We start from the raw sequence: 144,179 nt of genomic DNA on the forward strand, positions 1-144,179 counted from the left end.
CGAGAACCTGAGGACACCGATTTAAGGTGAATGGCAAAAGAACCAAAGGTGACTTGAGGAAAAATATGTTTACACAGCGAGTGGTTAGGATCTGGAATGCACTGCCTGAGAGTGTGGTGGAGGCAGGTTCAGCGAGTGGTTAGGATCTGGAATGCACTGCCTGAGAGTGTGGTGGAGGCAGGTTCAGCGAGTGGTTAGGATCTGGAATGCACTGCCTGAGAGTGTGGTGGAGGCAGATTCAATCATGGCTTTCAAAAGGGAATTGGATAATTACCAGAAGAGAAAAGATTTGCAGGGCTACGGGGAAAAGGGCAGGGGAGTGGGACTAGCTGAACTGCTGTTGCAGAGAGCTGGCACGGACACGATGGATCAAATCATCTCCTTCTGTGCTGTAACCATTCTATGATTCTATATGAGTAGAGACATGTTAAACCACTGTCTTTGTAATGCCCAGTTTACCTTTAATGTGTGATGATCTCTGCGAATGATGAAAGGCAGCTGGACAAAGTGAGTGTGAGAGCACTGAGGTGAACAATGGAATTCCTGCTAATCAAAGGCCGGATGAGGAGAAGGGAAGATGGGAGAGTATGTGGGAGAAAAGGAGTGTGCGCGTGCGGGAGGGTGAGTGAGATATACGACTAGCTGGTTTGCTCTCTGAAGGTAAAAACAAAATACAGCGGATGCTGGAAATCTGAAATAAAAGCAGGAAGTGCTGGAAATACTCAGCAGGTCAGGCAGCATCTGTGGAGAGAGAAGCAGAGTTAACGTTTTAAGTCGGATGTGACTCTTCTTTATACACTTGACAAGCCAAATGGCCTCTTTCTGTACTGTACTATTCCATGATATGTGTGTGAGAGAGGAAATAGATTGTGGGCATGAGGGAGAAATACGGAAAGAGAGGGTGTGAAAGAAAATGTGTGCGAGAGAAAGAGTGTGAGAGAGAGTGAGAAAGTGTGTGCAAACAGAAAAAACTCATTCATGGGGTGTGGACATCACAGGCATGACCAGTTCATCCCTACTTGCCCTAGAGTAGGCGGTGTGTGGGAGAGAAAGAGGGGGAGAAAAAGATAAAAGAGAAAGTGAGAGTGTAAGAGGGAGTGTATGTGCATGTACACGTGTGTGTGTGTTTGTGCCCAACATGCCAATAAAATGTGGCCGGATTGGTCTGTCAGAGTCACTGAAGCAGTATTTAAAAGGGCCACGCAGGGTTACTGCTCATGAGATTGGCGAACTATTAACTTGTCGGGAGAGTTTGCAGAATCCAGGTCACTTCTTCCTGATAGTGTTTTACCTGCAGCAAGCTCAATCATTGGAGCCACTAATGCCAGTATCAATGGGATGGAAGAACAGCTGAGGGATGAGGAGCAACAGCCTCAGGAGTGAGGGGAGGCAGCGGATGGGTTTTCCAAACTCAGGTGCAACTCCTCGTGAGAAGTATGTGGTTTCCATTTCCACAGCTGGGCCCTTGAAGTCCTCCTTTTTTGTCACAGAATCACAAAATTACACAGCACAGAAGGAGTCCATTCAGCCCATCATACCTGTGCTGGCTCTTCGGTAGAGCTATCCAATTAGTTCCCCTCCCCTGCTCTTTCCCCCTTAGCCCTGCAAACATTTTTCCTTTCAACTATTTATCCAATTCCCTTTTGAAAGTTACTATTGAATCTGCTTCCACCGTCCTTTCAGGCAGCGCATTCCAGCTCACAACTCACTGCGTTAACACATTTCTTCTCATCTCCCCTCTGGCTCTTTTGCCAATCACCTTAAATCTGTGGCTACCAATCCTCCTGCCTCTGGAGACAGTTTCTCCTTAGCTATCTTCGCAGAGCTGGGAGTGCTGGGCCTTGCCTTCGTGAGCTGCCCCTGCCACCAGTACCTACTGTTTGCTCACTCTCACTGGGTGTTCCAGTTTCAGACTGCCTCCAACTCGCTTCCCAGCTCCACGCATAGTGCCGGTGTCCATGTCAGTTCTTGGGAGGGATGGTGGTGTACCCTTGGCTGATGAACCTTTCTCTGAGGTGCCTTCTTCAGCAGAGGGCCAGGGGCTGGGTAAAACCCAGAGGAAATGGAGAAGAGTTAGTTTGCCTCAGATGATTAAATGAGTTGATAGGGTAGATAGAGAGAAACTATTTCGTCTGTGGAATTCTCTACTTCAGAGAGCTGTGGATGCTCAGTCATTGAGTACAATCAAGACTGAGGTCGATAGGTTTTTGGACACTAAGGGAATCAAGACATATGGAATCGGCCGGAAAAGTGGAGTTGATGTAGAAGATTAGCCATGATTTTAGTGAGGGTAGAGCAGCCTTGATGGGCCGAATGGCCTCATCCTGCTCCTGTTTCTTATGTTCTTATTGTGGGTGGTTGGAGCGGGGGGGGGGGGAGTCCAGAACAAGGGGGCATAATCTTAATGCCAGGAAGCACTTCTTCACACAAGAGGGAGTGAAAATTTGGAACCCTCTCCTCCAAAAACCTGTTGAGGTTGGGGGCTTCAATTCAAAATTTCAAATCAGATGTTGATAGATTTTTGATGGTAAGGGTATTAAGGGTTATGGAACCAAGGTGGGTTGATGGAATTGGGGTACAGATCAGCCATGATCTAACTGAATGGCGGGAGAGGCTTGAGGGGCCGAATGGCCTCCTTCTGGTTCCTGTGTTTCCTGACACTCATAGCTTCGCCCGAGCCTCTAACATCCACAGCTTCCTGCTGTGTTAAGGTATAGACCAACACTCCCATCCTCACCCCGCTTCCCCCCTCCAACCCCCATCCCCCCCGACCCTGGTCCTGCCACTCTCCTTGGTATTACACACTGTCTTGTCCAGCAGAAAGAGAAGACGAGCGTTAGTGAGTTGGCTGTTCAAAGGTTGAGTGTAAATGTGTGGGGCGTGTGCAGATTACGTGAGGAGCTGGAGATGAAGCAAGGTGGACGGAGGATGGGGAGGCAATGAATGTGAAGTGAGGAAGGAGTTGGTCATTCTGCAAATGCCTCAGCTGTGCAAAGGGAATGGTGTGGGGAGAGCACAGGAAGAGGTGAGTGTGTTTGGAATGAGAAAGAAAGGTGTTGCAGCTTGACCTCGGGATGTGACGGAGGGGAGGTAACAGCTGAGAGAGGTGGGGGAGGTTGGGGGAGAGGAGTGTTGTGAGGCGGTGTTGAGACGGCTGTACTCACTCTTGTTGGTTCTTCTGACATTGAACACAGGCCCTGGGGGGTGACCCTGGCACTGACTCATCCGCCGAATGTGCTCCCATGGGGAACAGTGCCTCCCTCCTTGTCCTGATCCCTTCCACTGCCAGCGAGGCCCTCTGACTCATTCCTGCCTTCAGACCTCACCAGTGCCACGAAATGTAAAAGCAAGGAATGCAACCGGGCTTTAAGACATGCGTTCCCACTTTGAATGGGTCTCGGACAATCTGCCGAATATTCTGCTGCTCAAATGGGCGGGCAATGATGGTTTCCTAATCTGATTACACCAGCAACCTGTCAATCATGCCAAAAACGAAGGCCGGAAGTCAAAATAGCCTGGCACTCGCATCCTGGTCATCATTATGGAGGTTTCCAGCACGCCACTCCCCCCTCCCCCCTCCCCTCTCCCCTCTCCCTCCCCGAATAGTTTGCGCCCTATGCTAAAAAACAAGCCTTGCATTTATATACCGCCTTTCACGACCTCTAGACATCCTAAAGTGCTTTACAGCCAATGAAGCACTTCTGAAGTGTAATCACTGTTGTAATGTAGGAAATGTGGCAGCCAATTTGCGCACAGCAAGATCCCACAAACAGCAATGGGATAATGACCAGGTAATCTATTTTTGTGATATTGTTTGAGGGATAAATGTTGGCCCAGGACACCAGGGACAACTCCCCAGCTCTCTTTCAAATTGTGCTATGGAATCTTTAACCTCCACCTGAGAGGTCAGACAACGTCAGTTTCATCTGAAAGACAGCACCTCTGACAGTGCAGCACGGGGAGTGACAGCCTAGAGCTTTGTGCTTAAGTCTCTGGAGTGGGACTTGAACCCACAACCTTCTGATTCAGAGGCGAGAGTGCTGCCCACTGAGCCACAGCTAAAATGGACCTGTCTGAACGTGCAAGAGACTGAGTGTTGGAAAGTGGGAGAAAATGTGTGAGCCAGAGCATTGGCTTGAGAGACAGAGAGAGTCTCTGAGATAGAAAATATTTGGAGCTGTGGAAAGGGGCAGGAGGCAGAAAGAAAGAGATTGATGAGGTGAGGGATGAGTGAGAGAGTATGAAAAACATGGTGAGATTAAGCAAGATGGGGAAATGTGGAGATTGGGAGATTGCAAGAGGAACTTGGGGGGGATGGTGCAACAAGCGGTCTTAACCCTTTGAGCACTGAATTAGACCAACAACTTTCAAATTGCATGGATGTTCTATACGAGATAATAATTGGACTACAGGTTTTCTTGGTGCAGATTTACCAGCAAGTAAAGAACGACTTAACTTTCTTCTGTGCCTTTTAGGAATTCAGGACATCACAAAGCACTTTACCACCAGTGAAGTATTTTTAAAGTGTAGTCCCTATTGTAAGGTAGGAAGCATGGCAGCCATTTGTGCACAGCAAGCTCCCACAAACAGCAATGTAATAATGTTGGTGAAGGGATAGTATTGATCAGGACATTAGGAAGAACTCCCCTGCTCTTCTGCAAAATAGGACTATGGGGTCTTTTACATACACCTGAGAGGGCAGACAGGGCCTCAGTTTGACTTCGCATCTGAAAGGTGGCACCTTCGACAATGCAGCACTCCCTCAGTCCTGAGACTGGGCGCATCAGCCCAGACTTCGTCTCATGTTCTTTGAGGGGGAGCTCAAACTGGATAACTCATTGGTTAGGCCACAACGTGAGTACTGTGTGCAGTTCTGGTCACCTCATTACAGAAAGGATGTAATTGCACTAGAGAGGGTACAGAGGAGATTTACGAGGATGTTGCCAGGACTGGAAAAATGCAGCAACGAGGGAAGATTGGATAGGCTGGGGTTGTTCTCCTTGGAACAGAGAACGCTGAGGGGAGATCTGATTGAAATGTACGACATTTTGAGGGACTTGGATAGAGTGGAGGCAAAGGGTCTATTCACCTTAGCAGAGAGGTCACTTTAGATTTAAAGTGATTGGTAAAAAAAATTAGAGGGGAGATGAGGAAAAACTTTTTCACCCAGAGGGTGGTGTGGGTCTGGAACTCACTGCCTGAAAGGGTAGTTGAGGCAGAAACCCTCAACTCATGCAAAAGGAGTCTGGATATGCACCTCAAGTGCCGTCATCTGCAGGGCTACGGACCAAATGCTGGAAGGTGGGATCAGAATAAATGGATCGTTTTTCGGCCGGCACAGACACGATGGGCCAAGTGGCCTCCTTCTGTGCCTTAAATTTTCTATGATTCTAAACCCACCAAGTTCTGACTCTGAGATGAGAGTGCTACTGACTGAGGTCCAGATGATACAGTCAGGAGGCAATTTAAAGGTCATTGACCTGTTTCCAAACCCGGCAGCTTAAAGCCTGGTTAACTGACCCGAACCCGACCTAACCCGACTACATCTTTCGAGTTCGGGTCGGGTCGGGTCGGGTCGGGTCGGGTCGGGTCGAGTTCGGGTTGGCCGTGGTCGGGTTTTGTTTTGTTTTGTTCTCTTATTAACCTATGTTTTGACGTGACTTTTTTTCTGTACTAATAACATGTTTGATATTTTCGGGTTGGGTCGGGCATGAAAAAGAAATTGAAAGACTCAGGCCCTGGTCGGGTTCGGGTTGGCTGTGGTCGGGTTGAGCCCGGGTTGGGTTTTGATTTTACACCAGAGCCAGGCTTTACGACAGTTTAAGGGGGATCCATAAAGCAAATCTTGCGAGATCGCAAAGCAAATTTTTTAAATGAGCAGCTTTTGCATCACTTTGGTCTGTGAACCTATCACTTTTATGCCACTTAATTAAAATGAGATGCTATGAGAGTACAGCCCTCCTTGGAATCCCCTACCTCCTACTCTGCAATGGCTCAGTAAGTGCCCTGTGATTTGTATTATTGGACCATTCAGGCAAGGAAGGCCACTGATTGAATCCCTGCTCTGTGTTGAGTTGGCTGCGGACCCCGTGTTGGGCTCTGGGAGGTTGTCAGGAGTTTCTAGGTGCCGCTGGATACCAGCAAGCAGAGTGGCCCAGGACCCAGGTATCTGGGAGGAGGGATTGGAAAGGTTTGAAGTATCAAAGAACATAAGAATTAAGAGCAGGGGTAGGCCATACAGCCCCTTGAGCTTGCTCCACCATTCAATAAGATCAGCCGCTCCTCATTTCCCTTCATTTCCATAGAGCCCAAAAATCTATCATTCTCAATCTTGAATGTACTCAATGACTGAGCGTGCACAGCTCTCTGGGGTAGAGTATTCCAAAGATTCACAACCCTCTGAGTGAAGAAATTTCTCTTCATCTAAATGGGGTTGACCCCTTATTTTAAGTCTTTGAATCCTAGTTACACTCTCCCCGGGGGAAACAGCCTCTCGGCTAAAGAGGTTCTATCTTGAGGTCTTCCTACTTCCTCCCAGGGTCTCTGTGGGCCCTCCATTTGACAAGGGTTTGCAGGCAGGACATGGCGTTGTGGCCTGTCCAGCAAGCATTGGTCCTGGATATAGACCCACCCACTCCCCACCCCTCACCTCATTCATGGGGTAGCAATAGGCCTGGGCCTACTTCAGGAGTAGGCCCAACTACAACCTCCGCCCCACACTGAGGAAAATCCAATGGAAATCCCAGGGTTGTGTATAAGGGGAGACTGGTCTCCTCCACTTCTCGCTAACCTTTGCAACTGGAAATGTGTGTTTCCCTGGGGTCAAGGGTCAGGAAATATCTACCCTTGCTTCCTTAAACTGCACGTTCTTTCAAGTCTTACACCAACAACAACTTACATTTATATAGCGCCTTTACCATAGTAAAACGTCCCAATGTGCTTCACAGGAGTGTCATTGAACAAAAATCGAGTTATAGAGTTATACAGCACAGAAACAGGCCCTACAGCCCATCGTGTCTGTGCTGAATGTGACACTGTGAAAAATGTGACACTGGAGCCACAAAAGGAGATATTAGGACAGATGATCAAAAGATTAGTCAAAGAGGTAGATTTGAAGGAGTGTCTTAAAGAAGGAAAGCGAGGCGGAGAGTTGCAGAGAGGGTATTCCAGAGATTAGGGCCTAGGCAACTGAAGGTGCAGCTACCAATGGTGGAGCGATTAAAATCGGGGAGGCTGAAGAGGCCATAATTAGAGGAGTGTAGATATCTTGGTGGGATGTGGGGCTGGAGGAGATTACAGAGATAGGGAGGGGCAAAGCCATGGAGGGATTTGAAAACAAAGTGAGAATTTTAAAATCAAGATGTTGCTTGACCGGGAGCCAATGTAGCTGAGGCTGAATCCCAGACAGGTGCTGTGTAAAGTGGCAGCTCCAACTTCAGTCTTCTTTCTAGTTTATTTCCCTTCATCTCCTGAAGGCACTGACTGTGCTGGATTCAGGGGTGGGGTTGTGTTTGATACCCCCTTGGGCATCTCATTCAACTGGCTGCCATTCATATTTGAGCCAAGACAGTGAGTGTTGTTGGGCCATTTGACTGTGGAAGGCATCACGGTTGAATATTAGATTAGAGATACAACACTGAAACAGGCCCTTCGGCCCACCGAGTCTGTGCCGAACATCAACCACCAATTTATACTAATCCTACACTAATCCCATATTCCTACCAAACATCCCCACCTGTTCCTATATTTCCCTACCACCTACCTATACTAGTGACAATTTATAATGGCCAATTTACCTATCAACCTGCAAGTCTTTTGGCTTGTGGGAGGAAACCGGAGTACCCGGAGAAAACCCACGCAGACACAGGGAGAACTTGCAAACTCCACACAGGCAGTACCCGGAATCGAACCCGGGTCCCTGGAGCTGTGAGGCTGCGGTGCTAACCACTGCGCCACTCCGCTCCTACCTGAAGTCCATTTTCCAACAGTTTTCCCATCAGGATTTCTGGCTGATTCAAAAGCCCCACCATCCCTCACCCACCCCTGCTACTCCCAAGTCCAAGGGATCTGAGGCTAATTACAGTGTCCTAACTGGAGCTTTCCTGGTTTGCAACACACCAAGCACTGCATTCACTCACTGAGCTTATTGGAGGTCTGCATTTGAAATCCAAATATTAAAAAAAATTAAAGCAAAGTTTTGAAAGTATAATGAAACAAAGCCCTCATGACAAAACTACTCCAGGATCTAGTGAAGACTTTTCAGCCTCCAGGAGCAGTGTGTTGCTCAGGCCTGTCAGCGGCACCACACACCAGCACCATGTGTGACCACACCCCGATTCCTGACCCTATGGGATACTGAATCAAACTTTGCCACCTCCTGGAAGCCATTAATTCCCCTTAAAAGTAAAGGAGGGTAAACTTGACTGGGAGAGTTGCTTCAGAGTGGCTCTCATGCCCCTCCTAGTGGACAATGGGAGAGTTGCTCTGGCAGATCAGATCAAAGAATGATATATTATAGAAGGAGGCCGTTTGGTCCATCGTGCCTGTGCTGGCTCTCTTAAAGAGCTATCAATGAATCCCACTATCCTGCTTTTTCCCCATAGCTCTGTAAACATTTCCTTTTCAAGTATTTGTCCAATTCCCTTTTGAAAGTTACTATTGTATCTGCTTCCACCGCCCTTTCAGGCAGTGCATTCCAGATCACAACAACTCACTGTGTAAAATAATATTTCCTCCTGTCAGCTCCATTTCTTGTGCCAATCACCTTAAATCTGTGTCGTCTGATTACTGACCCTCCTGCCAGTGGAAACAGTTACTGTTTATTTACTCTATCAAAATCTTCGATGATTTTAAACACCTCTATTAAATCTCCCTCTTAACCTCCTCTGCGCTAAGGAGAACAATCTCAGGTTCTCTAGTCTCTCTACATAACTGAAACCCCTCATCCCTGGTGACATTCAAATAGCCGCCTTCCAAGCGCAAGAGATTTCAGGCCTGCGGGACCCCACAGAAAAAGAGACAAAGCAATAAAATAAGCAACAAACAAAATAATGAATTAAAAGTATAGATACACCCTACCAGGATGTTTCTACATGAAGATTAGAATGTTTGAATTTTCAGAAAGGGTGCAATTGGAAAGATCACAACCTGACACACATGAGAAGTTGATTAGCTTTTGTTAGGAGCGCTTTTTCTTCTGTCTTGCAAGTCACTCGTTCCTAAGCTATCCCTGAGGAATAAGTGTTAGCTTTAGCTTTGTGGGTCATACTCTTGGTTACTGAGTGTTCAAGTCCCACTTCAGGATTTAAGCCGATCGTTTGCAGATGACACGAAAATTGGTGTTGTTGTAAATAGTGAGTGCCTTAGATTACAGGATGATATAGATGTTCTGGTAAGATGGGCAGAGCAGTGGATAATGGAATTTAATCCTGAGAAGTGTGAGGTGATGCATTTTGGGAGGACTAACAAGGCAAGGGAATATACAATGGATGGTAGGACCCTAGGAAGTACAGAGGGTCAGAGGGACCTTGGTGTACTTGTCCATCAATCACTGACGGTAGCAGCACAGATAGATAAGGTGGTTAGGAAGGCATATGGGATACTTACCTTTATTACCCGAGGCATAGAATATAAGAGCAGGGAGGTTATGATGGAGTTGTATAAAATGCTAGTTAGGCCGCAGTTGAAGTACTGTGTACAGTTCTGGTCGCCACACTATGGGAAGGATGTGATTGCACTGGAGAGGGTGCAGAGGAGATTCACCAGGATGTTGCCTGGGCTGGAACATTTCAGCTATGAAGAGAGACTGGATAGGCTTGGGTTGTTTTCCTTAGAGCAGAGAAGGCTGAGTGCGGACCTGATTGAGGTACATAAAGTTATGAGAGGCATAGATAGGGTAGATCGGAAGAAACTTTTTCCCTTAGTGGAGATGTCAATAACCAGGGGACACAGATTTAAGGTAAGAGGCAGGAGGTTCAGAGGGGATTTGAGGAAAAATCTTTTCAACCAGAGGATAGTTGGAATCTGGAACACACTGCCTGAAGGGTTGGTAGAGGCAGGAACCCTCACAACATTTAAGAAGTATTTAGATGAGCACTTGAAACGCCATAGCATACAAGGCTACGGGCCACGTGCTGGAAAATGGGATTGTAATAGATAGGTGCTTAATGACCAGCACGGACATGATGGGCCGAAGGGCCTGTTTCTGTGCTGTATAACTCTATGACTCTATGAGTATGGAGGGAGTGCTGTGCTGTCTCTCAGATGAGTTGCGTGATGGTGGCTGAGGTTTTGGTAAGTGCAGATCACCTTTAGGAATGATGTTGATCTTCTATAGAACTTAGAAACAATTTGCATTTATATAGCTCCTTTCATGACATCCCAAAGAACTTTACAGCAAATTAAGTTGAGTCACTGTTGTAAGGTAGGAAATGCGGCAGCCAATTTGTGCACAGTAAGCTCCCACCTACAGCATTGAAGCAGATCACCCAATAATCTGTTTCTAGGTTATCTGTTTTAGAGATCCCTCCCCTTCACTTGCTTAAAATTCAATTCTTTTCTAACTTTTGCCAGTTCTGATGAAAGGTCACTGATCTGAAATGTTAACTCTGCTTCTCTCTCCACAGATGCTGCCTGACCTGCTGAGTATTTCCAGCACTTTCTGTTTTTATTTCAGATTTCCAGCATCTGCAGTATTTTGCTTTTATATCTGTTTTTAGAGTTGGTTGAGGGAAAAATATTGGTCAGGACACCGGGGAGTGCTCCCCGATCTGCTTCGAAATAGGACCATGAGATTTACATCCACTTGCGAGGGGAGACGGTGCCTCAGTTTAACATCTCATCCGAACTCCCTCAGTACTGCACTGGCAGTGTCAGCTTAGATTATGTACACAGGTCTCTGGAGTGGGGCTTAACCCCATGTCATCGGCTGCCCTTCGATTCGAGGATGACGTCTACTCAAGGTTGTGGGTTTCTGTCATGGGTCTTCAGATGACTGAACAGGCCATTTCTCGACCCGCAGGTCTTTGGGCACATGGGGCAGGACATCCCACGAGGTAGTGGGATCCGGAGTGAAGGATTTGCCTCCTTTTCTTTCCTTCTCTGCCGCCACTTTGCCTCATCATTAAGGCTCTTGGACTCAAAGCACGATGCAGCTTGATGGACAGGTTGTCGCCAGTTTGAACGATTGGTCGCAAGCTCCTCCCAGTCATCAATATCAATGCTGGCGTGTTTCAAAGAGAGCTTCCGAGTCTCTTTGAATCGTTTTCTTTGTCCTTCTCTGGAACGTTGGCCATTTGAGAGTTGAGAAAACAGGACCTGGCGGGGAGACAGTTTTCAACCATCTGGGCAGAGTTTCTGGACCATCAAAGTTGGTTTTTCAGGAGTTTTGCCTGAATGCTTGTGGAACTGGCTTCAAGAAGGACACTAGCGTTTGTTTGACGGTCCTCCCATTGAATCCGGAGGATGCGGCAGAGGCATTGCTGATGGAATTTCTCTAGTGCTCTTATGTGTCACTGATACACAGTCCAGGTCTCACTGCAGTGCAGGAGTGTGGTGACAACAACTGCTCTGTACACTAGGACTTTTGTTGACTTGCGGAGGTCTTTGTTGTCAAAACACTCGCTGCCGTAATTCGTAGAAGGCTGAGCTGGTGCAGCTGACCCCTCTGACTAAAAGACAAGATTGCTATCCACTAACATTTAAGATGGTAGGAAGAGTTACTACAGAGCACAGCACCTATTGTTGGATGAGACAACTTAATAGACTGATTGAAGAGGCACTAGCATGGATCGGAATGCAATGCTTTGGAGTTCTTGGTATGAAATGGAAAGTTACTGAGACGGAATGGAAAGTTACGAGACAACTGAACAGAGAGAGAGAGAGAGAGCAATGAACTGTTTCCGCCTGAGACAGAGCCTCTCGTTAGGAGGATAACTCCTTAGTTTCTAGGGTATTTAGTTAAGTTGGTGCATAATCACTGCAACATCCTAAAAGGTCTTGCCTGGTACAGCAAAACAGCACAGTGAAAGAGACTGTGAAAAAAAACTGGGAGAATTTAGGGCTGTTCAGCCTGGAAAAGAGGCAACTGAAAGGAAACATTGTAGAGGTTTGTAAGTTTATAAAAGGGTTAAAGAAGGTAAATTGAGAAAATTACTTCATGAGGGAAGGGCAAGGGGCAATAGTTCAAATAGAATTTACCCAAGGTGATATTAGGGGTTCACAATTTGTGTCAGTGCCCCTGGGCTGGAAAGGTAAAATAAAAATCAGTTAGTCTTGCTGAGCTCCATTCCTGCCCTTAGATTCCTGCTGGTGTATGTGTGTGTATGTGTGTTACTGATTTGTCTGTATATGTGTGTGCGTGTGTGTTTATGAGTGTTTGTGTCTGTGTGCATGTATCTATTTATGTGTGTGTGTTTGTTTGCGGGTATGTCTTTATGTGTGTGTGTGTGTGTGTGTTAATGTGTGTGTATGCGTTTGTGCGTGTGCCTCTATGTGTATGTGTCTGTTTATGTGTGTTTGTGCTAACTTGTGTGTGTTTGTGTGTGTCTGTTTGTATCTGTGTATGTGTATATTTGTGTATGTTTGTGTGTTTGTTTCTGTGTACCTGTTTGTGTGTATGTGTTTATGTGTGTGTACGTGTCTGTTTATGTGTATGTGTTTGTGTGTGCATGTGTGTTTATATTTGTTTGTGTTTGTCAGTGTGTGTGTTTGTGTATGCCTATTTGTGTGTGTGTGTGTCTGTGTGTGTGTTTCTTAAAACCCACCTCTTTGAACTGTCACCTGTCCTAATCTCTCCATCTTTGGCTCAGTGTCAATAATTTGGGCTGTATTTTATCGGCCCCCGACGTCTGGGGTCGTGGTGGGGGGGGGAGGGGGGCCTGGAAAATGCCTCTGGGAGAGGCCTGCCACGGGCCTCGATGCCGGGAAGGCCCCATCCTATATTACTGCCGGCGGCGAGGCCTTGTGGCAGCACCCCAGTCCCCTGCCGCTTGGCGACAGGAGCAGGATCTACGTCATTGGGGGCAGGGGTGGGGGGGGGTGTCTTCCCCGGCCATGTAAATGACTACGGCGGCTCCATGGAGCAAATCCTGCATGTGTGCCCCACCATCATCAAAACTTGCCGCCAAGATCGGCAGTGAGCAGGTAAAATTCAGCCCTTTTTCTGATCACACACCTGTGAAGTGCCGAGTGCCTTTTATTACGTTTAAGGCACTATATAAATGCAAGTTCTTTCTTCATTTCTAAACTTAATTCTCCTGAGTTCATTTTGTTGAAGGGAACTTGCCTAGTCCTTTTTGGAATTCCCTTGTTAGCTTCTTCTCTATTTTCTTCCATGTCTTTTAAGCCCTTCCATTGAGTTTCCCATTTTACTTCGCTGACTTCAAATTTGAAACCATGATTCCTTCCACACGCAATCTACCTGAATCTGTATTCTCATAATCGAAGCAGTCCGTTTGATTGGCATCCTGTTAAATAGTCCCTCCCTCCACCACCGACGCACAGTGACAGCAGTGTGTACCATCTACAAGATGCACTGCAGCAACGCACCAAGACTCCTTCAAGAGCACCTTCCAAACCCACGACCTCTACCAACTAGAAGGACAAGGGCAGTAGGTACATGGGAACACCATCACTGCCAGGGCCCCCCTCCAAATCTGACACATTCCAGACTTGTTGACATATATTGGCCATTCCTTCACTGTGGAACCTCCCAACTAACAGCTCTGTGGGAGCACCTTCATTGCATGGACTGCAGTGATTTAAAATGAAGGCACCCCACCACCTTTTCAAGAGGAAGTAGAGATGGGCATTGAATGCTGGCCTTGGCAGTGACGTCAACATCCTGAGAATCCGTAAAAAAATATCGGGAGGGGTCACGTAACCAGAAGAAGTGCCTACTGATCTTCACATTGTGCTATAGGATCTTTTACAGCCAGCAGACCAGTTCGCACTGGCTTGTTAACTGAACGCCTGAAGCTATAAAGGGAAATTAAATAACAGCTCATTTTCTTTTTTTTTAAAGAATATAGATTTTATCTGTTTACCTCCTCAGATAAAGAAATCATGTTGTGCTTAGCAGTATCATATGGAGCACAGTTTGGAACAGGGAATGGTAGTGTCGTGGTTATATTACTGGACTAATAAGCCAGAGGGTTGTTAGTTCAGGTCTCTCTAAAGTGGCTTAAAGGAAAGAAAGATTTGTGTTTATAGAGCACCTTTCACGACCCCAGAATGTCCCAAAGTGCTTTCAAGCCCATAAGTACTTTTGAAGTGCAGTCGCTGCTGTAGGAAACACAGTAGTCAATTTGAGCACAGCAAGATCCCACAAACAGCAATGTGATAATGACCAGATAATCTGTATTTTTTGTGGTGCTGTTCGAGAGATAAATATTAGACACAGCACCAAAGAACAAAGAACAAAGAAAATTACAGCACAGGAACAGGCCCTTCGGCCCTCCAAGCCTACGCCGATCCAAATCCTCTATCTAAACCTGTCGCCTATTTTCTAAGGGTCTGTATCTCTTTACTTCCTGCCCATTCATGTATCTGTCTAGATACATCTTAAAAGACGCTATCGTGCCCGCGTCTACCACCTCCGCTGGCAACGCGTTCCAGGCACCCACCACCCTCTGCGTAAAGGGAGAACTCCACCGCTCTTCTTCGAAATACTGCCATGGGATCTATTGCGCCCGCCTGAGAGAGTAGAAGGCACCTCTGACAGTGCAACCACCCCCTCAGTGAGCCTCCAGCCCTTGTGACTCCGAGGTAAGAGAGCTACACATTGAGCCACATAATGTTTAAGAAATAAATCTGGAAATTCATAAAAACTGTCTCAGTAAGAAGTGTCAAATTGTCTTAAAAACCGTACTAGTTCACCAATACCCTTCAGGGAAGGGAACTTGTTGTTCTGTTCTGGGCCAATATGGTTTGGCTCTTAGTCCCACACCAACATGCATGACTTTGAAGTGGCCGAGCAAGCCATTCAGTTGTATCACTGTCTTCTCAGGGCAACTAGGGATGGGCAATTATTGTCAACTTTGTCAGTGGACACCATATGCTGAGAATGAGTTGTTAAAAATGGGCTGCATGCTCGGGCTCCGATACAAATGCAGCAGCTCCTGTATGTCTGGAGTGGGACGTTATCCCAATCCACTAGAGGGAGACTTGGATCTAACCTATTGTCTTCTGTGATTTCATCGACCCAATTCTGTTGCGAGAGATCAGGATAGGACATGTAAATTAAAGATTATGACGTGTAAAATGATCTAATGCAAAAATTAATAATTGTTTTATTGAAAAGGGATAAAAAAATCAGACATGCTCAAACTAAATAGAATTGAAAATAAAGAAAATGATTCAGTTTTTCTTGGACCAGGAATGATATATTTCCATTACTCCACTACTAAGTATTTTATTCAGAATTCGAATACTTTTTCTTTTTTTTTTCTCGGTAAAACTGAGCGTTTAATCTGAGCTAAAACCCACAATGATCCCAGATACAGAGAACACTTGGACAATCCCCGCGCTCTGGCAACAGATGATAGCCTGAGGCAAGCTGTTTTAATGCTGTTTCCAAAACATTAAAGATTAAAGGTTTGTGTTAACACAGCAGCCAAGGAACATTTCTCAGCTTCCTTTTATGACTCTTTGTTTTGTGTGGTCTTATAAGTAAAACAACAAAGGCAAAATGCATTAATCTATCTTTCACATCTAACTATCTCTCTATCTATCAACCATTTCAGCTATCTCTGTCTATCTAACGCTATCTGTCTGTCCATGGGGATAATTCTTGCCTAACTTACTGAGGGGGTAATTTAGCCCATTATAGAACCCACCCAATTTACCATCCTGTTGAAATCAGTGGGATGATAATCGGCCGGGTTTGACAACGGACGGGCGAGTCATGTACCAGTTTAATGCTCAGCTGGTGTGTCTGTCTACATTTAGCTTTTAGACTGTATCCATCATTTTTTTAAATGTCTAGCCACCTATTTATTTAACCTCCATCATCTGTCTCTTTATCTCTCTATCCATTTGCTGCATTACATTATAAACCAATTAATGGTCACAATACAACACCTCTGAGTCAGAAGGTAATAGGTTCAAATCCCACTCCAGAGACTTGAGCTCATAATCTAGGTTGACATTTCAGCACTGTACTGAGGGAGTGCTGCACTGTCGGAGGTGCCCTCCTTCAAATGAAGCATTAAATCTAGGTTCCGCCTGCCCGGTCAGGTGGATGTCAAAGATCCAATGGCGGCAGTCAGAGGTGAAGGGACTTCTCAGTGTCCTGGTCAATATCCCACCCTCAGCCACTATTCATCTGCTTGTGGGAGCTTATTGACGGCAAATTGTTTGGTGTGTTTACTTGCTTTGCAGCAGTCAGTACATCCAAGCGAGATGGGAAATAATAGTGAAGATTTCTTTTGAAACTTTTAAGGCTTTTCTTTCTTGCCATTTTTGTTTTGCATCTGCAGACTGATTTATGTGTATTGAAAAGTAAATAATTTTTACATTTATTTCGAGAGATTACAGGCCAGAGAATGATTTTACCATTAGGTGGAATGTGTTTGTGAGTAATTTTCAACATCCTTGCTCTGTAATCACTTGGTAGACTAAACAAGTTACAAGACCTTTATTGTGTCTTGAGTCTTAAAATATCATTCAACTGTTCTCTTTCTGTTAAAAATAGATCCCGTACCAGTAAAAGTTTCTGGAACTTAATTGAAAATGATTTCTGATTTTTTTACCTCTTGACTGGCTGAAAAAAGGTAGCACATTAGGAGGGAGATTTTAGCGGTAATTTTACAAATTCGTGCTCCCAGCTTGACCGTCTCTGCCTTTCCTGGGAGCACGTATCAAGAATTTGGGGTCATGTACCCCGATGTTTTTCCATCCTGAGCATAACGATTGTCCCCTCTCAGAAACTGCTGACCCCTGTGAAATTACATCAGAACATTAGGAATAGGAACAGGAATAGGTCCTACAGTCCCTTCGAGCCAGTGCTGCCATTCAATAAGATGATTTCTACACCTACTCCACTTACGGTTCTGGTTAACACTCCTCTGGTATTGTCACCAAGTTCCCATTTTTCCAAAGGGTCAGCTTGGCTCGGTGGGTAGCACTCTCCCCTCTGAATCAAGAAGATCATGGGTTCATGATGAACTCCAGGACCACAGCACATAATCTAGGCTGGCAGTCCACTGCTGGGGTGAGGGAGGGCTGTATTGTCAGAGGTGCTATCTTTCAGATAAGATGTTAAACTGCTCCCCGGTTAGGTTGAAGTGAAGTCTCCTGTTTAAGGAAGAGCAGGAGTGGTATCACAGAAGCAGGTTGGTGCGTAAACTGGCTGATGGGTTTCCTCACGTGACAGCACTTCACATGTACTTCATTGACTGGGACATCCCGAGGGCATGAAATATCCTGCATGAATTCCTTTCCTACTTTAAGATGCTCCTTAAAACCTACTTATTTTTGCTGGACTAGGGTATAAAAGGATATGGAGCCAAGGCAGGTGGATGGAGATAGGATAAAGATCAGTCATGATCTCATTTTCAACATCCTTCTGTAATCACTTGGTAGACTAAACAAGTTACAAGACCTTTATTGTGTCTTGAGTCTTAAAATATCATTCAACTGCTCTCTTTCTGTTAAAAATAGGTCGAATAGGCTCGACGGGCTGAATGGCCTCCTCTTGTTCCTGTGCAATAGGCTCAATGGGTTGAATAGCCTCCTCTTGTTCTTATGCTCTTTGTCCAACTATTCGGTCTCCTACCCTATATTTCCTTCTTTGTTTCATTGTCAAATTTTGTTTGATGCCCCTGTGAAGCACCTTGTGGTGTTTTACGATGTTAAATGTGCTATCTAAATGCAAGTTGTTGTTGTTGAAGTTCTTTCTTTCGAAGTACTTCCATGGTTTCTCTGGGCACTGCCCCACACCCCCCCCCCCCACCCCCCCACCCTCCCCCACACCACCTGATCCCCCTCCCTTCTGCTGCCAAAGGTAGAGACCGGAGGAACCACTGCAAAATTTCAGCACCATGTTGTGCGGCAGTGGATGGCTCGACAGCCGAGCTCATTTCTGTCTTTGTCCAGTGGCCAGGCATCTGCACTCTCCAACAGGACCCACTGGACAGAAGCAGGACCCACTGGCTGATTTTCTCCCACCTCCCCTGGAGGACCTGACTCACATTGAGATGCAGTTACTGGACACTGGAGTCCCTCTGGTGTCATGACCATGCATCTATTGGTCAGACAGGCACAGTGAGGGTTCATGGGTTTGTGCTTTTAGCTGTCTGGATACTAAGCTCTGGAGTTCCCTCCCTAAACCTCTCCACCTCCCTCCCTCCTTCTTTGAGAATTTAAAACCTACCTTTTCAATCAAATTTTTGGTTAACTGTCTGATTATCTCTTTACATGGCTCGGTGTCAAATTTTGTCTGATTGTGTTCCTGTGAGGTAGCAGCAACTTGTATTCAATCTATACTGGGGAGGCGGTGGTGTTGTGGTAATATCACTGGACTAGTAATCCAGAGCCCAGGCTAATGCTCTGCAGACATGGGTTTGAATCTCACCACGGCAGGTGATAAAATTTGAATTCAATTAATGAATCTGGAATTAAAAACTAATCGAATTGTGACTTTGAAGCCATTGTCGATTGTTGTAAAAACCCATCTGGTTCCCTAATGTCCTTGAGGGAAGGAAATCTGCCCTCCTTTTCTGGTCTGGCCTACATGTGACTTTAAAAAGAAATGCCTGCTGAAACAGCCCAGCAAGCCACTCAGTTCAAGAGCAAATAAGGATGGAAAATAAATGCTGGCCAGGCCAGAGACACCCACATCCCACAAGCGAATAAAAAAAAAATATAGCACCTTTAATGCAATAAAACATCCCAAGGCTTCACAGGAGCATTATAAAACAAAGTGTAACACCAAGCCACAAAAGGAAATATTTTTTAGACGATCAAAAGCTTGATCAAAGGGATACGTTTTAAGAAGTGTCTTAAAGGAGGAAAGCGAGGCAGAGAAGTGGAGGAAGAGTATTGAGGCCCAATCAGCTGAAAGCATGACCACCAATGGTGGAACGATTAAAATCAGGGATACACAAGAGGCCAGAATTAGAGGAGCTGGAGGAGATTACAGAGATAGGGAGGGGGGTAGAACATGGAGGGACTTGAAAACGAGGGTGAGAATTTTAAAATCAAGACGTTGCTTAACCGGGAGCCAATGTAGGTCAGTGAGCAGAGGGGTGATAGTGGAACAGGACTTGGTGTGAGTTAAGACATGGACAGCAGAGTTTTGGCTGACCTCAATTTTACAGAGTGAAATGTGGGAGACCAGCCAGGAGTGCTCGCAATAGTCAAGTCCAGAGGTAATGAGTGCATGAATGAGGGTTTCCGCAGCAGATGAGCTGAGATGGGCAAAGTCAGGTGATGTTACGGAGGTGGAAATAGGCACTCTTAGTGATGGCACAAACATGAGGTTGGAAGCTCATCTCGGGGTCACATGTGGCACCAAGGTTGCAAACAGACTAGCTTAATCTCAGACTGGAATCACCTAGGGATGTTTTACTACAACTTTAAAGGCGCGACATAAATGCATCATCGCTACGCTCGATGTAGTCCTCACCTCACATCCACACATTCATATTGCCTGTCAGGGGTTATTGGATAGGAATCAAAAGGGCTGGGGGAATTCGGTCTGACTTTTCCCCAGATGGGCAGAGGTGAAGACACTGCTCCCTACTGCTGTCCCATCTGATTTCAGCCCAGATCAGGAACTGAACCCAGACCCTTCTTGCCTTCAGTGGTAAACTTTTTAATTGCCTTTGTGCACGAGGATTAGCATCCAGGGCTGGGAAGGCTCCTCAATGGAATGAGGGACACCCAGTGATCAATCTACCACATGAATCAGTAAAATAGGTCTTCGGCCAAAGATCTAACATGATAATCAGCAGAGTGCCTTCTCATAGAATATTATCATAGAATGACAGCTCAGGAGGAGGTCATTTGGCCCATCGTGGCTGTGCTAGCTCTTTGAAGGAGCTATTCAATTGGTTCCACTGCTCCTGTTCGTTCCCCATAGTCCTGTAACATTTTAGCTTTCCAAGTATTATCCAATTCCCTTCCACCACCCTTTCAGACAGTGAATTCCAGATCACAACAACTCACTATTTAAAATTCTCATCTCCCCTCTGGTACTTCTGACAATTATTTTAAATCTGTGTCCTCTGGTTACCGACCCTCCAGCCATTGGAGACGGTTTCTCCTTATTTACTCTTATTAAAACTCCTTCATGGTTTTGAACACCTCAATCAAATCTCCCCTTAACCTTCTCTGCTCTAAGGAGAATAACCCCAACAAAACTTTAGGATTTCACCTCGCACCTAGAATTGTTCTAAAAAGAATATTTATCTTTGAAAGTGATTTCCCCCTCCCGAGGTATCATCTCTTCTTGGTTTGAAGTCAGATCCACTCATCGGCTCTGAAAGAGAACACAGGGTGAAGATGGCGGAAGAACATTTTCAGACTGACATCAGGGATGTCCTTCTTCACATAAAGAGTGATGAACTCTTCGAATGGGCCTTTGGGTAGGGCAATGGAGGCTAACAGACTTGAAGTAATTTAGGAAACAATTGGCTGCTGCAGTGGGTGCACAGAAAGGGTTTCCGTGTGCATGAACCAAGATGGGCCAATGGCCTGTTATCAAGACAATTATAGACTGAGGCTAATACTGGACTTTGCCTAACTAAGTACTTCTATAATTTAATAAACATGTCCCTACATGGAATGATAAGATCAACCCCTCTCATCCAATCTTCCACAGCCTATATATCTGCCTTGATCCTGCTCCGCCCATTTAATCTCATTGCACAGTCCATGTACAAACTACCCTATCGTGAAATCTACCCCAACCCATTTAATCACCTCTCACATACCATGCAAATTTCACCCTCCCACGGACTGCACCCACCCATTTAATCTCTTTTGACAGACTACATATATTAGTGAGGAAATGGAGGCTGATTGTATGTTTGTATATGTGAGACTGTGTGTATCAGATAGCAAATTGCAGTATTAAATGCTTATAGTCTTTGTTTTGTGTTCTATAAACTTTAGGAAGTGATAGAGAGATACCAGTGTAAAGAAAGAGGAGTTGAGAAGGAGAGTGAGGGACTAGAAAGTGTTCGAGTGGGTGAAAGGGGAGAAAGAGTATTATTTTATTTTTCAATAGAGTTGAATCTTGAAGCCAACTAATTACCTGTTTTGTTGGCAGAAATGATCAATGCCAATCACACAGACCTGTGAGACAGCGTTTATAAATTCTACACTTATGAGACAGAGGGAGAGAACCAAATAAAATCACAATAGAGTGAAAGGAAGAAAGTGAGTTTCTTTCCTCATCCTAATTTGATTTTCTTTAAAGTTGCAATTTGAAAACAAACTAGTTTTTTTTTACGAAGGTAGCATGGTCAGCAAAGTCCAACCTGCTGTTAGAGAAGGAGTGAAGGTGTGTGTTCTTACTGCTAATTTAGTAATACAGATCTTGAGTATTGCTGAAAATAGAGACATGTTGTCGAAGCTTTTCGTCTTGCACTCATCAAGACAATCCGCAAAAATAACCAATCTCTGTGGATTATTTAGCAATGCCAGTATGATGCTAGGTACATAGGCCGTACATCTCAAAGACTGGCAGATCATATCAAACAATATGTTCCTTCTGCTGTTCGCAACAGGAAAGGTACAGGTTGTAACCAGCCCGGGCTTGCAAAACTCAAAGCACAGTGTCCAACATTAGATGTGATTCCGTGATTGGACAACATTTGCTAAATAATCCACAGTACGCTAAGAATTACGCTGACAACCAATTTAATATGGTCAGTAGGGCTCGCAGTGTGGCGCATTTGAGCGTACCGGAAGCTACATATATTAATACACAGGGCCCTGTTCTTTGCAGACAGAAAGAATATGTACAAGCATTGTGCCTGTTTCAGTTGAAAAAAATAAGTGACAGCCATTAGCTGGTTCATTCCTCAGGGCAATACCTTGACCAATCAGAGTCAAGCTGCCTGGTTTAAATTTTAAACAAAGCTTGGCAGTTAACGGTCAGTCACCATAAATTGCTGCATTCGCCATGGCAATGCCTCTACCAATCAGAGTTCACTTACCAACCAATCAGCACTCTCCTCTCATGCAGTATAAGTTGTTGTTTTCCCTTACATTGATTATTCTTGCGATTGTCCTGATGAGTGCAAGACGGAAAGCTTCGATAACATGTCTCTATTATCAGCAATACCTACAATTATTTCTCGAATCAATAAGGTTCACAACATTGAATGCCATATGTGACAGATTTATTAAGTACAGAGAAATTATATATGCACTTAACAACAGTACTTACAACATAAAGCTTGCGAGTTTAGTCAGATGACTCAAACGCGTTACAGTTGCAAGTTCGATGTACGAGCAGCAGACCTTTGAATCCTACTGTTCCAAATTTTTGTACCATTTTTTTACTTCTTCTGCATGGCAATCCATATGGTTCCACATTGCCCTAATGTAACTCCATACAAAGTGAATTTTAACGAGCTCCTTCCTTTGTCTCACATCAATAACTTTAGTTTTAACAAGTTATTTTTCCATAGACCTGTAAACTCCCCTAACTTTCTTATCTTATCAATTGTTTCACTCTTGCTGACTTCCACTGTCTCTCCATCTGACAACACCTCTATGTTAAAATCCTCCACCTTGTTTCCAAATCCCTCACCCCTCCCTATCTCTGTAACCTCTTTCAACCCTACAAGCCTCTGAGGTCTCTGCGCTCCTCCAATTCTGGCCTCTTGCACATCCCTGATTCGAATGGCTTCTCTATTGTCAGCCATGCCTTCAGCTGCCTGGGCCCTGAGCTGTGGAATTCCCTTCCTCTCCGTCTCACTACCTTGCTCCTCCTTGAAGATGCTCCTTAAAACCTTCCTCTTTGATCAAGTTTTTGGTCACCTGTCCTGATATCTCCTTCTGTGTCTCGGTGTCAAAAATATTTTTATTGATAATGCTCTTTTTAGCACTTTGGGACATATTACTACATTTAATTCGCTATATAAATGTAGGTTGTTATTGCTATTCTACCAAATGAAAGTTCTAATTGTAAATCAGTACAATTCCATACCAATCTCCTGCTCCTTAAAGGGATGATATAGTTGCAGATGTTGTATTTTGCAGAGCTAGTTACCAACTAATTAAAGTCTGTGCAATATATTCACTGGAATATCTTCTAAGAAAAAAGAAATTTGCGTTTATATAACACCTTTCATGACCTCAGGTCATTCAAAACACTTCATAGCCAATGTAGTTCTTTTGAAGTCCAGTCATTGTTGTTATGTAGGAAGCACAGCAGACACTTTCTGCACAGCAAGATCCCACAAACAGCATTGTGATAATAACTTGATAATCTGTTTTTCAGTGATGTTGATTGAGGGACAAATATGAGCTGGGACACCAGAAATACTTCCCTGCTCTTCTTTGAAATAGTGGCATGGGATCGTTTAGCAGATAAGGTTTAATGTCTCATCCAAAAGCTGGCACCTCTAACAGTGCAGCACTCCTTCAGTACTACACTGGAGTGTCAGCCGAGAGTTTTGTGCTCAAGGCCTAGAGCAGGATTTTGAACCCATAACCTTCTGAGTCAGAGATGAGAATGCTACCAACTGAGCCGTGGCTAACTCATTTTAATTAGGCTTATTGTTAAAACTGACCATTGTCTTAAGGTCCATTTTAATTCAACAGTTCAGTGGTCACTGCACCTAAATTGACTTATATTTCCTCACTTGAGAGGCAAAAGCTAAAGGTTGCTCTTAATACAATGTCTTCTTTGGCCTCCTAATCTCGAGAGACAATGGGTAAGCGCCTGGAGGTGGTCAGTGGTGTGTGAAGCAGCGCCTGGAGAGGCTATAAAGGCCAATTCTAGAGTGACAGGCTCTTCCACAGGTGCTGCAGAAAAATTTGTTTGTCGGGGTTGTTACACAGTTGGCTCTCCCCTTGCGCTTTTGTCTTTTTTCCTGCCAACTGCTAAGTCTCTTCGACTCGCCACACTTTAGCCCCGCCTTTATGACTGCCCGCCAGCTCTGGCGAATGCTGGCAACTGACTCCCACGACTTGTGATCAATGGCACAGGACTTCATGTCGCGTTTGCAGACATCTTTGAAGCGGAGACATGGACGGCCAGTGGGTCTGATACCAGTGGCGAGCTCGCTGTACAATGTGTCCTTGGGGATCCTGCCATCTTCCATGCGGCTCGCATGGCCAAGCCATCTCAAGCGCCGCTGGCTCAGTAGTGTGTATAAGCTGGGGATGTTGGCCACCTTGAGGACTTCTGTGTTGGAGATACGGTCCTGCCACCTGATGCCAAGTATTCTCCGGAGGCAGCGAAGATGGAATGAATTGAGACGTCGCTCTTGGCTGACATACGTTGTCCAGGCCTCGCTGCCATAGAGCAAGGTACTGAGGACACAGGCTTGATGCACTCGGACTTTTGTGTTCCGTGCCAGTGCGCCATTTTCCCACACTCTCTTGGCCAGTCTGGACATAGCAGTGGAAGCCTTTCCCATGCGCTTGTTGATTTCTGCATCTAGAGACAGGTTACTGGTGATAGTTGAGCCTAGGTAGGTCAATTCTTGAACCACTTCCAGAGCGTGGTCGCCAATATTGATGGATGGAGCATTTCTGACGTCCTGCCCCATGATGTTCGTTTTCTTGAGGCTGATGGTTATGCCAAATTCATTGCAGGCAGCCGCAAACCTGTTGATGAGACTCTGCAGGCACTCTTCAGCGTGAGATGTTAAAGCAGCATCGTCAGCAAAGAGGAGTTCCCTGATGAGGACTTTCCGTACTTTGGACTTCGCTCTTAGACGGGCAAGGTTGAACAACCTGCCCCCTGATCTTGTGTGGAGGAAAATTCCTTCTTCAGAAGACTTGAACGCATGTGAAAGCAGCAGGGAGAAGAAAATCCCAAAGAGTGTGGGTGCGAGAACACGCCACTCAGGATAGGAAAGGGGTCTGATGAGGTGCCGCCATGTTGAATTGTGCCTTTCATATTGTCATGGAATGAGGTGATGATACTTAGTAGCTTTGGTGGACATCCGATCTTTTCTAGTAGTCTGAAGAGACCACGTCTGCTGACGAGGTCAAAGGCTTTGGTGAGATCAATGAAAGCAATGTAGAGGGGCATCTGTTGTTCGCGGCATTTCTCCTGTATCTGATGAAGGGAGAACAGCATGTCAACGGTCGATCTCTCTGCACGCAAGCCACACTGTGCCTCAGGGTAGACGCGTTCGGCCAGCTTCTGGAGCCTGTTCAGAGCGACTCGAGCAAAGACTTTCCCCACTATGCTGAACAGGGAGATTCCACGGTAGTTGTTGCAGTCACCGTGGTCACCTTTGTTTTTATAGAGGGTGATGATATTGGCATCGCGCATGTCCTGGGGTACTGCTCCCTCGTCCCAGCACAGGCATAGCAGTTCATGTAGTGCTGAGAGTATAGCAGGCTTGGCACTCTTGATTATTTCAGGGGTAATGCTATCCTTCCCAGGGGCTTTTCCGCTGGCTAGAGAATCAATGGCATCACTGAGTTCCGATTTTGTTGGCTGTATGTCCAGCTCATCCATGACTGGTAGAGGCTGGGCTGCATTGAGGGCAGTCTCAGTGACAGCATTCTCCCTGGAGTACAGTTCTAGGTGGTGCTCAACCCAGCGGTCCATTTGTTTGCGTTGGTCAGTGATTATGTCCCCCGATTTAGATTTGAGGGGGGCGATCTTCTTGATGGTTGGCCCAAAAGCTGTCTTAATGCCATCATACATTCCTCTGATGTTTCCGGTGTCTGAGGCCAGCTGAATATGACTGCATAGGTGTTACCAGTAGTAATTTGCGCAGTGCCTGGCTGTTCTTTGTGCAGTGCTTCTGGCTAATACAATAACAATAACAATTATGACAATAATAGCAGCAGGATATTTCTGTCCTCATCCTATTACACATTTCCAGTGAAGCTCAACGTAAGCTTGAGGAACAACTTCACAACTTTCAATTAAGCACTTTGTAACCTTGCAGCCTCAACATTGACTTCAACAATTTCAGATCATAACCACCGCTCCCATTATTTAACAGACAGCACATGTGCTGATAACGATTCTGCTATTCCCATTTACAGTTCCTCTAGACCCATCTTTTGTTTCTTTACGTGTCGCAGTACCACCTCCTTTTGCCTTGCGCCATCATCCCATTTGTCATATAATCTCTCCTGCCCTCCACCCTATCACAGACCCTCCCCTTTGTGTTTTCCTCCCGTCTCCCTGCCCTTTCCCTGTCTTTGCACTTGCTTAAAATCTCTATCATCTTCCAGTTCTGTTGAAAAGTCATCAACCTGAAACATTGGCTGGAATTTTACCAGCCCTCTGGAGATGGGCTGGGAGATGGGAGGGCTGGTAAAATGTGGCAGAAGGCGCCGGGAGCAGAGCCTCACACCTTCCCGTCGATGCTTAATATTGTCATTGGCGGGAATGGCAGCAGCTCAGCTGCCGGCCAACTGCAGACAGGCGTCCAATTAAGGTAACTTAATTAATAGCGACTTAACACCCCCGCCAGCATTTTATTGGTGTTGAGATAGCCTCCAACTGCATGGGGAAACCGGCAAGTACATCGAGATGGCCTCCCAGCAGCTTCCCGGGGAGGCTCCTCCTTTCTGGCCGCTCCATTGCCCTCAGAAGGGCCCAACAGCTGCAATGTCCACCCCTGCCGCCCCGATGCCCCTGCTGGAGGGGTTACCCCTCCAATTGCCAGGGCCTGCCTGCAACTAAGTTGTGAGGGCGCCTCAATATGGAAGTGTCCTCTCTCTTCCCTTGCAGCCTCAGAAGCGGCCACCTCTATTGATGGTGCTGCAGAGACTGCAGAGCTGACAGCCCCAAGGCCACAATCTCCCAGGTTAATTGCAGCTATGTGACATCAGATACTCGATCTCTGTTTCCCCTGTATTGACCGCAGAGACGATCCAACATAGATCAAAGGAGCTCAGGAGAGCCACAACTGCTGAGCGATTGGCTACATCATTGGTGGGTGACGTCACTGTGACAGAGGCAATACCACCTCCAACTGACCACTGTCACTAGCAAAGGAAATTCTTCTTGGGGTTGAATGTTACTGCAGTCTCAAGGGCTTTTTTTTCACAAATTTCATCCTTTTTCGTGACAAATCTTGGCTGTTTTTTGGCAACGATTGTCTTGGCAAAAATAAAAAGGATGGGGACTCCCAACTTTGGTGATGTTTTGGCACAGATATCATGGGTTGATCAGCCTGATTCTGAGCTGTAATGTACTATGATATTGACGGATCTCAGAGTGATTCAATGAATCTCATTGTCTCATGGGCCTCTGATCTTTCACCCTTCTGCAGAATTGCTATTTTGGGTTAATTTCTCTGTTCTGATGAATTTCATGGTTTGATAGGAACATAGGAACAGGAGGAGGCCGCTTAGCCTCTCGAGCTTGTCCTGCAATTCAGTTAAATCATAGCGCCATATAATCATATACAGCACGGAGGAGGCCATTTGGCCCACTGAGTCCATGCTGCCTCTCCATGGAGCCATGGAGTCTCACTCCCCCGCTTGAACCCTGTAGCCCTGCAAGTTTATTTCCTTCAAGTATGTATCCAATTTCATTTGAAGTCATTGATTGTCTCCGCTTCTACCACCCTTGATGGGCAACGAGTTCCAGGTCATTACGACCCACTGCATAATAAAGTTCTTCCTCATATTCCCCCTGCACTTCTTGCCCAAAGCCTTCAATCTGTGTCTCCTAATCCTTGTACCATTAGTTAATGGGAACTGATTTTCCTTGTCTAACTTATCTAAGCCTGTCATCATCTTGTGCACTGTTATTAAATCTCTCCTCAATCTGCTTTATTCTAAGGAGAATAACCCCAGCTTTTTCAACCTAACCATTGCTGATCAGCATCTTATTTCCATATATCCACCTTGATCCCACATCCTTTAATAACTTGAGTAACTTAAATTTATTTAGCATCAATTGCTTTTTGCAGAAGAGAGTTCGAAACTTCTACCACCCTTTGTGTGCAGAATTCATAGAACCATAGAATTGTTTCCTAATTTCACTTCTGAAAGATCTGACTCTAATTTTTAGGTGATGTCCCCAGTCCTAGACTCTCCAACCAGTGGAAATAATTCCTCTCTATCTACCCTTATCTGTTGCCCTGAATATCTTCGAAACTTTGATTAAACCACTCTTTGGCGTTCAAAATGCCAGGAAATACAAACCTAGTTTGTGTAATCTCTCCTCATAATTTAACCCTTGCAGTCAGGCATTAGCCCTCACTCCAAGGCTAAAGTATATCCTTCTTAAGATATGGTGCCCATAACTACTGACAGTACTGTAGGTGAGGTCTAACCAGAGCCTTGTATGGCAGAAGCATGAATTCTACCCCCTTGTATTCTATGTTGTGGCAATATTGAACTTATCAGGGTTCAATTGATCTATTTCCTTAAGGATCTTAAATTCTCAAATGATCTCTTTCCTGAGTCTTTTCTCCTCAGTACATAATCCCAGGCCCTTCAATTTCTCCCCGTAACTCACACCATGACTTGTTTTAACCAAATTTCAACTCTTGAGGAATCTTGTTGCTTTTGGTGAATCTCATTATTTCTGGCAAATTTGGTCTTGATGACTCATTTTTGGTGAATCTCATTGTTTTTGATGACTGTTACGACCGGGTGAGGAAGGGGCTCAGGCTCCCCTCTCGCCCCTTTTCTGGTTTGGCTGCAACAGGGTTTATCTTTTTAAACACAGTGATTTTATCTTTCCACCTCAGTGAGCCCTTGCTCACCGCTCTCTAATTACAATTGAAAATGAACCAATCAGACAGATTTTCTTGAGTTTAAACAAGAAAGATATAGGTGTAGTAGCCTTATCGTTCTAACTCGGTTAAAATTACTAAAATACGCGACGCAACCATGCTCGCATGCATATGAGAGACACACACATACAAATATATACAGAGGGGAAGAAAGAGTTGGGGGGCGTGCTGATGTAGAGTTTGTAATAAATGGAATACAGATTTAGTTCTTAGTGCCCTTGCGGTAGTGTCCTTGATTGAAGTGAAGGTCTTGGAGTCCTCATTGGGGCCAGCTGAACAATTTCAGGCTGGCCTCTCTGGTACCAGAAGGCCGATGAGGGACTTTGTCTGTAGTCTTGAAGTTTAAGCTGCGACCATGGGTTCCCTAGGACTTTGAGGGAGAGAGAGACAGAGAGAGAGAGAGACTTTTCTTGTGCCAGTCCAGTTTCAGTCTGTTTCCTTTCTGTGAGGCACAATTCAAAAAGCCCCAGTCTGGCCAGCAGGTAGGTCATGTGACCATCTCTTTGTTTGAAATAGCAGCTTCTTGGAGGGCTGTTGGATTTCAAAGAGTTTCAGACATAGTTGGTGGGGGTTGGAGTTTGGCTCTTACAAAGTCAAAAGCTGTTGATGTCTTTTGATCATCACTATTGACAAAACCCATCTCACTAATTGGATCAGCAAACACTCCCACTGTCTCTCTATTCGACTGTCCCTCAGCTAGTCCTTGTCTCCACAGAATGCAAATGTGCAACCATGTTTTCAGCTGGTCAGTTCTGGTTTTTTTAAAACAAATTATCTGCAATGTCCAGTAAAAAAGGTTTCAGGCAGTGTCCCATATGACAAAATTAATATGTTTCCATTTGGCAGGTGTGATTTCTGTCACATGACTTTCACTGCTTTTGAGGTTTGTCCCTGCTTTTGGTGAATTTCACTGCTTTTGTGAATCTCTATATTTTGGCGAATCTCCTTGTTTTTGATGAATTTCACTGTTATCCTGCACTTATTACTTATGGCTAATCTAAATATTTTTGGTGAACCTTATTGTTGTAAAATCTCCTTAGTTTGTGTTTGTCTCTACTCTTTATGATCTATGTAACAATTTGAATTCAGAAACACAGTGGGCCAGATTTTGCTGCAGTCTGACACCTTGCAACCTGTCCTGTTAGTTAAACTTACAATTCCACTTTTAGGTTTTAATTTTTTTATGCCCACAAAGTTGCTGGAGGTGCGAGCTGATAATGATGCAGTGAAAGCTGTGAGGCATCTGGGACCTTGGTGGACAACAGGAGAAGGAGTGCATCTCCTTAATCAGTGATATCAAAGGATTGGGAAATAAACAGAGAATTTACTGAGAAGGAGGGTGAATTAGAATGGGTGAATTTAATGCCATATCAGGTGCAGAAAGAGAAATAAAGCGAGGGAAAGAGAAATTAGATAAAGCGAGAGTAAAAACAAACTTTTTTAACATCTCCTAAAATAACTCACAACTTGATGGAATGAGACACCATACTTTTACTTTTTGGGCTGGAAAGATTGATTGGCAGTCAGTAAAAATAATCACATTGTTAAAAGGGTACTTATTCTGATAATTACTAGATTTAACTTTCTGTGACGAGTGCAATGAGCAATTAATATGCAAATTAAGCAACTTCAAGAAACTCATGGGGAGGTTAAGCGAGTGGCTGTTGTCACAAAGCTAGTGGAGGAGCAGTGCAAATTGTGAAGCAAACTGAGGTAATTCACAATTCATAGGGTATCTCTTCCTCACTACAATATGCACATTATTAACTAAAATAAAAGCAAAAGCAGTTCTGATGAAGGGTCACTGACCTGAAACGTTAACTCTGCTTCTCTCCCCACAGATGCTGCCAGACCTGCTGAGTATTTCCAGCATTTCTTGTTTGTGTTGCACATTAATAACAGTGTGTATCGTTCAGATGTTATTATTTTTCCAGCAAACTTTGGTCCAATGACTGATATTGAACACAGATAAATGGAAGGTCTTCCACAGTGGCAGAAATAAGCAGAGGAATATTTGATGCATATTATCAACTTAGCTCTGAAAGAAAAGAAAGTGCTTGCATTTATATAGCTCAGAGTGTCCCAAACTGCTTCACAACCAATCTGGTAAATTGGGCCATTGATGGTTATTAGGGATGCTTTGGTTAATCTGATTATTTGAAGAATCAGGCTGTTCTTGATTAATTGGGATATTTTGATGAATCAGACTGTCTTCGGTTAATTGGGATAGTTTGGTGAATTGAGATATTTTGCTGAATCATACTATTTTTAGTTAATTGGAATGTTTCAGTGAATTGTGCTGCTTTTGGTTAATTGGAATGTTTTAGTGAATTGGGCTGTTTTTAGTTAACTGGGATGTTTTGGTGAACCAGGTTGTGTTGGTTAATTGGGATGTTTTGGTGAATCAGGCTGTTTTTGACTACTTGAAATGTTTTGGTGAATCTGACTGCTTTTTGGTTAATTGGGATGTTTTGGTGAATCGGGCTGTTTTTTGGTTACTTGAAATGTTTTGGTGAATCTGACTGCTTTTTGGTTAATTGGGATATTTTGGCAAAATGGGCCTATTTTTGCTTAATTCAAGTATTTTGGTGAATCTGACTGTTTATGGTTAATTGGGATGTTTTGCTGAATTGGACTGTTTTTGGTCAATTGGGATGTTTTGGGGTAACTTGGATGTTTTGGTGAATCGGGCTGATTTTGGTTAATTGGGATAGTTTGGTGAAGCAGATTGTTTTTGCTTAATTCAGATGTTTTGGTGAATTGACTGTTTTTGGTTAATTGGGATGTTTTAGTAATTGGGGATGTTTTTATGAATTGGAATTTTTAAAGTGCATCAGGCTATTTCTGTTTATTGGAATGTTTTGGTAAATTGAGTTATTTTTGGTTCATTAGGATGCTTTGGTCAATCAGACTGGTTTAGTTAATTGGGATGTTTTGGTGAATCAGGCATATTTTTGCTCAATTCAGATATTTTGATGAACCTTACTGTTTTTGGTTAGTTGGGTTGTTTTGATAATTAGAGCTGTTTTGTGAATTGTGATGTTTTAGTGAATTGGGCAGTTTTTATTTAATTGGGATGTTTTAGTGAATCAGGGTGCTTTTGGTTAATCAGGATGTTTTGGTGAATTGAGCTTTTTTTGGTTAATTGGGATGTTTTGGTGAATTGAACTGTTTTGGTTAATTGGGATTTTGTTTTGAATTGGGCTTTTTTTTGGGTGGGGGGTGGGGTTGGTGCGGTTGAGCCGAGTCTCTAACCACTTCCTAGTTTTGGCTTTGCGCAGTCAATTTCTGGAGGATTTCTCACTTTCCCAGTTCTCGCAGTTGACGAGGAGCCTAGCAAGGATTGTTGTGTTTGATACACTTGGCATTTACACAGATGTTATTCGCGACCGAGCATTTTCACCCAGAATGGGATCAAGGATTCCGGGATTGTGGTTCTCTGGCCAGGATAGGGGTTGTCGATGGGGGCGTTGGGGTGGGGGGAATGTTTAAAGGGCTGCGGATAGGGGGGGATAGTTTGCTGAATTCCCGTTTGGGATGTCCCTTGCTGTAAAATAAACACATCCGTTATCCATTAACTTTGCAACGAGTTCTAGCCTCTCCCCCAGCCCGTGCTGCCATCAGCTTGTCTTTTGGGAGTGGGTTGGAAGATGCTTAAAGACATTGAAAGGTTTGTCATTGGGGCCTGTTTTAACCCTGCAATTTTTTTTTCTTTGCACTGGGGCTTTTAGCACAATTTTTAAATTGGGGAACAAAAAACCTGCACAGTGCCGATGTAGTGATGGTGTGCTTGTTTATCCCCGGTTCCTCAGATCATGTGGCTGATGTAAAAAATAGTTATTTGTGCGCAAAAGGGAACCAGCAGCCAAGGCTGAAGTCACCTGCGAGGAAAATCGCTCAACTCCACTTAGTAATGTGAAAGCAGCGAAATATCTGGCGGGCCTAGATAAGCAAGGCTACAGTATACCTTAAATATAGAATTTGTGTTGCTCCTTTTCTCTATCTCGGGTGACCCACAGACATAAACATTTTCTACAACGCAAGTTACAAAAGTAAACACAGCGGCTAGAAATCTGAAATGAAAACAGAAAGTGCTGGAAATACTCAGCAGGTCTGGCAGCATCTGTGGAGAGAGAAACAGTTAACGTTTCAGGTCGGTGACCCTTCATCAGAAATGCAAGTTATTTATGTTGCATGTGCACAATTCATGTGTCAATCCAACCTTTGTGTGTCATTAGCATTTACTATACTCGTATTCATACATGTATGACTTGCACACATGACTGTACATGATATTGGGTTTACTAGGAAATATATTAATGTACCGCCGTTACTGGATAAGTGCAGTGTCTTTGAAGGGACCTTGGGGACGTTTGTGTTTCTATCTTTCACTTAGTGTTTCACCATCCCGCTCCTGATTGATCTGTAAATTTACAGAGGTTTTTATTATGTTCGGGTACTATCTCTCATTCTCCTTGCTTTTCTGAGGAGGCATAGTTTAAAGTGATTGGTAGAAAAATTAGAGGGAACTGACTGCCTGAAAGGGTAGTTGAGGCAGAAACTCTCAACTCATTCAAAAGGAGTCTGGATATACACCTCAAGTGCCATAATCTGCAGGACTATGGACCAAATGCTGGAAACTGGGATTAGAATAGGTGGATCGTTTTTCGGGCCGGCACAGACACAATGGGCCAAGTGGCCTCTTTCTGTGCCTTTAAACTTTCTACGATTCTATGCTTGATGTACTCACCTTTTCTGTTGCTGTTACAATCCTGAGAGTTTGGGATTCCACTCCCCAACCTTTTTCTGAACTCTCTGTCCCTTTTCATTTTTCATTCTTCATTCATTTGGTTTTTTTTTTACCTCTGCACATTTCTCTCCCTCTCTTACTGTTTCAGTGCTCTCGTCATTCTTGCTACATTTCTGATTCTAACCCAGTCAATCCCCCCCCCCCATTCATTATAATATTCATTATAGTAACTTTGGCCCCTTCCTGGGTTCCTGCAGTTTTTTTAATGTACTACTTCGTGTCTCTCTGCTAACAGGGTGTATGTGTGTACGTCTTTCTGTGTGCCTTTGTCGCGTGTCTTTGTTTCTGCATATGCCTCTCACTCTATTGCGGGCGTGTGGAGGTCTGTGTGTGTGAGAGGGACTGCACGTCCGTCTCTATGTATGTCCCTCACTCACATACTGTGTGACTCTCAATCGCTGTCTCTCAGATTCTCCCCATGCCTTTCTCTCACACCATGTGCCTATCGTCTCTGTGTGTGAAGGTCTCTGCGTGTGAATCTCTCTCAGTTCGTGTGCCTCTCAGTCTTAGTCTCTCTCTGAGTCTCCATGTCTCTCTGTACCACTCTTTCTGCTTGTGTCTGTCTCTGTGACTCTCTCTCTCTCTCCCCCTCTCTCTATCTTTGCCTCTCTCACCTCACTGTCTCTCATCCCGTCTGTGTGTGTGTGTCTGTCTAGCTCTCTCGCTCCCTATGACTGTCTCTCTCCATGACTGTGACCCTCACATCCTCTCTGTTTGTGACTCCTCTCTCTGTGTGAGACTCCGTGTGTGTGGCTGTTTCTATCTCTTTCCCCTATATGTATGACTTTCTATGTGACTCTCTCTCCCTGTGTGTGTCTCTTTCTCTTTCTCCCTGTGATTCCCTCCCTCACCTCTGCTGTGTATGTGTGACTCTTTAGCGTTCTCTATGACTGTCTCTTCCCTCCTGTCTGTGTGTGTGTCTGCTCGGGCTTTTTGGGGGCGGTTTCTATCTTGCAACTTAATCCAGTGACGTCTGAAAGTGGGCCGGTGTTTAAGTGCTCACATTATTATACATTGTGTTCTCGTTAAAGGAGGACAGAATCTACTCACAACAGGCATTGAGACTGATTGTAAAGAGACTGACAGGAGACCTGGTGGAAATCCTGCAGTCTTTGAGAGAGAGAGAGAATGCGACAGCAGTGAGAGAGAAAGAGAGAAAACGGGACAAAAAAATTGATTTCATTGAAACTCACTGATAAGAGACCCAGATCTGTCAGCAGGGACGGTTATAAACAAATTTCGAACGGGACAAAAAAAAAACTTTTGAGAAGATTTTCTGCATCAGAATACTGGAGTGTGTAGAGATTTTTTTTGGACAGTGGAGACTGAGATTAACTGGGAGCCGGATAGGAAATGACCACTTCTGCTTGGCTCGATTTGGAGATGTGAAGAGTGAAGGCTTCTCCTGGAAGTGTGAGGCGTGTTCACAGCTCGGGTGCTGAAAATGGGACTGTTAGCCTCTCCCTGTACAATTGCCCTCCTCTCCTTCACCTTTTGCGTGCACAGGTAAGCGGAATATTTCACCTTCCCGTGCACTCCGGGTTCGTTCATCAGAATCCCAATTAACAGAGATTACACCGAGATCCGTAACTTGAATCTTGCATTTATTAAATCTCTTTATTACATAATAATTTATTAGTATTTAATATTCAGCATTTCATACAATTTAATGTCTAATTTTATAACCAATACAATTTTACATCTAATATTTCCAAGTTATTTGAATTTCATATAATTTGGTGCCTCATAATTTATTTTTTAAATTAACTTTTCACATTCTATATCAAAGATTTGTCCCCCCATCCCATATTTTCGGCAATTTGATGCAATCCCAGCGCTCATAAAGTCGGTTAAATTCGGGCATTGTTATGTAAGTGGTGACAAGGAAAAGTTTTTTTTTGAAGGGAACTTGTCACTTTACATAGTCTGATTATCAGAACGTTTCGCTTCAAACGGTAAAGTTAACATTCAAAATTGGTGTACAATGATTTGGTTAACTGGGACGTCCCGCCCCGAGCTGGGATATTATTCCTGTTGGTGTAGATTTATGGAATTTTAAGTAACCGAGTTCTGCCAAGCCTCTCAGTCACAATAAACCGGACAACCGGTTCTCTTGTCACCCCTTAAATGGGGTATGAAACCCCCTGAACCCCTGGGCTCCGCGAATATCGGGGTGGAGTGTTCACGGTATGCGGAATCAAAGCAGCGCGGGTCTATTCGGCCCATCGTGACCGTGCCAGCTCTTTGAAAGAGCTAATGAGCGTCGCTATACCCTCACCTTTGCGATAGCCCCATTCAATGTTTCATTTGTCACAAGTACATATCCAATTCCCTTCTGAAAGTTACAATTGAACCCGCTTCCTGCACCTTTCTAAGGCGGTGTATTTCAAATCTTGTCTCTCATCAGTCCTCAGGTTTGGGCTGAAAACCTCCCAAGCCCCTCTCTCCCTCCTGGGGACCTCTACTGAGCCCCGCTCGCTGTCCTGGTCTGTGAACTCTCCATAACCAAATCTCGGGGGTCACAGACCGATGATCCAGTAGCTTAGAGTTTATGCTGCCTTTTACTCCAATCTTTCAGTTGGTTAGCGGCTGTGTTAAGGTCCACAGAGCGTCTCTGAAGTCTCTCCTATCTACCCTTCACGATCGGTATTTTTTATCACAGTTTCTTAATTACTTCTGTCCCTGATAAGAAGACCCCGATTTTAACTTTAAACATCCCAATGAACCCTTCCCTTGATTCTTTCTTCGCTGTTGTTCATTTTGCAAACAGCAGTTTGTAAATGTGAATAAATTCGAATATCTCTAACACGTCCAAAAGGATCCATTCGGGTCCTTACAGGATAATGTTTAACCTTGATCTTCTATTCGCTGTCCATTGTCCAAACCTGTCATGTTTGGCATGTTGCGCTCGCATGTAACTTTCGCCAATTTAATATGTAATTAGAATTTTGCAATCTGCACACAGCCTCCTCCCTCCCTGGAATATTTAATACTTATTAATAGCTTTAACTCTGCGAGTCTCTGCTTTAACCCCATAGTCGCCAGCTTCCACGTTTCGAGCAATGAGATGATTCACAGGTAACCTTCAAATGGTCTCTCTCAGTCCCGTTCTCACCAGCCTATCTCCCTTCTCGCCCATCGCAGTCCTGTCTGCACACCGCACCGTCCCATAGCCAAGAGCCACCGGCCAGTCAGACACTCCGCAGCTGTCAGCTCATTGCCTCCAACCTTCCACCGCTCTCTTCAAAGCTCCGGGGGAGGCTTCTTATGTCACTGAAGACCAGAGAGAGCTGGAAATGATAACCATTGTGACAGCCAAAGAGAGGCAAACAGAGAGAGAGGGAGAGACTGGGGTGGGATCAGACCATCAGACAGCGAAGATAGACTAACATAAAGAATAGAACTAGATGCTTAGACAGGTTGGCAGAGTTATACTTGGACAAATAATGGATGGAAGGGGAGGGAGGGAAGGATGACTTGGGACATGATGGGAGGATAGAGGGATGGGTGGATTCTGGGTGGGGGATGGAGAGATGGAGGAATGACTGGATGGGTGAGTAATGGGTGGATGGAGGGTTGGCTGTTTATTATCGAGACAGGAAGGCAGGAGAATGGAGAATGGTTGGGTGGGTGAGTTGGTAGATTTATGGATGTTGGAAGACATATTTCTGCTGCAGAAACTAAAATGAGCAATTCCAGCAGGTTAAGGAATGATCGCCTGGTCCTATGAGGAAAGGAGTTCCTAGTTAATGAACCAAATAGCTGGGCAATTCCAGAATGATTTGAATGTGGCAAAACATTTGGACAAAATTGTATTTTACCTTTCTTGTGGTTTTGCCAGTGAGAGAGAGAATTTTCATTGTAATCCAAATTAAACCACTGTTACATAATACTGATACTCAAAGGACATCGCATTATGTACAGAGGGTGTATTGTATACCACAGATAATTGCAAGGTTATTTAATGTGTTTAATCATCTGCTGCGTATCTCATGTCATTAGAATTCCGGGATTAAAGATCCCAGTAGTCAAATGCTGACAGTTAGCAGTCCCTCTTTCATCTAAACCAAGGTCACCAGGATTATAACGCTTTTAATTCTGACATCACTGTGATCTGTATAACTCTGTCCTTTCCCTTTTCTTCTTCTGTGTTTCATTCAGTCTTTATCTTCTCTGTTTCTTCTCTCTTTAATACCACGACTATAGGGATATGCTGCCTGAATGAGTCAAATTCTGCTATTTATTGCATGCAAGTTTGGGAGTTTTTCTCGAGTTTTGGGGATGGAATTCCCCAATTCTACCTATTTTTCCATGTAAACTGCAAATCAGCAGTACTGTTGAGCTGTTGTTAGGACTCTGGTTGATAAGGTTGTGGGTTCGAGTCCCACTCCAGTGACTTAAGTACGTAATCCAGGCTGGCACTCACCCTACTGTACAGAAGGAATGCAACTCTGTCAGAGGTGCTGTCTTTTGGATGAAACATTAGACCGAGGACCAATCTGCCCTCTCAGCTGGATGCAATAGATCCTGTGGCACTATTTGGAATAACAGCAGGAGAGTCTCTCCCCGGTGTCCTGGCCAATATTTATCCCTCAATCAACATCACTAAAACACATAAACTTACCATTATTTAATTTCACATTTGTGGGAGCTTGCTGTGCACAAATTAGCTGTTGCATTTCTCTAGATTACTTCTAAAAGGTACCTCATTGTCTGTAAAATGCTTTGAGACATCCTAAGATTATGGAAGGTACTGTAGCAATGGCAGTTATTTTTAACATTCATTCTTTATACATTATTTCTGCCACTCAGAGGGTTGCAATATGCAGTGTGATAATATTATGTTTTCAACCCTTTGTATTCCTTTTATCCTGGCTCCTCATGGGGTTTAGGCACTCCTGAATGGTAAAGTGATCATGTGAGCAATGTTAATACAGATTTCCCTCTCTGCCTTTGCCGACAGGGTTTGGTGTAATGAAATCCTTGGGTTAAAGATCCCATTAGACCCCGTCCTAACCGTGAACACAGTGTGCCTAACACTCTCAAGCCTGACTCGCCGTCAGTTGGAAGTCTGCATGAGGAACCCCGATGTGACAGCTTCTGCTATCCAGGGAATCCAGATCGCCATCCACGAATGTCAGCACCAGTTCCGGGATCACAGGTGGAACTGTTCCAGCCTGGAGACCAAGAACAAGATCCCCTATGACAGTGTGATCTTCAGCCGAGGTACAGAATTATGCCGGTGTGTTTGTGCGTTTGGAAAGCTTATTTACCCATTTTATTCTGTATTATCAACTGGCTGACAGTTATATCCTTAAAGGTACAGTGCCTCTCATTCCGTTTTGTGTAAGTCCAGTAACCTCTCCATGATTGTAACCTTTTGGGATATTCTCCTTATTCCGGATTATTAAATTAAAGCTGGGACTAGTAGCAATGAGCCCTATCAAAGTACAGGTGACCTTTGACACAAGATCCATTACTTGCTCCTCATCCACTGTTCCATCCTCGTAGTGGCTGCCCTCTATTGCCAGTTGAAGACTTGTTGTAATTGCTTGATGAATTCTCTCTCATAAGTTTGCTTTTCCTTTGAAATCAGCTTTTTATCAATTTCACTATAGTATAATAATCTTTATTTATATAGAGAAAGACTTGCAGTTATTTGTGCCTTTCATGACTTCAGGATGTGCCAAAGCACTTTACAGCCATTGAAATAGTTTTTGAAATGTAGGAAATGCAGCAGCCAATTTGTGCACAGCAAGCTCCCACATACAGCAATGTGACATGACCAGACTATCTGTTTTAGTGATGTTGATTGAGGGATAAATATTGGCCTTAACACCAGGGAGAACTCCCCTGCTCTTTTTTGAAATAGTGCCACGGGATCTTTTATATCCACCTGAGAGGGCAGACAGAATTTGAGTTTAATATCTCATCCAAAAGACTGCATTTCTGCCAGTGCAGCACACCCTCAGCACTGCACTGGAAGTGTCAGCCTAGATTTTCTGCCCAAGTGTCTGGAGTGACTGTCTTCTAATTCAGTCGGCCACATCATCAATGTATTGTCCAGAGATTCCCCCCCCACTTACCTTCCCTTCCGACTTCAAGGCGAGAGTGCAACCATTGAGCTGCGACCGAACCCATAATTTATGCACTTTTGAATTTTTTTTTAGTGCTAGTTTGGTTAAGGAATGCCAGTACTGGAGAAGAGAATGGAATACCTTTCCACTTTGGGTGCCAGTATCAGAATCGAGGGTTCCCAGGCCAGGTAGAGAATAGTTGGGGAGTAATATTTCCTCCATGCTATTTCACCCTTAGAGCAGCACTCCATACTGCTCTAGGGTGAACTGATAGCTCATTTGTGCCATCTTGCACCAGTTTCCTGCTGCAGTTCTATGCCCACAGGAACTGGGCCAAAATTACTGACAAACCCATTTCACATAGGATCCTTACAGTTGGTACAGTTGTGAGACAGTCAGAGAGCTGAAAAAGATCTATCCCACCATATTCTCTTCCTAAACATTTCCTCCTTTTCAGATGCTCCTTAAAATCTAACTCTTTTGTCACCTGTAGTGGCGTAGTGCTAATGCCACTGAACTAGTAATCCAGAGGCCCAGGCTAATGACCTGAGGACACGCTTTCAAATCCCACCACGGCAGCTGATGGAATTTGAATTCAATTAATTCATAAAAATCTGGAATTGAAAGCTAGTGTCAGTAATGGTGTCATGAAACTATCATCGATTGTCCTTAAAAACCCATCTGGGTTGCTAATGCCCTTCAGGGAAGGAAATCTGCCATCCTTACCTGGTCTGACTTACATATGATTCCAGACCCACAACAATGTGGTTGACCTTTTTAATTGCCCTCTGAAATGGCCTAGCAAGTCACTCAGTTGTCAAGGGCAATTAGGGATGGGCAATAAATGCTAGCCTTGCCAGAGATGCCCACATCCCACGAAAGATTAAAAAAAAGCACCCTGGGCGTTTTACTATGTTAGAGGCGTTACATAAGTTCAAGTTGTTGTTGCAACCAGTGGCAGGGGAGGTGGCAGGTGGCTCACATGCCCTTGGGCCAATTGAGGCTCTTAAGTGGCCAATTAAGTATTTTACCAATGGTGGATGGCCACATCGGCACCTGTGAAGGCTGCCCAGTAATACCTGGCGGCCTCCTTGTGGGCTAGTGGGGGGGGTTCTCCTCATCAAGCACCCTGTGCCCCTTGGAGGGTGGCCCCAGCAGTGTTGGCCATCCTCGCTGAAACATCTGCCCTGGTCTATTGTTCCATCCCCACCCCACTTCCCAGGGCCTGGCCGATTGTCCCTGGCGAGGCCCAACCCATCTTACCTTTTCCGAGGTCTGTGTCCATCGTGGTTCCTCTCACTGAGTGCAGTCTTTATTTATTTTATTTATTTATCCAATTCTCTTTGAAGGCTACTATTGAATCTGTTTCCACCACCCTATCAGGCAATGCATTCCAAATCCTAACTACTCGTTGCATAAAAAGTGTTTCCTGTGTCGCCTCTGGTTCTTTTGCCAATCCCCTTAAATCTGTGCCCTCTGGTTATCGACCCTTCAGCCCTTGGAAACAGTTTCTCATTACATCTCTGTTTCAACCTTTCTTGATTTTAAATGCCTCTATCAACTCTCCTCTTAGCCTTCTTTGTTCTAAGGAGAACAACCCCAGCTTTTCCAGTCTATCCATGTAACTGTAATCCCATATCCCTGAAATCATTCCGGTAAACCTCTTCTATACCTTCTCCAAAACCTTCATGGTCTTCCTTAGATGTTGTGCCCATCATTGGACACAATACTGCAGCCAGGGTCAAACTCATTTTTTTTTTATAGGTTTAACATAACTCCCTGGCTTTTGTACTCTGCTTTATGAACTGCTTGGTTAACCTGTCTTGCCATCTTCAAAAATGTGTGCACAAACACCCGTGCTCTCTTTGTTCTACCATCCACTTCCACCATTTCTCCTTCTGTGCAATGAAGTCATTCGCAATTACTGCTTAGCAAGTTGTATTCCAACACTGGCCACTGGCAATGTAAATATTGCATGATGCCAAAATGAAAAATATAGAAGACCTTAGGATTAGGGAACCATGGATGACAGGTGAAATTGTGAGACTAGCTAAGAGGAAAAAGGAAGCATACATAAGGTCTAGGTGGCTGAAGAAAGACGAAGCTTTGAAAGAATTTCGGGAATGTAGGACCAATCTGAAACGAGGAATTAAGAGGGCTAAAAGGGGTCATGAAATATCTTTAGCAAACAGGGTTAAGGAGAATCCCAAAGCCTTTTATTCATATATAAGGAGCAAGAGGGTAACTAGAGAAAGGATTGGCCCACTCAAGGACAAAGGAGGAAAGTTATGCGTGGAGTCAGAGAAAATGGGTGAGATTCTAAACGAGTACTTTGCATCGGTATTCACCGAGGAGAGGGACATGACGGATTTTGAGGTTAGGGACAGATGTTTGATTACTCTAGGTCAAGTCGGCATAAGGAGGGAGGAAGTGTTGGGTATTCTAAAAGGCATTAAGGTGGACAAGTCCCCAGGTCCGGATGGGATCTATCCCAGGTTACTGAGGGAAGCAAGAGAGGAAATAGCTGGGGCCTTAACAGATATCTTTGCAGCATCCTTAAACACGGGTGAGGTCCCGGAGGACTGGAGAATTGCTAATGTTGTCCCCTTGTTTAAGAAGGGTAGCAGGGATAATCCAGGTAATTATAGACCGGTGAGCCTGACGTCAGTGGTAGGGAAGCTGCTGGAGAAGATACTGAGGGATAGGATCTCTTCCCATTTGGAAGAAAATGGGCTTATCAGTGATAGGCAACATGGTTTTGTGCAGGGAAGGTCATGTCTTACCAACTTAATAGAATTCTTTGAGGAAGTGACAAAGTTGATTGATGGGGGAAGGGCTGTAGATGTCATATACATGGACTTCAGTAAGGCGTTTGATAAGGTTCCCCATGGTAGGCTGATGGAGAAAAGTGAAGTCGCATGGGATCCAGGGTATACTAGCTAAATGGATAAAGAACTGGCTGGGCAACAAGAGACAGAGAGTAGCAGTGGAAGGGAGTTTCTCAAAATGGAGACGTGTGACCAGTGGTGTTCCACAGGGATCCGTGCTGGGACCACTGTTGTTTGTGATATACATAAATGATTTGGAGGAAAGTATAGGTGGTCTGATTAGCAAGTTTGCAGACGACACTAAGATTGGTGGAGTAGCAGATAGTGAAGGGGATTGTCAGAGAATACAGCAGAATATAGATAGTTTGGAGAGTTGGGCAGAGAAATGGCAGATGGAGTTCAATCAGGGTAAATGCGAGGTGATGCATTTTGGAAGATCCAATTCAAGAGTGAACTATACAGTAAATGGAAAAGTCCTAGGGAAAATTGATGTACAGAGAGATTTGGGTGTTCAGGTCCATTGTTCCCTGAAGGTGGCAACGCAGGCCAATAGAGTGGTCAAGAAGGCATACGGCATGCTTTCCTTCATCGGACGGGGTATTGAGTACAAGAGTTGGCAGGTCATGTTACAGTTGTATAGGACTTTGGTTCGGCCACATTTGGAATACTGCGTGCAGTTCTGGTCGCCACATTACCAAAAGGATGTGGATGCTTTGGAGAGGGTGCAGAGGAGGTTCACCAGGATGTTGCCTGGTATGGAGGGCGCTAGCTATGAAGAGAGGTTGAGTAGATTAGGATTATTTTCATTAGAAAGGCAGAGGTTGAGGGGGCACCTGATTGAGGTGTACAAAATCATGAGAGGTATAGACAGGGTGGATAGCAAGAAGCTTTTTCCCAGAGTGGGGGATTCAAATACTAGGGGTCACGAGTTCAAAGTGAGAGGGGAAAAGTTTAGGGGGGATATGCGTGGAAAGTTCTTTACGCAGAGGGTGGTGGGTGCCTGGAACGCGTTGCCAGCGGAGGTGGTAGATGCGAACACGATAGCATCATTTAAGATGTATCTAGACAGATACATGAATGGGCAGGAAGCAAAGAGATACAGACCCTTAGAAAATAGGCGACGTGTTTAGGTAGAGGATCTGGATCGGCGCAGGCTTGGAGGGCCGAAGGGCCTGTTCCTGTGCTGTAATTTTCTTTGTTCTTTGTTCTTTTGTTCTTTGGTCTGGTAATGGAATCAACATTCTGGTCATAAAATCAGAACTTTGAGCCACAATTCCTACTGATGCTGTTTCTCACTGAATCCCACCAATCCAGGTATGATAGGAATTGAACTGGTGTGATATAATAATTAAAAACGTCAATGAGAAGCTTAATTGAGCAGTGCAGGACAATACTAAAGAAGTGTATTGCATTACATAGTTATTACTGTTGTAAAGCATAAAAGACCTGCATTTGTATAGCATCTGTTCATGAGCTCAGGACATCACGAAGTTCTTTACAGCAAATTAATGTATATGCAGACATGAATTCTCTGATATTTGTACTTGTGTGATGCCTTATATCCAGGCACACACAACATCTCTTTTATTCATTCACAGGATGTAGACGTCACTGCCAAGGCCAACGTTTATTGCCAATCCCTAATTGCCCACGAGAAGGTGATGGTGAGCCACTTTCTTGAACTGTTGCAGTACATGTGGTGAAGTACGCACACAGTACTGTTAGGGATGGAGTTCCAGGATTTTGATCCAGAGACAGTGAAGGAATGGTGATTATGGTTCCAAGTCAGTATGGTGTGGGGCTTGGAGGGGAACTTGCAGGTGGTGGGATTCCCATGCATCTGCTGCCGTTGTCCTTCTAAGTGGTAGAGGTCATGTGTCTGGGAGGGGCTGTTGAAGAAGCATTGGCGAGTTGCTGCACTGCATCTTGTCAATGGTACACACTGCAGACATGGTGTGCCGGTGATGGAGGGAGTGAATGTTTAAGGTGGTAGATGGGGTGCCAATCAAGCAGGCTGCTTTGCCTTGGATGGTGTTGAGCTTCTTGAGTGTTGTTGAAGCTGCACCCATCCAGGCAAGTGGAAAATATTCCATCACACTTCTGACTGATATATATGCATACAAACAGTGTCTGATGTATGCACACGTGGTGCTTGGAACTGCTCTGATAGTGTTGTAAACAATTGTGGTTACAACTTTTGGTGCCTCTTTGCTTGAATTTGACAGAATGAATAATTAGGCCTCCTCCTTTTCTAGGTGAAGTGAAATAGATTGGACTCAAACGTCCTACAAATTATTTCCTGATTGGATAGTTCCTTGACAGGAAATCAATAGCAACTTCTATTTAGATAGCGCTTTTAATGGTGTAAAACTTCCCAGGGCGCTTCACAGGAGCATTCTCAGACAAAATTTGATACCGAGCCACATAAGGAGACATTAGGACAGGTGATCAAATGCTTGGTCAAAGAGGTAGATTTTAAGGAGCATCTCAAAGGAGGAGAGAGCGAGGTAGATTGGTGGAGCAGTTTAGGGAGGGAATTCCAGAGTTGAGGGCTGGAGGCTTGGCTGTCAATGTTGGAGCAATGAAAATCGGGAATGCAAAGAAGGCCAGAATCCATACACACGTGGAAATCTACCTCCGTGATTAGAGAATGTTGTGTTGGGTGTAGGTCAATGTCGTCCACTTGCACTGATCTCAAACTCGACCTGGTGTGAAATCTCATGTTGCAATGTAATTGCACTGCAATATTCCAAGTTACGCCCAACCCACAGCCAAAATATACATGTACTGTACTTTAATCTCACTCCAGGCTAAACATTGGGTTTGGCATCTTTGTACAGATCCAAGTTAAATCAACATTTTCTTGATATACTTCTTATATACTTAATATTGTCCATCTACCTTTTGCCTGTTTATGCATTTCCCTCCTCTGCCTTCCCATTTCGCACTAAGTGATTCCGCTCTCTTTGGTGCACATGTTCCCTGTTCCTCATAACCAGAAGTGACAGATTCCTTAAATGTTTAATTCATTTTCCCACTTTCTGCTGTTGTCAGTGCATCCGTGCGTGTGTGCCTGTTTGAATTATTTGTTAGTCTGAATTCTCACTCCCTCCTACATTTTCAACCCCATCGCTTACAAAAACTAAAAATAGCCCCCGTTCTGAGGCCGAGGCATTGCCCCAAGGTCGAGATGGGATTTAAAAATTGGGAGGGGAATAAAAAGGTGGTGCAAGAGAAATAATAAAGGAGAAGTGAGCAGAACACAGGACTGACTCAGAAGCTGTTTCCACTGGTAGGAGGGTTGGTAAAATAGAGGACACAGATTTAAGATAATTGGCAAAAAATCCAAGAGGGGAGCAAGTTGTTATTTACACGGTGAGTTCTAGTGATCTGGAATGGCAGATTCGATAGTAACTTTCAAAAGGAAGTTAGACATAAGCTTGAAAAGGAGATATTTGTAGGACTATGGGGAAAGAGTAGGGGAGTGGGATTAATTGGATAGCTCTTTCAAAGAGCCAGTAGAGACACAATGGGATGAATGGCCTCCTTCTGTGCTGAATGATTCTACAAACTTGCATTTATATAGTGCCTTTAATGCAGAAAGACATGCCCAAGGGGCTTCACAGAGCCACAATCAGACAATAATTACCACTGAGCTGAATCAGGAGATATTAGGAAAGGTGACTGAGAGCTTGGTCAAACAGGGTTTTAAGGAGCATCTTAAAGGAGGAGAGAGGCAGCGAGGCCCAATTGTGTCAAAATTCTCTCCCTCTGATTTCAGAAGACTTTAGTGCAAAAAGCACAGACCCAACTCCATCCTGCTCTCCTGATCTGAAGTATTTACAGCCGAGTTCTGACTGCGACACTACTTTTTTTTTAAAAGGGGGAATCATGCAGTGCTGGATTTATTTATTAAATTTCCCTTGTCCTTGAAGTTGAGCTGGGCAAGTTCTAATTTGCAGCAGTGGTTATTTGGAGTGTTTCCAGCTGTTGGCGGACACCAGGTTCACTGCTAAATTATTATCTCCAAATAAAAGTGCCAGGACTTGTCGGGACCCAACGGGTGCGGCTATGATCCGCTTGGGGCTCCAGGGAACTGCCTTCTCTCAGCTGAATGCTATGAACTGTCTATCCACAGAGCAATCATATATACAACAACAACCTGCATTTATATAGCATCTTTAACATAGTGAAACGTCCCAAGCTGCTTCACAGGAACGTTATCAGACAAAGTTTAACACCGAACTGTATGAAAAGATATTAGTTCAAGTGACTAAAAGCTTGGTCAAAGAGATAGGTTTTAAAGGAGGAGAGAGAGGTGGAGCAGGTTAAGGAGGGAATTCCAGAGCTTATGGCCCAGGCAGCTAAAGGCATGGCCGCCAATGGTGAAATGATGAAAATTGGGAATATGCAAGAAGCGAGAAAAGTGCAGAGATCTTGGAGGGTTTAGAAGGGGACAGAGAAAGGGAGGATTTTAATTGCTTCACTACTGGCAGCCATGCCTTCAGCTGCCGAGGCCCTAAGCTCTGGAATTTCCTCCCTAAACCTCTCCCCCTCCCTACCTCTCTTTCCTCATTTAAGACGCACCTTGAAACCTACCTCTTTTCTGTCCAAATATCTCCTTAAGTGGCTCAGTGAGAAATTTTGTTTGATAACGCTCCTGTGAAGCACCTTGGGACATTTTACTGTGTTACAAGCGCTATATAAATGCAGTGTTGTTGAGAAGGTGAAGCCATGGAGCGATTTGAAAACAAGGATGGGAATTTTAACATCAAGGCATTGCTTAACTGGCAACCAATGTAGGTTGGTGAGCACAGGGGTGATGAGTAAATGGATCTTGATGTGAGTTAGGATATGGGCAGCAGAGTTTTATTGGTTTATTATTAGTTTATTTTGTCATTTGTTCTCGGGATGTGATACTGGCTAGGCTACACTTACTTCCCCATCTCTGTATTTGACTTTAGTAAGAAATGTTTGCATTTTTACACCAATTTGGCAGCTTTCTTGATCATTTTGATTTCTGATACCAGTCCACAGAGTGCCAGAGTTCTTGACCTGAATTTCCGAACTTGCTCAGAGCGGGATTTGAACTCACAACCTTTGGGTTACTGGTCCAGAACCACTTTTTTATTTGTTTACAGAATGTGGATGTCGCTGGCTAGGGCAGCATTTGTTGCCCATCCCCATTTGCCCTTGAGAATGTGGTGGTGAGATTCCTTCTTGAACCACTGCAATCCATGTAGTGAAGGTATTCCCACAGTGCTGTTAGGGAGGGAGTTCCAGGATTTTGATTTAGTGACAGTAAAGGAATGGCAATATGGTTCTAAGTCAGGATGGTGTGTGGCTTGGAGGGGAACCTGCAGGTGGATGTATCCCTTGTCCTTCTAGGTGGTAGAGGTCGCGGGTTTGAAAGGTGCTGTCGATGGAGGCTTGGTGAGATGCTGCAGTGCATCTTGTAGATGGTACACACTGCTGCCACTGTTCCAGTATGGAGGGAATGAATGTTTAAGATGGTAGATAGGGTGCCAATCAGTGGTCTGCTTTGTCCTGGAAGGTGCTTTGTGAATTTTGCTGGAATTGCACTCATCCAGGCAGTAGCCGTAAGCTGCCTCAACATTGACTCCGGACCTCCTGAATTCTCATGGCATCGTGTCAAACATGGACAAGGAAACCTCCTGCTGATTACCACCTACCACACCGCACCCGCCCCCTCGGCCCCCCCCCCCCCCGCAAACCCACCTCAGCTGATGAGTCAGTACTTCGCCATGTTGAACACCACTTGGAAGAAGCAATGAGGGCAACAAGGGCACAAAATGTACTTTGGGTGCAATGTCCATCAACAGGAGTGGCTCAGTAGCACCACTACTGACCGAGTCCTGAAGCTCATAACTGCCACACAGGGTTTGCAGCAGATGGTGAGAGAACCAACACAAGGGAAAGACCTACTTGACCTTGTCCTCACCAGTCTTCCATTGCAGTGGCATCTCTTTATAACAGTACTGGTAGGAGTGACCACTGCACAGTACTGATGGAGATGAGGTCCTGTCTTCACACTGAGCATACATTCCAACATGTTGTGTCACATTACCACTGTGCTGAATGGGATAGATTCAGGACAGATCTAGCAGCTCAAAACTTGGCATCCATGAGGCACTGTGGGCCATCAGCAGCAGCAGAATTGGATTTTACCACAATCTGTAACCTCATGGCCTGGCATATCCCCACTCTACTATTACCATCAAGCCAGGGATTCAACCCTGGTTCGATGAGGAGTGCAGGAGAGCATTCCAGGAGCAGCACCAGGCATACCTATAAATGAGGTACCAACCTGGTGAAGCTATAATACAGGACTACTTGCATGCTAAGCAGCTGAAGCAGCATGCAATAGAGAGAGCTAAGTGATCCCACAACCAACAGATCGGATCAAAGCTCTGCAGTCCTAAATGAATTAAACAACTAACGGGAGGAGGCGGCTCAACAAACATCCCATCCTCAATAATGGCAGATCCCTGCACGCCTGTGTAAAAGACAAGGCTGAAGCATTTGCAGCCATCTTCAGCCAGAAGTGCCGAGTGGATGATCCAGCTCGGCCTCCTCCTGAAGTCCCCAGTATCACAGAAACCAGTCTTCAGCCAATTCGATTCACTCCAAGTGAAGGCTGAGTGCACTGGATGCAGCAAAGACCATGGGCCTACCAGTATCATTGATGACTTGTGGCATAGTGGTAACATAACTGGACTAATAATCCAGAGCCCCAGGCTAATGCCCTGGGACACAGGTTCAAATCCCACCACAGCAACTAGTGGAATTTAAATTCAATTAATAAATTCAAATAATTAATTTTTAAAAATCTAGAATTCAAAGCTAGTTTCAATAATGGTGCCCATGAAACAATCATCCCATCTGGTTCACGAATGCCCTATAGGGAAGGAAATCTGCTGTCCTTACCTCATTTGGCCTACATGTGACTCTTAATTAAAACAAGAAATGCTGGAATCACTCAGCAGGTCTGGCAGCATCTGTGGAAAGAGAAGCAGAGTTAACGTTTCGGGTCAGTGACCCTTCTTCGGAACTGACAAATATTAGAAAAGTCACAGATTATAAGCAAGTGAGGTGGGGGTGGGGCAAGAGATAACAAAGGAGAAGGTGCAGATTGGACCAGGCCACATAGCTGACCAAAAGGTCACGGAGCAAAGGCAAACAATATGTTAATGGTGTGTTGAAAGACAAAGCATTAGTACAGATTAGGTGTGAATACACTGAATATTGAACAGCAGCAAGCGCAAACCTGAAAAAAAACCTGAAAAAAACAGTGGGTAAGCAAACTGAACAAACTAAGATGAAATGAAATAAATGCAAAAAAAGATAGTAAAAAATGTGATTCCAGCATTTCTTGTTTTTATTTCAGATTTCCAGCATCCGCAGTATTTTGCTTTTATTATGTGACTCTTAATTGCCTTCTGAAATGGCCTAGCAAGTTGTACTAAACTGCTTTAGAAAAGTTAACAGATGTATGGGAATGCCACCATGTACACGTTTCCCTCCAAGCCACACACCATCCTGACTTGGAACTATATCGCCATTCTTTCACTGTCGCTGGATCAAAATCCTGGAACTCCCTTCTTAACAGCACTGTGGGAGTACCTACACCAGATGGACTGCAGCGGTTCAAGAAGATGGCTTACCATCACCTTCTCAGGGGTGTTTAGGGATAGGTAACAAATGCTGGCCTAGCCAGCCATGCCCACATCCCATGAAAGAATAAAAAAAAAATTGACTGTGCTCCTTGCCAAGCTCTTTCAGTACAGCTACATCATTGCCAATATCCCGAAAATTGCCCAGGACTGTCCTGTCCAGAAAAACAGGACAAATTCAATCTGGCCAATTACTGCACAATCATCGGCAAAGTGATAGAAAGTGTCATTGACAATGCTATCAAGTGGCACTTACTCAGCAATAACCTACTCACTGGTGCTCAGCTTGGGTTCTGCCAGGACCACTCAGCTCCAGACTATTGGCAATATACCCCGCTGCCCCAATCTGTCTGCATATATGTGTCCACCCAAATAGCCATCTAGCAATTTTTATTCGGGCATCTATCCTTTCATGGCAATCTCATACCTATCTGTCTGTCTATCTTTCTACTAGTCTACCTACCTATATCTTCCTTTCTCTCAAAATGTGTTTATGTAATGTGTGTATCTGTCTGCTTGTGGGTCTGTATCTATCTGCCTCTCTGCTTGTTCTCCTCTCTGCGTTTATCTCCATATTTCTGTCTCAGTATGAACGTGGCTGTCTAAGATCGGATAAATAAAAGATGCAAATGCCAGAAATCTAAATTTAAAGGTGGAAAGTGCCGGAAGCAGGCATCAGGTGCACCAACACCTGAGAAAACATGAGTCAGATTATTGTTTTAGATGTAGACCCTTCACCAGTAGTGGAGCCTGTCTTGTAATAGCATAGAACCATGGAACCACCCAGGCATACAGCACAGAGGCAGGCCACTCAGCTGATCTCGTCAGTGCTGGCTTTTTACTGGAACAATCTAAAATAAATGCCACCACCCCATGCTTCCCAATAGTCCCAAAACTCCCCCACCCTCAAATAGTTTTCTCTGAGTTGTTGGAGTGATGTGTAGAGATTTGAAGAAATGTCCTCATCACTCTCATTACTGTTGTACTCCCCACAAGTGTTACACCTCAACAGTTTAGCAGCTTGTTGAAGTAACGACATTGCTTATATGTGAATGCCAAATTACATAGAATTTATAGTATGGCAACAATCTATTCGGCCCAAGTGGTGTCTGCTGTTGTCTATGCTCCACATGAGCCATCTCCCATCCCTCTTAATATAACCCTGTCAGCATATCTTTCTATTCCTTTCTCCCTCATGCACAATACCTAGCTTCCCCTTAAATGTACCTATGCTATTCACCTCTACCACATCTTGCATTACCAATTATTTATCCATAATGATTGTGTTAGCCTCTGGTCATTTATTCTACACTTAGTCCAAAATGCCATTATTTGGATAATTGCGGATTTGGTGCAATGATGCATTGTTACACTGGTTGGGGCAAGGACTATATCAACATTTAAGGTGGGTGGTGAAGGGAAAAGAGGTGAAAGGACGTGGGAACAGGGTGTGCAAAATGCAATTCAGTCTACTTGATTGCTTGAATGGGTTGGGCCGAATGGCCTTTTTCCTTGTGTGTGCCATTTCCTGGAATGCTCATTTTGCATACCACACAAGCAGTTGCCATAATAATTGTTTTCTTTTATTAAGGAGTCTAGGTGAAGGACCGAAGCCCATTATGCAGAACACCACTAAGGTTCATTTATAAAAAGAGAGAACATAGGAAACTATAATTATAAGGAGAGGCTTAAAGTATAGGTACTATTTCCACTGCAGCAGAAAATGTAAAGGGTAGATGTAATAAAAGGTTTTGAAATAATGAAGTGTTTTATAAGGTGAATAGGAAAAGACGACATCCTCTGGTTGAGGAGACAGTGACAGTGATGGGGGGGTGGGGGGGAGGGGACAGGAGATCATCAATTTAAAATCCCTCAAGGGGATGAAGAGAATAACATAAAATTTACATGGCAGAAACAGGCTGCTTGGCCCAACTGATCTGCCCCGCTGTCAATGCTCTACATGAGCCTCCCCCTACCTCTTTTCATCTAACTCTGTCTACATAACCTTCCATTTTTTTCTCCTTGTTGCAGGTAAGATGGGTTGAATGGGCTCCTGTACTGTGAACCTTCACGATTCCAGGGAATAAATCAAGATGTGGTGATTAGTTCAAGCTGTGTTTCAAAGAATGTAGAAGGATATGAAAGTGAGAAGCTCCATAGTTTGGGGATCGTGGGAAAGTGTAAGTTAGAGGAAGAGAGGGTATGATGAGTCATGATTTCAACATTTTCTTTATTCGCTCACAGGATCTGAGCGCCACTGGAATGACCAGAGTTAATATTGCCCGTCCCTAATTCCCCATGAGAAAGTGGTGGTGAGCTGCCTTCTTCAACCACTGCAGCCCTTGGGATGTAGGTACACCCACAGTGCTGTTAGGAAGGGGGTTCCAGGATTTTGACCCAGTGACAGTGAAGGGACAGCGATATAATTCCAAGTCGGGTTGGTGTGTGGCTTGGAGGGGAACTTGCAGGTGGTGGTGTTCCCATGCATCTGCTGGCCTTGTCCTTCTAGGTGGTAGAGATTGGAAGGTGCTGTCGAAGGAGTCTTGGCGAGTTGTTGCAGTGCATTTTGTAGATGGTAGGCACTGCTGCCACTGTGCGCTGGTGTTGGAGGGAGTGAATGTTGAAGGTGGTGGATGGGCTGTCGATCAAGCGGGCTGCTTTGTCTGGATGGCTTTGAGCTTCTTGAATGTTGTTGAAGCTGCGCCCATCCAGGCAAGTGGAGAGTATTCCATCACACTCCTGATCTGTGCCTTATAGGTGGTGAACAGGCTTTGGAGAGTCAGGAGGTGAGTTACCTGCCACAGAATTCCAAGCCACTCTTGAAGCCACTGTATTTATATGGCTGGTTCAGTTATGTTTCTGGTAACCCCTAGGATGTTGATGGTGCGGATTAAGCAATGGTAATGCCTATGAATGTCAAGTGGAAGTGGTTAGATTCTGTCTCGTTGGCGATGGCCATTGCCTGGGAATTATGTGGCGCGAATGTTACTTGCCACTTATCAGTCCAAGCCTGTATGTTGTCCAGGTCTTGCTGCATGCGGGAACAGATTGGTTCAGTATCTGAGGAGTCGTGAATGGTACTGAACACTGTGCAATCATCAGCGAACATCCCCACTTCTGACCTTATGGTGGAGGGAAGGTCATTGATGAAGCAGCTGAAGATGGTTGGGCCTAGGACACTACCCTGAGTAACTCCTTCAGTGATGTCCTGGAGCTCAGATGATTGGCCTTCAACAGCCAGAACCATCTTCCTTTGTGCTAGGTATGACTCCAGCCAGTGGAGAGTTTTCTGCTGATTCCTAGTGACTCCAGTTTTTCTGGGGCTCCTCGATGCCATACTCGGTCAAATGCTACCTTGATGTCAAGGGCAGTCATTCTCACCTCACCTCTGGAATTTAGCTCTTTTGTCCATGTTTGAACCATGGCTGTAATGAGGTCTGGAGCTGAATGGCTCTGGCCTGAGCAGTGGTGAGCAGGCTATTGCTGAATAAGTGCCACTTGATAGTACTGTCGATGATACCTTCCAACACTTTACTGATGATTGAGAGTAGACTGATGGGGTGGTAATTGGCTGGATTGGATTTGTCCTGCTTTTTGTGTACAGGACATACCTGGGCAATTTTACACATTGTCGGGTAGATGCCATTTGGTAGCTGTAGTGGAACAGCTTGGCTAGGGGCGCTAGATCTTCAGAACTACAGCTGGCATGTTGTCAGGGCCCATCGCCTGTGTTATATACACTATTTTCAGGTGCTGCTTGATAGTGGCATGGTGTAATGTCACTGGACTAGTAATCCAGAGGCCCAAGTTAATGGCCTGGGTACATGGGTTCAAATCCCATCACGGCAACTGGTGGAACTTAAATTCAATTAATTAGTAAAAATCTGGAATTGAAAGCTAGTCTCAGTAATGGTGCCATGAAACTATCATCGATTGTCATAAAACCCATCTGGTTCACTAATATCCTTTAGGGATGGAAATCTGCCGTCTCTACCTGGTCTTGCCTACGTATAACTTCAGACCCCCAGCAATGTGGTTGATTCTTAGCTGTCCTCTGAAATGGCCGAGCAAGCCACTCAGTTAAACCAAACTGTCATTGCTGGTTTGCTTACTTATCTGCCCACTTTACCATTGATTTCTCTTCCTCTTCTGATCTCTGTGTGTCTCTCTCTCTGCTGGTCTGTCTCACTATCTGTTGACTATTGATATAATATTGCAATCAACACTGTTCAGGTACAGTTCACTCTGCATTGATCCCAGTGCTGTTATGGATGCTACCATTAATTGCTCAGCCCTTTTTTTTATTTGTTCATGGGATGTGGGCATTGCTGGCTAGACCAGCATTTATTGCCCATCCCTAATTCCCCTTGAGAAGTTGGTGGTGAGCTGCCTTCTTGAACTGCTGCAGTCCATCTGGTGTAGGTACACAGTGCTGTTTGGAAGGGAATTCCAGGATTTTGACCCAGCGACAAAGACTTGCCAAAGACCTGTGGGTTGATCGGTAAATTGGCCAGTACAAAAATTGCCCCTAGTGTAGGTAGGTGGTAGGAGAATTGAGGGAAGGTGTGGATGTGAGAGGGAAAATGGGATTAATGTAGGATTAGTATAAATGGGTGGTTGATGGTTGGCACAGACTCGGAGGGCCGAAGGGCCTGTTTCGGTGCTGTATCTCTCTATGATTCTATGACAGTGAAGGAACGGTGATATAATTCCAAGTCAGGATGGTGTGTGGCTTGGAGGGGAACTTACAGGTGATGGTGTTCCTATACATCTGCTGCCCTTGTCCTTCTAGGTGGTAGACAATGGAAGGTGCTGTCGAAGGAGTCTTGGCGAGTTGTTGCAGTGCATCTTGTAGATGGTACACACTGTTGCCACTCTGCATCGGTGGTGAAGGGAGTGAATGTTCAAGGTGGTGGATGGGGTAAAGGCCTGCTCGGGTCTGCAAAAAAAAATATCGACCCGGCCCGAGTCCTTCCATTTTTTCCCACGCCCGAACCGACCCGACCCGACCCGACCCGACCCGACCATCAGTTAACTTACCTTTTGTTTTTCACTTTGTTGCTGATCTGCACAAGCTTAAAATAACTGTAACAAAACCACCTTTCTAGTCCAAAAATTAAATTAACATTGAAGCCACTTACCTGTGATAGAGCGTGTCCGACCCGGCCTGACCTGAGCCTGAATGCCGGAGCCGGAGGTGCAACTTGACACAACCTGAACCAGACACATGTCGTCGGGTCCCATTGGGTTCAGGTTGGGTAGCAGGCCTTTAGGATGGGGGGCCAATCAAGTGCATCTAGGTGTGGCTGAGTCAAAGTTGTGGGCTTGTACTACCACACCAAGGACTTTATAGCGCAAAATCCAGGCTGATACTCCCACTGTGGTACTGAGGGAGTGCTGCATTGTTGGAGGTGCTGTATTTTAGATGAGACGTTAAACTGAGGCCCATCTGCCCTCTCGGGTGGATTTAAAAGATCCCATGGCACCATTCGCAGAAGAGCAGAGGAGTTCTCCTGAGATCCCTGGTCCAATATGTATACTTCTGTCAACATCACTAAAATCTGGTCATTATTACGTTGCTGTTTTTTGCACCTTGCTGTGCACAGATTGCCCATTTTGTATGTTGAATCAGCAACTACACTTCAAAAGTATTTCACTGGCTGTAAAGCACTTTGGAATGTCCCTGAGTTTATGAGAGAATCTATAGAAATATAAGTTCTTTTCTTGCTGTGTAGGTTTATGTACAAACTGTTCTAAACTACCTGCTTTATCCTGGTCCGTGCACAGGTTTCAAGGAGAGTGCATATGCTTACGCCATTGCAGCTGCAGGTGTGGTTCACGCCGTCTCCAACGCCTGCAGCCTGGGCAAGCTGAAAGCCTGCAGCTGCGATGACAAGCGGCGGGGCGACGAGGAGGCTTTCCGGCTCAAGCTGAACCGGCTCCAGCTGGAGGCCCTGAACCGGGGAAAGGGCATGGTGCACGGTGTACTCGAGCCACTGCCTGGTGACCTGCCGGGACCGCAGGACTCTTGGGAGTGGGGAGGCTGCAGCCCTGACGTGGAGTATGGCGACAAGTTCTCCAGGGACTTTCTGGATTCCCGGGAAACCTTCAAGGACATCCACTCGCGGATGAGGCTCCATAACAACAGGGTGGGGAGGCAGGTGAGTAACAGCATTATACACACTCTCTTTCTCCTTAGGTTAAGAAACCACACCGATGTGATGGAAGCAAAGAGCAAAGGGCTAGTAGATGACAGAGCAACACTTGGTATCGGTAATAGAACTGACAGACCAGTAGGTCCCAGTTTTGATCCTATATCCATTTGGATGCAACAATTACACAGAAATACACAGAAGATATATCACAAAAATGAGCTGTCTGGCCCACCCATGGTCCATACGAGAGCCCTCCCATTCCATCTCCCTCATCTCAGCCTTTCAGCATATCTTTCTATTCCCTCTTCTCTTATGTACTCGTCTACTTTCCTTTTGAAAGTTGCTAGGGTTGAGCAGTACATGCTGGCCTTGCCAGCGACACTTACATCCCATGAAAGAATTTTTGAAAAAAATCTAAACTCAACCACTTCCTGTGGCAGCAAGTTACACATTTCAGCCACTCTGAGTAAAGAAATTTCTCCTGATTCCACTATTGGATTTTTAGTGATTATCTTGTATTCATGTCCCTTAGTTTTAGATTCTCCTGCACGTGGAAACATTCTCTCTACATCTACCCTATCCAATCCATTCATCATTTTAAATAGCTGTATCAGGTCTCCTCTAAGACTTCTCTTTTCTAAAGATAAAAGCCCAACTTGCTCAGTCCTTCTCGAAAGCTGTAATCTCTCAACTGGGCTCAATAGATGAGCAGAAGGGTGAAAGAAAAACATCTGTCCCTCAATTTGGACAGACTTTGTGTATGGGCAAGAATATAGCAGATGGAATATAATGTGGAAAAATGTGAGGTTATCCATTTTGGTAGGAGGAATAGATGTGCAGAGTATTTCTTAAATGGTAAGAGATTAGAAAGTGTAGATGTACAAAGAGACCTGGGTGGTCTTGTCAATAAGTCACTGAAAGCTAACATGCAGGTGCAGCAAGCAATTAGGAAGGCTAATGGTATGTTAGCCTTTATCGCAAGAGGATTTGAGTACAGGAGTAGCGAAGTCTTGCTTCAATTGTATAGAAGCTTGGTTAGACTGCACCTGGAGTACTGTGTGCAGTTTTGGTCCCCTTATCTTCGGAAGGATATTATTCCCATAGAGGGAGTGCAACCAGAGTTCACCAGACTTGTTCCCGGGATGGCGAGACTGTCCTACGAAGAGAAATTGGGGAAACTGGGCCTGTATTCCCTAGGGTATTGAAGAATGAGAGGTGATCTCATTGAAACCTACAAAATACTGAAAGGGATAGACTGGGTAGATGCAGGTAAGATGTTTCCCCTGGTTGGGGAGTCTAGAACCAGGGGACACAATTTCAAAATAAGGGGGAAGCCACTTAGATGAGGAGAAATTTCTTTACTCAGAGGGTTGTGAATCTTTGGAATTCTCTACCCCAGAGGGCTGTGGAAACTCAATCATTGAGTATGTTTAAAGCAGAGATTGACAGATTTATAAATACCAATGATATAAAAGGATATGGGGATAGTGTCGGAAAAAGGCATTGAAGTGGATGATCAGTCATGATCGTATTGAATGGCGGAGCAGGCTCAATGGGCTGAATGGCCTACTCCTGCTCCTAATCAACCTCACTCAAACAGATGATCTGGTCATCATCACATTGCTGTTTGTGGGAGCTTGCTGTGTGCAAATTGGCTGCTATGTTTCCTATATTAAAACAGTGACTACATTTCAAAAAGTACAGTCCTTTGGGACATCCTGAATGGTGCTATATAAATGCAAGAATTTCTTTTTTATGCTGATCAGACTATGAGATGTCATTGGTGGGGAAATGGAAAATCTTGCACTCTGAATCAGGCATTGGCTAGGTAGGTACAAAGCTTGCACTAACCCACAATCCAGGCTGACACTCTAGTGACATACTGAGGGAGTGCTGCACTGTTGTAAGTGCTGTCCTGTGGATGACTCAAGGAACTGTCTGACTGTTCCAGTGGTTCAAAACGCTATCCAAGAAAGTGCAGGAAGTTCTCTTGGTGTCATGCCCAAACCCTCCCTCAACCAATAGATTAACTGGTCTTTCATTGCATCCACTGTTTGTGGGACCTGACTGTGCACAAACTGGCTGCCGTATTTGCTCAGTGACTACACATTAAAAGTAATTCATTGGACATGGAGCACTTTTGGACATCTGAGTAAGATAAGGTGGCACAACAGTTTTTAAGCCACGACACTCCTTTAATTAAACAGGAAGTGCACTGCCCAAATACAGTAAGATTCTGGCCACACATTTACCAGTATTCTTGTCGCTCTGTTTCTTATTTTACTGTTGGATGGAGATAGACTTGGGGCAGCCATTCTGTTCATGTGATATTGTGAATGAAGAAATCTTTACACAATCTGCCTTCAAATTCTAACCAGCATGTGAAGCATGACAACAGAGCAACTGAGAGAAACTGAAAGATAGACATACATCTTCCTTTACATTTTTATGACCAGTAATGCCTTGAATTTAAAATTCTCATCCTTGTGTTCAATTCCTCCATGTCCTCGTCCCCTCCCTTTCTTTGTAGCCTCCTCTAGCTCTATGACCCTCCAATATCTCCGTGCTCCTCCAGCTCTGGTCTCTTGTCCATCCCTGATTTCCATCTCTCCACCAGTCTGAATTGCTTTATTGCTGACAATATGGATATTTACTTATCGTAACAGCCTGTTTTTGACCCTCATGCATTTTCAGTTTGGGGAGGCTTTATATTACTGCCCATGCCTTCAGCTGCCGAGGTCCTAAGTTCTGGAATTCCCTCCCTAAACTTCTTCACCTCTCTCTCCTCCTTAGAGACAGTCATTAAAACTTGCCTCTATGACCAAGCTTTTGGTCACCTGTCTTAATATCTCCTTATGTGTCGCCATGTCAAACTTTCTCCGATAATGCTCCTGTGAAACGCCTTAGGTTGCTTTACTACATTAAAGGCACAAAATAAATGCATGTTGTTGTTGTTGCTCATGGCTCAACACACCTTTGAAATAGGAAGGCTGACTCAATTGATCTCTCGCTGTGTAAACAGAAATGTTCTGTCTTTTGGAGCCTCACATGCTCCAACTGGCCTTGCCAGCATTTGCTTGCTCCTATATGTTGCCCAGTGCTTTTGATTTCACAATATCACTTATGTAGCTTCTAGCAACATTAGGTCAATAAATCACTCCTTTGGTTTGTAAACAGAATTGCCTAAACCTTATTTCTCTGTGCGAAAGCAAAGGGCTATGAAGCTAGAGCTTAGACTGGATAGCCCTTTATCAGCTGGCACAGACACAACGGGCTGAATGCCCTCCTTCTGTGCTGTAAATATTCTATGGTTTTATTAAGCTTCACCCCAGCACTTACCGAGTTGCTACTAACTCTCATTACTCTGGTAAACAGAGTGGCCTCAGTCCCAATTTCTTCCAGAGGCCTCTAGAGAAAGAAATATTTACATTTATATAGTGCTTTTCATGACTGCAGGACACCTCAATGCCAATGAAGTACTTCTGAAGTGTCGTCACTGTTGTAATGTACCAAATGCGGCAGCCACTTTACACACAGCAAGCTCCCACAAACAACAATGTGATAAATGACCAGATAATCTCTTCTGGTGATGCTGTTTGAGGGCTAGGTATTGGCCAGGACACGAGGCAGAACTCTCCTGCTTTTCTTCAACATAGTACCAGCAGGTAGATGTGGCCTCCGTTTAATGTCTCATTAAGAAGACAGCACTGCTGATGGATCTGCACTCTCTCAGTACTGCAATAAAGCATCAAGCTTGATTTTTATACCTAAGCCCTAGAGTGGGACTTGAACCGAGAACTATATGACTCAAAGGCAAGAGTACTACCCCCTGAACCACAGCCAACACACACGCTGTACAAGGACGTACAGACAGACATACATAGAACATAGACCATAGAACAGTACAGCACAGTACAGGCCCTTCGGCCCACGATGTTGTGCCGAACATTTAACCTACTCTAATATCAAACTAACTACCTACCCTTCATTCTACTATCATCCATGTACCTATCCAAGAGTCGCTTAAATGCCCCTAATGTATCTGCTTCTACTACCACCGCTGGCAGCGCATTCCACGCACCCACCACTCTCTGTGTAAAGAACCTACCTCTGACATCTCCCCGAAACCTTCCTCCAATCACCTTAAAATTATGCCCCCTGGTGATAGTCCTTTCCACCCTGGGAAAAAGTCTCTGACTATCCACTCTATCTATGCCTCTCATCATCTTGTACCCCTCTATCAAGTCACCGCTCATCCTTCTTCGCTCCAATGAGAAAAGCCCTAGCTCCCTCAATCTTTCTTCGTAGGACATGCCCTCCAGTCCAGGCAGCATCCTGGTAAATCTCCTCTGCACCCTCTCTAAAGCTTCCACATCCTTCCTATAATGAGGCGACCAGAACTGAACACACTATTCCAAGTGTGGTCGAACCAGGGCCTGAAGAGCTGCAGCATAACCTCGCAGCTCTTAAACTCAATTCCCCTGTTAATGAAAGCCAACACACCATACGCCTTCTTAACAACCCTATCAGCTTGGGTGGCAACTTTGAGCGATCTATGGACATGGACCCCAAGATCCCTCTGTTCCTCCACACTACCAAGAATCCTGTCTTTAAGCCTGTATTCTGCATTCAAATTCGACCTTCCAAAATGAATCACTTCACACTTTTCCAGGTTGAACTCCATCTGCCACTTCTCAGCCCAGCTCTGCATCCTGTCAATGTCCCGTTGCAACCTACAACAGCCTTCCACACTATCCACAACTCCAGCAACCTTCGTGTCATCGGCAAACTTGCTAACCCAGCCTTCCACATCCTCATCCAAGTCATTTATAAAAATCACAAAGAGCAGAGGTCCCAGAACAGATCCTTGTGGAACACCACTGGTCACCGAGCTCCATGCTGAATACTTTCCATCTACTACCACCCTCTGACTTCTATGGGCCAGCCAATTTTGTATCCAGACAGCCAGCTTTCCCTGGATCCCATGCCTCCTTACTTTCTGAATGAGCCTACCTTATCAAACGCCTTGCTAAAATCCATATACACCACATCCACTGCTCTTCCTTCATCAATGTGTTTTGTCACATCTTCAAAAAATTCAATAAGGCTTGTGAGGCATGACCTGCCCCTCACAAAGCCATGCTGTCTCTAATCAAACCATGCCTTTCCAAATAATCATAAATCCTGTCTCTCAGAATCCTCTCCAATAATTTGCCCACTACCGACGTAAGACTGACTGGTCTATAATTCCCAGGTTTATCCCTATTCCCTTTCTTGAACAAGCGAACAACATTTGCCATCCTCCAATCATCCGATACTACTCCAGTGGACAGTGAAGACGCAAAGATCATCGCCAAAGGCGCAGCAATCTCTTCCCTCCCTTCCCGTAATATCCTTGGGTATATCCCGACTGGCCCCGGGGACTTATCTGTCCTCATATCATTCAAAATTTCCAGCACATCCTCCCTCTTAACCTCAACCTGTTCGAGCATATCAGCCTGTTCCACGCTGTCCTCACAAATGACCAGGTCCCTCTCACTAATGAATACTGAAACAAAGTATTCATTTAGGACCTCCCCTACCTCCTCCGACTCCAGGCACAAGTTCCCTCCACTATCCCTGATCGGCCCTACCCTCACTCTGGCCATCCTCTTGTTCCTCACATAAGTGTAGAACGCCTTGGGATTTTCCTTAATCCTACCCGCCAAGAGTTTTCATGTCCCCTTCTAGCTCTCCTAAGTCCATTCTTCAGTTCCTTCCTGGCTACCTTGTAACCCTCTAGAGCCCTGTCTGATCCTTGCTTCCTCAACCTTAAGTAAGCTTCCTTCTTCCTCTTGACTAGCTGTTCCACATCTCTTGTCATCCAAGGTTCCTTCACCCTACCATCCCTTCCCTGCCTCATCGGGACAAACCTATCCAGCAGTCGCAGCAAGTGCTCCCTAAACAACCTCCACATTTCTGTTGTGCATTTCCCTGAGAACATCTGTTCCCAATTTATGCTCCCCAGTTGCTGCCTAATAGCATTGTAATTCCCCCTCCCCCAATTAAATATTTTCCCATCCCGTCTGCTCTTGTCCCTCTTTATGACTATAGTAAAGGTCAGGGAGTTGTGACCACTATCACCGAAATGCTCTCCCACCGAGAGATCTGCCTCCTGGCCTGGTTCGTTGCCAAGCACCAAGTCCAACATAGTCTCTCCTCTAGTCGGCCTATCTACATATTGAGTCAGGAAACCTTCCTGGACACACCTGACAAAAACTGCTCCATCCAAACTATTTGCACTAAGGAGGTTCCAATCAATATTAGGGAAGTTGAAGTCACCCATGACAACAACTCTGTTACTTCTGCACCTTTCCAAAATCTGCCTCCCAATCTGTTATTCCATGTCTCTGTTGCTATTGGGGGGTCTATAGAAAACTCCCAACAAAGTGACTGCCCCTTTCCTGTTTCTGACTTCCACCCATAATGATTCGGTAGACAAACCCTCCTCGACGACCTCCCTTTCTGCAGCTGTGATACTATCCCTGATTAACAGTGCCACTCCCCCACCTCTTTTACCTCCCTCCCTATTCCTTTTGAAACATCTAAACCCCGGAACATCCAACATCCATTCCTGCCCCTGTGATATCCACGTCTCCGTAATGGCCACAACATCGTAGCTCCAAGTACTGATCCATGCTCTAAGTTCATCACCCTTATTCCTGACACTTCTTGCGTTAAAATAGACACACTTCAACACATCATACTGGCTGCAACTTTGCCCTGTCGACTGTCTAACCTTCCTCACAGACTCTCTGCACTCTGTTGAACAGCTACCCCAACCACTGATCCGTGGCTCCGGTTCCCATCCCCCTGCCAAACTAGTTTAAACCCTCCCGAAGAGCTCTAGCAAACCTCCTGCCCAGGATATTGGTGCCCCTCCAGTTCAGATGCAACCCGTCCTTCTTGTACAGGTCCCACCTTCCCCAGAAGGTATCCCAATGATCCACATATACTGCCTAATACCCAAGCAAATGATAATGTAACATGGGAAACCTAATAATCATGCCCTCTCTTTGTAATCTGAACTGAATTAACATCTCTTTCATCCTCATTTGCTTCCTTAATCTTTCACAGGCGGACTGGAAATACTTCAGTGATACAAGGCCAGGTACAAATTGCTACACTATTATTTTATAGATAGCAAATGAACATACAAAGTAACAGACACATTCAATAAAATAATAGCTTCACTTAACTTCAAGCCTTTCCTCGCAAATAAGGAAACAAATTTTACACCGTCCCACACTACCCGACATTAGTGAGCTAACTTTCCTTTCTATGGCCACCTTTCTAGTTCTGACTGGGCCTGAGCTTTAGACGAGTGATTTATTGCTAACTAGGCCAGGTCCTTGCACGAGAATGCTTCCAGGAATGAGGAATATTCATGAGAATGGTTCCAGGGATGAGGAATTTCATTTATAAAATAGATTAGAGAAGTTAGGACTGTTTTCTTTGGAGAAGATAAGGCTGAGAGGTGATTTGATAGAGGTATTCAAAATCATGAGTGGTCTAGACAGAGTAGATAGAGAGAAACTGTTCCCACTCATGAAAGGATCGAGAACGAGAGGGCACAGATTTAAAGTATTTGGTAAAAGAAGCAAAAGTGACATGAGGAAAAACTTTTTCACACAGCGAGCGGTTAAGCTCTGGAATGCGCTGCCTGAGAACGTGATGGAGGCAGGTTCAATTGAAGCAGGTTCAAAAGGGAATTAGACAGTTATATGAAAAGGAAGAATGTGCAGGGTTACGGGGAATTGCTCTTTCAGAGAGCCAGTGCAGACATGATGGGTCGAATGGCCTCCTTCTGCACTGTAATGATTCTGTGAGATCTGACAGGACACAAATGGCTTTACATGTGTCCCTTATTCTTTTGTTCCTGAGTTCCCAATAATTGGGAAGAGATGTGGAGAGATGTAGGGAGGGTATTCCAAGCTTGGGGCCTAGGCAGCTGAAGGCATGGCTGCCAATGGTGAAGAATTAAAATCAGGGATGCACAATAGCTCAGAATTAGAGGAGTGTAGATATCTCAGAGGGTTGTGAGGATGGAGGAGGTTACAGAGGGGCAAAAGCTTTGAAAACAAGGACGAGAATATTAAAATCAAGATGTTGCTTGACTGGGAGCCAATGTAGGTCAGTGAGCACAGGGGTGATAGGGGAATGGGACTTGGTGCAAGTTAAGACATGGACAGCAGAGTTTTGGATGACTTCAAGTTTATGGAAATGTGAGATACCAGCTAGGAGTGTGTTGGAATAGTCAAGTCTCGAGGTAACGAAGGCATGAATGAGAGTTTCAGTAGCAGATGTGCTGAGACAGGGCTTGAAGTTGGGCGAGGTTACGGAGGTGGAAATTGGTGGTCTTAGTGATGGCACAGTTATGAGGTTGGAAGCTCAGCTTGGGGTCAAATGTGACACCAACGTTGCAAAGAGACTGGCTTAATCTCAGACTGTTGCCAGGGACAGGGACGGAGTGAGTAGCTAGGAAACAGGGTTTGAAGTGGAAATTGAAAACAATAGCTTCAGTCTTCCCAATATTTAATTGGAGAAAATTTCTGCGCATCCAGTACTGGATGTTAATAAGCAGTCTGATAATTTAGTTCAATTCAAAGTTACAAAATCATTTTTGTCAAAATTAGCAATCAAATGCTTAATGTGTCTGTTTGAGAATCCTCTATCCGATTTATTAACACAGACATCAGGGGAACAGACACATTTTGGCCCCTTTGGCCATTCAATTAGATCATGGCTGATCTGTATGTTAACCTCACTTACTCGCCTTTTCTCCGTGTGCCTTGTTAATCTTACCCAACAAAAATCTATCATCTCAGTCTTGAAAGCTCCAATTGACCTCCAGCATCCACAAGTTTTTGGGGAGTGACTTTCAGATTTCCACGACCCTTTGTGTGAAGCAGTGTTTCCTGATTTCACCCCTGAAATTCTTAGCTGTCGTTTTAAGGTTATGTCCCCTTGTTCTCGATTCCCTTCCCAACAGAGCAAATAATTTCTCTGTATCCACCCCATCAAGTCTTTTTAACATTTTAAGCATCGGAATCAGCTCACCCCTTAACCCAAAGGAACACAAGTTTATGCAAACTGTTACCATAATTTACTCTGTTAGCCCTGGTATCTTTCTGGTGAACCTGTTCTGCAGCCCATCCAAGGCCTGTATATCCTTCCTGAGGTGTGGTACCCAGAACTCAACACAGTTACTGCAGATGGGATCTGACCAAGGCTCTGTACAACTGAAACATAACTTCCTGCCCTTTGTTTTCCAGCTCCCTTGACATCAACACATTCATGTAAAATGTATTTTGAGTGCCTCTGTTGAAATAGCATGCAGAGAGTTCCATACAAATGCAATCATTTTGCAAATGCTAATGTTCCCCTTCCCCATCGCTAACCATAGACCCGCATTGAAGAAAGTGCAGTGCCATTTCTGCACTATTAGTCTGGATTAATACTTAACGTAAACTTGGATCTGATCGGTATTTAACCCAATGAAAATTTAGCCCCTGCTGTGATCAGATTAACTCAGCCTCTATCAGTGAGTGTCCAAGCTGAGGCCAGCCAGTCTCTGTCCAGGATTGTCACCTGTTTCCTCCCCTAATGCTGATTTTCTTCCCCATTTTAGCTTTTAAAGGTTTCTGCCATCAACCTCAGGCCCACCCTTTGGTTCTCACGCTGCCCAGCCCTGTTAAAAGCAGTAATTAGTTGCTGTCTGCTGCTCGGTAACAGATGTTGAGTGTGCAAACCATTAGGAACTTCAAACAGACGGGAAGCAGAAAAATGCTCTGCCCCTTCCTTCCAATCCCTATCTCACAGGCTGTTTCTCAAGGCTGGAAAATCGCACACAAACGCAGAGGCACACACAGGCGCGTGCACACGCACATACACATACAGGCAGGCAAACAGATGCATGCATACACAAACACACAGGCACATATAGGCACCCACACAATCACAGACAAATGTCTACAGATGGACATCCACACACATGCAGACACCAACATACGCACACATGCAGAGGCACAGATGCACACACAGACAATCAAACAAACACAGATGCCAACGCAGACACACTCACATACAGACACATCAATGCACCCACACAATCACAGACACCCACACTCACACAGACACTCGCACAGAGACGCAGACACACACATACTCACATACAGACACCCACAGACACACAGACAGACAGACACTCACACACAGACGCAGATACACACACGCTCACACTGTACAGCATATTTTTAACAATGATTTGGTGTATAAATATAGATTGCACTGATGAGACTTCAGATGCATTCATATCTTTCACATCCATTTATAATAGAGTGAAAGGTTTGTTCATTTTCGACTCCTTTTCTTATTTCTGCTGTCCCTGTCAAATTCCCTTTCATAAAATTATTTTTGTAGAGGTTTGTACATGTGTGAAATTCGCCTTTCCAGGATAGTTTCATGCATTGAATTGAGGCCCAGGATTTCAGGGGAACTTTGCAGTTTATATTGTAGGTGAAGCCAAGAGGAAACTATGCCAGCGGCTTCATCACAAATGGTTTATGTAGCACTGTATCACATTTCACAGAAACGCCTAGAAGTGTTTCGCAGGTAATGAATTGATTCAAATTGGTCATTCTTACTTTGAAGTCAGTGGAAGGAGAAAATCGGGCAGGGTGTATAATCAGCTGCCAATTCAATATCAGTCATTTTACACATTCACCCAAAAGTAAAATTAACTCCCACCTTTTATTTAAAAAAAAAAGGTTTATGTGGTTTTTATGATAAACATTTTCAGGATGTAGGTGTCGCTGGCAAGGCATTTATTGCCCATCCCTAGTTGCCTTGCGAAGATGGTAGTGGTGGTCTGTCTTGTTTTGATCCAACTGACTCAAACGGAGGCAATCAATGATTTCAAAAGGAAATTGGACCGGCACTTGATAGAAATAAACTTGCAGGGCGACAGGGATTGAGCAGGGCAGTGGGACTGACTAGATTGCGCTGTGGAGAGTCAATGTGCTGAATGCCTCCTTCTATAGCGTAAATGAATCTATGACTCTATAGGGGGAACTTTCTGTTCTTCGCCCCAAGCAAGTCTGGAGGTAGGGAGAGCATACAATCGGGTAGGGTGGTGGCAGAGGGTTCCCGCCAACATCCCACCTCCGCTAAAATTTATTTTGGGGTGGGAAGGTCTGTGAACTGCTTTCTCACCCCGTTACCAATTGCCCCCCAATTAAGGGCCTCTTCACGCTGCAGCCACAATGAGCCGTGCGGCAGGCGGCCCAGTTGCCATATGGGGAGCATGGCACAGAAAACAGTGTGGGCTGCTTCCCGCCTGTGCGGGGTGGGGTGGGGGGGGGCCCTCATTATAAGGCACAGTGCCTGAACGAGTGACCCGGCAATGTGAAGTGGGGGTGGGCCCGCTGAGGGCCACTCCCCTGCCCTTGCGGACGACTCCCCTTTCCCCCATTACCCCCACCATGCGAGACTCCTACAGCCCTGACCTACCTGAGGCCTGGCTCCAGTGTCGCTCCTCGACCTCTGTTGGAGCACCTGCTGTAGCAGTGCCGGACTCTAATTGGCCGGCAGCTCCGCAAGAGCGGGACCTCCGGCAATGGGGTCATTGATCCCATGGAAGGCCCGCCGCTGTCCACTTGGCCTGATTGGCACTAAATACGGCTGGCCTTCCGGAGAAGAGGCGACAACGGGACGTTGTGATACCCACCGCCAGGATAAAATTCCCCTCATGACTCTACGACCTGCCAGGGCAGTTATGAGTCAACCATGTTGGTGTGGGACTGGAGTCGTGTATAGGTCCAGATTAGGTAAGGACGGCATCTTTCCTTCTTTCTGGTTTTCTGGCAAATATTTATCACTCAGTCGACACCTAAAATGATTATTGGGTCATGTTCACATTACTCTATGTGGGATCTTGCTGTGTGCAACTTGGCTGCTGTGTTTGCCACATTGCAATAATGCAAAAACAATTTCATTGTCTGTAAATTGCTTTTGGGGCATTCTGAGGATGTGAAAGGTGCTTATGGAAAAGCAAATCAATGTTTCTTGCTAAAGGATATTTTTTTTAAATTCATTTGTGCACATCAACCAGCCAGCAATTATTGCCCTTGAATTGAATGGCTTGCTGGGTGATTTCAGAGGGCATTTTAAGAATCAACCACATTGCTGTGGGTCTGGAGTGACATGTAGGCCAGACCATGTAAGGATAGCAGATTTCCTGGACATTAGGGAACCAGATGGGTTTTTACAACAATCGACAATGGTTTCATAGTCGCCATTATAATAGCTTTTTAATTCCTGATTTGTTAACTTAATTCAACTTTTACCATATGCTGTGGTGGGATTCAAGCCCATGTCCCCAGAGCATTGTGGTTGACAGGGCCCTCAACCGTGCCCGGCCCATTTCTCTACCCTCACCCCTTCCCCTCCCTCCCAGAACCGCGACAGGGTTCCCCTTGTCCCCTTTCCACTCCATCAGCCTCTATATCTAAAGGATCATCCTCCGCCATTTCCGCCACCTCCAGCTTGATGCTACAACCAAACGCATCTCTCCCTCCCCTCCCCTGTCAGCATTCCGAAGGGATCATTCCCTTCGTGATACCTTGGTCCACTCCTCCATCACCCCCAACACCTCGCCCCCTTCCCTGGCACCTTCCCATGCAATCACAGGAGGTGTAAGATTTGCACTTTTACCTCCTCTCTCCTCACTATCCAAGGCCCCAAACGCTCCTTTCAGGTGAATCAGTAATTTACTTGTACTTCCTTCAATTTAGTATACAGTATTCGCTGCTCACAATGTGGTCTCCTCTAAATTGGGGAGACCAAACGCAGACTGGGTGACCGCTTTACGGAACACCTCCGCTCAGCCCAAAAGCATGACCCCGAGCTTCCGGTTGCTGCCCATTTCAACACCCCCCCCCCCCCCAGCTCTCATGCCCACATATCTGTCCTAGGATTGCTGCAGTGTTCCAGTGAACATCAACGCAAGCTCGAGGAACAGTATCTCATTTACCAATTAGGCACGCTACAGCCTGCCGGACTGAACATTGAGTTCAAGAATTTCAGAGCATAACTGGCCCCCTTTTTATTTTCAGTTCTTTTTTCTTTTTATTTTATTTTAGTTTGTTTCATCATTCATTTTTCTTACCATGTGCCTGCCCACTGTTTTTTTCATGTTTGTGCTTTGGGTCTGGGCTGTTCATTTTTTCTGTCAATTAACACCCTCTCTGCACTAACGCTTTGTCTTTCAGTACACCATTTACCTTTGCTCCATGACCTTCTGGTCAATTATTCTCTGTGACCCTCTGTCCTATCAACACCTTGCCTTTTGTTATCTATTGCCCCGCCCCTGCTTTATTTGCTTAAAACCTATTACATTTCTAACCTTTGCCAGTTCTGATGAAGGGTGACTGACCTGAAACGTTAACTCTGCTTCTCTCTCCACAGATGCTGCCAGACCTGCTGAGTATTTCCAACATTTCTTGTTTGTATCCCCAGAGCATTAGCCTGGGTTCTAGATTACTAGTTCAGTGACAATGCCACTATGTCACCGCCTCACATTAGTGACCAGTTGGGTTTTTACAACAATGCCATCTTTTTATTTCCATTTTTTTTTTTTAACTGAATTCAAATTCTCAAACACCACAGTGGGATTTGAACACAAATGTTCTCTGAACTATTTAATGGGGAGGGAGCTTGCATCGAGCATAAAGGTGGGTCAGGGCACAACATAAACCCTTGAAGTATTGTGTAATCTCTCCAGGCGCTGGTGCGGCATCAGAAAGCTAGAGCTGCACATGGTTTTAAAAACCTTTTATATTACAAACTTGTGCCTTCTCGTGGAAAATAGGAACATGTGCAGTAACGTAGAATAAACAGTGGAGAAAATGGCAATTCGACTCGACCAGTTCATGCCTCTTTTATGCTTCACTCGTGCTCCCTTCCAGCCTTTCTTAACTAACTCTATCAGCATAACCCTCTATTCCCATTTTCTTTCGTTTTCATCTAGCTTCCCCTTAAATGTATCTATACTATTCGCCTCAACTACTCCCTATGGTAGCAGGTTCCCCATTCTCGCCATTCTCTGGGGAAAGACGTTTCTTCTGAATTTCCTATATGATTTCTTGGTGACTATCTTATGTTAATGGCCTCTAGTTTTCCTCTTCCCCACAAGTGGAAACACTCTCTCTGTATCCACTCTATCAAAAACCTTTCATAATTTTAAAGACCTTTATTAGGCCACCCCTCAGCCTTCTTTTTTCAAGAGAAAAGAGACCCAGCCAGGTTACTTTTGAGTATCAGCGCAAAGAACATGGATGTGGCTACTGATAAGGTTATTTTTTGGTGTTTTGGTCTTATGCTGTTTTGTATGTAAATGTGGTTAGAGTGAATTTTTGAGCTCCTATTTGGGTGGAGTCTGGGAATAGCGTTTCCCAACCCTCCAGGGATTGAAGATTAATCTTCTGGACACTTCTGCGAGCAAAGCTGCTTGGTTGGCATCTTCCCATCTACCAAAGATGATGGACACGCAGCAAACAATCCATTTAGGTGATGTGTCTTCTCTTGATGCACCTTCACTAATGGCTGTGAAGGCCAATCCTTGAGCGGCAGGTTCTGCCACAAGTGCTGCACGTGAAGCTGCCAAGTGACGCTGTGAGTTGTTGTATTTGACGTTGGCGCCTGTTGCCAAGCTGCTGTAACAACTGGTCGTCGTGGTAGTGCACACCAGTCCACAGGATGTATCGCCATTTCCCTCTTTCACCAGCTAGTGACTCCCAGGTGCAACATTCGACATTGAGGGCTTTCATGTCACACTTGCAAGCATCCTTGAAGCAGAGCTTTGGGCGCCCTACTGGCTACCTCACCATACCTTGGGTATGTGACCGTCTTCCATCCTGCAGACATGTCCGATCCACCGAAGCCGCCTCTGTTTGATTAGTGCCAACACACTTGGGAGCTCTGCCTTTGAGAGGACTGCCACTTTTGTGATTTTGTCCCGTCACAATATACCCATAATGTGCTGCAGACAGCGACAATGGAAATTATTGAGCTTCTTTTTCTGGTAGCTGTAAGTCACCCATGCTTCACAGCCATACAGCAAGTTGCTGAGAACACAGGCCTTATAAACCATCAGCTTAGTCCTAAGGGTCAATTTGCTGTTATCCCATGCACCAAAGGTGGTAGCTGCTTTCCCTGTGCATGTATTGATCTCTGTGTTAAGGTATCCAAGGTAGCAGAATTTGCGAGTCACTTCCAGTGGATGTTATTTAGTGTGATCAGGAGTGGAGATGCAACACCTTGTCACATGACTATGGTTTTCTTGACACTTTTAGTCAAGGAGAACAAGTTACAGGCACGGGAGATACAGTCCATGAGTCTTTGTAGCTGAGTTTCCGTGTGAGCGACGAGCGCAGCATCATCAGAGCAGAGGAGTTCTTTGATCAGGATGCAATCTGTTTTTTTCTTCACTTTCAGCCTTGATAGATTATAGAGCTTGCTGTCTGACCTAGTGTGCAAGTAGACCCCTTCCATATCTGCAAGGAAGGTGAAGGTCAGGAGCCTGGAGAAGAAGATGGCAAACAGAGTGGGGTCTGGGACACAACCCTGTTTCACTCCATTCTTCACTCCGAAACTGTCAGAAGTGGAACAATTAAACTGTACAGTGCAGTGCATGTTGTGAGCAAAGCCCGGGAGAAAAATCATGGGCGTATTAAAAAGGTTTTTTTAAAAAGATTTTTTCTTTGAACACATTCATGTATTAGCTGAACAAATACCGGTGATGAGGAACACAGGCTGTTTGAGTGAGTGAGGTAGTTGGAGGTAAGAGGTCATGTGATGAAACCTCCTGGAATATGACTAACCGGAATTGGCTATCTGAATCAGGATTATTTTCCACGTCTTGCAGCCAGTCTTGCATCAAACATTTCTGAGTTTGAAGCAGAGAAAAGAAAGAAAAGAAAGACTTACATTTCACGTCCTTAGCATATCCCCAAGTGTCTCACAGCAAATGAAATATTTTTGAACTGTAGTCACTATTGCAATGTGGGAAATGCAGCAGCCGATTTACACACAGCAAAGGCTCATGAGCGTGCCAAATGGCCATTAATCTGTTTTGATGGTGTAGGTTGCTGTAGAAACATTGTCTGGACTCCAGGAGAACACCCCAGCTCCCCTCCAAATAATGCCAAGTCAACTTTTATGTCCAACTGAGCAGGTGGATTCATTCAAAGTCTCATCCAAAAGATGGCTTTGCTGACAGGGCAGCCCTCCCTCAGTACTGTGTTGAATTGCCAGTCTAGATTCTGGGCTCAAGTCTATGGAGCAGAGCTTGAACCTATGATCTCTGACTTAGAAGTGAATGAAGCTCTACTCGTTCTCAGCATTGTACTTTGATGAGAATGGTTCTGGGGATGAGAGACTTCAGTTACGTGGACAGAGGGAGAAGCTGGGATTGTCTTCCTTTGAGAAGAGGAGGTTGAGAGGAGATTTGATAGAAGGATTTAAATTGTGAGGGGCTCAGACAGAGTAAAAAGAGAGAAATTGTTCCCCATGGGCAGAGAGCTCAAGAACCAGAGGACACTGATTTAAGGTGAATGGCAAAATAACCAGAGACGACATGAGGAAAACCCTTTTTACATAGTGAGTGGTTAGGACCTGGAATGCACTGCCTGAGAGTGTGGTGGAGGCAGATTCAATCGAGGCTTTCAAAGGGAATTGGATAATTATCTGAAGAGAAAAAATTTACAGGGCTACGGGGAAAAGGCAGGGGAATGGGACTGGCTGAGCTGGTCTTACAGAGAGTTAGCACTGACTCGATGGGCCGAATGGCCTTCTGTGCTGTAACCATTCTATGATTCTATGAATCTACATCTACAGCCTCCTACTATTTTCATGTTCATGTCGCCACTTCCCTCACTGGCATTTATTGTGGCCAAAGATCAAAAATAAACTGAACCACAAAGAACTGCTGGAACTACAAAGCTTTGTCATCAATTAATCTGTCAGCACTTGAAAGTGAACAGGTAGCTCAGCAATTCGGGTGTAGCCCCTTCAGGAGAATGTAAGTTTTGTAATGAAATAGACATCCTGCTTGACATTGCTAATTTACTGGAAATTTGTGCCAAGTCTGTGGCAGTTTTGTATAAGAGCAGGGTTAAAACTGACCTGAGTGGTTTACACACAGGTTAACACACAGTCTGGAGTGGGTTACACACAGGTTAACACACAGTTTGGAATAGGTTACACACAGGTTAACATACAGTCTGTAGTGGGTTACACACAGATTAACACACCATCTGGAGAAGGTTACACTTAGTTTTATACAGTCTGGAGTGTGTTACACACAGTTTAACACACAGTCTAGTGTGGGATACAGACAGGTTAACACACAGTCTGGAGTGTGTTACACACAGTTTAACACACAGTCTAGTGTGGGATACAGACAGGTTAACACACAGTCTGGAGTGAGTTACACACAGTTTAACACACAGTCTGGAGAAGGTTACGCACAGTTTAACATCAGTCTGGAGTGGGTTACACACAGGTTAACACACAGTCTGGAGAAGGTTACACTTAGTTTTATACAATCTGGAGTGGGTTACACTCAGTTTAACACACAGTCTGGAGTGGGTTACACACAGGTTAACACACAGTCTGGAGTGAGTTACACACAGTTTAACACAGTCTGGAGAAGGTTACACACCGTTTAACATACAGTCTGGAGTGGGTTACACACAGTTTAACACACAGTCTGGAGTGGGTTACACACAGTTTAACACAGTCTGGAGAAGGTTACACACCGTTTAACATACAGTCTGGAGTGGGTTACACACAGGTTAACACACAGTCTGGAGTGGGTTACACACAGTTTAACACACAGTCTGCAGTGGGTTACACACAGTTGAACATACAGTCTGGAGTGAGTTACACACAGTTGAACATACAGTCTGGAGTGGGTTACACACAGGTTAACACAGTCTGGAGAAGGTTACACACAGTTTAACACACAGTCTGCAGTGGGTTACACACAGTTGAACATACAGTCTGGAGTGAGTTACACACAGTTGAACATACAGTCTGGAGTGGGTTACACACAGGTTAACACAGTCTGGAGAAGGTTACACACAGTTTAACATACAGTCTGGAGTGGGTTACACACAGGTTAACATGCCATCTGGAGAAGGTTACACTTAGTTTTATACAATCTGGAGTGGGTTACACTCAGTTTAACACACAGTCTGGAGTGGGTTACACACAGGTTAACACACAGTCTGGAGTGAGTTACACACAGTTTAACACAGTCTGGAGAAGGCTACACACAGGTTAACACACAGTCTGGAGTGGGTTACACACAGTTTAACACACAGTCTGGAGTGAGTTACACACAGTTTAACATACAGTCTGCAGTGGGTTACACACAGTTTAACACACAGTCTGGAGTGGGTTACACACAGTTTAACACACAGTCTGCAGTGGGTTACACACAGTTGAACATACAGTCTGGAGTGAGTTACACACAGTTGAACATACAGTCTGGAGTGGGTTACACACAGGTTAACACAGTCTGGAGAAGGTTACACACAGTTTAACATACAGTCTGGAGTGGGTTACACACAGGTTAACATGCCATCTGGAGAAGGTTACACTTAGTTTTATACAATCTGGAGTGGGTTACACTCAGTTTAACACACAGTCTGGAGTGGGTTACACACAGGTTAACACACAGTCTGGAGTGAGTTACACACAGTTTAACATACAGTCTGCAGTGGGTTACACACAGGTTAACACACAGTCTGGAGTGAGTTACACACAGTTTAACACAGTCTGGAGAAGGTTACACACCGTTTAACATACAGTCTGGAGTGGGTTACACACAGTTTAACACACAGTCTGGAGTGGGTTACACACAGTTTAACACACAGTCTGCAGTGGGTTACACACAGGTTGACACACAGTCTGGAGTGAGTTACACACAGTTTAACACACAGTCTGCAGTGGGTTACACACAGTTGAACATACAGTCTGGAGTGGGTTACACACAGGTTAACACAGTCTGGAGAAGGTTACACACAGTTTAACATACAGTCTGCAGTGGGTTACACACAGGTTGACACACAGTCTGGAGTGAGTTACACACAGTTTAACACACAGTCTGCAGTGGGTTACACACAGTTGAACATACAGTCTGGAGTGGGTTACACACAGGTTAACATGCCATCTGGAGAAGGTTACACTTAGTTTTATACAATCTGGAGTGGGTTACACTCAGTTTAACACACAGTCTGGAGTGGGTTACACACAGGTTAACACACAGTCTGGAGTGAGTTACACACAGTTTAACACAGTCTGGAGAAGGCTACACACAGGTTAACACACAGTCTGGAGTGGGTTACACACAGTTTAACACACAGTCTGGAGTGAGTTACACACAGTTTAACATACAGTCTGCAGTGGGTTACACACAGGTTAACACACAGTCTGGAGTGAGTTACACACAGTTTAACACACAGTCTGGAGTGGGTTACACACAGGTTAACACACAGTCTGGAGTGAGTTACACACAGGTTAACACACAGTCTGGAGTGAGTTACACACAGTTTAACATACATTCTGCAGTGGGTTACACACAGGTTAACACACATTCTGGAGAAGGTTACACTCAGTTTAACACAGGCTGGAGTGGGTTACACACAGGATAACACACAGTCTGCAAGTTGATGGGATGTTTATATTTGATTATTGTTGGTCTGGAAGATTGAGAGGTGATCTTATTGAAACGTATACGATTCTGAGAGGGAGTTTCCCCTCACAGAGGAATCTAGAACTAGGGGGCACAGTTTCAAAATAAGGGGTGTCTCATTTAAGCTGGAGATGAGGAGGAATTTCTTCTCTCAGAGTGTTGTTAGTGCTTGGAACTCTCTTCCCCAGAGAGCAGTGGAGGCTGGGTCATTGGATATGTTCAAGGCTGAGTTAGACAGATTTTTGATTGACAAGTGAGTCAAGGGTTATGGGGGGCAGGCAGAAAAGTGGAGTTAAGGCCACAATCGGATCAGCCAAGATCTTATTGAATGGTGGATCAGGCCTAAGGGGCTGAATGGCCTACTTCTACTCCTCTTTCTTATGTCCCTGACCTCTTCTGTTGTCTACCCTGAGCCAGAAACAGTTAGCCCTGAAGAAAGCTTTAGGATGGGTCAGCTTGGGTGCTTTTTGTACCCACAGCTAATGGCTCCTGTAATCTACAGACAAACACGTTGTGTTCTAGAAACTGTTCTTGATATTTATTTCAGTGCATTGTTGGACTAAAATGTCTTTCAAAATAAAGGAGGTTTTGCATGGGGCAATGGGTTAGATACTGGCCTTTCACCTCTGAGACCTGAATTCAAATGGAATAAAGATCTCTCACCCTCCCCGTAAGGAGAATAGGAAATTCTTACACCGAAAATTAAGGATGTCAACAACTTATATTGATATTGCATCTTTAATGTAATGAAATGTCCCAAAGTGCTTCACACATGAGTATTGTCGATCAAAATTTGACAATAAACTCAAAATGCAGGCTCATATTTTTACATTTATAGAATCATGCATAGAATCTTATTGCACAGGAGACCATTTGGCCCATTGTGCTTGTACTAACTCTCTGAAAGAGATATTGAATAAATCCTACTTGCTGATTCCTCATAGATTGATCCATTTTTAAGAATTTTTCCAATTCCCTCTTGAATCTGCTTCCACCACCGTTTCAGACAATGCATTCCAGATCATAATAACTCGCTGGGTAAATGATTTTCTCGTAATTCCTTCCTTGGATTTTTTTTTACCAATTAGCTTAAATCTGTGTCTCTAGTTACTGACCCACTTGTTTTTATGTGACTCCTTTCACAACCTCACAACATACAAAATCACTTTACAGCCAAGTAAGTGTTTTTGAAGTGTAGTCACTGTTAAAATGTAGGAAAAACAATTTGTGCAGAGCAAGGTGTCACAAATGGGAATGATGACCAGGTAATATGTTTTCAGTGATGTTGGTTGAAAGATAAATAGTGACTAGTAAGAACCTCCCTATGCTTCTAGAAATAGTTACTCAGAATTTTTAACTTCTACCTGAGAGGACAGGCAGGGGTTCAGTTTCATCTCATACCTGAAGACAGCACCTCCCTAGAGTGGAACATGAACTCACCAACTGACATGACTCAGAGGTGAGAATATTTCCGTGGATCTTCAGCTACTTTTGTTGTCTTATGACCGCTTGTTTATTTTCCTCATCTTTTCTGCTTGGAATAGGTTTCCCAATCTGCCACTCCCAGTGACGGACTGTGTTTGAACAGGGCACAGGTTGGTGATATCATCTCAACAATCTCCAACTCGTACTTTAGGCACATGCTAGATGAATTAATTCTCCACTCATTTCAACCTTGACGGCATCCTGCACCATGTGTCTTAGCCCTCAACTCTTCAGTCCGTCATCTTCCTTACAATTCCTCATTACCCATTCTCCTTCCCATGACAGGACTTCAGCCTTCACCACAGTTATTGATCATCCACTCTAGCCAGATCATGGATTGGAACTTCCCGCTGAGGCGGGAAACAGTCGAGACTGTTTCCGGGTCCCAAACCTGCCCCCAGGGTTGGGGATGGGGGAAAACAGTCACTCATTGGGATTTTGACTGGGGCGTCCCATTGATTGGCATAGAGACAAGTTCTCCGTCTAAGTGAGGGTGGTGGGCGGGCTCTCAAAGCAGGAAGGCCAGTCAGAGGCCTTCCAGCTTGAGAGGAGAGCAGCCTGCAATGAATGGTAAGTAACTGAGAGGGACTTCAATATGAAGGCACACTTTCACCAACATTTTCAAAACTCTCTTCCTAACAACACTGTGGGTGTACCTACACCAGAGTGGTTCAAGAGGCAGGTCAACACCACCTTCTCAAGGGCAATTAGAGATGGGCAACAAATGCTGACCTAGCCAGCGACGCCCACATCCTATGAAAGAATAAAAAGAAATTGAGTGGGGAACTCCCTCTACAGGACAGCCTGTGGCTGAACCTGCACCCAGGAAGGCAGGGAGGGCTCTGGGTTTGCCTGGGTGCCAGCTTAAAGGCACCTAAACTGTCCCCTCACCACCACACCCCACCCCGGTGCGGAAAACTGGAAGCCAACCAGAAACTCCAAAACTGGCCTTAACAAGGCTCTCACCGAGCCTAATCAGTCACCTGCCACATGGGGGCGGGTAGCCCTGCTGGCCCCAAATCCCCCTCTTCCAAAATGGCCGGCACCTGGATCGGGGTTAGGAAATGGGCAATAGGGCTATCGCCGGTATTTTCAGGGCCCGCCTACTTCCATTCCAGCCCTTGGCAGGGCCCAAAAATTCAGCCCCATATATTTTGGTGGATTACTGTTAACCATTCACAATCAAACTGGGAGGGGAGCAGTACTCATTAGGTTGCCAACCATTCAGGATTGCCCTGGAGTCTTAAAGATTTATCTCCAGGACACTATTGCAAGCAAAAACCAAGAGAAACATCATAAGGGCATTAAAAGAAATGGGATTTTTTTCTCTCTTCTTTTTATATATGAACATACGAATTAGGAGCAGGAGTAGTCCACTCGGCCCCTCAAATCTGCTCCGCCATTCAATAAGATCATGGCTAATCTGATTGTAACCTCAACTCCACATTCCTGCCTATCCCCGATAACCTTTCACCCCCTTGCTTATCAAGAATCTATCTACCTCTGCCTTAAAAATATTCAAAGACTCTGATTCCACTGCCTTTTGAGGAAGAGAGTTCCAAAGACTCACGATCCTCTGAGACAAAAAAATTTCTCCTCATCTCTGTCTTAAATGGGTGACCCCTTATTTTTAAACAGTGACCCCTAGTTCTAGATTCGCCCACAAGGGGAAACATCCTTTCCACATCCACCCTGTCAAGACCCCTCAGGATCTTATATGTTTCAATCAAGTCACCTCTTACTCTTCTAAACTCCAGCAGATATAAGCCAAGCCTGTCCAACCTTTCCTCATGAGACAACCCGCTCATTGCAGGTATTAGTTGAGTAAACATTCTCTGAACTGCTTCCAATACATTTACATCCTTTCTTAAATAAGGAGACCAGTACTGTACACAGCACTCAAGATGTAGTGTTACCAATGCCCTGTATACCTGTAGCATAACTTCCCTACTTTTGTATTCAATTCCCCTCACAATAAATGATACCATTCTATTAGCTTTCCTAATTACTTGCTGTACCTGCATACTAACCTTTTGCGATTCATGCACTAGGACACCCAGATCCCTCTGCATCTCAGAGCTCTGCAACCTCTCACCATTTAGATAATATGCTTCTTTTTTATTCTTCCTGCCAAAGTGGACAATTTCACATTTTCCCACATTATACTCCATTTGCCAGATCTTTTCCCACTCACTTAACCTATCTATATCCCTTTGGGGTCTTCTTATATCCTCTTCACAACTTACTTTCCTACCTATCTTTGTGTCATCAGCAAATTTAGCAACCATACCTTCGGTCCCTTCATCTAAGTCATTTATATAAATTGTAAAAAGTTGAGGCCCCAGCACTGATCCCTGTGGCACACCACTCGCTACATCTTGCCAACCAGAAAATGACCCATTTATACCTACTCTCTGTTTCCTGTTAGCTAACCAATCCTCTATCCATGCCAAAATGTTACCCCCTACAACATGAGCTTTTATTTTCTGCAATAACCTTTGCTAGTGGCACAAAAGAATGGATGCTGTGAGCTTATTAAAGTTTTCAAGCCCAAGATCGCTAGACTTTTGATTTTTAAGGGTATCAATGAATAGGAAGCAAAGGGCAGGTAGATTGGTTTGACGTACAGATCAGCCATGATCTCATTGAATATTGGAACAGGCTCGAGGGGCTGAATGACCTCCTTCTGTTCTTGTGAAAGCATGTTGCTATTCTTTGTTATTCAGATGTCAGCTGTGACTCAGTGAGTCAGAGGGCTATGTGTTCAAGTCCCGACTTCAGGGAAGTGAGTGCTCTCTCTATGCTGACACTCCAGTGTGTTACTGAGAGCGCACCTCACTTTTGGACAGAGGCAGGAGGTCATGAGATGAGACCTCCAACAATGCATTCAACCAGGGCTTTGATATCAGTCCAGCTGCAGGCCAAGCTGCACTGTAGTTGAAAAGAGATCAATCAACATGTGGTAATTTGGTAACACCAACCTGTAACTTTAAAATGTGTCAGCTTGGCTCAGTTTCTCACTTCTGAGTCAGAAGGTTTGGGTTCAGGCTGTACTCTTAGATTTGTGCACTGAACTGCAGGGAGCGTTGGAAGCAGTTCAGAAAAGGTTTACTAGATTAATCCCCGGAATGGGTGGGTTGTCTTGTGAGGAAAAGTTGGACAGGTTAGGCTTGTATCCGCCGGAGTTTCGAAGAGTAAGAGGTGACTTGATTGAAACATATAAGATCCTGAGGAGTCTTGACAGGGTGGATGTGGAAAGGATGTTTCCCCTTGTGGGCGAATCTAGAACTAGGGGGTCACTGTTTAAAAATAAGGGGTTGACCATTTAAGACAGATGAGGAGAAATTTTTTGTCTCAGAGAGTCGTGAGTCTTTGGAATTCTCTTCCTCAAAAGGCGGTGGAAGCAGAGTCTTTAAATATTTTTAAGGCAGAGGTAGATAGATTCTTGACACGCAAGGGGGTGAAAGGCTATCGGGGGTAGGTGGGAATGTGGAGTCGAAGTTACAATCAAATCAGCCATGATCTTACTGAGTGGCGGAACAGGTTTGAGTGGCCGAGTGGCCTACTCCTGCTCCTAATTTGTATGTTCATATGTGCTGTATTATCCAAGGAGCTGTTCAGGTGAACACGAAGGATCTTTTTAAAGAAGACATAAAGAAGGGATATTTTTAACTTCAGAGTGGGAGCTTACCCAGGATGAACAAAGAATGGAAATTAATGGTCAGCTTTTACTGGACCTCTGGCTACTTTCTAAAGAGAAATTAGATACATACTTGATAAGGATATATTTGCCAGGACGGAACAAGGAGAGTGGGACATGGAACGAATTGAATAATTTTCAAAGAGCTGGTACAGGCGTAATGGGCCAAGTGGTCGCCTTCTATGCTGTATTATTTTATGATTACAAACTTCTCCTTATAGCAACCTTTTACCCTGGTCCCAGTGGAAGGTTCATTATAGTCAGCTGAGCTCCATTCTCTGATAAGAAGACCTAATTGCTAATCCTCATGGGTTTGTGGTAATGACATTTGACTCAAGGGTTAAAGTGGCTCATGAGAAATGGGGGGGAGGGGCAGTCTCTAGCAAGACGTCTCGAAATGGTGATGTACATTGGTATAGCTAATGTGGTACTGACGATGGGGGAGGGAGAAAATGCTCAGGGAGTCACAAGAATTAAAGGTCCGCTGGCAGATGTATACCCACGCTTCTTCATGGGAGACCGGCATCTGGCCGGAACAAGTGAAATCCAAGTCTTTCTTTCTCTCACTTGCATTTGTCTAAGTTTCTCTCTCTGTCACACACACACACACACAATCTCTCCATTTCTGCTTTAATCCTGGTGGATTTCTATTTGAGAGACGAAACACCAATCTCCTGCCCTTCCCCTCAAAACATGTACCACCTCCCAGCTCAATCCTCTGCCACATCTCACATTCTGAATGTATCCAGTGTTGCACAAAGTGTACAGAACAGATATCACATCAAAGTGGTCTGTTTTATTTATACACTGTCGGGTAAACTGGAGATATGCTACTTTCCATAATCCAAAGGTAAATGATATCAAATTGTGACTACATTTCAAAAGCACTTCATTGGCTGCAAAGTGCTTTGGGGTGCACTGAGGTCATGAAAGGCGCTATATGAATACAAGTTTGTTTCTTTGTTCTTCCTTATTTTACATTTCTGAATCTTTGACAAACCACAAGCACATTATAATACATTTAATAGCTGGTTTAAACAATCCATATCTTTTTAATTATTAACACCTTTCCAGATTACACTTTCTCCTGCCACATCTACCATCCCAGTTAGCCCTTACTTGCCATTTTCACTCTGTAATTGGACTAATCACATCTGACGATTGCTCCACAGGTACATACATTGAACAATGCATGCTGTGGTAGGTTTAAAGGGGTAATTTCTCTCCAAGATGCTCTCTCTCTCGTTCCTCCCTGCCTCCCTCTCCCTCCCTATAAAACATTCCGTCTGTAAACAGTTGCACTCATCTCTTTGAAGTTTTCTGGGCTGTAATTATATCTGCAGCTTGTTACAAATCACAGTGAAGGGACATGGCTTTTTGAACTGGCTCCGACCATTACTGCATGGTTTTACAATCTATTTAAGCAGACTGAGACGGTCAGACTATGAACCTTTGATTTGAAACAATTGCCTGCCCACCCTCTCACCACTCAAAAAAAAAAATAGAGACTAGGAAGCTGTTGGAACTTGCTTGACTCCAATGAACTCATAACGGTATCCCACTTTAGTGCGGCTCAGTTGGCAGTAATTGCACCTCTGAATCAACAATCTCGTGGTTTTGCGTCCAACTCCAAAACTGGAGAACGTCATTCTAGGATGACACTGCAGTACAGTACTGAGGGAGTGCTGCCCTCTCAGGTGGATGTAAAACATGATTGTTCAAACTGGCCTACCCCTAACATTAACCCGAAAGAAAGAAAAGACTTCCGTTTATATAGCACCTTTCACAGCCTCAGGATGTCCCAAAGTGCTTTACAGCCAATGAAGAATTTTTGAAGTGTAGTCACTGTTGTAATGTAGGAAATGCAGCAGCCAAGTTGCACACAGCAAGATCCCACCAACAGCGGTGTGGTAATGACCAGATCATCTGTTTTAGCGAGGTTGTTTGAGGACTAAATATTTGCCAGGAGACCAGAGTGAACTCCCCTCCTCTTCTTCGAAAAGTGCGAAGGAATCTGTTACATCCACCTGAGAGGGCAGAAGGGGCCTTGGCTTAATGTCTGATCTGAAAGACAGCACCTTTGACAGTGCAGCACTCCCTCTGTACTGCACTGGAATGTCAGCCTGGATTTTGTGCTCATCTCTCTAGAGTGTAACTTGAACCCGTGACCTTCTGACTGGGAGGCGGGAGTGCTACCCACTGAATCACAGGTGACACCTAACTCAGAGGCGTAAGTGCGTGATCCTATGATCTCAGTTGGAAAGCTTCAGTCAAAGGGAGTGTGAGCCAAAGAGAAGACCAGAAACTGTTACCCCTGATCTGACCTGTGCTCCCTGCAATGCAGCATCCCACTGGCATTGTGAGTTCACAAAACTGACCCTACGGAACCAGTGAAACAGACACTCATATGCAGATCCAGGGACAGATAACTGTGAAGGCTAGGGGATTAATATACATTGCACGGTTGTTAAGAAACCACTTATGAGTGGAATTTTGAATCAATTGGAATCTTCTTGGCATATAATCAATAATTAAATACCCCAATAATATAACCAAGTCCTGTTCACCCACTACCCCCTAGGCTTACTGACCCTGGTGCAGCAATGCCTTGATTTTAAAATTTTCATCTTCATGTTCAAATCCCTCCATGGCCTCACCCCCTCCCTATTTCTGTAATCTCCTCCAGCCCTACAGCGCTACAAGCCTGCAAGGTCTCTGCATTCCTCCAAATCTGGCCTCCTGTACATCTCTGATTTTCATTGTTTACCATTGGTGGCTATGTCTTCAGCTGTCTGGGCCCTAAGCTCTGGAATTCTCTCCCTAAACCTCTCCGCCTCTCATTCTCACTTCTTTCCTTTAAGATGCTCCTTAAAACCCACCTCTTTTCTTTTGGTCGCCTATCCTAATGCTGGCACCTTTGGCTCGGTGTCAATATTCTGTCTGATTACGCTCCTGTGAAGCGTCTTGGAATGTTTCCCTGCCTGCTATATAAATTGAAGCTGTTGTACGCTGTGTTTCTGGAGAGATCACAAATGTCCGAAAGACTGCAGTTGTTTGCTCTGAGCTGGCAGTTCTCCTGGGCAGTGTTTGTTCCTGTGCATTAATTGGTTGCCAAGTGTTTGTTCTGTTGCTGAAAGATGCTTGCTATTACAGGGGTGGGGAGGCCGGGGGCAGGGCACGGAACCACTGAGTGATGGGACACAGGGAAGAGAGATCAGGGACCTAGTGAAGTGGCTTCAACTGCTCCGATTTGTAGAGTCAGCACTTCTTTACCCAGAGAATGGTTAGAATGTGGGACTGACTACCACGTGGAGTTGAGGCAAATAGCATAGATGCATTCACAGGGAAACTGGATTAGTACATGAGGGAAAAAAGAACAGAAGGATATTTTGATGGGGCTATAGGAGTGGGAGGAGGCTTATGTGGAGCTGAAGCACCAGCTTGGACCAGTTGGGCCAAATAACCTGTTTCTGTGCTGCAAATACTTTGTCATACTAGGCGCAATATCTTTTACTCGCTTGATGGCACAAGGAAGGATTTTACAATATCTCATGGTACTAATTTGAAGAAGAACAGGGAAGATCACCCCAGTGTCCTGGCCAGTATTTATTCTTCAGTCAATAAACAGATGATCTGGTCATTATCACATTGCTGTTTTTTGGGAGCTTGCTGCTGTGTTTCCTACATTAGAACAGTGACAACACTTTAAAGAAGAACTTCATTGTCTGTAAAGTGCTTTGGGATGTCATATTTTGTCCAAGTTTTCTCTTTCTCTCTCTCTCTCTCTCTCTCTCTCTCTCTCTCTCTGTCTCTGTCTCTCTCTCTCTCTCTCTCTCTCCTTTTATTCTGGTGGATTTCTCTTTGAGATCTATCCTGTGTTAGTTGGGTTGGTGTAGAGAACACAGTACTTGGTCCTCAGTGGCCCTGGTCAAGCTCAAGGAGGTATTAGCCTATTTCAGATAAATGGTCCCCTGCTAGAATGTGTGTAGGTAGATATAGGATGACGTATATAGGATGAAGGATGAAGTATATGGAGTGTAGGATATAGGGAAGAAGAATATCGGGTGTAAGATATAAAGAAAAGGATATGGGGTAAAGGCAAGATTGACTTCAACTTTAATGCTCCTGTTGGTGAATTGACTTCAGCCCTGTGGTATTGAGAGTCAGAATTAGATGAGGTACAGGATGGAAGCAGACTGACCAACTGACCAATGCCAATGAGGTTGATCTCCAGCATGGGCCAGTGGTTTCAGAAGGAGCAGAACAATGGGAAAATACTGCAGAGGAAAGCCATGCACTACACCAGTGAGGACTGAATGTTCCTCTTCCCCCTGTAGTAAACTAAATCAACATATAATCTCACATCACGCAGAAGTAAACAAGATTGGTGACAAACTCAAACAATTTTAAGATCTTTGTTTTGTCTATGTTTAGCTTGGATGGGTTAACATTAAAAGAGGCAAGACTCTATTTGCACCATGCTGTTTGTGGTGACCATTTCACATTTTCTTAAGAAACTGAACAGGAGTAGCCATATAAATACCATGGCGACAAGAGCAGGTCAGAGGCTAGGAATCCTGAGGTGAGTGACTCACCTCCTGACTCCCCAAAGCCTGTCCACCATCTACAAGGCACAAGTCAGGAGTGTGATGGAATACTCTCCACTTGCCTGGATGGGTGCAGCTCCAAAAACACTCAAGAAGCTCGACACTATCCAGGACAAAGCAGCCCGCTTGATTGGCACCCCATCTACAAACATTCACTCCCTCCACCACCGAAGCACAGTGGCAGCAGTGTGTACCATCTACAAGATGCACTGCAGCAATGCACCAAGGCTCCTTAGACAGCACCTTCCAAACCCGCGAACTCTACCAACTACAAGGGCAGCAAATACATGGGAACACCACCACCTGCAAGTTCCCCTCCAAGTCACACACCATTCTGACTTGGAACTATATCGCCGTTCCTTCACTGTCGCTGGGTCAAAATCCTGGAACTCCCTTCCTAACAGCACTGTGGGTATATCTACCCCAAATGGACTGCAGCGGTTCAAGAAGGCAGCTCACCACCACTTCTCAAGGGCAATTAGGGATGGGCAATAAATGCTGGCCTGGCCAGCGTCGCCCACATCCCATGAATGAATAAAAAAAAAGCTATTGCACTGAGTGACGCAGGAGGAATGGATGAGGTAGTGGGCTGGGGTGAGTCAGTTCAGAGGCAGTGACATTGAGCAAGAAGGCTGAAATAAAATGAATTTAGAGCTACAGTCGCCGACAGTCTTTACAGGAAGATGTTTTTTATTTTAGTTTAGTTTAGAGATACAGCACTGAAACAGGCCCTTCGGCCCACCGAGTCTGTGCCGACCATCAACCATCCATTTATACTAATCCTACACTCATCCCATATTCCTACCACATCCTCACCTGTCCCTATATTTCCCTACCACCTACCTATACTAGGGGCAATTTATCATGGCCAATTTACCTACCAACCTGCAAGTCCTTTGGCTTGTGGGAGGAAACCGGAGCACCCAGAGAAAACCCACACAGACACAGGGAGAACTTGCAAACTCCACATAGGCAGTACCCAGAATTGAACCCGGGTCGCTGGAGCTGTGAGGCTGCGGGGCTAACCACTGCGCCACTGTGCCGCCCTTCTTGAATATTTTGTTGTGATTGAATATTGTGTCCATTTAAGCAGGGGGATTTAAAAACAAAATTAAATGTATTCATTCATGGGATGTGGGCGTCACTGGCAGGGCCAGCATTTGTTGCCCATCCCTAGTTGCCCTTGTGAAGGGGGTGGTGAGCTGCCTTCTTGAACAACTGCAGTCCATGAGGTGATGGTGCTGCAATGATAATGAAGGTACAGTGATATCTGCTCAACTCAGGATGGTGTGTGACTTGGAGAGAAACTTGCAGGTGGCGGTGTTCCCATGAGCCTGCTGCCCTTGTCCTTCTAGGTGGTAAAGAGTTTCGAAGATGCTGTCAAAGAAGAGTTGCCGAGTTGCTGTGGTTCATTTTGTATATGGTGCACATGCTGCTCCAGTGCACCAGTGGTGGAGGGAGTGAATGTTTGTGGATGGGGTGCCAATCAAGCGGGCTGCTTTGTCCTAGATAGTGTCGAGCTTCTTGAGTGTTGTTGGAGCTGCACTCATGCAGGCAAGTGGAGAATATTCCATCATATTCCTGACTTGTGCCTTGTAGATGGCGGACAGGCTTTGGGGTGTCAGCAGTTGAGTTACTCGTCGCAGAATTCCCAGTGATACGGGCAAGTGAGGAGGTGGTCTCAGACTTCCCTCTTGCCCGTCCACTTATTTGACCACAACAGGGTTTATTCCTTTTAAACAGTGATTGTGCTTCCCACCTCTGTGAGTGTTTTACCTTTTTGCCTTTACTGTTATCGTGAAAGAACCAATCGGACAGGTTTTCTTGAGTTTAAACAAGAAAGAGGTAAGTTTATTATACTTATCACTCTAACCCCGATTTTAAAATACTAAAAAAAAATCTGCACATTCATGCACACATTCACACGAGAATCACACACACACACACCCACACATAAAGAGATTACAGAGGGAAAAATAGATTTGGTGATTGGATTAAAGTCCAGAATAAATGGAATTTAAATACACAGTTTGTGAAGATCCGGTAGATCTCGACTAAAGTTGTATTCTTGAAGTCCTTGCTGGTCAAAGTGCACTTTGGTTGGCCTGCTTTGCTCAGGGTTTTCTTGAAGACAGAATTGTAGTTCGCTCTTTTCCCCTGGTCGCTGACTGTGGCAGTTTGTAGGCTTGGGGTGTCCATAGTCGCAGACAGTTTTCAAACGTGATGTTTTCTGGGTGTAGAGAAAGAGAAAGGGAAGCAGGCAGCTTTCTCTGCTGCTGCAGTCTCAGTTACTGCTTGTCTTCTGTGAATTGAACAAAACTCCTGTTTTTTAAGAGATGGACAGATGATCACATGGTTCTCTCAATCAATTTTGTTTTAATGCGATACAAGGTTCAGAATTGTCTCCAGAGGTTCCAGGATGCCAATATTTACACTCGGAGGGGTTTGCTCTTTCAAAGATAATATATCAGGATGGCCTTGACTGTTGTGCTAATGAAGCAATCCTAGGTAATTCAATTACTCAGAGAAAGCTATTGTTCTGGGTCCAGGGGTTCTCAGACTTCAGTTGGGCCTTTGAATGTGCAAAGTTGTTTCAGATGCAAACTGTGGTGGCCATCTTGGCTGCCAGTTTTTTAAAAGTTAACTGCAAGATTTTCTCATTAAAAGTCAAATGTAAGTTTCTAACAGATTAAATTAATATGTGTCATTTGGCATAAAGGATTTTCTTGACACCAGCCTCTGATCTCCTCTTGCAGCCACAGTATTAATATGGCTGGTCCAGTTAATTTTCTAGTCAATGATGACCCAGGATATTGATAGTGTGGGATTTGATGATGGTAATGCCATTGAATGTGATGGGGAGGTGCTTAACCTCTCTCTCTTGTTGGCGTATTGGGTATTGCCTGTCAGTTGTGTGGCACAAATGTTACTTGCCACTTATTAGCCAAAACCTGGGTGTTGTCCAGGTCCTGCTGTATGGAGGGATTGGATACTTTACAATTCTGGCAAAACAGCGACCCATTTGGCACAGCCAGGCCAGGTGCATCATGGATGAGCTGCCAAATCAGGACAGTGTATATGCCATGCATTTTGGGCAATAGGCTAAGATTAACCAGAGTAATTGCATAATGTCAGCCATAGCTCAGGTGGTAGCACTCTCACCTCTGAATCAGAAGGTTGTTGGCTTGCTTGCCAGACCATTTCAGAGTGCATTTAAGAGGCGACCACATTGCTGTGGGTCTGGGGTCACAAATAGGTCAGATTGGGTAAGGACAACAGGCTTCCTTCCCTAAAGGGGTATTAGTGAACCAGATGGGTTTTTACAACAATTCACTGTAATGAGAAGCTTTTTATATCGTCTGATGTAACATAAATGAGATGCGTGGAGTTCAGTTGATTGAAGATCTCAAACAGGTTTATTAAACAGCTAACAAGTATATACAGTGCAGAGCTAACTGTTGACAGGACCTGTCTCTTGGTGTTACAGTTACAGAGTGAGACTGGCATGTAGTCATATGACTGCATCCTGGTACTCAGCTCATTAGCATACTAAGATCTTAAAGGCAATCACACAACAGTCACCAATATTGAGACTAGCTTTTTAATTCCAGATTTTATTTAATAAATTGAACTTAAATTCCATGGCTGCCATGGTCAGATTTGAACTCAGTCAGCAGATCATTAGCCAAGGTCCCTGGATTACTAGTCCAGTAATATAACCAACATGCTACCATACAGTAGTCAGATGCATCAGCCTGGTTTCAATGCTCAATTACTGGATTGTGGTTTGAACTTTCCATTCTCTGTCGCAACTCAGGAGTCAAGGTGCTACCACTGAGACAAGTTGACAGAGGCAGCAATATCCAACAATATTTCTCCTGGTAACTGTTCCGATTGAACATGTAAAATTTGGTACCTGGAACAGAATTACTTCTGACTTCATTAAGGTGTCTTTGACCTCGTTCAGCTGACCCTGATTTTCCCATGTTGAAATTCTCTCAAGTTACCCCTTGACTCACCCAACTTACCCATCAGCCATACTCTTGTTGAATGGCGGAACAGGCTTGAGGGGCTGAGTGGCCTATTCTTGCTCCTAATTTGTATGTATGTTTGTATGTGACTTTCAAACCCACTTTGACCCTGCAGAACTGCTACTGACTCCACTGAGTAATTCCTGTCTTTAACCTTGCTGAGCTTAACCTGACCCTCCTGACTCTAACTCTCCCCACCATAACAGCGTCCCCCACCTCCCCAGCTGGGGTATGTCTGACTCCCACTGAGCTACCTTTGACCCTACTGAACTGCAGTGGACCTCAGTGATCCATCTCGGACCCTGGTAAGTCCATGAACCCCAGTGGGCCACCATTCATCCTTTGTCGACCCAGGCTGTCCTCTCTGGCTACACTTTACTGCACTGAGATACTTCAAGGAATACCCCGAGACAAACTGAAAAAACAGCTGGAAAAATATTTGATTCCACTTAACAAAAGGAGAAAGAAAACTTCATGAAATGCCTTTGATGAACTTTGCAGTCACAGCACAAGTTATAATTGACCACAGGAGGCCAAGATCCATTATTTAGTAAAACTGCCCTCAATTACTGCTGCTTGCATTCCACACCATTACTTCGTTAAGGCATCTGTAATTTACTAGATAAACACAAGGACCCAAATTGACGTAAGGTATAATTAGTAAAGTAACAACATTAAAATTTATATACAATTGAGCACACTTTGATTGAGGTTTTACTTCTTTCTTTCATTCTTGTGTGTGGCCTGGTGCCAATGAGACTAGACTGTTGCTCAATATCCACCACTGATTCGTTTATTCTCAACAACTTTCATTTATATAGCGCCGTTAAGTGTAGGAAAATGCATAATGGTAACTACGCCTCAGAAGTACTTAATTGGTTGCAAAGCACTTGGGACATCCTGAGATTGTGAAAGGTGTTCTAGAAATGAACTAGTACTTTAAAAATCTCCCAAGGCACATTAAAAGTATTAATTCTTCTTTTGGGCCTCCTTATCTCGAGAGACAATGGATACGCGCCTGGAGGTGGTCAGTGGTTTGTGAAGCAGCGCCTGGAGTGGCTATAAAGGCCAATTCTGGAGTGACAGGCTCTTCCACAGGTGCTGCAGAGAAATTTGTTTGTTGGGGCTGTTGCACAGTTGGCTCTCCCCTTGCGCCTCTGTCTTTTTTCCTGCCAACTACTAAGTCTCTTCGACTCGCCACAATTTAGCCCTGTCTTTATGGCTGCCCGCCAGCTCTGGCGAATGCTGGCAACTGACTCCCACGACTTGTGATCAATGTCACACGATTTCATGTCGCGTTTGCAGACGTCTTTATAACGGAGACATGGACGGCCGGTGGGTCTGATACCAGTGGCGAGCTCGCTGTACAATGTGTCTTTGGGGATCCTGCCATCTTCCATGCGGCTCAAAAGTATTAAAGAGGGAGAAATTCCCCAGTTGCCTTGGTCGGATTTGAACTCATGTTTTTGGTTTACTCAGCCTGTAACATATCTACCATGCCAATGTTCTCTCAAAGGCTCGTACAGCCATTTAGATGCCATTTTAGGCCTCTGATAGCCTTGGTTCTTCTTGTTGAAAGTTTCATCAGTAAAAACTAAGTCATAAGTGTACTTGTAGTTTGTCAAACATGGGGAGATTCTTTGAAACAAGGGAAAGTGAAAAGGAAAGACCGCATCACCCAGCTGAGATTTCACTACCACAGACTGGAACATCTGTTTAAAGGGAACATCTATTGAGGCTCTGCTTCACATCTGGCTTATATGCAAGGCAGACGCTCGCAGCTATTTCAGAACCGTACGCAATTAATTGTATTGCTGAAACCGTACACAACTGATTGTGTTTTCTTCTGACTCGAGGCGTTTCTTCTTTGCCAAACCATTTCAGAATCAGGGCAAGCAACTGGGCCTTGACTTTCTGTATGTGACTTTGGGGTGGGGAGAGGAGCATTTGTGGATTTGTGCACGGATGAATGAGAAAGAAGCCCTCGTTAGTGCAATGAAAGTGGAGAATGTATGCAAGCTGGTTGTAAATGATTACCCTTTTGAGATGAAGGTACGTTGGAAATAGCTTTCTGGAAGGAAGGAAAGCAATCTAAAATGACTGGGATCAAAAGCAGCAGGCAGAAACTTTGGGATGTGAAAGGGACAGAACCAAAGACTGAATTTTATGCCTCCCAGCCTTGAATTTCCATTGAGGGCTGCTCCGATCTTCCAACGTAACTTTGGTGACCCTTTGAGAAATCGTATCAGTGGCTGAGATGTCCATTTACACCACTTTTTCCCCCCACGGGTTCTGCTGATATCTTTGCAGAGTTACCGCTGGACCTGGAGACAACCTTCTCCAAAATCAGGGCCTCCATGTCGTAATTAACCAACATATTAATCCTTCGCTCTTGTTTCGACAGTTTGATGAAAGACATCATGACACTCAATGAAGTACCTGCTTACATAAAATTACCAAAAATAACAGCAACTTGTAGTTGTATAAAGCTTTTAATGTAGCAAGATGCTTTTCAGTTGGGAATGTTAGCATGGTGCTGACTATTGAGTTAGAGAGATGAGTTCAAATCCAACCATTGCAGTTGGGGCAATTAAATTTAATTAGTTAAATAAATCAAGAATTAAAAAGTTAATATCAGTAATGGTGACTATAAAGCTAATGGATTGTTGTAAAAACCATCCAGTTCACTAACATCCTACAGGGAAGACAATCTGCTGCCCTGAGATGTAGCTCCAGACCCACGGCAATGTGATTGACTCTTAACTGCCCTCTGTGATGGCCGAACAGGCCACTCAGCTGTGGCTCATCACCACCTTCCCAAGGGCAATTATCGATGGGCAATAAATACTGGCCTAGCCAGTGACACTCACATCCCATGAATGATTAAAAAAATGTATTAACAGTGACTATTTCTGACATTCAAAGTGATATTTAGACACTTATCCCAAAATACTGAGGATGCTGGAAATCTGAAATAAAAACAGAAAGTGCTGGAAATACTCAGCAGGTCTGGCAGCATCTGTGGCGAGAGCAGCAGAGTTAACGTTTCAGGTTGATGACAGTTCTGATGAAAGGTCATCGACCTGGAATATTAATTGTGGGACAAATTTTATGTTCTGCCCCGACGCAGGTTTGGAGATGGGGAGAACATATAATCGGGTGGGCCGCACAGGAAACACAGCAGCAGTACCCATGCGGGCTGCTTCCCGGCTCTGGGGGAGGTGGCCGGGGCAGTGGGGGGGTCTATTGTTAAAAGACACTTAGTGCCTGAATGAGGGACCTGGCATTGGGAAGGGGGAGGGGGAGACCTGAGAGCCATCTCCCTGCCCTCGCTACCGACCCCCTACTCCCCCTTCCCCTGCAACACCCACCCTGTAAGCCCCTCCCACCCTGACATACCTGTGACCTGGGTCTAGTGCTGATCCTGGGCCTCCAGTGGACACTCCGTCAGCAGCAGCCACCGCCCCTATGATGGTGCTGCTCAGTTAAAGAGTTGCCAGCCTCTGATTGGCTGGCAGCTCTCAGAAGGCGGGACATCCATTGCTGGGGTCCTTGATCCCGTGGAAGGCCTGCCTGCTGTCCAACTAAATGCCGAATTAGCACTTCATTCGGCGGGTCTCCCACAGAAGGGGCAACATGGGGTTCTCGGCGTCACTTTTGCCAGGTGTTGAGATCCCCATCGCCCAGATAAAATCCCAGCCTGTGTTTCGATCGCGTGGGTTTCCGCCGGGTGCTCCGGTTTCCTCCCACAGCCAAAGACATGAAGGTTGATAGGTAAATTGGCCATTGTAAATTGCCCCTAGTGTAGGTAGGTGGTAGGGGATGTGGGATTAATGTAGGATTAGTATAAATGGGTGGTTGTTGGTTGGCACAGACTCGGTGGGCCGAAGGGCTTGTTTCAGTGCTGTATGTCTGAATAAAATAAATAAATAGATGCTGCCAGACCTGCTGAGTATTGCCAGCATTTTCTATTTTTATTTTGCTTACCTTGAATGTTGGATGGTACCTGATCGATTTCCCTGCTTTTTTGTCTCCCTGTTTTTCCCTCAGATGATTGCTGAGAACATGAAGAGGAAATGCAAGTGCCATGGCACCTCTGGGAGCTGCCAGCTGAAGACCTGCTGGCAGGTGACCCCAGACTTCAGGACGGTGGGCACCCTGCTGAAGCACAAGTTCTACAATGCCACACTGATAAAGGCCCACAACCGAAACACGGGCCAAGTGGAGCACACCCACCATCCACACCGCAGGAAATCCAATGCCGGCGAGCTGGTCTTCTTTGAAGAGTCGCCCAACTTCTGCGAGAGCGAGCCAGAGCTGGACTCGGCAGGGACCCGGGGGCGGATCTGCAACAAAACCAGCCCCGGCCTAGACAACTGCGAGAGCCTGTGCTGCGGCCGGGGCCACAACATCCTGAGGCAGACCCGCCGGGAGAGGTGCAACTGCAAATTCCACTGGTGCTGCTATGTGGCTTGTGAGGAGTGCAGAGTGACCGAGTGGGTCAGTGTCTGTAAATAAGGACTGCCCGTGCATATAAAAAAGTTAAGCCTAGAGGAATAAAAATAAAGAAAAAGGACACAGTTCAACCAAAGAGATGTTGGACCCTAAAATTCTGCACTGCTTCATTTGGAAGTTTGCGATTGTAAAACTGGTAGGACAAACATCCACCTCACCACTTCCTTTCCTTGAACTAGGCCGAATTATATTCCGGAATTCCCAGGAACTCGGCCGGAATTTTCTGCCAAATGAATCTTTTCTCGTGTTTCTTTTCTCTTCACACCCTTGTGAGGAAAGACGTTTGAACGTTTCATCACACAGTCTAGTGAACAGCTCACAAAATTAAAAGACTCAGGAATTACTTCAAAGACTTTTCAACAAAAAAAATGTGGAGAAGAGAAAAGACAACCAAGAGAAAGACAGAGAAAAAGTGTAATTATTTGGAATGGTGTGTGCATTGTTTCTTATTGCTGTTGTTTAACGTATTATAAGTTATTTTAATATAACGAATACTTGTACATTTTGAAAGTGTTTGGCTAATAATGTGTTAAAGTCTAGTGCTAATATTAAACAGACCTCAAAGTGATGAGCTATTGTAATCCATTGTATTGTTTGTGAGTCAGTTTTGGGGACTGGACAGGGCTGACTGTTGGTTTAAGAGCTCAAAGGGTCCAATTTGCTGGGCAGCAAGATAATGAGATCCCTGGGTTTCCTATTAGGGAATCTTTGTTCCACGAAAGGGGCAACAACTTAGATATGTATAGCACCTTTAACGTAGTAAAATGTCCCAAGAGCTTCGCAAAAGTATTATGGTATCAGATATTCGGACAGGTGGAGGTAGATGTAACTGAATGTCTTAGAGGAGGAAAGGGAGAGATAGAGAGGTGGAGAGATTTAGGGAGGGAATTCCAGGGTCTAGGAGCTGAAGGGCACCAGATTAACATCATGATATGGTTACAGCACAGAAAGAGGCCATTAGGCCCATCGACTCCATGCTGGCTCTCTGCAAGAGCAGTTCAACTAGTCCCACTTGCTCGCCCTTTCCCTGTAGCCTTGTAAACAGAGTCATAGAGTCACAGAGTCAGAGAGTTATACAGCACAGAAACAGGCCCTTCGGCCAACCGTGTCCGTGCTGGCCATCAAGCACCTATATATTCTAATTCCATTTTCCAGCACTTGCCCCATAGCCTTGTATGCTATGGCATTTCATGTGCTCATCTAAATACTTCTTAAATGTTGTGAGGGTTCCTCCCTCTACCACCCCTTCAGGCAGTGTGTTCCAGATTCCAACCACCCTCTGGGTGAAAACATGTTTCCTCAAATCCCCTCTAAACCTCCTGCCCCTTACCTTAAATCTATGCCTCCTGGTTATTGACACCTCCACTAAGGGAAAAAGTTTCTTCCTATCTATGCCCCTTATAATTTTGCATACATCAACTGCTTTACCCTCATCGACACACCTAGTCACCTCCTCTAAAAATACAATCAAATTTGTTAGACATGATCTGCCCCTGACAAAGCCATGCTGACTATCCCTGATTAATCCCTGCCTCTCCAAGTGGTGATTAATCCTGCCCTCAGAATTTTTTCCAATAGTTTCCCTACCACTGATGTTAGACTCAATGGCCTGTCATTACCTAGTTTACCTTTCTTGAATAATGGTACCACATTCGCTGTCCTCCAGTACCTCTCCTGTGGCCAGAGAGGATTTGAAAATTGGTGTCAGAGCCCCTGCAATCTCCTCCCTTGCCTCACATAGCAGCCTGGGATACATCTCATCTGGGCCTGGGGATTTATCCACTTTTAAGCCCTCTAAAACTGCTAATACCTCCTCCCTTTCAATGCTAATTTGTTCAAGTATATCACAATCCCCTTCCCTGATCTCGACACCTACATCGTTCTTCTCCATAGTGAACACAGATGAAAAGTAATTATTTAAAACCTCACCTACATCCTCCGCTCCACACACAGATTGCCACTTTGATCCTTAATGGGCCCTACTCTTTCCCTGGTTATCCTCTTCCCCTTAATATACTTATAAAATGCCTTAGAATTGTCCTTTATCTTGTCCGCCAGTAATTTTTCATGCTCCCTCTTCGCTCTCCTAATTACTTTTTTAAGTACCCTCCTACACTTTCTATACTCCTCTAATGCCTCTGCTGTTTTCAGCGCTCTGAATCTGCCATAAGCCTCCTTTTTTCCCCTTATCCAATCCTCTATATCCCTTGACATCCAGGGTTCCCTGGACTTGTTGGTCCTACCTTCACCTTTACGGGAACATGTTGGCTCTGAACTCACACTATTTCCTTTTTGAATGACTCCCACTGGTCTGATGTAGACTTTCCTACAAATAGTTGCCCCCAGTCCACTTTGGCCAGATCCTGATTTATCAAATTGAAATCGGCCTTCCTCCAATACAATACCTTTATTTCTGGTCCATCTTTGTCCTTTTCCATAACTACCTTAAATCTTACAGAGATATGGTCGCTATCCCCGAAATGGTCCCCCACTGACACTTCTACCACTTGTCCAGCTTCATTCCCTAGGATTAGGTTCAGTACTGCCCCTTCTCTTGTAGGCCTTTCTACGTACTGGCTCAAAAAGCTCTCCTGGATGCATTTTAAGAATTCGGCCCCCTTTAAGCCTTTTGCACTAAGACTATCCCAGTTGATATTGGGGAAGTTGAAATCCCCGACTATTATTACCCTATTATTTTTACACCTCTCTGAGATTTGCCTATATATCTGCTCCTCTATCTCTTCCTGACTGTTTGGAGGCCTGTAGTACACTCCCAGCAAAGTGATTGCCCCCTTTTTGTTTTTATGTTCTACCCATATGGCCACATTTGAAGAACCTTCTAAGATATCATCCCTCCTTACTGCAGTAATTGACTCCTTGATCAACAGTGTAATGCTACCTCCTCTTCTACACCCTCCCCTCGTCATGCCTGAAAATTCTATACCCTGGAATATTGAGCTGCCAGTCCTGCCCTTCCCTCAACCATGTCTCTGTGATAGCAATAATATCATATTCCCATGTGTTAATCAACGCCCTCAATTCATCTGCCTTACTAGTAAGACTCCTTGCATTAAAATAGATGCAATCCAGCCTTCCATTATTTGCTTTTCCTCTTCAGGTGCTTATCTAATGCCCTTTTGAAAGCCATGATTGAATCTGCCTCCACCACACTCTCAGGCAGTGCATTCCAGATCCTAACTACTCACTGTGAAAAAACAATTTTTCTCATGTTGTCTTTGGTTCTTTTTCCAATCACTTTAAATCAGTGTCCTCTGGTTCTCGAACCTCACACCAATGGGACCAGCTCCTATCTACTCTGCCTGGACCCCCTCATAATTTGGAGCATCTCTATCAAGTCACCTCTCAACCTTGTCTTCTCTAAGGACAACAGTCCCAGCTTCTCCAGATATCCACACAACTGAAGTAATTGATTGGCAAACAAAAAAAGTTTGCCCAAACATCTTTTCTTTAGGGCTTAGAAGTAAGAATTCCGACTCTGATTGGACATGTTCATGGAGGTTTCATCACATGACCTCCTGTCTCCTGACACCAATTGGCAAGTGAATGGACTCTCCAATTAGCTGATTGGATGATTCTTGCCAGTTAGTCAAACTGCTCTTTTTCACATCTCCAATATTTTTATAACAGCACTGTGGGTGTGCCTACATCCCAAGGACTGCAGCAGCTCAAGAAGGCAGCTCACCACCACCTTCTCAAGGGCAATTAGGGATGGGCAATAAATGCTGGCCTAGCCAGCGACACGCACATCCCACAAATGAATAAAAAAAATTGATGAATGTTTGACAAAGAAAATTCAAAAAACACTTTGGACTGGATTTTATGTTGGGCGGATGGGAGCTGGCCACGGCATTAAAGTCGGTGGCAAACCCCCTTCCGTCTCGTCTGGGGATCCATCCCGCATTTTATGGGCCATTAAGTGGCCACTTAAGGGCCTTGATTGGCCTGGGGCGGGCAGTTGGCACCTAGAGTGAAAGTCATTTTGATCACTGTCGTGTTTTACATAAGCCTCCTTTAATGACCTGTGTTGACACTCATCAAGACCCCTGAGACTCTCAACTCTATCTAAAGTCTGTTTCCTTTGCCTATCCTTACTTCTCAAATATTTTACTTGAAATGTCCGGAGACTGAACTGCATCTACCACCTAGCTGCCCACCCTGCAGTTATTCAATCTTGACCATGCCATTTATTTTATTGTACTTTCTGCTCTCCAACTCCATCTTTGTCCATGTGGCCTGATTGCCCTTTATTTCATGTGCCAGAATAATTGAATTTTGCAGCGCAGAGGAAGCCATTCAGTCTATTGTACCAGTGCAACTGTCTGAAAGACCTAGTTTCATTTTCCTGTAACAGGAGGCTGATGTGGGCCTTAACCACAAGTATAGTCCTATTCGGCCAAATGGCTTGTTTCTGCACCGTTGAGTCAATGTAATTTCTGATGAAGAGTCATCGACCTGAAACGTTAACTCTGTTTCTCAATGCACAGATGCTGTCAGACCTGCTAAGTACTCCCAGCATTTCCTGTTTTTATTTTAGGTTAAGACTAGCCCTGCTGTCTTTTAAATGATGCTGCAGTCTCCACCTCAGTAATCATTAATAGTAATATTAATTACTTCTGTGTGAAAGCTCTTCTTCTAAGTCCTCCTACATTTTCCATGTGATAATCCTCAGTCTTTGGCTTCTTGCAGCTGTTCTGCCAATCAGTGGAAATAATCTCTTCATAACTTTACATGCTGCTATTAGATCCTCTGTTTCAGTGAGGAATAGTCTGCTTTTATTTTTATTCAGTGTTTTTTATTCGATCATGGGATGTGAGCATCACTGGCAAGGCCAGCATTTATTGCTCATCCCTAATTGCCCCTTGAGAAGGTGGTGGTGAGCTGCCTTCTTGAATCGCTGCAGTCCATGTGGGGTAGGTACACCCACAGTGCTGTTAGGAAGGGAGTTTCAGGATTTTGACCCAGCGACAGTGAAGGAACAGCGATATAGTTCCAAGTCAGGATGCTGTGTGGTTTGGAGGGGAACTTGCAGGTGGTGGTGTTCCTATGTATCTACTGCCCATGTTCTTCTAGTTGGTAGAGGTCGGGGGTGTGGAAGGTGCTGTCGAAGGAACCTTGGTGAGTTGCTGCAGTGCATCTTGTAGATGGTACACACTGCTGCCACTGTACGTAGGTGGTGGAGGGAGTGAATGTTTAAGGTCGTGGTTGGGGGGGATGTTGAACAAACAGGCTGCTTTGTCCTGGATGGTGTCGAGCTTCTTGAGTATTGTTGGAGCTGCACCCATCCAGGCAAGTGGAGTGTATTCCATCACACTCCTGACCTGTGCCTTGTAGATGGTCGACAGGCTTTGGGGAGTCAGGAGGTGAGTTACTCATTGCAGAATTCCCAGCCGTTGACCTGCTCTTGCAGCCATGGTATTTATATGCGGGGCACTGGTCCAGTTCAGTTTCTGGTCAATGGTAACCCCAGGATGTAGATTTCATTTTTCAAGTTTACCTAATTGAGGTTTTCAAGATTATGAAGAAAATGGGCAAGTTTGATGTGGGCAACTCACTCACTTTGATGAAACTGTATATAGTAAAGGAATATAAACTACATTTGAGGAGTATGAAGAGAAAGCAGGCAAGACTGTATTACTCAGTGACTAATAGACTTGTGGAATGAATAGTCAGAGAAAAACATTGGGGTAGAATTCACAAGTCAGTTCAAAAGGCAATTAGATTTGTTTCTGGAGATTGAGGGATCTGGCATGAAGGTGGAGTTAATGTATCAGAAAGGAATAAGTAGCTGGGCAAAATAAGATTTCGCAGTTCCTGAAGTGTGTAAGTTCCTTTTGTTGCAGACTATTGAATGGCCAAAGGTGTTTAAATAACACTTTAAAGGCAATGCTATATGCTGAAGAGATTGTGTCGAGCTTTGGTATGATAGCTTTAGCTGAGGTTAGTGTGACTAGCTGGGAGATCTTGATTAAAACCATTAAAACTATCAGGGGTCACTAATACGTTCATGTACAACATTGACTACACTTCAAAGGCAACTCATTAGCTGTGAAGCCCTTTGGGATAACTTGAGGGCATGGAAAGACATTATATAAGTGCCAGTTTGTTCTTACTTTGGTTAACTGTGATTAGGGAGGTCATAGAATAAATGCAGATGGTGAAAACCTTTTCTTAGTTCACAGAATCACAGAATCGTTACAATGCAGAAGGTGGCCATTCGGCCCATCGTGTCCACACCGGCTCTTCGAAAGAGCGATTCCCTCAGTTCCATGCCCCTGCCTTCTCCCCATTACTGTAATATTAGTGTTTGTGTCCATGTCCCACAATGCCTTGGCTGACCCAGGAAGAAGGGAAAGATTTCGTACCTATGTTATTCACTTTGCATGTTTTGTGACAGCATGTCACCAGAACTCAAATAAAGAAATTTCACAGAATCACTCAGCTCATATGCTGTAACCACCATAAGGTATCGAATCATAAGATATCATCATCCATTCAGAAGACACTACGCTTCCCTATTGAAGCATCCAGCAGTTTCTCAAATAATCTTCCACTATTCTATAGAAATCGATCCCATATGTCAATTACTCTTTATGTGAAGAACTTGCTGATAGCTGTCATAAATTTATCTGTTACTACTTTGAGCCTGTGAGCCCTTGTCCTAGTCTCACGATTGAGTTCGAAATAAGTTTCCAAATTTCGACAAGCATATAAAAATGACAGACAAGATATTATTTTCTGGATCATCCAGCTTGTGATTACCACTCTACCGGAAAACAATGTGACCTCCTGGGAGAGGCAAAAAGCCAGGCAACAAACTGGAAAATTCCTCTCCAACTCCCTTAGGTGATTGAAATCAGATCACATTGATCCTGATTTATAATGCAGGATACCTACCTCTTTTACAAAGTGATCTTTGGCCCAATCAGAAACAGGTCCAGCTCCTGTTTGAAGGATTACATAGAATCAGCGTTCACGGCATGAATCGGCAGTCAGTTCCACAGGTCCACCAGTCTCTGGGAAAAGAAGGACCACCTAATATCTAACCTAGTTCTTCTCTCAGGTAACTTGTCGGCGGGACTCCTGGTCCTCCTTAATTTATCCAGTTAAATAATTGGTCTATATTAGCACAATCTGTCTCCTTGCTTAATATTGTTTGCTATTATCTCTCCAATACCTTTTGAAGCTGAAGTGTCCAAGTTTTCCCAGTTTTTCCCTCCTAATACTGATGCGAGGGATCATCCCTGTGGCTTATCTTTCTATTGTTTCCAGTGTTTGAAGGTCACCCCTGTGTTGTGATCAAAACTGGATGCAGAACATTATCCAGTTCACAGATGACTTCCTCCAACTTGTAGTTTACTGCTTTGGTTATAGGGCTGAGACTGAGATCAGTGTCAGTGACAACATGGTGACCATACAGATACAAATAAAAATGCCTTCACCGCCAGACCAGAGCAAGTGTCACTGTCTCATTCTAAATGGATCTCTGCTTCACAGGTGACAGGAGCATGCTGGTGGGCCATTGTGTACATTTCATCTTCTTAGGTCAAAACAACTGCGAGAGCCACAGGGCTAGATTTGCAGTAAACTCAGTCCCTCTCTGCAGAAGAAAGGGCAGACACATTGGGGGGAATTTTATGCTCCCCCCTGCGGTAAGTTTGGAGAGCATTAAATCGTGTGGGATGTTGGCGGGAGGAGAACTCACCATCCTGCCTCCTCCAAAATTTAATCCAGGGCGGGAAGGCCTGTGAACGGCTTTCCTACCTCCCTGCCAATTGCGGCCCTTAATTGGGCATTTAACCCCAATTAAGGGCCTCTTCCTGCTGTAGCCGCCCGGGAAGCACAGCATGAAAAACTGTGCGGGCTTTTTCCTGGCTCCGGTTGAGGGTTCATCATTAAAAGTCTTAGTACCTGAACAAGGGACCCAGCATCGGGAAGGGCGGGGTCCGCTAAGAGCCACCCCCTGCCTTTGCTACCGGCCCCCCCACACCCTCCTCCCCCGCGACCCCCACCCCGTGAGACTCCTCCCACCCTGACCTACCTGTGGCCTGGGTCCAGCAATGCACCTGGGCCTCCAGTAGGTGCTCCTCTGGGGGTTTAAATTAATTTGGCAGGGGGATGGGATACAGAGTGGAGGTACAGTAGGGGGTGATGCGCAGTCAAATATAAAAGAGCAACTGAGTCAGTCTGGAAGGCAGAGCAAATATAGACCTGTTAAGGTACAAGAGAAAAATGCAAGGCTGGATTGCATCTATTTTAATGCAAGGAGTCTTACTAGTAAGGCAGATGAATTGAGGGCGATGATTAGCACATGGGATTATGATATTATTGCTATCACAGAGACATGGTTGAGGGAGGGACAGGACTGGCAGCTCAATATTTCAGGGTATAGAATCTACAGGCAAGACAGGGGAGGGGGTAAAAGAGGAGGTGGCATTGCACTGTTGATCAAGGAGTCAATTACTGCAGTAAGGAGGGATGATATCTTAGAAGGTTCCTCAAATGAGGCCATATGGGTAGAACATAAAAACAAAAAGGGGGCAATCACTTGGCTGGGAATGTAGTACAGGCCTCTAAACAGTCAGGGAGAGATAGAGGAGTAGATAAGTAGGCAAATCTCAGAGAGGTGTAAAAGTAATAGGGTAATAATAGTAGGGGATTTCAACTTCCCCAATATCAACTGGGATAGTCTCAGTGTAAAAGGCTTAAAGGGGGCAGAATTCTTAAAATGCATACAGGAGAGCTTTTTGAGCCAGTATGTAGAAAGTCCTTCAAGAGAAGGGGCAGTACTGGACCTAATCCTAGGGAATGAAGCCAGACAAGTGGTAGAAGTGTCAGTGGGGGAGCATTTCAGGGATAGTGACCATAACTCTGTAAGATTTAAGGTAGTTATGGAAAAGGACAAAGATGGACCAGAAATAAAGGTACTGAGTTGGGGGAAGGCCGATTTCAATTTGATAAAACAGGACCTGGCCAAAGTGGACCAGGAGCAGCTACTTGTAGGAAAGTCTACATCAGACCAGTGGGAGTCATTTAAAGAGTAAGAGTTCAGAACCAACATGTACCCCTTAAGGTGAAGGGTAGGACCAACAATGCCAGGGAACCCTGGTTGTCAAGTGATATAGAGGATTGTATCAGGAAAGAAAAGGAGGCTTATGGCAGATTCAGAGTGCTGAAAACAGCAGAAAACAGGGGCGGCACAGTGGTGCAGTGGTTAGCACCGCAGCCTCACAGCTCCAGTGACCTCGGTTCGGTTCTGGGTGCTGCCTGTGTGAAGTTTGCAAGTTCTCCCTGTGACCTTATGGGTTTCTACCAGGTGCTCTGGTTTCCTCCCACAGCCAATGACTTGCAGGTAGAGAGGTAAATTGGCCATTGTAAATTGCCCCTAGTGCAGGTAGATGGAGGGGATGTGGTAGGGATTAATGTAGGATTAGTATAAATGGGTCAGCACAGACTCAGTGGGCCGAAGTGCCTGTTTCAGTGCTGTATCTCTCGATGACTAGAGGAGTATAGAAAGTGTAGGGGGGTACTTAAAAAAGTAATTAGGAGAGCAAAGAGGGGACATGAAAAAGACTGGCGGGCAAGATAAAGGAAAATCCAAAGGTGTTTTCTAAGTATATTAAGGGGAAGAGGATAACCAGGAACAGAGTGGAGCCCGTTAAGGATCAGAGTGGCAATCTGTGTGTGGAGGACATAGGTGAGGGTTTTAATGATTACTTTTCATCTGTGTTCACTATGGAGACGGACGATGTAGGTGTAGAGATCAGGGAGGGGGATTGTGATATACTTGAACAAACTAGCATTGAAAGGGAGGAAGGATTAGCTGTTCTAGCGGACTTAAAAGTAGATAAATCCCCAGGCCCAGATGAGATGTATCCCAAGCTGTTAGGTGAGGCAAGGGGCTCCGACACAAATTTTCAAATCCTCTCTGGCCACAGGAGAGGTACCAGAGGATTGGAGGACGGTGAATGTGGTACCATTATTCGTGAAGGGTAGGAGGGATAAACCAGGTAACTACAGGCCGGTGAGTCTAACATCAGTGGAAGGAAAACTATTGGAAAAAATTCTGAGGGACAGGATTAATCTCCACTTGGAAAGGCAGGGATTAATCAGGGATAGTCAGCATGGCTTTGTCAGGGGGAGATCGTGTCTAACTGGAGCTACGGATCAGTGGATGGGGTAGCTGTTGAACAGGCAGATACCGAGTGCAGAGAGTCTGTGAGGAAGGTTAGACAGGCGACAGGGCAAAGTTGCAGTCAGTATGATGGGTTGAAGTCTGTCTATTTTAACGCAAGAAGTGTCAGGAATAAGGGTGATGAACTTAGAGCATGGATCAGTACTTGGAGCTACAATGTTGTGGCCATTACGGAGACGTGGATATCACAGGGGCAGGAATGGATGTTAGATGTTCCGGGGTTTAGATGTTTCAAAAGGAATAGGGAGGGAGGTAAAAGAGGTCGGGGAGTGGCATTGCTAATCAGGGATAGTATCACAGCTGCAGAAAGGGAGGTTGTCGAGGAGGGTTTGTCTACTGAGTCATTATGGGTGGAAGTCAAAAAAGGAAAGGAGCAGTCACTTTGTTGGGAGTTTTCTATAGACCCCCCAATAGCAACAGAGACATGGAGGAACAGATTGGGAGGCAGATTTTGGAAAGGTGCAGAAGTAACAGGGTTGTTGTCATGGGTGACTTCAACTTCCCTAATATTGATTGGAACCTCCTTAGTGCAAATAGTTTGGATGGAGCAGTTTTTGTCAGGTGTGTCTAGGAAGGTTTCCTGACTCAATATGTAGATAGGCCGACTAGAGGGGAGACTATGTTGGACTTGGTGCTTGGCAACGAACCAGGCCAGGTGACAGATCTATCGGTGGGAGAGCATTTCGGTGATAGTGATCACAACTCCCTGACCCAGTCATGGTGAGGGACAGGAGCAGGCGGGATGGGAAAATATTTAATTGGGGGAGGGGGAATTACAATGCTATTAGGCAGGAACTGGGGAGCATAAATTGGGAACAGATGTTCTCAGGGAAATGCACAACAGAAATGTGGAGGTTGTTTAGGGAGCACTTGCTGCGACTGCTGGATAGGTTTGTCCCGATGAGGCAGGGAAGGGATGGTGGGGTGAAGGAACCTTGGATGACAAGAGATGTGGAACAGCTAGTCAAGAGGAAGAAGGAAGCTTACTTAAGGTTGAGGAAGCAAGGATCAGACAGGGCTCTAGAGGGTTACAAGGTAGCCAGGAAGGAATTGAAGAATGGACTTAGGAGAGCTAGAAGGGGACATGAAAAAGTCTTGGCGGGTAGGATTAAGGAAAATCCCAAGGCGTTCTACACTTATGTGAGGAACAAGAGGATGGCCAGAGTGAGGGTAGGGCCGATCAGGGATAGTGGAGGGAACTTGTGCCTGGAGTCGGAGGAGGTAGGGGAGGTCCTAAATGAATACTTTGTTTCAGTATTCATTAGTGAGAGGGACCTGGTCATTTGTGAGGACAGCGTGGAACAGGCTGATATGCTCGAACAGGTTGAGGTTAAGAGGGAGGATGTGCTGGAAATTTTGAATGATATGAGGACAGATAAGTCCCCGGGGCCAGACGGGATATACCCAAGGATATTACGGGAAGCGAGGGAAGAGATTGCTGCACCTTTGGCGTGATCTTTGTGGCTTCACTGTCCACTGGAGCAGTGCCGGATGATTGGAGGGTGGCAAATGTTGTTCCCTTGTTCAAGAAAGGGAATAGGGATAACCCTGGGAATTATAGACCAGTCAGTCTTACGTCGGTAGTGGGCAAATTATTGGAGAGGATTCTGAGAGACAGGATTTATGATTATTTGGAAAAGCATAGTTTGATTAGAGACAGTCAGCATGGCTTTGTGAGGGGCAGGTCATGCCTCACAAGCCTTATTGAATTCTTTGAAGATGTGACAAAACACGTTGATGAAGGAAGAGCAGTGGATGTGGTGTATATGGATTTTAGCAAGGTGTTTGATAAGGTTCCCCATGGTAGGCTCATTCAGAAAGTAAGGAGGCATGGGATACAGGGAAGGTTGGCTGTCTGGATACAGAATTGGCTGGCCCATAGAAGACAGAGGGTGGTAGTAGATGGAAAGTATTCAGCATGGAGCTCGGTGACCAGTGGTGTTCCGCAGGGATCTGTTCTGGTACCTCTGCTCTTTGTGATTTTTATAAATGACTTGGATGCGGAAGTGGAAGGCTGGGTTAGCAGGTTTGCCAATGACACGAAGGTTGCTGGAGCTGTGGATAGTGTGGAAGGCTGTTGTAGGTTGCAACGGGACATTGACAGGATGCAGAGCTGGGCTGAGAAGTGGCAGATGGAGTTCAACCTGGAAAAGTGTGAAGTGATTCATTTTGGAAGGTCGAATTTGAATGCGGAATACAGGCTTAAAGACAGGATTCTTGGTAGTGTGGAGGAACAGAGGGATCTTGGGGTCCATATCCATAGATCACTCAAAGTTGCCACCCAAGTTGATAGGGTTGTTCAGAAGGCGTATGGTGTGTTGGCTTTCATTAACAGGGGGATTGAGTTTAAGAGCCGCAGCTCTATAAGGCCCTGGTTCGACCACACTTGGAATATTGGGTTCAATTCTGGTCGCCTCATTATAGGAAGGATGTGGAAGCTTTAGAGAGGGTGCAGAGGAGATTTACCAGGATGCTGCCTGGACTGGAGGGCATGTCCTACGAAGAAAGACTGAGGGAGCTAGGGCTTTTCTCATTGGATCGTCGAAGGATGAGAGGTGACTTGATAGAGGGGTACAAGATGATGAGAGGCATAGATAGAGTGGATAGTCAGAGACTTTTTCCCAGGGTGGAAAGGGCTATCACCAGGGGGCATAATTTTAAGGTGATTGGAGGAAGGTTTCAGGGAGATGTCAGAGGTAGGTTCTTTACACAGAGAGTGGTGGGTGCGTGGAATGCGCTGCCAGCGGTGGTAGTAGAAGCAGATACATTAGGGACATTTAAGCGACTCTTGGATAGGTACATGGATGATCGTAGAATGAAGGGTAGGTAATTAGTTTGATATTAGAGTAGGTTAAAGGTTCGGCACAACATCGTGGGCTGAAGGGCCGAAGGGCCTGTACTGTGCTGTACTGTTCTATGTTCTTTGTTCTAACTTGATTGAATTTTTCGAGGCAGTGACTGGATCTGTAGCTGAGGGTAAGGCAGTTGATGTAATCTACATGGACTTCAGTAAGGCTTTTGATAAGGTCCCGCATGGGAGATTGGTTAAGAAGGTAAGAGCCCATGGGATTCAGGGCAATTTGGCAAATTAGATCCAAAATTGGCTTAGTGGCAGGAGGCAGAGGGTGATAGTCGAGGGTTGCTTTTGCTTGTGGAAGCCTGTGACCAGTGGTGTACCACAGGGATCGGTGCTGGGACTCTTGCTGTTTGTAGCGTGCACTAATGATTTAGATGTGAACAGAGGAGGTATGATCAGTAAGTTTGCAGATGACACGAAAATTGATGGTGTCATAAATAGTGAGGAGGAAAGCCTTAGATATAGATGGGCTGGTAAGATGGGCGGAGCAGTGGCAAATAGAATTTTATCCTGAGAAATGTGAGGTGATGCATTTTGGGAGGACTAACAAGGCAAGGGAATATACATTGGATGGTAGGACCCTAGGAAGTACAGAGGGTCAGCGGGACCTTGGTGTACTTGTCCATAGATCACTGAAGGCAGCAGCACAGGTAGATAAGGTGGTTAGGAAGGCATATGGGATACCTGCCTTTATTAGCGGAGGGATAGAATATAATAGCAGGGAGGTTATGATGGAGCTGTATAAAACGTTAGTTAGGCCACAGCTGGAGTACTGTGTACAGTTCTAGTCACCACACTATGGGAAGGATGTGATTGCCCTGGAGAGGGTGCAGAGGAGATTCACCAGGATGTTCCCTGGGCTGGAGCATTTCAGCAATGAAGAGAGACTGAAAAGGCTAGGGTTGTTTTCCTTCGAGCAGAGAAGGCTAAGGTGGGTCATGATTAAGGTGTACAAAATTATGAGGGGCATTGATAGGTTAGATAGGAAGAAACCATTTCCCTTAGCAGAGGGGTGAATAACCAGGGGGCATAGATTTAAGGTAAAGCGTAGGAGGTTAAAAGCGGATTTGAGAAAAAAAAAATTCACTCAGAGGGCGGTTGGAATCTGGAACGCACTGCCTGAAGGGGTGGTAGAAGCCGGAACCCTCACAACATTTAAGAAGTATTTAGATAAGCACTTGAAACGCCATAGCATACAAGGCTATGGGAATAATGCTGTAAAATGGGATTAGAATAATTAGGTGCTTTATGGCCAGCACAGACACGTTGGGCCGAAGGGCCTGTTTCTGTGCTGTGTAACTCTATGACTCCAGCAGCAGCCACCATCTCGATCGTGGTGCTGCAGTGGCTGGCAGCTCTCCAAGGGTGGGACTTCTGGTGACGGGGTCCTTGATCCTGTGGAAGGCCTGCTGCTGTCCACTTAAGTGCCTGAATGGCACTAGATTCCAGAGAAGAGGCAACGCGGGGATCTCAGAGTCACTTTTTCTGGATGTTGAGACCCCTGTCGCCAGATTAAAATCCTGGCCATTATTTTTATGCAGTGACTTGTTGTGATCAAGAATGCACTAATAACTCAACAAGCTATCTGGTCTTTATCACATCGCTTCTTGTGAGAGCTTTATGTGTGCAAACTGGCTGCCATCGTTCCAACATTGCAACAATGACTACACTTCAAAAAGTACTTAATTAACTTTAAAGCGCTTTGGGTTGTGAAGAGCGTTATAAAAATGCATGTCTGGTGGAAACAGATCCAATCGTAACATTCAAAAGGGAATTGGATAAATACTTGAAGGAAAAACTTTGCAGCGCTGTGGGGAAGGAGCGGGAGAGTGAGATTGATTGGATAGCTCTACCAAAGAGCCAGCACAGGCATGATGGGCCAAATGGCCTTCTCTCTGCTGTTTCATTTTATGATTCTTAGAGGTATTACAGTGTTTCTTGTCAGTTTTTCTTTTAGTGTGTTGAAGGTTCCCTGAGGTTTATGTGACTAACTCTGTGAGTGTCTCCTCCAGGCTAGAAAGAAACAAAAGAAAGGCTTGTATTTATGTACCGTCTTTCATAATCTCAGGTCATCTCCAAGCTCTTTAATTGGACATTTTAGCTTAGAAAGGGGGCATCTGAGAGGTGATCTTATATAAGATAGCAATCGACAAGGAAGTGAAGGAACTAGATTGACTTTATGTCGATCAGTTCTTTCAACCTGATAAGTTAGGGAGGACCAGGGGTTAGGCTTACAAGTAATGCAAGCGCAGAACTAGGTTGGGTGTTAGATAGTTCTTCCTTTCCCAGGGAATAGCGGACCTGTGGAACAGGTAGCTGGCTTTTTGCAGTGATAATTTGTGTTAATTCAGTATATTCCTTCAAGCGAGAGGTGGATTGGTTTCTGACTTGTATAAGAGGTAAGTAACCTGTAATATAAATCAGGACCGGTTCGATCTCCTGGACCAGTTTTAATCGCCTCGGGAGATTGGAGAGGAAAATTTGAGCTTAATTTCCACTCTGCTTTCTTTTTTGCCTTTCCCAGGAGATTTGTGTGACTGGGGAGTGTATGTATCATGATGTAAGTTAGCTTGGTATGGTGGTGATAAGTGGGTAGTTTTGCAAGATTTCTGGCTGTGCACTTTTGGACAGAATATCAGGGGAAATGTCTGGTATTTTTCCCTTATACATGACCAGAGGGCTTGCTGTCTACTGGCAACACGCAATTGCACCATCACCCCACAGCCTCAATAGTAGTTGACAAGGTCTGATGGCCTTTTAAATTCACTGAAGTTCTTTGGGTCAATGACATGCTGTAGGTCCACCAATTTCTTTTGCCAGCTGATGAACCTCAACAAAATGAAGAATTTCAAAGCCTTCCTGTTTCATCTCTTGGCTGGCCTGCACATTCCACTATCTGCAAACTTCTGCTCATCCAAAACTCTGCTGCCACTATCCTTACTGACACTGACATCTGCTTGCAGATTACCCCCATACTCATTGACCTACGTTGGTTACCCCCATACTCATTGACCTACGTTGGTTACCCCTGTACTCATTGACCGACATTGGTTACCCCTGTACTCATTGACAAAGAACAAAGAACAAATAACAGTACAGCACAGGAACAGTCCATTCGGTCCTCCAAGCCGGCGCCGATCTTGATGCCTGCCTAAACTAAAACCTTCTGCACTTCCTGGGACCGTATCCCTCTATTCCCCAACATTGATTACCCCTGTACTCATTGACCTTCATTGGTTACCCCTGTACTCATTGACCTACATTGGTTATCCCTGTACTCATTGACCTACATTGATTCCCAACCCAGCAACGCCCCAATTCTCATCCTTGTTTTCAAATCTCTCCATGGCCTCATGCGCTCCCTATCTCCAGCTCTACAAACATCTGCCATCTCTGTGCTCCTCTAATTCTGGCCTCTTGTGCATCCCCAATTTAATTGCTTCAACTTTGGTGGCCGTGCCTTCAACTGCCTGGGCCCAAGCTCTGGAACTCCCTTCCTTAACCTCTCTACCTCTCCACCTCTCTCTTCTTTTAAGGTGCTTCTTAAAATATACCCCTTTGACCAAGCTTTTGACCACCTGTCCTAATATCTTCTTATATGGCTTGGTGTTACATTTTGTTTGACAATGCTCTTGTGAAGTGACTTGGGACCTTTAACTATGTTGAAAGTGCTATATAAATGCAAGTTGTTGCTGTTGCGTCCACATTTACGACAGATTTCATCTGGATGAAGGCTTTTTCAAATCATTTATCACATTCTTGGGCTGTGCTCAACACTAGAGTATCGATGTTGATATTGATCCCTCCAAAAATTCCAGATAGAGTTTTAGCGAATAACCTTCTGGCAAATTGCGCAGCTCATGGCACTGTTTTGAAAAGGAGATCCCCCCAGTGTCCTGGCCAATATTTATCCCTCAACATTACAACAATGGCTACACTTCAAAGGTTTTTCATTGTCTGTAAAGTGCTTTGGGATGTCCTCAGGTCATGAAAGGTGCTATATAAATGCAAGTTCTTTCTTTATGCATAAAGGGTGAATCAATCTCGAACTGAAGTTGAAATTCTCCACACATTGCGGGAAGGTGAGGATGCCTGTGGGAATAGACAAGGAATAAATGTTAAGTCTGAACTGCTCAAAAGATGAGTTAGTGCTTCATAGCTGAGAGGTGCTTTTTGTCTCTCAAATCTCCAGATCCATCAATATTTTTTTTTTTTTTTAGAGATACAGCACTGAAACAGGCCCTTCGGCCCACCGAGTATGTGCCGACCATCAACCACCCATTTATACTAATCCTACACTAATTCCATATTTCTACCACATCCACACCTGTCTCTATATTTCCCTACCACCTACCTATACTAGGGGCAATTTATAATGGCCAATTTACCTATCAACCTGCAAGTCTTTTGGCATGTGGGAGGAAACCGGAGCACCCGGAGGAAACCCACGCAGACACAGGGAGAACTTGCAAACTCCACACAGGCAGTACCCAGAATCGAACCTGGGTCGCTGGAGCTGTGAGGCTGCGGTGCTAACCACTGCGACTGTTGTCGATGTCTGTGCAGCAGTATTGCCTGAGTCAGTTGGATTGAAGATGTTATCTGCTCCAGTTCATTACAAAGTGCAGTAAAGATCCATTTGAGTAACCAGATTGGACTTGTCAAACAAGTGTGCAAATGCTGGAGCTCTGAAATAAAAACAGAAAATGCTAAAAAAAACACTCAGCAGGTCAGGCAGCATCTGGGGGTGAAAGAAATAGAGTTAACGTTTCAGGTCAATGACCTTTCACCAACACGAGACGAAGTTAGAGAATTGACTGTTTTTAAGCAAGTGCAGAGAATAAGAGGGCAGGAGTAAAGAACAAAATGGAATGGAAGGCAGTAGAGATTAAATGACAAAAGGGTTGATGGGGCAAGGCAAAAAGGGATGGTAATGGGATAATAAAGAAACAAAAGATGGGTTCAGAGGAGATGTAAATGGCAACAACAGACATGTTACTGTTATGGGGGTACAGTAACATAGTGGTTGTGCGAGTGTACTATTAACCCTGGGATGAATAATTTGAAGTGAGTTTAAAACCCACCACAACAGCTGGGAAATTTAAATTCAGTTAATTAAATAACTTTGGTTGAAAAAAAATCCAGTATAAGTAATGGTGACCATGTAACTACTGGATTGTTGTAAAATCCCATCTGGTTCACTAATGTCTTTTAGGGAAGGAAATCTGCTGTCCTTACCTGGTCTGGCCAATGTGTGAAATCAGACTCGCAGCAATGTGGTTGACTCTTAACTGCGCTCTGAAATGGCCCAGCAAGACACTCAGTTGTATCAAACTGCTATGAAAAAGTCTAATAAGAATACAACTGGACAGCCCACTCGGCATTCACCTGGACTTCAGATTTGGACATGAAAAAGGCACACCCAATCTAGTCGATCTTGCAAAGTCATCTGCACTAACAACATAACAGCCAGACTGCGCTTGGGGTGGCACGTGGTGAGAGAACCGACATGAGGGAAAAAGCTATCTGACCTCGTCCTCAAAATCTCAGATGCATCTGTCCATGACAGTATTGGTAGGAGTGACCACTGCAGTCTTTTGGAGACCAAGTCCCTTTGTCACACTGAGGATATTCTCTATCGTGTTATGTGGCACTACCACAACGCTAAATGGGGTAGACTCAAAACAGATCTAGCAGCACAAAACTGGGTATCCATGAGGTGCTGTGGGCCATCATCAGCAGCAGAATTGTATTCAACAACGATCTTTGACCTCATGGCCCAGCATATCCCCCACTCTACCAATATCATTAAGCTGGGTTATCAACCTAGTTCAATGAGGAATGTAGAAGAGCATGCCAGGAGCAGCAGAAGGCTACCTAAACATGAAGTGCAAACCTGGTGAAGCTATTAATACATATCATACTAAAAAGCATGCTACATGTATGCTAAACAGCGGAGGAAGCATGTTATAGACAGAGCTCAGCAATCTCATAACCAACAGATCAGCTCAAAGCTCTGCAGTCCTGATGCATCCAGTGGTGAATGGTGATTGATAATTAAACAACCAACTGGAGATGAATGCTCCACAAACATCCCCATCCTCAATAATGGGGGAGCCCAGCATGTGAGTGGGAAAGACAAGGTTGAAACATTTGCAACATCTTCGGCCAGAAGTGTCAAGTAGATGATCCATCTTGGCCTCTTCCTGAGGTCCCTACCATCACAGATGCCAGTCTTCAGCCAACTTGATTCACTTCACGTGATGTCAAGAAACAGCTGAGTGCACTGGATACTGCAAAGGCTCTGGGGCCCTAAAAACATCCCTGCTGCAGTGCTGAAGACCTGTGCTCCAGAACTATGCGCACCCCTAGCCAAGCTGTTCCAGTACAGCTTCAATGTTGGCATCTACCCAACAATGTGGAAAATTTCCCAGGTATGTCCTCTCCACAAAAAAAAGGACAAATCTAATCCAGCCAATTGCTGCCCCATCAATCTCCTCTCAATCATTAGCAAAGTGATGGAAGGTGTCATTGACAGTGCTATCAAGTGGCACTTACTCAGCAATAACTTGCTCACTGATGCTCAGTTTGGATTCCACCACGGGCATTCAGCTCACATAACAGCCATAGTCCAAACATGGACAAAAAGTGCAGAATTCCAGAGGTGAGAAGAGTGACTGCCTTTGACATCAAGGCTACATTTGATTGAAGGTGGCATCAAGGAGCCCTAATAAAATTAAAGTTAATGGGAATCAGGGGAAATACCTTCCACTGGTTAGAGTCGTACCTAGCTAGGAATATGGTTGTGGCCGTTGAAGATTAACCATCTTAGCCCTGGACATCACTGCAGGAGTTCCTCAGGGTAGTGTTCTAGCTCCAACCATCTTCAGCTGCTTCATCAATGACCTTGCCTCCATCATAAGGTCAGAAGTAGGGATGTTCACTGATGATTGCACAGTGTTCAGTTCCAATTACAACTTCTTATGATAATGAAGCAGTTCAATCTGCATGCAGCAAGACCTGGACACATTCCGGCTTGGGCTGATAAGTGGCAAGGAACATTTATGTCACACAAATGCCAGACAATGACCATGTCCAACAAAAGGAAGTCTAACCACCTCCCCTTAACATTCAATGGCAAGTGTAAAGGGCAGAGAGGGGGAGATGTGTTCAGGAGAATTTTCTTGATCAGTATGTTCCTGGTCCAATTAGGAAGGAGGCATTCCTGGATCTGGTTCTGGGGAATAAGGTGGGTCAAGACGATCAAGTGTCAGTCGTGGAACATTTAGGAAATGGTGATCATAATCTCATAAGGTTTAGCTTAGCTATGGAGAAACACATGGAGGAATCAAGAGTAAAAATACCAAATTGGAGGAGGGTCAATTTCAGTGGGTTGAAAACAGATAAATTGGAATCAAAGATTGGCAGGCAAAACTATAGCAGAACAATGGGCTGCCTTTAAAGAGGAGATAACTCGGGAATAGTCATGGTATATTGCCAGAGGGGGGAAAATTAGGGTAATCAATCCCAGAGCTAGCTGGATGATGAAAGAAATAAAAAGCAATATGAAGCAGAAAAAAGGGTGCATATAACAGACATCAGGTTAATAATACAAGTGAGAACCAGGCTGAATATGGAAAGTTCAGAGGGGAAGTGAAAAAGGAAATGAGAGGCAAAGGGAGAAGAGATTAGCAGCTTCCAAAGGCAAATAAATAGTAAAAGGCAGGTAAAAGGAAGACTGGGACTGATTAGGGACCAAAAAGGGTATTTATGCATGGAGACAGAGGGCATGGCTGAGGTACTAAATAACTACTTTGCATCTGTTATTACCAAGGAAAAAAATGTTGTCAAAGTCATAGTGAAAGAGGAGGAAGTTGAGATACTGGATGGGCTAAAAATTGATAAAGAGGAGGTATTAGAAAGGCTGGCTGTACTTAGAGTTGATAAGTCACCAGGACCAGATGGGATGCATCTAAGGATAATGAAGGAAGTAAGGGAGGACATTGCAGAGGCACTGGCCATAATCAGGCGGGATGCCAGAGGACTGGAGCATTGCAAATGTTACACCCTTGTTGAAAAAGGGGTATAAAGATAAACCCAGCAACTACAGGCCAGTCAGTTTAACCTCGGTGGTGGGAAATCTTTTAGAAGTGGTAATCCAGGACAAAATTAACAGTTACTTGGACAAGCATAGTTTAATTAAGGAAAGCCAGCATGGAATTGTTAAATACAAATCCTGTTTAACTAATTTGATTGAGTTTTTTGATGAGGTAACAAAGAGGTTTGCTGTGGGTAATATGGTACTAGGACCATTGCATTTCTTGATCTGTATGTGTACAGTGCACAATTTCAAAATTTGCAGATCTCTTAAAACTTTGTTAATATTGAGGAAGAGGATAGTGATAGACTTCAAGAGGACATTTACAGGCTGCTGGAATTTCATACATGTGGTAGATGAAATCTAATGCAGAGAAGTGTGAATTATGAAGAACGAGGAGATGTAATATAAAATAAAGGGTGCAATTCTAAAAGGAGTGCAGGAACAAAGAGACCTGGGGGGTTTATGTGCACAAATGGTTGCATTTGTCAAGGTAGGTTGAGAAATTGCTTAAAAAAGGCATGCAGGATACTGGGTTTCATAAATAGAGGCATAGATTACAAAAGCAAGGAAGTTATGCTGAACCTTTATAAAACACTGGTTCAGCTCAACTGGAGTATTGGCCGGAATTTTACCTTTGGAAAACGGGACTCCTCTGAGTCGTCCAAGACGTACAATGGCGGTCAATGACGTTGGGTCGGGCCCCTGACACCATGACGCACAAATGCCTTTTTACGCTGGTCGGACGGCAGGTAAGATTGAGGCGCTGCCCGCCGTCCGCTTACAATCAATTAAAGGGCAATTGAGGTCGTTAAAACACCAATTGACAGCCATTTTACGTTGGCTGTCCGATTTTATGGCCATAAAACGAGTTGAGGGGTGTTTCGGGAACCCGGCAGGTTTAAAAGAGCAGCAAGCAGTGTATCTGTGAGGGAGTTGGAGGTACTGTTTTGTTGGTTCTTTGTTAATTGTTCATTGTTATTTTAAAGTTTGTGGTAGTTTCAGCTTGTTCAGCAGGGTTCATCTGAGTGTTACTCACTCCCAATCGGGCCCCAGCAGTATTGATTTCTTGGGTGAAAGGGAGGGGGCTGTGTGTGCCTGTCCTTACAGCAGACTGGTAATACCTGAACTATACAGCATCTGTGCGACACAGCAGCAACGGGAATTGTGCACTCTGGAGGTGGCTCATCTAATGAGGACTACGTCCCAATGAGGGACAGGAGGACAACTGGGCAGGGGAGCAAGCAAACCTGCTGGCCAAGTGCAGCCTCGTAATGGGGGAGAGGGTGAAGGTGGCAGAGTGGCCTGGAGACGAGCCTATCCAGCCGGCAGGGTCTACTGCCCGCGTTTGAGCTTCCTGCAACTGTCAGAACGTCAGTGCTGAAGAAGACTGCGCCTGTCACGGGAGACTGTCACATCTCCGTGTGAGATGCTGGCAGCGGAGGTTGCTTCAAACTGCACGGTTGGCTATCCAATGCCAGTCGCACTGAAGGTAACAGTAGCACGAAATTTTTATGCATCATTCTCATTCCAGGCTTCATTGACAGACATGTTCGGAGTCTCCCAAGCATCAGCGCATCACTGCATAAAGGTTGTGACTGATGCCATGTTCAGGCGTGCCAACCATTTCATCAACTTCAAGACGGACACCACCAGTCAGGCCGAGAGAGCCAGAGGCTTCAGCATCCATCCACCACCACCCTCCTCCACCTGGCTGAACTTGTTCTCACATTGAACAACTTCTCCTTCAACTCCACGCACTTCCTTCAAGTAAAAGGTGTCGCTATGGGTACACGCATGGGTCCTAGTTATGCCTGTCTTTTTGTGGGATATGTCGAGCATTCTTTGTTCCAGTCCTACTCAGGCCCCCTCCCCCAACTCTTTTTCCGGTACATTGATGACTGTATCGGTGCCGTTTCCTGCTCCCGCCCCGAACTAGAAAACTTTATCAAATTTGCTTCCAATTTCCACCCTTCTCTCACCTTTACATGGTCCATCTCTGACACTTCCCTTCCCTTCCTCGACTTCTCTGTCTCCATCTCTGGGGATAGGTTGTCTACCAATATCCATTATAAGCCCACCGACTCCCACAGCTACCTCGACTACACTTCTTCACACCCTACCTCCTGTAAGGACTACATTCCATTCTCCCAGTTTCTCCGTCTCCGACGCATCTGCTCTGATGATGCTACCTTCCATGACGGTGCTTCTGATATGACCTCCTTTTTCCTCAACCGAGGATTTCCCCCCACTGTGGTTGACAGGGCCCTCAACCGTGTCCGACCCATTCCCCGCACCTCTAGCCTCACCCCTTCCCCTCCCTCCCAGAACCGTGACAGGGTTCCCCTTGTCCTCACTTTTCATCCCACCAGCCTCCATATCCAAAGGATCATCCTCCGCCATTTTCGCCACCTCCAGCGTGATGCCACTACCAGTCGCACCTTCCCCTGTCAGCATTCCGAAGGGATCGTTCCCTCTGCGACACCCTGGTCCACTCCTCCATTACCCCCACCACCTCGTCCCCGTCCCAGAGCACCTTCCCCTGCAATCGCAGGAGGTGTAATACCTGCCCATTTACCTCCCCTCTCCTCACTATCCCAGGCCCCAAACACTCCTTTCAGGTGAAGCAGCGATTTACTTGTACTTCTTTCAATGTAGTATACTGTATTCGCTGCTCACAGTGTGGTCTCCTCTACATTGGGGAGACCAAGCGCAGACTGGGTGACCGCTTTGCGGAACATCTCCGCTCAGTCCGCAAGCAGGACCCTGAGCTTCCGGTTGCTTGCCATTTCAACACTCCCCCCTGCTCTCATGCTCACATCTCTGTCCTGGGATTGCTGCAGTGTTCCAGTGAACATCAACGCAAGCTCGAGGAACAGCATCTCATCTACCGATTAGGCACACTACAGCCTGCCGGACTGAACATTGAGTTCAATAATTTCAGAGCATGACAGCCTCCCATTTTACTTTCATTTTTAGTTATTTTTTCTTCCTTTTTTTTACATTCTTTTTTACATTTTTTACTATCTTTTTTTGCATTTATTTCATTTCATCTTAGTTTGTTCAGTTTGCTTACCCACTGTTTTTTTCAGGTTTTTTTTCAGGTTTGCGCTTGCTGCTGTTCAATATTCAGTGTATTCACACCTAATCTGTACTAATGCTTTGTCTTTCAACACACCATTAACATATTGTTTGCCTTTGCTCCGTGACCTTTTGGTCAGCTATGTGGCCTGGTCCAATCTGCACCTTCTCCTTTGTTATCTCTTGCCCCACCCCCACCTCACTTGCTTATAATCTGTGACTTTTCTAATATTTGTCAGTTCCGAAGAAGGGTCACTGACCCGAAACGTTAACTCTGCTTCTCTTTCCACAGATGCTGCCAGACCTGCTGAGTGATTCCAGCATTTCTTGGTTTTGGCTTCAGCACCATTGCTGGGTTCCCAATGGTACAGGGCGTAATAGACTGTACTCATGCAGCCATTAGATCACCTGCAGTTCAGTCAGGCGCCTTCATTAATCGCAAGGGGTTCCACTCAATGAATGTTCAGCTCGTCTGTGACCATTGTAAAGGAATCTTGCAGGTGTGTGCACGTTACCCTGGGAGCAGTCACGATGCTTTCATTCTCTGGAACTCCCAGGTGCCAGCACTATTCAGCCCTCCTGAACGCCTGCAAGGATCAATACTTGGCAACAGGAGCTATCCGCTGAAGATATGGCTGATTTATGACCTTGGAGGTTTGGAAAGGGTCATCATGGTGTTTGATGCTCCCTGATGGATAAATCCTAAATTAGAACATCTGGTAATATGTGCAACTTGAGATGTGTGTGGATTGATGAGAACATGGACTTAAACTTTATGCATGACTCTCAAGTCTAGATTAGATTAGATTAGAGATACAGCACTGAAACAGGCCCTTCAGCCCACCGAGTCTGTGCCGAACATCAACCACCCATTTATACTAATCCTACACTAATCCCATATTCCCAACAAACATCCCCACCTGTCCCTATATTTCCCTAACACCTATCTACCTATACAGGTGACAATTTATAATGGCCAATTTACCTGTCAACCTGCAAGTCTTTTGGCATGTGGGAGGAAACCGGAGCACCCGGAGAAAACCCACGCAGACACAGGGAGAACTTGCAAACTCCACACAGGCAGTACCCAGAATCGAACCCGGGTCCCTGGAGCTGTGAGGCTGCGGTGCTAACCACTGCGCCACTGTGCCGCCCTACCACTGCGCCACTGTGCCGCCCTACATGGTACACATCTAAAAAAACCCCCACAATGACAAGAAAACTTGGGTCCAGCTCACCATAATCCTCTGCATCATCTTGCTGCATATCAAGATGCGTAAATGGAGGTAGAGATCAGCCATAATCTAATAGAATGGGGGAACCGGCACAATGGGTTGAATGGACCTACTTCTATTCCTAAGTATACATTGAATACAGGAACAGTCAAGCAGCTGAATGACACACCACTAAGGCACACCAGAAGATGGCACCAAGCAGTTGACATGTTTTCCCCTGATGGTCATAAAACTGACTTCCTTAGCGCCAGTTTTATGACCATCTTAACAGGCCTTGCAGGAGGGTGCTAGTCATGGAGAGGTGTGGGTAGGATACCTGGCCACCTGCAGCTGGGAAGGAAACGTAAAATCATGTTTAAAAATAGGTATGGGAAAGAATACAAATAACAAAAATAAAAACCTGTCTTGTGACATCTCTTTCAACATAATAGAAACCTGGTTGACATGACATTTAGATTCCCAGTGACCTGAGGGGTAAAACACTAACTGCACCACAGGGTGTCAGTAAACCAGTTTCCAAGTCTGAATGCAAGTTGAATTTAAGAAGTGTTTAAAAAGTCACTCAGTTTTACAAAAACAGCAACTATCGGTCCGATGATCTCAGATGCATAATTAAGCGTGTGAATGTTTTGATGTCAGCAAGTTTCATCCTGATAAAAATAACATCTTTTTTTTTTAACTTGAGATAAAACAACTGCCGTTGGCACAGGAATTTGTGGCAAAGAAGAATTTCTCACAGTCACATTATACCAAAGAAGCAGAATTGGTAATGGAATTGATGGCTTTTTACTGACTTTCTGTACATTTTTGTTCCAGATCCCCCCACCTTTCCTAAAGTCTGTTATTTCTTCTGGGATATTTCCCATTACTTTTTTAAAAATTCATTCTGTTCTGTGAAGAGACCAAGGCTCCTTCGACAGCACCTTCCAAACCTGCGACCTCTACCACCTAGAGGGCAAGGGCATGGAAACACCACCACCTGCAAGTTCCTCTCCAAGCCACACACCTTCTTGACTTGGAACTAGATCGCTGTTCCTTCACTGTCGCTGGGTCAAAATGCTGGAACTCCCTCCCTACCAGCACTGTGGGTGTGCCTACCTCCCATGGACTGCAGCGGTTCAAGAAGGCAGCTCACCATCACCTTCTCAAGGGCAATTAGGGATGGGCAATAAATGTTGGGCTGGCCAGCGACGCCCACATCTCCATAAATGAATGATAAAAAAAAAAGATGACTCCCACATGTTGTTAGGGAGAGAGTTCCAGGATTTTGACCTGGCGATCATGGTGGTATAGTTATTTATGTCCAAGTCAGGATGGTGTGTGGCTTAGAGGGGAATTTGCAGGTGGTGGTAGTGTTCCCATGCACCTGCTCCCTTCTCCTTCTAGGTGTTAGAGATCATGGGCTTAGTAAGGTGCTGTTGAAGATGCCTTGGTGAGTTGCTACAGTGCACCCTATCCACAGTATATGCTGCAGCCATAGTGTGCCAGTGGTGGAGGGAGTGGATGTTTAAGGTGTGAGTGGGGTGCTGATCAAGTGGACTGCATGGGACTTGAAGACCCCAGACTCAGCTTCTGAAATCAGTAGGTGGACAGCATACCCGATATATGTATCCCTCGAATGAGGCACTGGCAAGGTCTACTTGGTAAACCAACACCTATGAGTCAACTTCAAGCTGACAGTTTGTCACTAATTGGTGCAACATTGGTTATCTCATTCAAAGATAGATCCCAAGGACAGTTATTGAGGGAAATGGAACTTTCACGCAGTAAGGGGGAACTTTTCTGAGGTTGGGGATTAAGACGCATGGGGTGAATTTCCAAAGGGGCGCTGCCACTTCGCATCCCTAACTCAGTGAGTCGTCAATCTCTGTATCAGGTTTCTGAGGGAGATGACAGAAACATTCATTCAGATGCAAATTAGATCAATTTCTTTCAGAAAATGATATCTTGATTTACATTATAGGAGTGCTCGGTAGGAACTGGTAAATTTGAACCCTCTGGTTCCCAAAGCTCTCCACCAACTGCCTCGTGTCTGGGTCTGCTGTAAACTAATTGATAGAGATTGATTGCTCTGATTAGTCAATAACTCCATTATCATGTATCATGCCACTACTCGGGTGGCAGAAGTTGAATTAGATGGACTTTTGTCGTCCAACAGTGCCTACATTCTAAATTCAGCCAATCGGCTGCAGAAACCGGGAAGAAATGAGATAAATGTTGTTTAGGCGTTTTTCTTTGTGATGTTTCTGTGGCTCTTCCGACAATGTTCCAGTGGGTAAGCAGGAGAACACCCATGACGCCCACTGAGCCAAGTCTGACACCCTGGGGCCCGAAAAGAGATAGAGGGGGGAAAAAAAGAAGAGATAGAGTCAAAGAGAAAGAAGCCACAAGTACAAGACATTCACTCATTTTAGATTGCTTTCCTTTGACAGAAAGATGTGGCAAGCACAGTAGTTTTGATAATCTGAGACATCATCACCCATTACTAAAAAAAAATAATTTACATGCAAATGTTGTCTAATTACAGATTTGGTAGCTGCAGGATGATCATTAAATCATAATTGTCTCTAAATGCGATTATGTTGACACTGGTGATGATGTGTTGGGTTGTCAACATGATTATGGGAAACAACACTGCAGTTGTTACCAAGTTCTAATTGGCTCTTGATATCATTAGCATTTGCTTGAACTGGTTCAGCTGTAATTCTGGGTTATTCAGTACTCCCTTATCATCTGTGGGTGGCTCACCTCCTGTCTTACATACACCTGCATGCTTGAATTCATTATATTAAACCGGATGACAAGAAATCATAGGAATAAGAGTAGGCCATTCAGCCTCTCAAACTTGTTCCGCCATTCAATTAGACTACGGCTGACCTGTTTTGATATTTTCAATTGACCTAGCTTCAACAGCCTTTGGCGGAGGCAGTTCTTTTAGCATGGAACCCCTCCCCCCACCCCTCGTCCCTCCCCACCACCCCTCCCCGTGTCCCCTTCCAAAGCCAATATATCTTTCTGGAGGTGCGATGCACATAAATGAATGCAGCACTCTAACGGGGGTCAAACAACAGCTTGATATAATGTCCACCAAGAGGGTAGATACTGCCTTATAGTTGTCATTGTCTAACTTCTGAACCCTGCAAAAGACTGGAAAGAATCATTAACATGGGGCTGGGCTAGTGTAGAGGCTATGGCACTAGATTAACAACCCAGAGGTAGTGAATGATGTTAGTGAGTTGCCTCGGAGTTAGAAAGTCATGGGTTCATGTAAAGACTTGAGCACGTAACCTAAACTGATACTTTCAGTGCAGTACTGAGGGAGCTCTGTACTGTCCAAGGTGTTGTTGTTTGAAGGAGACATTAAACTGCAGTGGATGTGAAAGATCCCATGGCACTATTTTGAAGAAGAGCAGGGGAAGTATCCCGGGATTCTGGCCAATATTTATCCCTTAACATCACTAAAGAAAATAAACGTTATCTGGTCTTTACCACATTGCTGTTTGTGAGACCTTGCTGTGTGCAAATTGGCTGCTGTAACTCCTACGTTACAACACTGACTACACTTCAAAAGTATTTCATTGGCTGTAAAGCATTTTGGGATGTCCTGAGGTTGTGAAAGGCACTATATAAATGCAAGACTTTCTTTTTATGGTAAGTTGTGCAACTGAATTGAAAAGAGAGAGAGGCCAGCACCTGAAAACTAATAATGAAAGCATCTGTACTGCCTTTGAAAATGCAGAAGGGTCACAAATCTTTCAGGAGATGAACCTGCCAGCCCTACCTGATCTGAGCTAGATATGACTCCAGTCTCACACTATTTCATTGACTCCGAAAACTTTCTGAAATGACCTAGCAAGCCAATCAGATGGGCAACAAATGTAACAGTACCAGCTTTTCCTCAATCCCTTGGCAGTACCATATTATGATCCATTTGTGGTTTGCGGAAGTTTTGTCTTTTTCTCCCCAAAATACTTACCCACTCCCTGCCTGGTCTGATAACTGGCTGATAGCTAACACCATGCCTCACAAGGGTTGCCAACTCTGGTTGAGTCTATTCCTGGAGATTTCATCACATGCTCTCCCACGGCTAACTGAAGAACAGACAAGGTCACTGATTGGATTTATCTTGCCTATCAGTCAAACTGCTTTTTACTCCCCCATCTCTAGTATGTTTATAATTAATAAAAGAAAGTGTTTAAAGAAAATTATTTTTCAAAAAAGCACATTTATTTTTAATGCCCCAATGATTTTTCTCCCAGGTGTGTCTTTTTTTCATTCATTCTTGGGATGTGGGCATTGCTGGTAAGGCGACCATTTATTGCCCATCCCTAATTGCCCTTGAGAAGGTCATGGTAAGCCGTAGGTACACCCACAGTGCTGTTAGGGAGGGAGTAGCAGCGTCCTAGAGATTCATCTTCATTTCCTGGAGGTTCCAAGGCAATCCTGAAGAGTTGCCAACCCTAAGCCTCACACATGTACATCCACCGCTTGGATGTGGGATTGCACTCCAATGAAATGGGGGCACGAATCAAGACTTTCAGGAGAAGAGACAGAGGAAGGGGTGGGGTGGGGAGGGGTGGTTGCAGCTAAAAGTGCCACAATAGTGAACTGAACTTTGGTAGCAATTCAAAACAACTGCACCGTAGTCTCAGAATGGGAGGGGATGGAGGACTTTAAAGCGTGTCATTAGGCTGGTGAAACTCTAGACCTTGTAACATGAGCAGAGTAATGTTTCCTCTCTCTCTTAAACCATTGCAGAGATTGACAACTCCAGGCAACTACTGTGTTAGGAAATGCTAGCACAAAAATGCACCTTTCGTTCCAAAAAATAATAACTTTCATCCTTTGAAGAAATATTTTGGTTGTTGTTTGCACAGGTATTAGCCTATCAGGGACAAGAGCTGGCTTCTGTTGTGTGTTAATTGGTGTTTTAGGACTGGGTGTGTTGCATTTTATGCAGCCAAGTCAGTGCAGCATTTAAGGAATGCTGTAATTAATTAGGAAAGGCTTCTAATTCTGCCTCTATTAGTTGCGGGTTAGGAGATGCGAAGTTTCTTGTTTATTTAGACCACCCATTCTTGACATGTGAGCAAAAAGCCAGTGGAATGGAGACTCTGACTAATCAGCCCTCCCCCAGTGAGCTTCCAGGCAGGAGAACATGAGCAGTCTAAACAAGAGCAACTTCTTTCAGTCCCGCAACCTTCACACGGCGTCTGATCAGAGGGACATAAAAGCTGTGATGGAGTCTATTCGAAATGTTCTACCTCCGCCTGTCCCACCCACTCTTTTTCTCTTTCTTTCCCTCATTCTCTCCTGCTGCTTCTCGCACGGGAGAACAGACAGCAAGAATGGCTGCTAATTGCAGTCATGCCTACAGCATCCCTGGCAGCAACATCTGAACTGCAACTGTCTAAACACAATACTGTGGATATTTATCTTGTTTCTTTAACTTGTAAGAACAGGACACAAATAGCCTGCATTGACCTCTTTACTGAAAATTTTAACTGCTTGACTTCTTTATAAAACATAATATCCATAGGTTTTCCACTCATTCGATATCTCCTTCTGCACCCTTTCCAATGCATTGTTTCATGAGCGATGCATTTACTCTTGAGGCAATGAATGGGGGCCTGTGAGATTTGCCTTCGTTCCTCTGGTTTAGTGAAAGGATAAAATTCAGTCCCCTTTCCTGCTTCTAGTCCAGTCATTCCCTGTTGGATGATTGATTGGATGGACATTGGGCAAGGGCTGGATTGGTCTGAGTTCCATTTTCCTCAGAAGCTGTTGACACTCACTTTTGCTAGTCCACTGGGTGTCAGAGAGAGATGTGGAGACCCCTCATCATGTTTAAGAGTGTCCTAATCAATCTATTGGGAAATCTACACTGGTAGAGTGTACATGTTCTCTTCTTGTAGATCGTGTCTGCATGTATACCAACTACAAGGCGCACCACAGCAAGTTGCCAAGACTTCTTCAACAGCACTTCCTGAACCCAAGACCAGGATGGACAAGGTGGGTGGGAAGAATATCGCCTCCAAATTACCCTCCATCTCACACACCACCCTAACTTGTACATATCTGTCATTGTTCCTTCATTGTCATATGAACATACGAATTAGGAGCAGGAGTAGGCCACTCGGCCCTTCAATCCTGCTCCGCCATTCAATAAGATCATGGCTGAACTGATTACTCCACATTTTCACCTATCCCCGATAACCTTCCATCCCTTTGCTTATCAAGAATCTATCTACCTCTGCCTTAAAAATATTCAAAGGCTCTGCTTTCACAGCCTTTTGAGGAAGAGAATTCCAAAGACTCACAACCCTCTGAAAGAAAATGTTTCTCCTCATCTCTGTCTTAAATGGGCGATCCCGTATTTTTAACAGTGTCCCTTAGTTCTAGATTCTCCCACAAGGGGAAACATCCTTTCCACATCCACCCTATCAAGACCCCTCAGGATCTTATATATTTCAATCAAGTTGCCTCTTACACTTCTGAATTCCAGCGGATATAAGCCTAGCCTGTCCAATCTTTCCTCATGAGACAGCCCGTCCATTCCAGGTATTAGTCAAGTAAACCTTCTCTGTACTGCCTCCAACGCATTCACATCCTTACTTAAATAAGGAGACCAGTACTGTACACAGTACTCCAGATGTGATCTCACCAATGCCCTGTATAGGTGAAGCATAACCTCCCTACTTTTGTATTCACTTCTCCTGGCGATAAACGATAACATTCTATTAGCTTTCCTAATTACGTGCTATACCTGCATACTAACCTTTTGTGATTCATGCACTAGGACACCCCGACCCTTCAGAGCTCTGCAATCTCTCACCATTTAGATAATATGCTTCCGTTTTATTCTTCCTGCCAAAGTGGACAATTTCCCACTTTCCCACATTATACTCCATTTACCAGGTCTTTGCCCACTCACTTAACCTATTTATATCCCTTTGTAGCCTCCTTATATCCTCTTCACAACTTACTTTCCTATCTATCTTTGTGTCATCAGCAAATTTAGCATCCATACCTTCGGTCCCTTCATCTAAGTCATTTATATAAATTGTAAAAAGTTGAGGCCCCAGCACAGATCCCTGTGGCACACCACTCATTACATCTTGCCAATCAGAAAATTACCCATTTATGCCTACTTTCTGTTTCCTGTTAGCTAACCAATCTTCTATCCATGCCAATATATTATTCTCTACACCATGAGCTTTTACTTTCTGCCATAACCTTTGATGTGGCACCTTATCAAATGCCTTCTGGAAATCTAAATACAATGCATCCACCGGTTCCCCTTTATTCACAGCACACGTGATTTCCTCAAAGAACTCCAATAAATTGGTTAAACATGATTTCCCTTTCACAAAACCATGCTGACTCTGCCTGATAACCTTGAATTTTTCTAAATGCCCTGTTACAACATCTTTAATAATAGCTTCTAACATTTTCCCGAAGAAAGATGTTAAGCTAACTAGCCTATAGTTTACTGCTTTCTGTCTCCCTCCCTTTTTGAATAAACAGATATTCGCTATTTTCCAATCTAACGGAACCTTCCCTGAATTTAGGGAATTTTGGAAAATTCAAACTAAGGCATCAACTATCTCACTTCTTTTAACACCCGAGGATGAAGTCCATCAGGACCAGGGGACTGGTCGGCCCGCAGCTTCAACAATTTGTTCAGTACCACTTCCCTGGTGATTGTAATTTCCTTGAGTTCCTCCCTCCCTTCCATTGCCTGACTTACAGCTAATTCTGGGATGTTACTTGCATCCGCAATAGTGAAGACCGATGCAAATTATCTGTTCAATTCATCTACCATCTTCTTATTATCCATTATTAATTCCCTAGATTCACTTTTTATAGGACGAACACACTTTGTTAACTCTTTTCTTTTTTAAGTATTTATAGAAACTCTTACTATCTGTCTTTATATTTCTAGCTAGCTTTCTCTTGTGCTCTGATTTTACCTTCCTTCTCAATCTTTTAGTCATTCTTTGCTGTTTTTTATATTCTGTCCAATCTTCTGACCTGCCTCCCATCTTTGCGCAATTATAGGCTTTTTCTTTAAGTTTGATAATAGCTTTAACTGTTTTAGTTAACCACGGATGGTGGGTCCCACTCTTGGATTTTTTCTTTCTCATTGAAATGTATCCTGTGTATTCTGAAATATCCTCTTAAATGTCTATCCCTTAACCTGATTTGCCAGTTCACTTTAGCTAGCTCTGCTTTCAAGCCCTCATAATTGCCCTTATTTAAGTTTAAAATACTGGTCTTGGACCCACTCTTCTCTCCCTCAAACTGAATGTAAAATTCAATCATATTATGATCGCTGCTACCTCTTCTTCTTCTTTGGCCTCCTTGTCTCGAGACAAGAGCCTAGATGTGGTCAGTGGTTTGTGAAGCCGCGCCTGGAGTGGCTATAAAGGCCAATTTTAGAGTGACAGACTCTTCCACAGGTGCTGCAGATAAAATTGGTTGTCGGGGTTGTTACACAGTTGGCTCTCCCCTTGCACTTCTGTCTTTTTTCCTGCCAACTGCTAAGTCCCTTCTACTCGCCACTCTTTAGCCCCGCATTTATGGCTGTCCGCCAGCTCTGGCGATCTCTGGCAACAGACTCCCACGACTTGTGGTCAATGTCACAGGACTTCATGTTGCATTTGCAGACATCTTTAAAGCGGAGACATGGATGGCTGGTGGGTCTGACACCAGTGACGAGCTCACTGTACAATGTGTCCTTGGGGATCCTGTCATCTTCCATGCGGCTCACATGGCCAAGCCATCTCAAGTGCGGTTCAGGTGTAGACCGTCCCAACGGTACAGCCATCACTTTCCCCAGTACTGGACCCAGTGCCCCACGAACCGGAACCCACTTCCACCACACCAGTCTTTGAGCCAGTCATGGTGTCAGCATCCTGAAACTCCCCACTTAACAGTATTGTGGGAGAATCTTCACCACATGGCCTTCAGCAGTCCAAGAAGAAGTCCACCCTCACCTCCAAATGCAACTAGGAATGGGGTAATAAGTGTTGGCTTTGCCAGCAGCACCCAGCTATCGGGAGGTAATTTTAAAAAGCATTCCACCCACCCGAGTCCAAACACCTTGGGTGTGGATTGATACTGCTGGAGTTCAACCAGCTACAAAGCCAAGAGCATGCTACCCATTAGGACATTGGCTTACAGGGCTAACTAGAGCTTAGAGGAAGGATCTCAGACCTCAGCACTAGGACTGCCCCTCCATGTCCCATTAATGTGACAGACTGGCCGGTCAGCCATCAACAGAACTTTGGAGTCAGGTATCATGCCAGATCCATGATGGAGTGTTGACTTAGTTCCAAACATCCATTGTCTAAAAGAACTACTTGACTTGCAAGCAACTTCACTCATCTAAAGAGGATGGTCATTAATTGACCCTAGGCACTGATAAAGCTGGAACTGAAACCTCCCTAGTTGGACAGCAGATCTTCATGGTAGCTGCATAAGTCACCATAAAATGTGTGAATATAGGAGCAGGAGAAGGCCATTCAGCCCCTTGAGCCTATTCTGCCATTCAGTTAAATCATGGCTGATCTGTATCTCAGCTCCATTTGCCCGCCTTGGTTCTCAATCTCCTCATACCCTTACCTAACAAAAATCTATAATGCCCACTGTTTTGATATTTTTAATTGACGCCCAGCCTCAGCAGCTTTTTGGGAGAGAGTGCTCCAGATTTCCACAAAACTATGTGTGAAGAAGTGTTTCCTGACATCACCCCTGAATGACATAGCTCGAATCACATCAATTATGAAGACAGATTGGAGAAATCAGGACTCTTTTCCTTAGAGAAGAAAAGGCTGAGAGGTGATTTGATAGAGGCGCAGTGATTAGCACCGCAGCCTCACAGCTCCAGCGACCCGGGTTCAATTCTGGGTACTGCCTTTGCGGAGTTTGCAAGTTCTCCCTGTGACCGTGTGGGTTTTCGTCGGGTGCTCTGGTTTCCTCCCACAGCCAAAGACTTGCAGGTTGATAGGTAAATTGGCCATTGTAAATTGCCCCTAGTGTAGGTAGGTGGTAGGAGAATGGTGGGGATGTGGTAGCGAATATGGGATTAATGTCTTCTTCTTTTGGGCCTCCTTATCTCGAGAGACAATGGATGCGCGCCTGGAGGTGGTCAGTGGTTTGTGAAGCAGCGCCTGGAGTGGCTATAAAGGCCAATTCTGGAGTGACAGGCTCTTCCACAGGTGCTGCAGAGAAATTTGTTTGTTGGGGCTGTTGCACAGTTGGCTCTCCCCTTGCGCCTCTGTCTTTTTTCCTGCCAACTACTAAGTCTCTTCGACTCGCCACAATTTAGCCCTGTCTTTATGGCTGCCCGCCAGCTCTGGCGAATGCTGGCAACTGACTCCCACGACTTGTGATCAATGTCACACGATTTCATGTCGCGTTTGCAGACGTCTTTATAACGGAGACATGGACGGCCGGTGGGTCTGATACCAGTGGCGAGCTCGCTGTACAATGTGTCTTTGGGGATCCTGCCATCTTCCATGCGGCTCACATGGCCATGCCATCTCAAGCGCCGCTGACTCAGTAGTGTGTATAAGCTGGGGGTGTTGGCCGCTTCAAGGACTTCTGTGTTGGAGATATAGTCCTGCCACCTGATGCCAAGTATTCTCCGAAGGCAGCGAAGATGGAATGAATTGAGACGTCGCTCTTGGCTGGCATACGTTGTCCAGGCCTCGCTGCCGTAGAGCAAGGTACTGAGTACACAGGCCTGATACACTCGGACTTTTGTGTTCCGTGTCAATGCGCCATTTTCCCACACTCTCTTGGCCAGTCTGGGCATAGCAGTGGAAGCCTTACCCATGCGCTTGTTGATTTCTGCATCTAGAGACAGGTTACTGGTGATAGTTGAGCCTAGGTAGGTGAACGCTTGAACCACTTCCAGAGCGTGGTCGCCAATATTGATGGATGGAGCATTTCTGACATCCTGCCCCATGATGTTCGTTTTCTTGAGGCTGATGGTTAGGCCAAATTCATTGCAGGCAGACGCAAACCTGTCGATGAGACTCTGCAGGCATTCTTCAGTGTGAGATGTTAAAGCAGCATCGTCAGCAAAGAGGAGTTCTCTGATGAGGACTTTCCGTACTTTGGACTTCGCTCTTAGACGGGCAAGGTTGAACAACCTGCCCCCTGATCTTGTGTGGAGGAAAATTCCTTCTTCAGAGGATTTGAACGCATGTGAAAGCAGCAGGGAGAAGAAAATCCCAAAAAGTGTGGGTGCGAGAACACAGCCCTGTTTCACACCACTCAGGATAGGAAAGGGCTCTGATGAGGAGCCACCATGTTGAATTGTGCCTTTCATATTGTCATGGAATGAGGTGATGATACTTAGTAGCTTTGGTGGACATCCGATCTTTTCTAGTAGTCTGAAGAGACCACGTCTGCTGACGAGGTCAAAGGCTTTGGTGAGATCAATGAAAGCAATGTAGAGGGGCATCTGTTGTTCACGGCATTTCTCCTGTATCTGACGAAGGGAGAACAGCATGTCAATAGTCGATCTCTCTGCACGAAAGCCACACTGTGCCTCAGGGTAGACGCGCTCGGCCAGCTTCTGGAGCCTGTTCAGAGCGACTCGAGCAAAGACTTTCCCCACTATGCTGAGCAGGGAGATTCCACGGTAGTTGTTGCAGTCACCACGGTCACCTTTGTTTTTATAGAGGGTGTTGATGTTGGCATCGCGCATGTCCTGGGGTACTGCTCCCTCGTCCCAGCACAGGCATAGCAGTTCATGTAGTGCTGAGAGTATAGCAGGCTTGGCACTCTTGATTATTTCAGGGGTAATGCTGTCCTTCCCAGGGGCTTTTCCGCTGGCTAGGGAATCAATGGCATCACTGAGTTCCGATTTTGTTGGCTGTATGTCCAGCTCATCCATGACTGGTAGAGGCTGGGCTGCATTGAGGGCAGTCTCAGTGACAGCATTCTCCCTGGAGTACAGTTCTAGGTAGTGCTCAACCCAGCGGTCCATCTGTTTGCGTTGGTCAGTGATTATGTCCCCCGATTTAGATTTGAGGGGGGTGATCTTCTTGATGGTTGGCCCAAGAGCTCTCTTCATGCCATCATACATTCCTCTGATGTTTCCGGTGTCTGAGGCCAGCTGAATATGACTGCATAGGTGTTGCCAGTAGTCGTTTGCGCAACGCCTAGCTGTTCTTTGTGCAGTACTTCTGGCTGCTTTAAGTGCTGCGGATGTTAAATCGCTGGGGGCTTTCTTGTAGTTCAAAAGTGCAATGCGCTTAGCGGCTATGACAGGTTCCAGCTCTTCATTATGAGATTGAAACCAGTCTGCATTTCTCTTCGCACTTTTGCCGTAGGTGGTCAAAGCTGACTCATAGATGGCGTCTCTGATGTGGGCCCACTTGGTCTCAGCATCCCCTGTGGGAGTGTTTTGAAGGGCTGTTACAAGTGAATTTAGAAATTTTTGTAACAGCTGTGGGTGAGAAATTCTGCTCGTGTTGATGCGCGGGTGGCCCTTCTGCTTGGAACTTCTTTGGTCTGAGTCTAACCTTGCTGCACACCAGGGAGTGGTCGGTGTCGCAGTCCGCACTGTGGAAGCTGCGTGTGATTTGAACACTGTTTAAGGCGGCTCGCCTTGTGACAATGAGGTCTAGCTGGTGCCAACGACGTGATCTTGGGTGCCTCCATGAAACCTGGTGACAGGGTTTAGTGTGAAAGAACGAGTTGGTGATGCAGAGGTTATGATAGGTACACAACTCAAGCAGTCTCTGCCCGTTCTCATTCATCCTTCCAACGCCATAGCGCCCAAGGCAGGAGGGCCATGAGTCATGGTCGGCCCCAACCCTGGCATTAAAGTCCCCCAGCAGGAATAGGTGTTCGGTGTTGGGGATGCTGCTAATGATGTTATGGAGTTGTTCATAGAACTGGTCTTTAGCTTCAGGTGCGGAGCAGAGTGTTGGAGCATAGATGCTGAGAAGGTGTACTGGACCAGAGGTGGTGAGCAGTCGGATGGACAGTATGCGTTCCGAGCCATTTGAGGATTAGTATAAATGGGTGATTGTTGGTCAGCACAGACTCGGTGGGCCGAAGGGCCTGTTTCAGTGCTGTATCTAAATAAATAAAAAATAAATAAAATCATGAGGGGTCTGGACAGAAGAGATAAGGGAAAACTTTTCCAACTCATGAAAAGATCAAGAACGAGAAGTCACAGATTTAAAGTAATGTGTAACAGATGCAAAAGCGACATGCGGAAGAACATTTTCACGCAGCAAGTGGTTAAGATCTGGAATGCGATGCCTGAGAGTGCAGTGGAGGCAGGTTCAATTGAAGCATTCAAAAGGGAATTAGACTGTTCTATGAAAAGGAAGAATGTGCAGAGTTACAGGGAGAAGACGGGGGAATGGAACTCGGTGAATAGCTCTTTCAGAGAGCTGCTGCAAATATGATAGGCCGAATGACCACCTTCTGCGCTGTGATTCTGTGATTCTGTAATATTAAGGGTTAAGCATTATCATTATTGTTGTATGATCGCTTTAAACATAGAAACATAGAAAATAAGAGCAGGAGTAGGCCATTCAGCCCTTCGGGCCTGCTCCGGCATTCAAAAAAGATCATGGCTGATCGTCTAATCCAGTCCCCTGTTCCTACTTTCTCCCCATATCCCTTGATCCCTTTGGCATCAAGAAAGATATCCATCTCCTTCTTGAATTTATTTGATGACTTGGCCTCCACTGCCTTTTATGGTAGAAAATTCCACAGGTTCACCACCCTCTGAGTAAAGACATTTCTCCTCATCTCGGTTCTAAATGGCATACCCCGTATCCTGAGACTGTGACCCCTGGTTCTGGACTCCCCAACCATCAGGAACATCCTCCCTGCATCTAGCCTGTCTAGTCCTGTTGGACATTTATGGGTTTCTGTGAGATCCCCTCTCATTCTTCTAAACTCTAGTGAATATGGGCCAAGTTGACCCAATCTCTCCTCATACGTCAATCCTGCCATCCCAGGAATCAGCCTAGTAAATCTTCTTTGCGCTCCCTCCATGGCAAGAAGATCCTTCCTCAGATAAGGAGACGAAAACTGTACACATTACTCCAGATGTGGTCTCACCGAGGCCCTGAATAACTGCAGTAAGACATCCTTGCTCCTGTACTCAAATCCTCTTGCAATGAAGGCCAACATGCCATTCGCCTTCCTAACTGTTTGCTGCACCTGAATGCTTGCTTTCAGCGACAGGTGTACAAGGACACCCAGGTCTCATTGCACCTCCCCCTTTCCCAATCTGTCACCATTCAGATAATAATTTGCCTTTCTGATTTTACAACCAAAGTGGATAACCTCACATTTATCCACGTTATACTGCATCTGCCATGCATTTGCCCACTCACCCACCTTGTCCAAATCACATTGGAGTCTCTTTGCATCCTCCTCACACCTCACATTCCCCCTCAGCTTTGTGTCGTCTGCAAACTTGGAAATGTTACATTTAGTTCCCTCACCCAAGTCATTAATATATATTGTGAATAGCTGGGGCCCAAGCACTGATCCCTGCGGTACCCCACTAGTCACTGCCTGCCACCTGGTAAAAAGCCTGTTTATTCCCACTCTCTGTTCCCTGTCTGTCAACCAATTCTCAATCCATGCCAGTATATTACTCTCAATCCCATGTACTATAATTTTGCACGCTAACCTCTTATGTGGGACCTTATCAAAAGTCTTCTGAAAATCCAAATACACCACATCCACATTCCCTTATCTATTCTACTCGTTACATCCTCAAAAAACTCCAGCAGATTTGTTAAGCATGATTTCCCTTTTGTAAACTCATGCTGACTTTGTCCAATCCCGTTTATGCTTTCCAGGTTTTCTGCTATCACATCCTTTATAATAGACTCTAGCATTTTCCCCACTACTGATGTAAGGCTAACTGGTCTGTAATTCCCTGTTTTTTCTCTCCCTCCTTTTTTAAATAGTGGGGTTACATTTTCCACCCTCCAATCTGTAGGAACTGCTCCAGAGTCTATAGAATTTTGGAAGATGACCACCAATGCATCCAATATTTCCAGGGCCACTTCCTTTAGTACTCTGGGATTAAGAGTAATTTAGAGTGATGTCCCTTTAAGAACTCACTATGCTATTGAGCTAAGTACCAGCAAGTAGTCATGTGACTAGAAGCCATAATCACCCTGCAAGGCAACACCCTGGACAAATGGCTCTGTATATAGTTTGCTCTGTATTGTATGTACTAGTTTAACTATTAATAAACCTTCTAGAGATCTTCAAGGAACTGGAATCCACCTACCTCATTGTGTTGCTTAAGATAACACAAAGAAACTCATGACAGTCATCCTATTGAGCACAGCTTCGACTCACATTATTCCCTAGTGGTACGGTGAGTGTATATTCATGTATACATGCCCTTCAGGCCACACTTATTAATATCTGCCTTTCCAAGTCTCCGAGCTTCCTCATTATCCACTCTTAGTGTGCTGCAAGGAGTCAGACAGTACAACTTTCGATGTACCAACCACTTGGATGTTCTATAGAGCCATTGTCCAATTACATAAGATATACAGCACGGAAGTAGCCCATTTGTCACAACTCGTCTCTGTTGTCATTTATACTTCACACGAGTCTGTACACTAGGCTTACTTGCTTATTCCAAGTGCTCATGAGTTGGGTATTGACAAAGAGTCTCGCTGTGCTTGTACGAAGTTGGAGGTAGGTTCCTCCTTCAATAAGAAGTTGGTTTCAGCTGCAACCCTCTCTCCCTCCAACCGTTTCCTATTTTTGCCACAACTCCCTGAATCATGCACAAGAACGAAAGGAAGGCCTTTCATTTCATGTCTAGCACTTCTTCACCATGCAGGAGAATTGTTTGGATGTGTAAAACACATGCCACAAACTGAGCCTACATTGGGACTTGAAAAGAAAGACCCAAGAAATCTTTGAACTTTCGAAATAAGATTGTGGCGGACTAAAGTTGGCATCAGCAAGTAGCACCAAGTACTGATGGACACTCGCTGTTCAGTCCCACACATGAAGAATGAAGATTTGGCTAGATAAAGGATGAGGAAAACCAGAACACAGCCATAGTCAGCACCTTCAGATGAGGAGGAAAAGGCTACTGATAATCACATTATTTAAAAATAAAAATGAGTGCAACATTTTTGAGTGTTTTAATTAAATTATGAAGAAAACAGAGAGTAAAATTATTTTTATGCCACATTTCTGACATTTGGCAATATTTGATATAATTTTTGACAGCATTACCCTGTTGGAATGACATAGTGTGAACAATATGTATAAATGCATATTCTGAGGGAGTGCTGCCATGTCGGAGGTGCCATCTTTTGAATGAGATGTTAAACCAAGGCCTCTTCTTCCCTCTCAGGTGGATGTAAGAGATCTCAGAGCACTATTTTGGCTACAGGCCAAGTGCAGGAATATGGGATTAGAATAGTTGGGTGCTGTATGGCCGGCACAGACACGATGAGCCAAAGGGCCTGTTTCTGTGCTGTATAACTCTATGACTCTAAGAGCAGGGGAGTTCTGCCCCGTGCCCTGGTCAATATTTATCCCTCAACCAACATCACAAAAAATGGCTTATCTGGTCATTATCGCATTGCTGTTTGTAGGAACTTGCTGTGCTCAAATTGGCTGCTGCACTTCCCACATTACAATTGTGAATACACTTCAAAAGTATTTCATTGGTTGTGAAGGGCTTTGGGATGTTCAAGGTCAGAAAAGGTGCTATAGAAATGCAGTGCCTGAAAGGGTGGTGGAAGCTTTCAAATGGAATTGGTAAATAGCTGAAAGGAAAAAAAAATTACAGAGCTATAGGGAAAGAGCAGGGGGTATGGGATTAACTGGATAATTCTAGCAAAGAGCCAGTGCAGGCACGATGGATGACTTCTATGCTGTATCATCTATGATTCTATGATTCTCAATTCATTTATGATTTTCCTTTCTCCCCTCCGCTTTGGGAACATTGGGTATACGCTGCTTGATAGGTCTGGAACCAACTCACATTTGTTAATCCTCCAGTATTCCTCTGAGCATAAAAATACCCATCAGAAGTTGGAGATTGTACTCATATGAGGGAGGAAACTGTATCATTGTGACAGGTCTCTTACGCTTGCAGTGGCATAATGGCACTAACGTTAGGGACATCTGACTATTGTCCATAAAAAACCCAGCAACCTGAAGTCCTCCAGCCCCAACGCAGGTACTCTCCACAATTGATAAATAGGGAGTCAACCTATTTCATCAGGAGGGTGTGGAATGCACTGCCTGAAAGGGCTGTTGAAGCAGATTCAATCGTAACTTTCAGTAACTCTCAAAACGCAATCCATCAGAGTCAGCATGGTTTTATGAAGGGTAAATCGTGTTTGACTAATTTGCTAGAGTTCTTTGAAGATTTAACAAGCAAAGTGGATAATGGGGATCCTGTAGATGTAGTATATCTGGACTTCCAGAAGGCATTTGATAAGGTGCTGCAGAAAAGATTAATACACTAGGTAAGATCACATGGGGTTCGGGGCAATTTATTAGCTTGGATAGAGGATTGGCTAACCAACAGAAAACAGACAGTTGGGATAAATGGGTCTTTTTCTGGTTGGCAAGATGTAACTAGTGGGGTGCCACAGGGTTCGGTCCTTGGGCCCCAACCATTTACAATCTATATTAATGACTTGGATGCAGGGATAGAAGGTACTATAGCCAAATTTGCAGATGACACTAAAATAGGTGGGATAGTAAGTTGCAATAAAGAAATAAGAAATTTACAAATGGATATGGATAGGTTAGGTGAATGGGCCAAAATTTGGCAGATGGATTTTAACGTGGATAAGTGTGAGGTTATCCATTTTGGTCAGAAGAATTGAAAGGCAAATTATTATCTAAATGGAGAGAAAATTCAGATTGCTTCAGTGCAGAAGGATCTGGGTGTCCTCGTGCATGAATCATAGAAAATGAGTATGCAGGTGCAGCAGGTAACAAGGAAGGCAGATGGAATTTTGGCATTTATTGCTAAAGGAATAGAGTATAAATGTAGGAAGTGTTGTTGCAACTGTACAAGGCATTAGTCAGACGGCACCTGGAGTATTGCGTACAGTTTTGGTTCCCTTACTTGAGGAGGGATGTGGTTGCATTGGAGGTAGTTCAGAGGAGGTTCACTAGATTGATTCCAGAGATGAGGGGTTTGTCTTATGAAGAGAGATTGAACAGTTTAGGCCTTTACCCTCTAGAGTTAAGAAGAATGAGAGGAGATCTAATTGAGGTATATAAGATGATTAAAGGGATTAACAAAGTAGACGCAGAGAGCATGTTTCCTCTTGTGGGGAAATCTAGAATGAGAGGTCATAGTTTTAGGATAAGGGGTAGCAGATTTAAAACAGAGATGAGGAGAAATTACTTCTCTCAAAGGATTGTGAGTCTGTGGAATTCACTACCCCAGAGTGCGGTGGATGCCGGGACACTGAGTAAATTTAAGGAGGAGATAGACAGATTTTTAATTAATAAAAGGTTGAAGGGTTATGGAGAACAGGCAGGAAAGTGGAGTTGAGGCCGAGATGAGATCAGCCATGATCGTATTGAATGGCAGAGCAGGCTCGAGGGGCTGAATTGCCTACTCCTGCTCCTCGTTCTTATGTTCTTATGTTAGGAATTGGATAAATACTTGAAAAGGAAAATATATAGGGCTATGGGAAAAGGGCACATGGAGGAGCTGACTGGATAGATCTTTCAAAGAGCCAGCGCAGGCATGATAGGCCAAAGGTCTGTGTGACAGGCACTATTGTTACGACCAAGGCGGGACTGTTAATTCAGTCCCACTACTCCACAGATCACAGCGTATCAAGAAAGTTTTCCACCTACTGAAGAATAGCCAAATTAGACAGAGATTTGTCCCCCAGAATAAAGCACACCAAACCAGGTTTCTTTAACCAGCAACAACATTAATTATTTATTAGAAAAGAAATAATACGTCTTAAACAATAATGAGATAAATTTATATGTGAAAAGATTTTTTTAAACTCCTTATTCTTCCTAGCCCTCATGCACACACACATACATTCAAAAACCGGTTAACTGGGGAAAGGGGATTTTTTTTGGTTTACAGATGTTATAAAAAGGAAAAAAATAAAACAATTGAGTTTATCACGTTCTGGTAGGATGTTTTCAGTGTGGTGAGGTGTCCCAGAGTCGATCAGTCGGATGCTACCCGAAGTCTCTCCAGGCGAGTTTGATGAACAGTCTGTGATGGGTAGGCATTCAAGGCATTTCGTCTGCAGCAGGCTGCACACCTGTCTTTCAACAGGGGTGCAGCAACCGGTCTGCTCAGGACTCACAGCAGCAACACAGTAGTGGAAGCTTTCTGCAGGTTCCAGGATTTCCCAAAAAACAGGAGGCAACAGTAACTCCACTGGATGCAGGAATTCTTCAGAGATAGAAGGCAATGGGAATCTGTCACCTTTCAAATGCAGGATTTCCTTTCAAGAGATGCAGGTTTCCTTTACAGAGAGAGGTCTTTTTCTCCAGTCTCCAGGCAGGTCACAGCCAGATTTCAAAATGCCTGCTCCTTGTCCAACTCACTGGCCCTTTACAATCCAAAAGTGAAACTAATGTCAACAATCAAGTCACGTGACAATCATCAATTTTGACCTGTCATTCCCCTGCTGAGGTGTTTGGAAACAGGTGCCTTGCAGTCTGTGTATTCCACTCAGTCCAAAGCCACCGGGTTTCAGCAATCAATGTCCGCAGAAAAATCATTTCCTCAGTTTTTATTTATTTATTTTTTTATTTTATTTAGAGATACAGCACTGAAACAGGCCCTTCGGCCCACCGAGTCTGTGCCGACCAACAACCACCCATTTATACTAACCCTACAGTAATCCCATATTCCCTATCACCTCCCTACACTAGGGACAATTTACAATTGCCAATTTACCTATCACCTGTAAGTCTTTTGCATGTGGGAGGAAACCAGAGCACCCGGCAAAAACCCACACAGACACAGGGAGAACTTGCAAACTCTGCACAGGCAGTACCCAGAATCAAACCCGGGTCCCTGGAGCTGTGAGGCTGCGGTGCTAACCACTGCGCCACTGTCCCACCCATTTTAAAAGCATTCAGAATTCTAAGTTTTCAATACAAAAGCAAAACTCTTGAAACACTATCTATATGCACAATAAACAACAGAAAATGTTGGAAACACTCAGCTGGTCAGGCAGCCTCTGCGGAGAGAGAAGCAGAGTGAACAGGGTCAGTTTTTGTCCAGTGTGTACAGGAGGGTTTTCTGACACAGTATGTAGACAGGCCAACCAGGGGCGATGCCACATTGGATTTGGTACTGGGTAATGAACCCGGCCAGGTGTTAGATTTAGATGTAGGTGAGCACTTTGGTGATAGTGATCACAATTCGGTTAGGTTTACCTTAGCGATGGGCAGGGACAGGTATATTCCGCAGGGCAAGAATTATAGCTGGGGGAAACGAAATTATGATGCGATTAGGCAAGATTTAGGATGCGTAGGATGGGGAAGGAAACTGCAGGGGATGGGAACAATCGAAATGTGGAGCTTATTCAAAGAGCAGCTACTGCGTGTCCTTGATAAGTATGTACCTGTGAGGCAGGGAGGAAGTTGTCGAGCGAGGGAGCCGTGGTTTACTAAAGAAGTTGAAGCGCTTGTCAAGAGGAAGAAGAAGGCTTATGTTAGGATGAGACGTGAAGGCTCAGTTAGGGCGCTTGAGAGTTACAAGCTAGCCAGGAAGGATCTAAAGGGAGAGCTAAGAAGAACAAGGAGAGGACACGAGAAGTCATTGGCGGATAGGATCAGGGAAAACCCTAAGGCTTTCTATAGGTATATCAAGAATAAAAGAATGACTAGAGTTAGATTAGGGCCAATCAAGGATAGTAGTGGGAAGTTGTGTGTGGAATCAGAGGAGATAGGGGAAGTGTTAAATGAATATTTTGCGTCAGTATTTACAGTAGAGAAAGAAAATGTTGTCGAGGAGAATACTGAGATTCAGGCTACTAGGCTAGATGGGATTGAGGTTCACAAGGAGGAGGTGTTATCAATTTTGGAAAGCGTGGAAATAGATAAGTCCCCTGGGCCAGATGGGAATTATCCTAGGATTCTCTGGGAAGCCAGGGAGGAGATTGCAGAGCTTTTGTCCTTGATCTTTATGTCGTCATTGTCGACAGGAATAGTGCCGGAAGACTGGAGGATAGCAAATGTTGTCCCCTTGTTCAAGAAGGGGAGTAGAGACAGCCCTGGTAATTATAGACCTGTGAGCCTTACTTCGGTTGTGGGTAAAATGTTGGAAAAGGTTATAAGAGACAGGATGTATAATCATCTTGAAAAGAATAAGTTCATTAGCGTTGGTCAGCACGGTTTTGTGACGGGTAGGTCGTGCCTCACAAACCTTATTGAGTTTTTCGAGAAGGTGACCAAACAGGTGGATGAGGGTAAAGCAGTGGATGTGGTGTATATGGATTTCAGTAAGGCGTTTGATAAGGTTCCCCATGGTAGGCTATTGCAGAACATACGGAAGTATGGGGTTGAAGGTGATTTAGAGCTTTGGATCAGAAATTGGCTAGCTGAAAGAAGACAGAGGGTGGTGGTTGATGTTCATCCTGGAGTTTAGTTACTAGTGGTGTACCGCAAGGATCTGTTTTGGGGCCACTGCTGTTTGTCATTTTTATAAATGATCTGGATGAGGGTGTAGAAGGGTGGGTTAGTAAATTTGCGGATGACACTAAGGTCGGTGGAGTTGTGGATAGTGCCGAAGGATGCTGTAGGGTACAGAGGGACATAGATAGGCTTCAGAGCTGGGCTGAGAGATGGCAAATGGAGTTTAATGCGGAAAAGTGCGAGGTGATTCACTTTGGAAGGAGTAACAGGAATGCAGAGTACTGGGCTAATGGGAAGATTCTTGGTAGTGTAGATGAACAGAGAGATCTTGGTGTCCAGGTACATAAATCCCTGAAAGTTGCTACCCAGGTTAATAGGGCTGTTAAGAAGGCATATGGTGTGTTAGCTTTTATTAGTAGGGGGATCGAGTTTCGGAGCCACGATGTCATGCTGCAGCTGTACATAACTCTGGTGCGGCCGCACCTGGAGTATTGCGTGCAGTTCTGGTCACCGCATTATAGGAAGGATGTGGAAGCTATGGAAAGGGTGCAGAGGAGATTTACTAGGATGTTGCCTGGTATGGAGGGAAGGTCTTACGAGGAAAGGCTGAGGGACTTGAAGTTGTTTTCATTGGAGAGAAGGAGGAGGAGAGGTGACTTAATAGAGACATATAAGATAATCAGAGGGTTAGATAGGGTGGATAGTGAGAGTCTTTTTCCTCGGATGGTGATGGCAAACACGAGGGGACATAGCTTTAAGTTGAGGGGTGATAGATATAGGACAGATGTCAGAGGTAGTTTCTTTACTCAGAGAGTAGTAGGGGCGTAGAACGCCCTGCCTGCAACAGTAGTAGACTCGCCAACTTTAAGGGCATTTAAGTGGTCATTGGATAGACATATGGATGAAAATGGAATAGTGTAGGTCAGATGGTTTCACAGGTCGGCGCAACATCGAGGGCCGAAGGGCCTGTACTGCGCTGTAATGTTCTAATTCTAATTCTAATTTTTAGCCCACAATGAGGGTGGGCATGGAGGTAGGTGGGTGAGGAATTTCATGCCACTGGCTGTCATGGTGGTTCCCTGGCTCCATCCTGCTCCCAGCCCATTTTTACGGAGGTGGGATAGGGGAGGGGTGCAGCAGGGGTTACCTGCCCTCAAGCAGTGGGTAGCCCATTAAATGAATTAAGGGCCTATTAAGGCCTATTGTCAGAGGCTGACTCTGATTTTCCAGTTGTCTTCCTGGTCCCCACAGGCGGTGGGGAACAGGGCAGCTGCCTGGAGGCGGCCTCTCTGCAGCAGACTAGGGAGGCAGTGCTCCAGGCGGGCTTAGAGGCCCTCTCTGCCTGCCTGGGTTCAGCCGCAGCCTGAGGCACCTTGTGGGTGGGTTGCCACACCTCCCATCATGTAGATTTCAAAAAATTGCAGAGAGGGTGTCTTGATCTTGGGGTGCCCTCTCCCTCACTTACCAGTAAGGGCATCCTGCTGCTGATGTAGTGTCGGGGCATCTCCTATCCTTAATTGGATGGTGAGCCTGCACTCTGGCCACTAATTGACCAAATCGAGGAAAATCACAGGTAAGCGACTGTTCCCCACACAGTGTGGGGCTTCTGACCCCCATTTGAGTCTGACGGGGGGTTCTGAAGCCCGCAGGGAAAATCCTGCCCTGTGTTTCAGGTCAATGACCTTTCATCAAAAGGTAAAGTGTATGTTCTTCTTTCCTTCTGTTTCATTGTTGTTGTTAACAACAACAACTTATATTCATAAAAATCACCATTAATGTAATAAAATGTCCCAAAGCGCTTCACATGGGCGTTTTAAAGCAAAATTTGACACTGAACCATATAAGGAAACATTAGGGCAGTTGTGCAAAAGCTTAGTCAAAGAGATAGGTTTTATGCTTTAAAGGAGAAGAGAGAGGTGAAGATGTTTAGGGAGGAGATTCCAGAGACCAGGGACTAGGCAGCTCAAGGCACAGCCACCAATTAAAATTGGGGATGCTCAAGAAGCCAGCATTGGGGGAGCACAATTACCTCGGAGGGTTGCAGGCCTGAGAGGTTAAGGAGGTATGGAGGGGTGAGGCCATGGAGGGTTTTGAAAAAAAGGATAAGAATTTTAAAATCGAGGGGTTGCTCAACCAGAAGCTGCTGTAGGTCAGTCGGTCCCATTCCAAAATATGCCCCCATTCCAAAATATGCTGCGTCATCGCCAATAACCAGTGTTCCATGACTAACGTAGCTCTTGATGTGGTAACTCCAGACCATTCCCCCCAACTGTCCTTCTTGTCAATTTCTCTTGTCATTGCTATCCTCGAACTCTGCGTCCAGGAAGTGAGATATTCCAAATGTCCCCACCAATCTACCCAGTCTCTGCATTAACTTACTGTCATCCTAAATCACATCCTTTACTCGCTAACCAATTGTACTGGGAATAAATCAAAGACATGTGGGCAATAAATAATA

General features: G+C 44.8%; 1 protein-coding gene across 2 annotated transcripts; it reads left to right on the forward strand.

Moving 5' to 3' along the window:
* The first annotated feature begins 14,681 nt into the window (after positions 1 to 14,681).
* wnt10a (wingless-type MMTV integration site family, member 10a) lies at positions 14,682 to 95,060 on the forward strand. Of its 2 annotated transcripts, none has more exons than XM_068034472.1 (4): positions 14,682 to 14,766; positions 38,684 to 38,946; positions 56,107 to 56,480; positions 94,146 to 95,060. In XM_068034472.1, the coding sequence occupies exons 2-4, from the start codon at positions 38,796 to 38,798 to the stop codon at positions 94,611 to 94,613; spliced, it is 993 nt and encodes a 330-aa protein (XP_067890573.1). In that variant the 5' UTR covers positions 14,682 to 14,766; positions 38,684 to 38,795; the 3' UTR covers positions 94,614 to 95,060. The 2 variants fall into 2 exon arrangements, with proteins under 2 accessions (XP_067890573.1, XP_067890572.1); XM_068034471.1 differs by lacking the exon at positions 14,682 to 14,766 and adding an exon at positions 34,779 to 35,226.
* The last annotated feature ends 49,119 nt before the right edge of the window (positions 95,061 to 144,179 follow it).

Source organism: Heterodontus francisci, chromosome 7, assembly GCF_036365525.1.
Source record: "Heterodontus francisci isolate sHetFra1 chromosome 7, sHetFra1.hap1, whole genome shotgun sequence".
Taxonomy (NCBI): domain Eukaryota; kingdom Metazoa; phylum Chordata; class Chondrichthyes; order Heterodontiformes; family Heterodontidae; genus Heterodontus; species Heterodontus francisci.

Bases quoted from the DNA above. Each gene is read 5' to 3' on its own strand.
- wnt10a (XM_068034471.1), top strand. From the start codon at position 35,165: ATGGGACTGTTAGCCTCTCCCTGTACAATTGCCCTCCTCTCCTTCACC. The intron at 38,947-56,106 runs GTACAGAATTAT...GTCCGTGCACAG, and splicing joins CAGTGTGATCTTCAGCCGAG to GTTTCAAGGAGAGTGCATAT. The intron at 56,481-94,145 runs GTGAGTAACAGC...TTTTTCCCTCAG, and splicing joins ACAACAGGGTGGGGAGGCAG to ATGATTGCTGAGAACATGAA.